Raw genomic sequence first — 144,179 nt, 5'->3', positions numbered from 1 at the left:
CAGCACTTTCCGCCCCTCACATTGACGATCACTGAAAACAAAACAAAAACAACCCAGAACTATCCCACCTTCCCACTACAGGGATGACAGAGGAACAAAGCCAGACTCACCAGGCACTTAAACCTGCCTCAGGTGTGAGGAGGGAAAGGGACATAACCATTACACCTAATCAGCTCAGGCAGCCCTCATCACTAAGGCATTTCCTGTCTCAACATCCTGCCTCCACCCCCCATCTTCTTCTGCATAATTAATGGATCATTAAGTTTCTTCCGTGGACTGGCTGACTTAAACAATTTCCTATAGAAATGCAGGCACAGTATGAAGAGATTTCTGGAATGGCATACTATGATAAACATGATTGTTTATATGGCGGTCATTTCCATAATAATGAAGCAAATGAGAATGTGGGGATTGTCTAGTGAGTAGCTGCGTTTTCATCCTAGTTTCAGGTGCTTAAACTCTCTGTTGTTCATGGAAGAGGTATGTGTATGTGTTAGCAACCTCATCAAAGCGTGTGCAGCTGTCCATGGTGTTGCTGTCTTCAATGCAGGAGCCTCTGGAGCCATGGGGGAAGAGGCCTGGTGCTAATTGCCATCATGATCGACCCAGACACACTGTTGCTAAGGATCAGGTGTGCTGGCACAGGGAAGATAAGAAAGGCATACCGATTAGAACCAGTGTGCTTTCAGTATGTCCATCTGGGCTTTGCCAGTGAGGAAGCCTGTTAAGGTCAATGTTGTGTCACACAGTTTCCTCCTGACATTTGCAGCTGTCCCGTGGTCACAAGGGATTTGTACCATTGAATTTCCTAATCCTAAAAGAGAGAAAATGAGACCCTCAGTGCTGAATCCCAAGGTGGAGGACTGAACCATCACTCCACAGCACTGCAGGGCTGGTGCGGGCATGCCAGTGTTTGTTGACTGATCTTGTGGTCATCTGAGACTCAATTGCAGTGGTTGCTATGGAGATTGGACTGGGGACCAGGTAGCAGCTTGCTACCACCCTGAGAACCCCTGCCTGTGTTTCATTTGCACACACAGGACATTCTGTAATTTCTCTGGGCAACTGTGAGAAACTGCATCCTGCTCACCATCCAACCCAACATCTAAAACTTCTGGTTGTTGCTTGCCTTCCCAGTGCACATGTCTGGCACTCTTGGACAAGATGTCTGTCCTCCCAAGTCCAATGTGCATTAATAGACTGGCAAGCAGGCTGCCTTTGAGCCTCGTAATGGGACCCTGGATGGTCCTCTGATTCTCCACCCTGGGGTTATCTCCTTGTCTAAGTCCTATGGAATGAGTCTCTACTCCCTCACACTGTGCCTGCACCCATTTCTCTTCATAGGGACCTAATGCTGGGACTGCGGAGGAAGCCTCACTCACAGGGCATGGTGCAGCCAGCCTGCCTCCTGCCATACCCATGGTCAGAAGGCTCACACTGCTGGCATTTGAGGACTGGCAATATATCTCCAGTTGAGGTGTTTTGTCTCCTATGCAATTTCCTAGGTAAGCAGCTTCTCAGCACTATTTTTTTCTAGAATCATCTCTCAAATCTTTATTTACTAAGCTTTCTTTATTATCTCTCCCTCCCACAATTTAAAAAATAAGAGTGAAAACAGAATATGGAGCAAGAAATTCAACTATGTCCTTACAGCCATGAATTTATATATTTTTACTCTTTGTTATCTATCTAACTAGCTATCTACCTAGCTAGGTAGATATTTATCTATCTATCATCTGTAATATTTCTATAATCTCTCTACCATCCACTATCTTAGTTAGGGTTACTATTGCTGTGATGAAACACCATGACCAAAAAGCAAGTTGAGAAAGAAAGGGTTTATTCGGCTCATACTTCCATAGCTGTTCACCATCAAAGAAAGTCAGAACAGGAACTCAAACAGGGCAGGAACCTGGAGGCAGGAGCTGATGCACAAGCCATGGAGGAGTGCTGCTTACTGGCTTGCTCCTCACAGCTTGCTCAGCCTGCTTTCTTATAGCACCCAGGACCACCAGCCCAGGGATGGCCCCACCCACAATGGCTGGCCCCTCCCTCATCAATCACTAATTAAGAAAATACCTTACAGATGGATCTTATGGAGGCATTTTTTCGATTGAGGTTCCCTCCTTTCAGATGACTCTAGCTTGTGTCAAGTTGTCATAAAACTACCCAAGACATCCACATCATTTATGCATCTATCATCTATCTCTCTATATTTCATCTGTCATGTATCTGTTCATATATCTCATGTAAAGCATGTTTCATCCCTCCCTAGCTGAAGTGGAATACTGTATCTACATTACTTATCTTAAAAAAAAATCAAACAAACCAATAAACATAGACATTACTCAGCTAATCATTCCAACATAGCTAAGGCTCTGTCTCCTCACATCCCTGAACAGGGAATATGCTGGCTATTCCCAGCATCACTGTTGATACTGCCCCTGCACCCTGCCCCTCTGAAAGTCTCATGCTCAGGTCTCTGTTACATCCCCATATTATTGTACTCCTTAGCTGTTCTCACCAGATGCACAGCCCCTGCTCAGCACCCTCTGTCTAGAGCCATGGTGTTGTCTACACTCAATCTATGTCACATACCATCACCCCCCCCCCCCATATTATTGTACTCCATAGCTGTTCTCACCAGATGCACAGCCCCTGCTCAGCACCCTCTGTCTAGAGCCATGGTGTTGTCTACACTCAATCTATGTCACATACCATTAACCTTGTTGTATCTGAAGGGTACACAGCCCATGCAACAATCTAGAAAACATTCCCTCTTCCATATTAGATCTTTTTTGAATGTATAACACTTCAGACCCCTGTTCATTGTCTGCTAATTCCTAACTCATTGTTCAAGTATCAGTGTAGAGGCTGAGCACCAATGTTTGAATTGTTTTTACTTTCATTGCCATTAATTTACAATATTCACTACTGACATTTGAAGTAAGAAAACTCAACTATTCCAATCTTACACACAAACATATCAAAATATATAAACATGCTAAATAGTTATGCTTTTTTCCTACATACAAAAATATACCACTAGAGTATGTTCATGGAAATAAACCCCCTGATGCTGGTGTATGACACTTTTATGGTGTTATCAATACATCATTCTAAAATTGTCATTAATTTTGTTGTTGTGGAATATTACTTTAACTATGTAAAGGTGTGTTACATTTGTTTATGCTGCATTTGTTTAACAATGTAAAGATGTGTTGCTTGCCTACCTAAGACACCTGACTGGTCTAATAAAAAGGTAAATAGGCAATAGCTAGGCAAAGGAGGGATAAGCAGGGCTGGCAGGCAGAGAGAATATGTAGGAGGAGGAATCTAGGCTAGAGAGGAAAGGAGAGAAGGGAGGAGAGAACGAGAGAGAAAGAGAAGGAGATGCCCAGGACCAGACAGACAAACATACACAGAGGAAGCAGTGAAAGATACCGAATGAAATAAAGGTAAAAAGCCCTGAGGCAAAAATGTAGTTGAAGAGAAACAGGTTAATTTAAGTTACAAGAGCTAGTGCGTCAAGCATAAAATAAGGCCAAGCATTCATAACAAAGTCTCTGTGTGTTTCTCTATTTGGGAGCTGGCTGGTGGCTCAAAAGTAAGCCTGCTACATTATGTAACTTATTGTTTGCATAACAGTAGAACAGGCCCAGTGCTGTATCCTCCAGACCCAAGTTCAAATAGCCTGTCCCATGCTATGATGGGGATAGCTGGGGATCTTTAAGAGGTGATAAGCTCATGAGGTTGGAGCCTCTACTGGATTTCTAGCACTTATTAAAGAGCCTCCAAGCCAGATGTGGACACAGAGGCAGGAGGGATGCTATAGTCTAGGAGTTTGAGACACATCTGTGAAATGGTATGACTTGAACTAAAACAAATTAAAAGTAAAAAGAAAGAAGGAGACCACAGAGCAAGCTCAACCCATGCACCATGTGAAGACACAGAGAATGTGCACTAAGAATTGGGAAGCAGTTCCTAGAGGCCTTTTCTGCCTTGGTCATGATCTTGAAGGCTCCAGTACTATGAGAGAATAAGTGCCTGTTCATGAGCCCCAGTTCCTGGTGAGATACTGGAAGACAAATCTGCTCCAAATCAGGCACTGGGATGCAGACCCTCACTCTGCCCCTGAGTGAGTTGGAAGGCTCCTGGAGTCTCTAACAGAGAGCTGAAGTTTGTGATAGTCTTAACAATGCCAAGGTACTCTGTGTCGGGCTTGGAGAATATCGTCAAAATTCTTAAGAATTAAGACCTATATCACCCCTGTGACCTAAGTTGTAAACAAAAATAATGCAAGAATCCCAGGAAAAGCTCTATGAACACAATAAACAAGGCTGTAATTTAAGTGACACAGAAATTGGTTTTGATAACAAGGTTTATTAGACACTCTAGGATAAAAGATTACTTACTTTGTTTTTAGGAGAAGAAGGATAAAGAATTATAAGATGGCTTCTAATGGAGCAAAATATTTAAATGGTAAATAACTCCTGTGTTTTGTAGAATCAAACAAAATGGTGACAAGCTTAGAGGGGAAAAAAAACTCAAGAAAACATTCATCAAGGAGCTGGGAAAATTGGAGGAATGGCTTGTTGGGAGGACTCAGTTTGAGTGGATTGTCAATATTGGCCAGTGTTTAGACAAAATGTATTTCTTCCTATGTCTGTCTGTCTGTCTCTCTCTCTCTCTCTCTCTCTCTCTCTCTCTCTCTCTCTCTCTCTCTCTATTTTTCTTCCTTCCTTCCTTCCTTTCTTTCCTTCTTCCTTCCTTCCTCCTTCCTCCCTCCCTCCTTCCCTTCCTCTTTCTTTCTTCCTTCCTTCCTTCTTCCTTTCTTCTTTCTTCCTTCTTTCTGCTTTTCTCCTTCTTTCCTTCCTTCTTTTTCTTTCTTTCTTTCTTTTCTTTCTTTCTTCTTAATGTATTTCAAACTGACTCACTGCAAGTAAAACTTAAGAAGAAATCATGGTGTAAGCCAGGTGTGTGGGCCCACGCCTTTAATCCCAGAACTTGGAAGGCAGATGCTGGAGAGTCTCTGTGAGTTCAAGGACAGACTGGTCTACATAGAGAGTTCCAGGACAGCCAGGGATTAATAGAGAGACACTGTCTCAAAAAGAAAAGAAAGGGAGGCAGGAAGGGAGGCAGGAAGGAAATCATAATGTAAACATGTACTGAATTTGGACCAAAAGTTGCCTTCCTTTCCTCTTCATTTCAATGAAAAACAAAGCAAAAGAGCAAGCAAACATGCAAGAAAGAAGAAGAAACTCTTCCCACCACAGTAGCAGCCAACCCTGGAGTCCACTTGTCAACCCTGGGCAGAGGCTCTGAGGCCTCCCTGAGGACAGCGCAGTGGTGGCAGAGGATTCACATATGGCCCCATCTGACCAGAAATCATTACTTACTTTCTTTGTTCATGTGCTCTCTCTCATTAAAATGCAACTCATCAAACTGGAGAATCCCTAACACCACAGTTTCTCTATTATTGCCAAGCTTTTTGGCATTGTTGTTTAATCAAACCCCCTTCTGTTTTTTTTTTTTATCAATAAACTCATATTTCCTTTGTAAAATTACCACAATGAAAACTTGTAGGTGCCAGCAGGAAGCAGAAATTTGTATTGATGCTTTTACTTTGTACTGTTAACTAATATTTTACAGACACCATTAGAACATTCCCTTTTCCTTCCTGGATAGTCAGACTTAGTAAGTGGCTTTCTGATAATCTTCTCTCTTCAGAACTTTCTGAAGACTTTGATTATGACAAGTTTGTATTTCCTCCTTGGGTCAGTGTTCTCCTTACTTAAGGAAACAGCAGAATGAAGCTATCAGTTAAGCAATACCCTGGTATCAGTAACGACTTCAGTGATCAAAACACAGTAGAAACAGCTTCAAACATAACTACTTCCCTAATCATCCCTATTCCAAACCTACTGATTTCCTAGGACTGACTGACATGTCTGGACTAAATGAGAACATTTGCTTCTCAACACGTAAACTAGTTGATCGTTCTGCTATTTCAAGGGACGGAACCTAGAGTTAGCAGGCTACTGACACAAATACAAAAGTTTGGAAACATGCCTCTTCTGCACTGAGATACAGGGACAGCATCGAGGACACTGCTATCTGCTGGTCACTCCAGTGGGTGTTTTCCATCCATGTTTCAGAGGCTTTGACTTGAACCCAGGGCTCTGTCACCAGTCAAGGTTGGAGACAGCATGAAGCTTTGTTGACACTACAGTATAGTTTTACCCCTCAAAAATAGCCCATAGCAATATTCCACAGCTTCTGGAGGAAAGGAAAGAGGGAGCTGATGTGCCAGGAATCCAACATCCTCATCATCAGGAAGACATTCCTTGGGTTGGAAAGACAGGGTCAGCATGTGATAGCTCCTAACCCCATAAACAACTAGAACATGAGATTTCAACTGAAATGACCCCAGAAAGTCTACAGAGATTATCCCAGGACCCTCTCGGTGCCCAGATGCTAATGATTCAAATCTGGTACCCAGAGAGACTTAATCCTGCTGTTCTCTCTCACACGGGATAAATGATTCATCAGCAGCATACTGAGTTTGCCTATGGATGATGTTCTCCAAGGCAAAGGGCTGAAAGCCAGCAGCTGTTTGGGACATGACCCTGGGAAAACCCTTAGTGCTAGGAGAGTCAGGGAGGGTGGAGAGGAACTCAGTGATCAGCCAGCACCAAACATCTGTGACAGCTATTGCCACTGTTTTCCCTGTTCTTTAAGAGAATTATTTTCTTACATGAAACTGTGTCTTGTATAAGGTCTAACTGTGGTCACCAAGCCCTCGGGCACTTCATGCTGTGTTCTTGGTAACGATTCTCTGCAGGAATGTAATCTTGTTGTTGATTAAATAGTTCACATCTTCAACACTTTCCTGGGTGCCCTTCATGTTGTTCTAGAATATTCCTGCCTCTTTCCATTCTGGTCCCTAACCAATTAGCAGAGCATCAATTCAGGTTCATCTCAGCATGTTTAGTAAGCACATAGTGGATGAAGGAATCTATATAATATACTGTTCCTGTGTAAGTATCGTGGGTTTTTTCTAAAAGTGTGGCAGTTCCCACAACAGTAAACAAGACTGCTGATTTTTCAGCTGTGTTTCCCTATCAGCTGGGCTTTGAAGCCTATTTTGTCTTTGTCAAACCTCAGGGTCACTGATTGGTCCATCACACCACTGCAGACCAGCTAGGTACCTGTGATTCCTCTGTTTTCCCCTTTCTGCAGGGCTTTAGTTAGGTGCTATTTTTCAAACAAAGGAATCGATCCTGAGAGACCAAACCTATATGAAAAGCATTTTGTCAAAGAAAAGCCATAAGAGTACTAACACTGAACCCATGCACAAAACTGGAAATCCCCCCATAATTGGAACAAAGTGTCCCCGTGTTTAAAAAGCCTCTCACCCTCTGTAGTCTATGTTTAGAATTTCTGTTAGAACGATGAAGCCAATGACCATTTAGTGCAGCTGGCCTGGTATGAGGCAGTGAGGCAAAGCTATGATCAGAAGCAAGTTAGGACACAGACTCGCTCTGGTTCCCTGACCTACCTGCCTCACAGTGAAGATAGAGCTTTTGTTCTGTGAAGAAGAAAAATAAATATCTTATTACATAATAGCAGATATCAAAATATATTTCTTTGAATTCTGCTCATATAATTTTAATAACCAGGGCTTAAATAGAACCATTGTGTTCCTGTGACAACTGAAACATCAAATGATTCCAGAATAATCTCTTCCTTTATTCTTCTTAAAGAATAAATTTCTTATATAAAAAAAGCCTATTCTGAGGCTAACTAGATAAATTATTTATATAGTTTGTTCTAATTTATTATCTCAGATCAGAAATGGCTCACGGTGATGGCTCACCACTGTGCTTCTGAGTGGGAACACAGAAGTTTCCACTCAGGGGTAATTCCAAGTGCACTTGGCCCCAAATTTCCATGACATTGTTTTCTTTTTGAGAAATCAAGTCTGTAGCCCAGAACATGCTGTTTTTCCACATAGAACTGATTCCACATATGTGTTATGTGGAAGCTGAATTTATTGTGAGGCAAGAGGCTTAGGGAAAAGAAACCCATTGTATATCCCACCATTATTTACATACTAAGACAGCATCATAGTGTTGGACTACTGGAGGATCTCTGGTTAGAACAAGAACAGGACAGGAGAGATGTCTCAATGTGTCAAGGCACCTGTTGGGATAATCTTTTTGTACACTGTGAAGATGTGTCTGTTTAACCTCACCTGCCTAAGGCACCTTCTGATTTGTATAATAAAGAGCTGAATGGCCAGTAGCTAGGCAGGAGAGGATAGGAACACTGGGAAAGAATCTGAGGAGGAAGATTCACCAGCCAGGTATAGAAGAATTCAGATGTATGGTACTGAGAAGAGGTAACGAGCCACATGGCAGAAGGCAGATTAGTATAAACAGGTTAACTCAAGTTTTAAGAGCTAGTTGGGAACAAGCCTAAGTTAAGGCAAAGCTTTTATACTTAATAAGAAGTCTCTGTGTTGTTATTTGGGAGCTGGCAGTCCAAAGAAAGAACAGTTACAGGCACCTGCTGCTAAGCCTGAGGATCTGAATTTGACTCCCAGGATCTCAAGAGAAAGAGAAAAATGAACATCTATGGTCATCCAATGAACTCTTCCATGTGTGGTGGCATGTGCATGTGCCCACATATATGCATGTACACACACACACACACACACACACACACACACACACACACACTTAAATGTATTTTTTAAAAAGCACAAAGTATAGCAAGTATGCACCATGACAAGAACCAGCCACTCTAAAGTGTGGCAGTGACAAATGAGGGCTCAAGTCATTTTTGTGGATAACCAAATGTGATTTTTCTATTATCAATGTGCTTTATAATGCAATGTATCCTTTTGTGGAGAACTGATCTGTCAAATGTAGAGATGACATCTTCAACTGAAGAGGAGTGAATTGATGTATATTCAATACTCAAGCAATACTCATGCTTCCCTTACAATGGCTTCCCACAGGGATTCTGACCCTGCTATTCATTGCCTGGCCCCCTAGGCACTCCTTTGAAATCTGGTTTAAAACTTCTTTCCCCCACAATTTTTATGTTCTTCATCTCTGCACTGCCCACATCCTGTGAACAACACTGGAGCCCGACACCAGCTCAGGTAGTAGCCAAAGAACTTAGACATGGTACCAGTGGCCCCTAAATGCATGGATTGCTGAATATTCTGTTACAACCAAGGTACCCCAGATCTCTTTTCTATAAGCAATTCCTTTCAATTGAATTAGTCTTCATACCCTTTACCTCATGATCAGTGGAGTTCGTCAACTTTCATAGGGGTCCTCCCACATCTTTTCTGTTATCCTGATGACAGCACCACCTCAGTGTTCCTCAGTGGGCAGTCCTGAGCACAGATTCAGAGCTCTAGGTGAATCTCCTAGGTGCTCTGTGTGGCCATCTCCTCCAATAGGAGGTGCAACAGAGCTTAGAGATGCCCAGGAGCTCCTGGGTGGTGGGAGCTCTATGGTTCATCTATTCTCTCTTGTTCTCAGGACCCTTAACTTCCTAAGATACAACGTTGGTTCTTATAACCTAAAACAATCCTTCCATTCTTCAATGTTTTATAGCTTTGCTAAGGGAGAACTCAAGATGAATTAGAGTGCTTTTTGCCATTTTAACAGAACTTTGTAGTGTCAAAATCAAGTCACCTAGAAGCTCCCAGATGCACTCAAATTTATTTAACAAATTATAATTTAGTCAGTGCCTCAGAATAAGCAGTTATAAACGACACACTCCCCAGCTCATTTTTCATCTCGGCATACTGAATTAATGCATCCCCTATTGCTCTAGGCTAGTGCATTTTTTTGGTAGCCTTCTTGTGTGGTTTCATCACAGAAGTGGTTTAATCTGCTGTAAGGCAAGTCCTTTTTTTTATAGGTGCTAAAGTTAGGGAGGGATAAAGGTAGATTGCTTAATGATGGTCACCCTGAGCAGGTGTGGGAAAGGTGGTCAGAGGTAGAGAGTCTCAATGGGACAGGAGGGACAGGGCATCTCCTTTCTCCTTGAGATACATCCCACTGAAGAGCAAATATAGAATAAAGCAAATAAAGAAGAGAGTACGCTACTTTCAACAATTCTTTGGTCAGTGACTTGGCTGAATTGAACTAACAGTGCTGTCATTAACATTGTCTGTTAATTTTAGTTGCATTTATTATAATGAACATGTCCTGAGTAAGACATCAGCATTGACACTGCAAGAGATAAAATGTGTAATTATGTCAGCTCCTCTTGCACTGATGCCTCTGTCTGCCACACTCAATCCTCATGACTTTGGCCTCATTTTATTCTATCATTACCCAGATCCATTTTAAGAGAAATACTAAAATTAGTCAGGGATCTGTTTCCTCCTCCCTTCTCCTCAGCAGCTAACTTGAAGAATATTTCCTTACTTCTATTTGTGTGGATGAAAAAGATTACAGTGAGCTGCAGGTGGCATATGTTACTGTCACGCTGCTGTCCTGTTGTAGTGTACCAAATAAACCACTTAACACATACACACACACACACACACACAGAGAGAGAGAGAGAGAGAGAGAGAGAGAGAGAGAGAGAGAGAGAGAGAGAGAGAGAGAATATCCACTTCTCACTTCAATCCTTGTGGGCTTCCCAAGTCCCACTCTGTATAAAAGAGTGCCTACCTGTCCCCAAGGTCCTGAGAGGGCTGAGGGGACTGAAGAGAGAGCACAGAATTTACTCAGATAGCATCAGCTGAGCCAGAGGGAGAATAGAACTTCCACTCATCCATGAAGCCATCAGACTCAAGCATCCAAGTGTTTCAAGAACAAGTTATCTATTTTTTTAATGCTACGTAAGACCTATACAAGGTCAAGCCAAAAAAAAAATCCAACATAAACATGGAGTTGGGATGGGGTGGGCTCATGAAACTCCACCCCTTGCTGAGTTTCCTTCTAGAGGCAGGAGAGTCAGTTTTCTTCATGGAAATGGCCCTCTTTGGATGCCCATGCTCCAGAGGATGGCCCTGTGGCTATGCCCATGTGGAAAACATTGAACTCAATGGGTTAAGAAAAGAGAATCCTAAGTCCGGAGTGGGACACAGCAAGGGGAGTCTGGGGAGAGTTGGAGGGGTTAGAGATGGGTATGATCAAAATATATTGTATACATTCTCCAAGAACTAATTCAAAAACTGCTAATAAGAAGGAAGCAATCACAGGGTAACAGCAGCAGCAGCAACAACAACAGTTTAAGTCGATTTTAAGTTCATTTTGGTTGTATTTTCTTATTGTCTTTTTGTAGATGATGTTTATACGAATTAAAATTGCTCCTGGACAGTTTTATGCGTGGATATGTGCATTCTAGCTGCTCCCAGCTCTACTCTCTTTTTTCTCTCTTACTGCCTGCAGAGCCCACTTCCATGTTCATGTCTTTTTGTTTTGTTTTATAAACCATTGGATTTAACGAGGGTGTTTGTGTGACCATGAGTTTTCAAACATCTATGGAACCTAGTGTGTTCACCAATGGGCACACACCTGAAGACAATGCCTCTTCCTCTTTCGAAATCTATCAGCAGCCAATGATTTTGGGGGAGGGGAACAGTCCCGTGAGCCCTCCACCATCCACAACTGACTGTTAACAAGACCAGTCTTGTTCGTGATTGCAATAGCTGTGACGTGACTAGAGACTGGTATTTCCCAGCCCTCCTCCCCATCTTCCAGCTCTTACAGTCTTTCTGCTCCCTCTTCTCCAGGGTTCCTTGAGCTTTACAGAGAGCAGCATAACTATCATTGTAAGGGCTGACCTCTCAACCATCATGTATTCTCAGTACCTCTCTGCTGTGGGATGTTCTATATGGCAAATGTGTTGCTCTGATTGGTTAGTAAATAAAACACTGATTGTGGGCTGTTTGAAACCTGGGGCCTATGCAGGATCATTTGGCTCGGCCTGGGAGGAGGGGACTGGACCTACCTGGACTGAATCTACCAGGTTGATCTCAGTCCGTGGGGGAGGCTTTGCCCTGGAGGAGGTGGGAATGGGGGGGGTGGGCTGGGGAGAAGATGAGGGGGGCCGGAGGGGGGAGAACAAGGGAATCCATGGCTGATATGTAGAACTGAATTGCATTGCAAAATAAAAATAAAAATTTAAAAATAATTAAAAAAACACTGATTGGCCAGTGGCCAGGCAGGAAGTATAGGCGGGACAGGGAGGAGAATAAAGCTGGGAAGTGGAAGGCTGAGTCAGAGAGACACTGCCAGCCGCTGGCAGGACAAGCAGCATGTGAAGATGCCGGTAAGCCACAAGCTACGTGGCAAAGTATAGATTTATAGAAATGGATTAATTTAAGCTGTAAGAACAGTTAGCAAGAAGCCTGCCATGGCCACACAGTTTGTAAGTAATATAAGTCTCTGTGTTTACTTGGTCGGGTCTGAGCGGCTGTGGGACTGGCGGGTGACAGAGATTTGTCCTGACTGTGGGCCAGGCAGGAAAACTCTAGCTACACCTCTCCTTCCCAAGTTGATTTTGTTCATGGTGTTTAGCACAGCAATAGAAAGAAAACGAATACAAAGACTGTGGGAGGGGTTGCTTGCATCCCTTTCTTGTGTGGTTCTGAGGACTGAGCCTAGGATATCTATCCATAGGCCAGACAAGTGCTTTACCACTGGGCTATGTCATCAGATTCTGTACTTTTTCTTTTGAGATACTGTCTCACTAATTTATTCAGGCTGATGCTAAACTCATTCCACAGCCAAGTGAGGCCTTGAACTTGTGATTTTCCATCCTCAGCCTCCCAAGTATCTGAGATTAAATGTGTGTGTGTGTGTGTGTGTGTGTGTGTGTGTGTGTGTGTGTGACCACACTTGGCTCTAGCTCTATCAATGAATATTTTGATTCAGTTCCTTAAATACCATGAATCTTATGAGCTGTAGATGATTACCAGATGCCTTTATTTCCAAGGCAAAGAAAAAAAAACGTGCAGATATGCAGTTAGAAGCACAGAGATGGACCATGGTCTTCTGTTGATGGCTTGTTTAAGTGAGTAGATTTATAATATATTGTTGTACGGCAGTGGTTCTCAAACTGTGGATCTCAACCCCTTTGGGGGTCAAATGACTCTTTCACAGGGGTCACATATCAGAGATCCTGAATATCAGACATTTACATTACCATTTAGAACAGGAGAAAATAACAGTTGTGAAGTAGCCATGAAAATAATTTTGTGGTTGGAGGTCATCACAATATGAGGAACTGTATTAAAAGGTCACAGCATTAGGAGGGTTGAGAACCAATGTTGTAAGGGAATTAATTAATTGGTGAAGTCGATAATTAGCAAAAATAGTGTCATGTCAGTTATCTCATGTTATTTCCTTTAAATGTGTGTGATTTCTTCACTTAAGATTAAGAATGGATTTTAAAAACTGTTTCAACTACTCTTTCCCCATTATGAAAATTCAAATAATTTTCTGTTTGGAAATATCACTTTGGATTTCCTATAAAACTATACTTTTGTGGCAGAGAAGCATGAATAAGAAACTATTAAATGATTGGGTTATGAGGATAAATATGCAACATATTTTACTGACACATTTCTACACAGTGTGGATGCGTGTGCGCGCGCACACACACGCACACACACACACACACACACACACACACACTCACAAAAGGCATGTGTGTAGCAAAGCTGGCAATTCATAATCACTCCTCCCAGATAAACACTTAACTGCCTCTTGTCCTCTTTTCATCAAAGTCTATTTCTGACTTTGTGGTGTAAAATCCTTCACCACATAAGCTCCCAGGACAGGGGTGCTTCAGCATTTTGCATTCACAATGGGCAGAAAATACCTGAGAACAATAGAAGCAAAATTGAAATGAGAACAATCAACACAAAACCAAGAAATCAATATCACATCTGAACCCAAAATTGCAGTTCCATTTCATCTCGCAAATGTTCCACTCTCCTCACCTTCAAAGATGATGCACAGGGTGCAGGGTGATCTTGAGAACACTGGTCTTAGTTGGATGGCTACTTTAAATACATATTTATATTTTTATCACAAAAGGATATTTGGAGAATTTCTTTGCTTCAAAAAATTATTTTTATATGGTAGAATTTATCTTTTTAATTTGTATTTGTGAATCTATTCCCTATTTAAAATGCCAAAGAGGAAAATTAGACAAGGTTTATGCAGTTAACAAAAAGCTGGCTAAATTTACATCCATCATAAATACATTTCATAGGAGTGTGAGCTGTTTGGTGTTCTGAGTAGCATGCTGATTTGAGTTCTAAATCATTCTTTATGAAGACAGAAGACATCACCTAGGAAGCCAAGAAATGTCTTTTGTAAGTCAAGCAAATAAGAACATCTGGCTATGACCCTTTGTGCCCACAAGTTCCCATGTTGCTTATGGACAGCAACACATGGCCCTGCTGAGATCTTTGTGGTGGGCTTGAAATAAAGAGGACCACAAACAAGGATTCTAAACTCACAGTAAAACCTGGGCACCAAGAACACCTGTTTGACAATTAGGTGGGTCCATTTCCACCTAATTTGTTTTGTTTTGTTTTGTTTGTTTTTAGCACACCCTAAAAAATAGGAATATCTTCTTCAAAAACAGCACTTAGAGCCTGAGCTAGCAATCTTCTACACTTTCAATGTTTAGGAAGCTTAACCTACACAGGGAGGGGGAATCAACAAGTCCTCTGAATTTTAACTGAATACCAACTGAAGGAGTTGGATGCCTTGCCTTTACGGCCTCGTTCCATCATTGACTTATGACATCACAAACAGTGTGAATGGGTCATCTTCCTTTGCCCTCCTTCACTGAAACAGCTCATGCAGGTTCTGCAGCCTGCCCCCTAGACCTTCTGAAACACCAAAGCATGACTGCTTATCAGTTGATTCATAAAGTGTGAAGTGTCTTATACCTGCTTTACATTTTGACTTCTGCTTGCAAATCTTCTTGAAATTTTTCTAATAACTTATCCTAAAACAAAACCTCCACCGCCCTACATGTTGGCACAGTGGAAACTATGGAGAGTTTTTCTATTAAAAATGGCACAATGGTATGTAAAGCTCCTTTTAGGTGAGGACCAGAGCCTTCAAGTTAAATTCAGATTACAACAGTGGACACATGCCTCCTATGTCATAAATTCTCTTTCGTTGATGATTTTTCAAGTGAGCTATGAGAATACATTTCTAACGTTGTCTAAAACAGTGCTTGCGATGTAAAAGAAGCCCTATCCATCACAGAACACAAGGGCTCCCCTCATTGGTTCTTCTATGCACAGTTCCAACCCTGGGAGGGGCTATGGTTGGAAACAAGCATCTATGTTAGAACAAATGGACTTAGTTTTCAGGGGTAAGCATGACTCCACAACATAGCCCATAATCTCCGTGCTCACAGCATTTCACATAGGAGGTGATGAACATGTAGACTGTCAGTCACACCACGGTGTGTACAGATCTAAATGTGCAGATAACGGATTACAAAGCTCAAGTGCAGATTAATGCCCAGCAAAGCAGATCAGCACAGACCTCACAGACCAAGGCACACACACAGAACCAGAGCTGTGAAAACCTCCTAAATGCCCCCAGAGTAGCTTTTCATGTCAACAGCTTTAATGTTATCCCATTTCCTGATGCTCGCTCTTCTAACACTTTTACCAAAGTAAGTATGCATAATGTTGCGAGATCACAGAGGCAGGGGACCTATTCTACGGACTGCAAAGCCCTAAACAGAAAAGGAACTGAAGCAGGACAGGTGATACTGGTCACATAGCATATTAACCAGGCCCTTTGTTCTTCTAGGTGTCCCCGATCAACGAATGTCCCTGGGACTTTCCAAACACCAGCCTCAGCTAAAAATACAAGAAAACAGTATCTTCTAGACTAATCAGTAACCTTGGACCTGTTTCTTAAACTCGCAATGCCTGGCCCTTCCCTAACCCCTACTTTCCTACTCACAGGGGACCTTAAAAGAGCAGGCTGTGCTCTCCTTAGGCAGGTTAGAAACTTCTTTAGACCCCCATCATCTACTTTGTGGCATTTACAGTAATATGGCTCTTGCCTAGAGGATGATTAAACTCAGAGTTCTCTCAAGAACCCTGTTTCTCCTCTCAACCCCTAACGGTTGCTGTAGTTTTCATTTTTAATAGATTTCATTTTGAAGAGCCAATACAAATTCAGGAATTAGGTTCACAGCAAAACTAAGCAGAATATCTGGACAACGCCACCCCCAGCACTACCCTGGCACAGGAGTCCTAAATATGAGCACATCCCTGACAGTGCATCCATTTAAGCTGACAGCTTCAATGCACACAGGGTCATCCCTTGGCTCTCACTTTATATCAGGGCTGCTATCTTAGGGTTACTATTGCTGTGATGAAACACCATGACCAAAAAACAAATTGGGGAGGAAAGGGTTTATTTGGCTTACACTTCCATATCACTGTTCATCATTGAAGGACGTCAGGACAGAAACTCAAACAGGGCAGAACCTGGAGGCAGGAGCTGATGCAGAAGCCATTGAGGAGTGCTGCTTACTGGCTTCCCCCACTCCATGGCTTACTCAGGCTGCTTTCTTATAGAACCCAGGGCTGCCTGCCCAGGAATGCCACCACTCAAAATAGGCTGGGCCCTCCCACATAAATCACTAGTTAAGAAAATGTCCTACAACTGGATCTTATAGAGGCATTTTCTTAGTTGAGTTTCCCTCCTCTCAGATGACTTTAGCTTGTGTCAAGTTGACATAGAACTATCTATCCACCATGCTCCCTTTGATGTTGTTTATACCTTGTGTCGGAACAGACATGTATCTACCATGACAATGCTATTCAGAGTGTTTTCTGTCCTGTCAAGTCCTTCTGCCTGGTCTGGCAGTTAGTCAGTTTTCAGCCCTACACATCCTCATCAGAGCCTGGTCCTGTGCTGGAGGCTACCCTTTCTAACATGTGTACATTGGGATCTGCTTTAATCTCATTTTAACCTGTTGTAGTTCTCATACAATGCCTCGTTTTAAATTAGCATTGCCCTAAATAAGACAAAAATATTAGCAAAATTGAAAGTTCTGTCTCAAAAGTCCATCTTGCCTATGTAGAAATAGAATTTGATTTCCTGTTTTAAAAACATATATTATATATAACAGTGAAAATAGTTAATACCCTCTCTACTTCTTCCAATTTCCAGTATGATTCACATAAAAGCAAAACATTATGTTCCATCTACAGGAAATAATAAACACCCTAAGAAATTTTAATGAAAAGTATTATTTCCTATCATCATGTGATAATTGCCAAATTAACTGATAAAAATCATCTTCTTCGTTTTCTTTTAATATAATTTTTGCAGCTGATACTTGTTGAGACTTGACGATTTATAAGTCAGACTAAACATCACAGGAATCACTTGACAGAAATTCAATTTGAGTTTAAAATAGTTCAAACCGGGCTTATATAATATATTACCAGAACAGTAAAGATTATAAGTTAGGTCCCCAACTTCTTTGACCTTCAAAATGATGTATGCCATCACAGGAATTATAAATAACAGTGTCTGTGGGGAAAGCCTGCATAAATCAAAAGGTGGAGCCAGCTCTCAGAAAGTCCCCTTCTCATGTTCAGTATCGTGAGAGAAGAGGATAATATTTTTCAGAGACCAACACATACCTGACGAAATGATTTTAAACATTGTGTACGGCTAATGTCTCTAGGATAGTTGAAGTAGAGCAAGAAAAGGATGGAAACCAAGGAAGTAGAAAGAGAGAGGGAGAGAGACAGAGAGGAGACTGCAAAGAAGGAACAAGAGGAGAGAGAGGAAATGAGAGGGAGCGAGAGGGAGTGCGGAAGAAGCTGACTCCACCCCCATTCAGGAAGCAGTGCCCACAGTCCACTGACTGCCTATGGGCAGCACGTGTGCATCCCTCTGCCTCCAGGCTAGGCATCTCCACAGCATCATCTCTGTGTTGCTTTGTCATTCAGACTCCAGCTTTCACTTCCTTGGCTTCCCTGATGTTTCTAATAAATCAGTAAGAACTTGAATTAAGTGTCCATTTTCTGGTACCTATAATGCCCCTTTTCTCCTGGGTGCCTTATTTTGGATGCTACAATTTGCTGCATGAGTAGGCTTGGATATAGAGCTCTCAGGCAGGATCCTAGCTTGAGGTTGCCACTGTGTGACATCAAGGGGGCACACATGTGACTCTTGGTCTACACTCGTCTTCAGGTCACCTGCTGCTAGATGGCCCACGAACAGTGTGAGAAAGACACAAGCGTTTCAGTAATGCAGTTTTGACTCTTGGGGTTACACTGGATTGTGCTGAGGCAACAGAATGTCACTGTCAGCCCAGAGCACCATCAGCAGTGCTAATGGGATTTCTTCTTTCTGAGATGATATGAATAAAATTAAGACCAAAATCTGTTAACTGTGACAGAATTATGAACTGATCGGCTTATGTTCTTCTCTCAAGTATCCTCCCCTCCTGTGTGTGTGAGGAGGTGGGTGGGTGTGTAGTGGTAGTGGTAGTGGTGCTGTGTGTACATGTTCCTATTGGGTGGGTAGGTGTGCATGTATGTGGTGGATGTGTATGGGGGGGGCCAAAGGTTAACATCAGGCGTCATCATCAGTTGCTCTCTACTGCCAGTAAGTTCAAGGCATCCCTTTGTGTCCACTCCCATCACTGAAATCACAAATCTGCTGTCTAGCTTTTTACACAGCACTAGAGATCTGAGCACAGGTCCTCACATTTAAGAGTACAAGCCCTTTGCTGGCTGAATCATCTATCCAGCCCTAAAGTATTTCTTATAAATATCAAGACAATGGTAAATCACAGGCCAAGTTCCAAGAGGAAGCCACCAGGGTAAACATAGACAATGAGTAGAGTTGTGTGTCCTGAATGTATGTCTATAGGCCTTACTGGCTGGTGAAAGCTGTTTCTTCTATTTTGGAGACAAGAACACCCCTGTTTTAGACCCTGTGAAAGTATACTTGGGTCCAGATGAATGGTTAGAGAATTGGAAAGAACAAAGCAGGGCTTCAGCTCTAAGCCTTAGTGCTACTCAAAGAAGACTGGTCTAATCTGAGATTCATGCCATGAGAGGGAGCCCACCCCTGACATGGACTAGAGTGCTGAGACCCATAGGCTAGATGGCCCAGAGACCAAGGATAGAACAAAAAATGACTGGAGGAAAAAAGTCAACTTAATGATACCTAAAGATATTCTGCTATACTCCTAAATTGATGAACAATTGTCATTAGAGAGCCTTCATCCAGTAACTGATGGAAACAGATGCAGAGATCCACAGCCAAACATTAGGCTGAGCTCAGGTAATCCTGCTGAAGAAAGGGAGGAAGGATTATTAAAAGCCAGCAGGGTCAAAGACATGATCAAAAAACCCACATAAACTAACCTGACTCACAGGAACTCACAGAGTCTGAACTGACAACCAGGGACTCTGCATGGGACAGACCTAGGCACTCTACATACATGTGACAGTGGTGTAGCATTGTCTACTTGTGGGACTTCTAACAGTAGGAGCAGGGGCTGTTCCTAATACTTGGGCTGACTTTTGGGAATCTATTCCTCATACTGGCTTTCCTTGTCCAGCCTTAATACACGGGGAGCTGCTTAGTCCTACTTCAACTTGATATGCCATATTTTGTTGATATTCACAGGAGGCTTGCCCCTTTCTGAGTAGAAACAGAGGAGGAGTGGAGGAGGGGATACAGAGGGGAAGAAGGGGAAGGGAGGAAAGGAGGTGGAAAAACTGTGGTCGGAATATTTTAAAAAATTATATACATATACATATATACATATACATACACATATATGAGAGAGAGACACACACAGAGAGACAGAGACAGAGAGAGAGACAGAGAGAGAGAAAGAAAGAGAGGCCTCCTGGGGTGAGATAGTGTGTCTATCTCACATGAGCAGTCGGTGAAGGTCAGGAAGATTAAGGATACCCACACAGCAGTTACACAAAGGATTTCCCACAGAGACCAGTCTCTTTGAGTTTCCTTCAGTTTCTTTTCTTTTTCTTTTTTTTTTTTTTTTTGAGGGGGGTGTTCTTTAGCTTGTGTCCCTAGGAAGTTTTTGTGGTACAGATCTACCCCGGAACTGTCCCACCTTCCAAGCATCCACAGCAGCAGGGGCAATGAGCTGTTGTAAGTTTCAATTAGGGATAAATCCATCTTTCTTCAAATGACATTATCTTCAATCATCGTTCCTAAATTTTCGGTAGTTCTCTCAGTCAATTTGATAATGTGTAGAAAATGAACTGCTCTGTCCAGGCTTTCGAAGCCAATGACACAACAGAGTTGTAGTGACTCCAGCCTAGGTTATTTAATCTCAGGCACACTGCCATGAAATGCATGACATTGTATTGTAATGTATTTCTCACCCCTAATTATATTTTCTTGTTTTGAATGATCTGTTTAATGTTCTTTTTAAAGGTCAGGTTTATATGTTCTTATTAGTTATATTTTTGTATGACACTTTATAATTTAAAATCATCTCCATTTTCTACTCTATTTCCCTTCGGATCCCTCTGGCAAAGTTGCTCTGATATGCTTTAACAGCAGGGAGACTTCAGCATATTTTCTACACCAAAGCCTCTTCTACTATGCTTTGCTTTAGAATATAGTGTGCTGTCCGTCACTGAATTCTATCCTTTAAAACTTCTGCTTGTTTTCTGCTTAATGTTGTATAAAAGGACATTTAGAAGATTTCCTAATTTCACAATGGTGAAAATATTCATTGAATTTTTACCATAAATTAACTTAGACATCCCATTCCCTCATTCCCATCTGGCAACCCTACTGCCTGTACCTATATGGCTCCAGTTTTCCCCTCTCTTCCAACTTGCTTGTCTCTCAGAAGAGCAGCACCTGTAGACCGGAAGCTGCACCTATAATCCAACAGTGGAGAAGCTGATGAAATGCCATCTCCACACTTCAGTCTCCTTCCACTGAAAGAGGAGGTTTGCAGATGCCCACAGAGGAGCCTGCCCTTCCCGGTTTCCCAATGTCGATACTACAAGCAGGGTGCTCTCTGTGGAACGGAATGGGAACCTGGCACCATGATGGATTTCACATCTCACTGGACAGCTCAGACTTTCTCTGTGCTAGATAATCCTGCAAACCCATGATTCACAGGATACTATACCCATACACTCCTATGCCTTTTGTCCTCCCTCAAGATGTGGGTGCTCATGGTCCTGGTACCACCAGACATGTTGAGGTTCTGGGTTGGGTACTGATGATGCAGTAGTTATGTAAGATGGATTTTGACTCCATCCTCATTGACATAATATTCTAAAGGGACTCAATAGACAAGTAGATAACACAACAGGATCCATGTGACTGTACTTTGTGTGTGTGTGTGTGTGTGTGTGTGTGTGTGTGTGCTCGCGCGCGCGTGTGTGTGAGAGAGAGAGACAGAGACAGAGACAGAGCAAGTTTAAGTACATATCACCTGAAAAATACCATAATTTTCTGTTCCTGACTTCAGTAATTATCAAAGGAGTGATTTTCTGTCCTTATACATGAAATGTACAGTTCTGGTGTTTAAAAAACAGGGGAGAAAGCCAACAAGGCCAATCAAATGCAGGGCTAACCACGCAGAGCATAATAAAAAGGAGAAACGGAAAAACCCAAAGGACTTTAATAAAGACTTTATTCAGCAAGACCTGCTCTGAGACTGAAAGCAGACATGGAAAGCAAAATTCCAACTCCAGTGTCCTCAGGAAACTGTGCCAATGGGAGTGCCATCCTACTGTGGGATAGGTGATGCCCTCAGGAAGCTGTGTTGATGGGAGTGCCATCCTACTGTGTGCCAGGTGCAGCTAGCAATGTGGAATCATGCATTTCCCACGCCAGCCTCTCTTCAGTCATATGTGCTCTGGAGAGAAGAGCCCATGTGTGCTACCCAGAATGCCATGCAGATCTTCAGTCTCTCTGATAACTCTGATAATGAGATTCTCATTATTTTTTTTATTTTTCCCAGATTCGTTTCTTAAACAAGCAGTGCTTGTTGCTGTTATTATATCTCATCTACCTGAATTATAGCAGTGGCCCCTTCTTTCAATCAAGCATGAGGAGCCAGCAAAGACAGTCTTCTCTGTCACCAGAAAGAGCAGTGGTGGCAGGTGCTGCTCCCAAGTTCAATTTCTCTCAAAATGGCTTGAGTTTTCTGAAACTTTAAGTTGTGCAATTTAAAAATCACTTTAAAAATCACTTCCAACAGCTGCTTTAGGACATTTTGCCTCATTAAACGCTCCCACTGCTCTGCTCCTGGGCTCACAGCTCTCTCCTTCCATCTCATGTGCTGCTTCTCACTGAGATCTCAGGACCCTCATCTCTCGGGGCAATCAGCTCAAGTTGCCTCGTCAGAACCTTCTCTTTCCCCTGGCACTGCTGGAGAGCAATCTCCAAGCAACTGGAGGTGACTTTCGCCTGGCACTTACACACTGAACTTGGAGAAAGAGAAGTCAAAGCTTCTTCACACGCATTGGCGTTGCTGAGAACAGCGGACACACGTACAGAGTTGGCATCTTCCGGTCAGCCTCAGCGTCATGTCTCTGTCTGTGCTTCGGTGTGGCCAAGTGTGGTGCTTCCCCACAATGTAGACTGAGCCTATCAGCCTCTCAGGTGTAGAACTGCATGATCCAAATGTGAGATGTTGCTGTAATCTGGGTGATGCTGGCATGTGTTGATAATATTCCATACACATGTTCAGATAAAACCAATCTAGATCTAGTGTCTGATTAAAAAAAAACAAAAAACAAAAAACAAAAAAAAAAATGGAACCATAGCTTCAATTGGTTTAAAATACAGACATTGATGGCCAATTGTTCTGAGCGCTAAACTGACCAAGAACAGCTTCCACATTGATAGCTATTGCTACTACAAATTGCTATGTATTTTATGTCAGCATTTGGCATTCACATAAAAGACAAATCACGATAGTCTATGTACATATACTGTGGTACCAGGTACAATTCAAAAGATCAAAAAATTAATGTTTTAGTTTGATAGTATGTCATATTTCATCCAGGACCTTATGACATAAGACAATAAGATTCCTGTTCTAAGACAGAGACAGTAGCTGCATTGTTGCCATGGAGATAAGCAGATGCTGCGGCGGGAAAGATCTAAGTGATCTGTAAGTGCTAACATAGGTGCCTGCTCTTTCCCCTCTTTCCTCTGGATCCTTATCTCCTATGTACAGGGACAGGGAAACAAGGAGAAGGATAAGGGCTCCAATTCTGTCACCATCTCTGCATGGTCCCCCTTCCAATCTTCCACTTACTCTCACATGCTCTGGGGCACGTGAAGAACCTTCTGGGGTTTGCCCAATGACAAGTTTCCCTTCATTTTTCTACATTTTTATGTTTTTCTCCTCTCACACCCCTGGTAAAGGGACAAGAGCATGGTATAAGCAAAGCTATTTTTTTCCAAAACAAACTTAGCTCCACCAGAGAGTTACATCTGTGCTCTCAAGTCTCCCTGTGCTCCTTCCCGACATGCACAGTTACATCCTTCTCATCATCATCATGGTGCTGCAGGTGATAGTCATGGCGGTCAGCCCTGTGCCCAGTTCAAGTAAGGGGGTTGTCAATATAGTCTGGTTAAGTGACCAAAACCTGGCCTGGAGCATCAGCCAATGTCCACGATTGTAGCTTAAGTTTTCCTGCCTGGCCCACAGTCAGGGCAAATCTCTCTCACCTGCCAGTCCCACAGCCTCAGACCCGACCAAGTAAACACAGAGACTTATATTGGTTACAAACTGTATGACCATGGCAGGCTTCTTGCTAACTGTTCTTACAGTTTAAATTAATCCATTTCCATTAATCTATACCTTGCCACATGGCTTGTGGCTTACCGGCATCTTCACATGCTGTTTTTCATCGTGGCGGCTGGCAGTGTCTCTCTGACTCAGCCTTCCACTTCCCAGCTTTATTCTCCTCCATGTCCCGCCTACACTTCCTGCCTAGCCAATGACCAATCAGTCTTTTATTTATTGACTAATTAGCAACCCATTTGCCATACAGAACATCCCACAGCACACCATGATATCAATAACTCAGGAAACCTGATGGGTAGGGGGAGAGGTGGGAAATACCTTCTTGTTAGAGAATACATATAAAAGGAAAAAAGCAATTAGCTGCCTCTTAAATTTCCAGTTCTCACTGCACTTGACTGTTTAAAGATTCCATCCTCAACTGATACCAAAACCATGAATGAAAGTCTGCTTGAGAATGGAGTACTCATGACACACTGGCATCTAACATGGCTGATGAGTTCCTCACTGCAGCCAGAAGGTGCAGAATTTGGGAAGTGACCTTAGCTCGGCCATCATATGAAAACTCAGACTCTGCAAGTCTTCTACACAGGCCTGAGCAGAAGAGAAGTGTGATGATTTATTGTGTCCCCCAGTATATTATGTACCCCTAATAAAACTTATCTGGGGCCGGGCGGTGGTGGCACATGCCTTTAATCCCAGCACTTGGGAGGCAGAGCCAGGAGGTTCTCTGTGAGTTCGAGGCCAGCCTGGGCTACCAAGTGAGTTCCAGGAAAGGCGCAAAGCTACACAGAGAAACCCTGTCTTGAAAAACCAAAAAAAAAAAACAAAAAAACAAAAAAACAAAAAAAAAACTTATCTGGGGTCAGAGAACAGAACAGCCACCAGATTAGACATAGAGGCCAGACAGTGGTAGCACACACCCTTAATCCTAGCATTCCAGAGGCAGAGATCCATCTGGATCTCTGTGAGTTCAAGACCACACTGAAACAGAGCCAGACATGGTGGCACACACCTTTAATCCCAGCACTTGAAATCTCATGTCTTGCTTGGAAAGACACATGCCTTTAATCCCAGGAAATGATGGTAGGAAGCAGAAAGGTATACAAGGCATGAGGACCAGGAACTAGAGGCTTTTAAGCTTTTAGACTTTTTAAGCAGTTCAGCTGAGATCCCATTTGAGTAAAGACTCAGAAGCTTTCAGTCTGAGGAAACAGGATCAGTTGAGGAGTTGTTGAGGTGAGTTTGGCTGTGGCTTTCTGAGCTCTCAGTTATCACCCCAATATCTGGCTCTGGGTATTTTATTAATAAGACCATTTAGCAATTCGTGTTATAGAGAGTGATGCACAGCATCATTTCTAAAGCTTTCTACCTGAATTTGGTCACACGTCAGATATGACACCTGTGAAAATATTTTCTGTGCCTTTGGCATCATATTCTTCTCCTTCTTCTATGGAAAAACCAATGAAAATCCCTTCAATTCCCTATACCTTAGAGAACATCTGGAAAACTGGATGCCATGTTATCACAAAAGTGTGTCTTCCCACTGCTAGATACCAGCTGCCCCAGCTATCTGTGGTTCAATTTTTTTTTTTAGAAATGTATATGCTGTGCTAAAATGATTTTTAAAAATTGAATATTGCCCATAAGAATGGTCATAATAAAATGAGGAAAAACATTATGAAGAAAGATGTTGCAATATATACATAAAGAGAACTTGTCAATTGTTAGAGTTCATATTTGGATACATTTTACAAAGCAATAATATATGTATTGTATATGGGAAGTATATATAATATATGTAGTATATATGGAAAAAGAGAATTGTGAAAAAACTTAGACAAATTGTCTTCATGATAAGGACTGTCATAAAACCCAAGTGCCAGTGAAGCAAGGTTAGAGAAGCAAGAAGTGAAAGTCATTTGACTGTGAAGCTCAGTTTGGATGGAGAACATGATGATAAATCTTGACTGTCAACTTGACAAGACCTGGAATCAACTGAGAAGCATGCCTCAGGGTTGTCTGTGAGGACTTTTCCAGGAAGGATTACCTGAGGGGCTGAGTCCCTACTCAGAGTGAGCCAAAAGGTGGATGGAACCTTCCAACAGGTGACCCCAATAGAAAGAGGCATGAGGATACATGGCTTTGCCAGCCTGCCTCATGTCCTGATGCTGAGTATTGCTATTCCTGTTGTAGCTACTGCTGACACCAGAACCCAGGTGATGCAGCCTTTGATTGTGGACTGAAGGTCAGCCGCTCTCTCTGGGATTCTCTACACTGTCAGGGTTAGATCTGGACTGCTGGGGCATCCAGCCTCATAGGCTGAGCAGCTAATATATTCTCAGCCTCTCTTAGCATAGAGACAGACATTGTTGGTCTACTCAGACCCTATCCCCCTTTGTGATATCTAACCATCATGGCAATACTTTTCCTCTTAAGAACCCTTTCTAACATAAATACTTTTTTTAATGTGTAGAGATCATTACTCATTCACCTGGGCTGCTGGATCATGCACATTTTATATGCTCCAATGTTGTGTTGATATTAAATTGATTGCATTTGATATAATGTTGGGCTTAGGTAGAAGATAGAAAACATGTGCTGCAGTATGTGGGGATGGAATGCCATGGCCTCTGTTCTAGTTTGCTTTCTGTTGCCATAATAAACACCATGATTTGGGAGAGGAAAGGGCCAAGTCAGGAACCTGAGGCAGGAACTTGAAGCAGAAACTACAAAGAAACACTGATCAGTGGCTTGCTCTCAGGCTCAAGTTCAGCTAGGTTCTTTATACCGCCCAGGTCCACCTTCCCAAGAATGGTACCGTTCAATTGGGTTGGGCCCTCCATCCATTAGCAATCAAGACAAAACCCCAGTGACTTGTTCACAGGCCAGTCTGCTTCAGGAAATCCCCCAACTGAGACTCTCGGGTAACTCTGGGCTGTGTCAAGTTGATAGCTGAAGCTAGCTGGGATGAAATTTGAACATGTTTTCATTTGGTGAAGCAAGAGCCATGAGTGATTAACATGGACATTAGGTAAGGACACAAGATTCATTATATCATTTTTTTTTTCAGTAAGGGAGCAAGTTAAAATCCAAGAAATAAAATCATAGAAAAAGTAATAAGAGCCGGGCGGTGGTGGCGCACGCCTTTAATCCTAGCACTCAGGAGGCAGAGCCAGGCGGATCTCTGTGAGTTCGAGGCTGGCCTAGGCTACCAAGTGAGTTCCAGGAAAGGCGCAAAGCTACACAGAGAAACTCTGTCTCGAAAAACCAAAAAAAAAAAAAAAAAAAGAAAAGAAAAAGTAATAAGCAGTAATTGTTGTCCTTTGTGTGGTGTGTGTGTGTGTGTGTGTGTGTGTGTGTGTGTGTGTGTTCATATGTGTGTGAAGGTGTGTACATGTATATGTGGAGGCTGGAAGTCAATACATTCTTCAATGACCGTCCACTGTATTTTTTGAGACAAGGCCTTTCAATGACCCTGGAGTTCACTATTTAGCTAGACTGTCTTGCCAGCAAGCCGCAGGGGTTTGCTTGTCCCCACTTCTCTAGGTCTAGGATTAAGGTGTGCCCAACTTCCATTTATGTGAGTCATAACTATCATTCAGGATTGAAAGTTACACCAGAAATTTTGAGATTGGTATATTATCTTCTGCATGCCATTGTACTATATTATTAATTCACCTACTAACAGAACATCTAAAGATACTTTTGTTAAGAAAGACCCTGTTTTTCAAAACACAGGAGATATTGCTAACTGCTTGGGTGTTTTTGTTTTCTAAGTCCTAGCTTGATGGATAACACCCTCCCTCAATGTCTGTTATTGAGTGAAGCCTTGGGAATCTCCACTGAAGATATGCACAAACCAGAAAGAAAAGAAAAGCATGCCTTAGTTTTATTATGAAGACCATTCTGACTTTACCCCCTCCCCTCCAAATGGCTGCAAAGAGCCATAAGTGATTTAAAGCTTCAAGGGCCTGGGCTGTTATTTAATTTAAAATAAAATAAATTAAATCTTTAGGTGTATTTCCATGGATAGCTGGTCCTTGTGCCAACTAACCATTGAAAACATCACGGGACAATTCAGCTTTATTGTGTTTTCTTTGTTCTTACAGGAATTTAAGCAATGAAGTTAAGAAAGATGTCGTAAAACGTGTTACTTGCAGTTTAGATGCTATTGATTGCTGCAGCAGCTACTGGCTTGCTTACCTCGGAGGGCAATGCTCAGGAAACTTCAAGGTGAGTATTTTGAGGATTAGCATCGGAAAACTGTCTACCAGTAGGAGGAATTGATTTTATTAGGAGATACAATAATGGTACAAAGCAATAGAAGTTGTATTGTAAGGGCAGGATAGTCATTATTAATAGTAAATACAGACTAGACCTAAAAATGTTATTTCCTTTCTCAGTTCTTTTTATAAAAATGAAACTGAGTGTTTCTTGGTATCATTATGTATTTCTAGAAAGAAATAATATATCTATGAATGCATAGGCATGGGCTTGGTGATGATAGGAGTGTTTAAAAGTGATTAACATGACTTAGAACATATAAAATAATTATAAATCATACTTCAACTTCTGTTTTCCTTCTTTTAAGTTCCATAGCTTATTAAAATGAAGGAAGAGTGATTTTACAATGAGGGCAGAGTATGACACCCCGGCAGTCCATGCCTGTTCCTACTCAGTGGCAGGCCTGTGGAGGATGCTTCTTCAGTGCTAAAGAGAAAGCAGGGTTCCTAGTCAGTCTGGAGCTCAGGGGATGAGCTATCAGTAGCAGCTGGCACAAATCAACCTCCAAGTAGTGTTATATCATCTTTGGTTGGCATCCTCTCTTTGAAGTGGAGGTTCCACTGTCAGAGGTTTCCGTCAGAACACAATTTTCTTACAATGTCCCTGGTGTTAGCTATGTCCTATGAATTGAAACATTTCCTCCTGAGGGAAGAAAGGATTTTCCTAAGACTCACGAAACTGAGACCACTCAGAAAGAACTTAATATCACAGTACAAAACACATTACAAATAAAATCCACTGTTTTAGACTCTCAAATATCTCTTGATTTTTGTCTTTGAATGATTAGTCAAGCAAATATTTTTAGAGGGATCTTCAGATCCAGCCACTGTAGGAAGGAAGGGCTCAGAGTAAAAGGTAATGCCATAGAGACCAAAGAATTCAGGGGAGTGGATTCAAGGGGCTCCAGCCTATGGTCAAGTTTGGAGTGGCTGGGATTTGTGCCTGCAGGTACTAATGGCTCACCTACTGTATATCTATCACCCAGGTGGAGCCACCAGGTTGAACCTATGAGCTCTCTGTCCCTGCAAATAGTCCTTCCTTCTTTCTCAAATGACATGGTTATCTTGTAAGAGCATACTCTGGGGCTGGACAAATACCTCTGCTGTATCTACAGTCTTACTGGAATTCCAAGTCTGAATTGTCTGAGCTGTACACTGGAGAGTAAAGACTCCCTGATGAGGGGTCTCAGCATAGAGTTCTGTGGTGATATTGTGTCCCCCAATAAATTGTTAACACTAATAAACTTATCTGGGGTCAGAGAACAGAACAGTCACAATATTAAACATAGAGGTTAGGCAATGGTAGCACATACACCTTTAATTCTAGCATTCCAGGGGCAGAGATCCATCTGGATCTCTGTGAGTTCAAAGCTACACCAGAAACAACCTTGCATCATGACATACACCTTTAATCCAAGGAAGTGATGGCAGGAAGCAGAAAGGTGTATAAGGCGTGAAAGCCAGGAACTAGAGCCTGGTTAAGCTTTTAGGCTTTTGAGCAGTGTTCAGCTGAGATAAATTCAGATGAGGACTCAGAGGCTTCCAGTTTGAGGAAACAAGATCAGCTGAGAAGTTGGCAAGGTGAGGTTGGATGTGGCTTGTTCTGTTTCTCTGATCTTTCAGCATTCACCCCAATACCAGGCTTCAGGTTTGTTTTTATTAATAAGACCTTTTAGCAATTCGAGCTACAGAGTTAGATAAGAGATCACTGAACAAACCAGTGTTGAGCACTGTGGTTCTTCTAGCTTAACTCTGGTACTGTGCTCAGCTCAGGGACACAGGTAGGGACTGTTCAGATGATGGATGTTGGCCATTATGGTCCAGCAGACCTGGAGAGATGGGAGGATGCAGATGTTGAGGAGGGGAACACAAAGTGGCCTAAAGGGTAGTCTACCATGAATAGACACAAGTCTGAGGGGAAAACCCTTTGGTGGGCACATGACTTCGTCATACAGGTATATCTATGTTTCTGAGTAGCTTCTTCATTTTACCCAATGAGTAACATCTGGCTCAAAGTCTTGTAGAGTCCAAATGGCAGAGATATGCATATAGTACCTGACGCTCCCCTGGGTCACCCAGGAGAAGCCATGCTGCCTCATCAAGTCACTAGAATTTAATCCCAAGGAAGACTGCATTTGCTTTTTACAAGCCAGATCTTTGTCATGAAGTCTAGAGCACACACTTTGGTTGTGGCAGAATTAATTCTCTCCCTCCTCCTCAGCCTCTTTACAGAATGGTACATTAGAGTGTAGCTAGAGGTGAGCTCCCAGGACCCTGTCACGCTCATTTTCTCATACCCCAAGAAAGGAGACTTGGGATGTTGTCATATTATTTAATGTCTTTTAGAATGGAAGCTCACTGTCGTAAACTTACATTTGTCATATGATTTTAAACCAGCGAGCCAAATAGTGGTGACAATTGTTACGATCATTAATAAAAGTGAAGGAAACAGGGTCACAAGACGATGCAGGGTAATCATTCTTCACAATCCCAAAAATCAGACAAAGAGATACATCACTGCTCTAAACATATTTGGAAATTTCTTCAGAAGGGAGGTAATTTTTAACCATCTTAGCTGAGAAATAGCTATGTAGCTGTGGCATGAACATAGGACAAGATAATAATAAATTTCTGAAAGAAGAGGCTACACAGGCTTAGACCCAGCTGTGGGGGTGTGAGCCTTCGTTGCCGTTTAACATTTAAACACTTGCAACTCTGAATTATTCGCTCGCTTTAAACCCCATCATAGTTGTGGTCAGGAAACAGACTGCCGCTCTGTAGCATTTGACATTAACCATGCATCTCAGTGATGCTTAACCGATCTAGACTACTGACGATTAATACTTAATATTCCATCCCCTGTTTGGAGCTATGAGGAGTGTTTGCAGAGTTAGATAATAAGAAATCCAAACCAAGAGTTCTGCTCAGTGTAGCCAACCAGCAGCTCTGTGGAGACTGAGAGGGCAGCAGAGAGGCACAGACGCTCGCTCAGAAGTCTGAAGTGTGCTACAATAACCTGCTGAACTCCAGGAGGAAGAAGGGGAACTTTTGCAGTAAAATCACTTAATTGACTCCAGTGGGAATGGATTGAGAAAGGTGTTGTGGAAGGGCAAGCCTAGAGGGGCTGAAAGAAAGGCCTTTGAAGAGAGCTGGTTCGGTGTGGTGCTCTCTACAACATCCACGAATCTGGCAACTGCCTGGCTTAAAGTCTTCCCAGGGCTAAAACGGGTTAGTTTTCTCACTGCGGACCACACATGAAGCACGCAGACTGAGTTCAAAGTCGGAGAAAGTCTCTGAAAACACACTGAAAGATGTTCTGAGCTAGAGGAACTTGCTAAGCCTGAGCCGGTGATGTAGCCGCCACTCTGGGGCTGACCCGGTTCCCACTGCAACCAGGAATATACAGCCTGGCTGTGCTCACACATACGATGCTTGCTGTGTCTTTCCCGATGACTGGCTGTCCCTACCACACTGTTAAATCAACAGTGGACAGCTGAGAACAGACCAGTGGTGGGATGGCCTGGCAGGTCATGGAGCTGTGGCTGAAAGGTGTTTTGGTTTGAATGTGAAATGTCCTCCCACAGGATCTTGGATTAGAACACTTGGTCCCCAACTGGTGGTGCTGTTTGGGAAAGTTACGGAACCTTTAAGGCGCCGGAGAAAGTATGTGATTGGGGGAAGGCGTTAAGGTTTTATAGACTGGCCCCTGCTTCCTGTGGGGCCAATGGAAAGTCAGGACTTGCTCAAATTTAGTTGAGAAAGCAAAATAGTGGCAGAGCAAACCAAAGAGGCAAGCAAGCCAGCACTGGATACTGAGGGGTTGTGAGATGGACTGTGGGAACTGGGAACCACCCTGTGTATGGCTGGTGCCTGTGTCTTAGCTCCACATGCTGGCTATTCTTGTCAACTTGACACACCAGAACTAGAGTCATCTGAAAGGAGGGCTCCTCAGTTGAGAAAATACCTCCATAAGATCCATCTATAAGGCATTCTCTTAATTAGTGATTAACGGTGGGTGGCCAACCCATTGTGCGGGGTGCCATTCCTGGGCTGCTGGTCCTGGGTTCTATAAGAAAGCAGGCTGAGCAATCCATGAGGGGCAAGACAGTAAGCAGCACCCTTCCATGGCTTCTACATCAGTTCCTGCCCTGTTTCATTTCCTTTGATGATGAACAGCAGTATGAAAGTATAAGCCAAATAAACCCTTTCCTTTCCAACTTGCATTTTGGTCACGGTGTTTTGTGGCAGCAACAGAAACCTTGACCAAGACACGTCAGTTGTGGCAGGGGCATCGGCAAGGTGAGCAGAGAGAACCACTGAGAAGGGAATGGAAAAGGAAATACTGAGCAGCTGAAATGCTGCATGGATCAGAGGATCAGGAGGAGATCTGGGAGAGGGAGCAGATTCCACTGGTAAGAACTCTGACATCAGGGTAAGAGAGGTAGATGGCATGCAGCTTGGTGCCCAGCAGGTCCTGGAGACGGGTCCTGAAGGACAGCTTAGTGGCTAAATAACCACAGCTAAGACCCATCCTAAACATAAATTATATGAGATAGACACTTCTGGGTATGGGTAAATCCAGGGGGGAGTGAAAAGGGGACTTGTGTGGTGGCAAAAGCCAGCTGGAAAAGGTAGTGTGATCTCCCTGAAAAAGGCCACTCATTCACAGACAGAGGTGGTGAGCACATACCTACCTGCCCTTCCCAAGCTAGGATGGTTTACATGCAGGAAATCTCCGAGGAAAGAATGCATTTTAGGTCACAAAGGTCACTATGTTTTATAATAAAAAGTACAATGTAAACCACGCAATTAGTTTCGTCTAGTAGTGCTATTAACACCAAAAGAAACACGTGAAATTAATAGCACGAAATATTACAATAAATGACTTAATAATACATTTTCATTTCATTTTATGTAGCCAAAATATTGTTTTTGTATGTGACTCACAGGAAAATTAATAAGATGATATTTGCCTTTTTCATCCTGGTTTTGAACATGAGTGTGTGTAAAGCATTAAGGGCATCTCCACCTGTGCCAGCTGTAGACAGGTGCTCAGTGACCATGTGTGACTGCCACTGACATCCTGAGCAAGCTTTAGATGGAGCATTGTCACATTGCTGTGCTTAGGTGATTTTCTAATGATCAAGTCTAACTCTGCTGTGGAGCAGGGATACCATCAAGTAAAATCAGATTTCACCAGCCTTTCTCAAAATGTCCAAAAGGAGAGTGAGGTGACGTGTCAAAACCAATTTCACAGACCAGGGTGTGGCCAACACTTTGTTAGGCATGACTCCTGAATACTCATTGCTCCTGCTGTGTCCTGCCACTTGGTCAAGAGGCTGTGTGGGAAGGCTTGTTTGGTTCTCTGTCACTTGCACAAATAGCCTAACCCCCACTAACACAAGGGTTAATGACTTCACCATGTTAAATGCAAACATTCATCTAACAAGTTTCCTAGACGTTTTTCATTTCCATATCTTTGAAGCTTTTGCTTTTAGTTGGGAAAGCTCTACTCTACACCCCCTCCCCGCCCTCCTCTCCACACACATCTCAGCTTTCCCAAGGGTCTTACTGGATCTTCATATGATGAAGAAAGACTCGGGGAACGTCCTTCCTCCCAAGAGCCACAAGCCCTCAAGAAGTTCCGGGAAGCCCACCTGACCCCAGCCTAGTTCCCAGATAGATACCAGAGAGGTTTTAATAGGACAAGAAAATACTGGAAAGTAGAAGAGAGCACTTAACAGCTGTGAGGCAGAAATGGATGTTCCTAGGCACATGAAATAGAAGTCTCAGAAGAAATATTTGAGAAAGTGATAGTCATGAACTTCCTCAATCTGATACAAAGTATAAGTTCAAATACCAAAGGACACAAATCACACACACATGCACACATGCGCACACACATGCCTAGCTACATGGCAGAGAACAAGACTCAAAACTATCTTCAATTTAGAAAAATAAAAGCTACAAAACACAAGATCTCTACTCAGCAAACACTAAGAGGAAGGTTTAAACCAACTGTTAACAGGAAACGCATTAAATTTAAAAGGATTTAATACTGTAATTAAAAGGCAGAGACTATTAAACTGGACAAAAAGATGAAACTAACCAAAAAAAAAAAAAGACCAAGAATAGTAATCAGTGAATACACAGATTAAACTAGTCATGCCTATATTTTATAAAAGAACAATATATATTGGAAACATAGAGAACAGGAATGTCAAGTGTCTGTACTAATATCAGATAAGATGGTTTTCAGGACAAGGAACACAGCCAGGGCTGAGAGAGACAATCCATAATGATAAAAAAAAAAAAGACCAAATTACCCCAGGGCCATAGCTGAGTCTTAAATGCATATGTGCTGTATGCAGCTTAAAACACGTGAATCAAACATGGAGAAACCTGAGGAGGCTAATTCATCACCACATTTTGAGATTTTAATACACACAACAACTACTAGCAGTGGGAAAAAAAGAGAAACCATTTGAACAATCTATCCATCAGCTAATCCAGCTGCATGAATATATAAATTCCTTCACTCGGTAAACAGGAATGTGTGCGCGTTCCTTCCAGGATCACATGGCTATCGACAAAGATGGACCACATGCTGGGCCCAAAGACTCTGACAGCCAGGAGCACAGGAATTGGTTAGGATCAGATAGAAACAGACATCAAGAAGACCCTCAGATGTGTGGTGGAAGAGTTGTATTAAAAAACAGCCTTGGGGTTAAGAATGAATCCACAGAGGAAATTGGAAAATATCTTGAACTAAATGAAAATAATAAGATGACATTACCAAAACATGTGGGATTACCAAACAGAGCAACCCAGTCTGAAACCACTGTGTCCTCCAGCTCTGAGAACACCATGACCCTGAGTTCCTAGGTCATTGTGTCCCTGAGATCTGAGGTCACATGGGCAAGATGCTGTCCTGAAATAAACAAGGAATCAGAGAAGAAAGCTGAAAGTCAGAGTAGCAATATGTCTCTTTACCTTGGGATCTGCCCGTTTTTCAACGTAAAAATCATTCTCTCCTGCTCACAATGAGGGTGGGGGGTGGGGGCGCTCAGATGACATGGGAGATCTGCTCACTAGGAAGCTGTATGTAGGTTTAAAATATTTAAATTATTTAAATCACACCAGCTCTGCATATGCTGGGGTTGAATGGCCAGGTCTGAAGGACAGCCCCTACCACATGTAATTATTGAGCAACTGTACTGGGAGCCAAATTCATAATTGTATTTAATTGTAAAGAAATGTTACTACGTGTATCCGATTACAGCATGCTATAACTTTCGAGGGGGGCCAAACAACCAGTTTGTGAATTTGCTTTACAGCTACAAATTTCCCCAAATCTAAATCAGATAAAATATTTATGGAGGAAAAATTAGCATCAGGGAGAGCCCCCATGAGTGTGAATGTACCTGACATTTCCTATACTTGGACCTGAGTAAAGAATGCAAAATGGGCATTAATAATTTATGCTGATTTCCTGTGGAAATCATAATGTCTCAGACACATTGGGTAAAGTATAATATACTGTTAAGGTTTACTCCACCTGTTTCTCTTGAATTTTTCAGTATGGCTAGAAGGGAGTTGAACACCATGTACATGTATTAAGATTGCCCTCGTTGGTGATGGGAGTAGAATGTTAAAACTGGACTGTCCTCAGGCCACACTTTTTAAAATCACTTGGCGAGTTCACAGTCCAGATTTGAAGCTATGACCCTTTCTTTGGGGCACTAAAACACACAAAACTATAATGGCAAGACAGAGCCTCTGCCTGGTGAGTGGTCAAAAGCACTGATTACCAGGCCTCTTCATTTTTAGTAGGAAAACTCTGCTATTGTGACTTGAGCCTGAACTCAGCTGACAGCAGCAGACAGGGGTGCCTGCTCTATGCTCAGCTTACAGGATGAGACTTTTGGCATGCAGCACATCTCCTGGCTTTGTAACTCAGCACAACTTGAGCTGGGACAGTTAGCTCACATCTTTAACTGTCACACTTGAGGGAAGGCAGAGCTCCGGCTCTGCTCTCTTCTTTTTATCTCCAGATCGTCACCCAAAGTCTGTCCAAAGTGGCTGTTCAAAACGATTTGTTAAATAAAAACAGCTTTGAGCTCCCTGTCTGTGCAGTGCATTTAGAAAGCCGTTTCTCATCCTAAAAACAAATGCACAGTAACTCCAAGCCGAGGGGATTGGTGACGGGTGATCAATGCAGCTCAGAACGCAATTCATTAGAAGGCTACAAAAGAAGCCCACTTTCTTGTCTCACTTTTTTATGAGGTTTAATCGCATTTTGTACCTGACACATAATGTTCTCTCTTCTCTTTATTTACTCTATACTTTGTTGGCACTACTAAATACCAAATGCGATGTACTATTTCCGGAGCAGGTGTTTATGATACGTTTGCAAGGGTGCATGGGCGGTTACTCTAAGACAGGGCTTCTTTCCCACAGCTTCTTCCCAAGCTCAAGTTGCCATACCTGCACAGAAGGGGTTCAGAGGATGGTTCCACCAGCCAGCATTGCATTGATAAGCCATCAGGACAGAAATTAGGATGTCACATTTTAAAAGTATAGTTCTTTTTTAACTATGTAGTCAAAATACTAAAATTTGGGGGGAAATGGTAGAATAAAAAGTAGTAGAAAAGGAAAATGTTCACACTGAATAGATACGGCCTCACTAAATAGACCCAGCACTTACACACAGAGAACAAGGATTGCCAACTGACCACGCACTGCCCACAGCAGACTGCAAGCTAGCTGCACACTCATGCCAGCCCCCAACACTCTCGTCAAGATGGAGAGTGTCCTGGGGGTGGCTTGCTTCTGACTCACAGCTGCTGCCTGCCCACACTCCTGCCACTTGAGGCTATTTCCAGACAGTGTGCCCTTCCCTCTTCCTCCAGAAATGCTTGCCAACTCAAGATGATCCTTTGTGTGGTCCTATTAGATATTTGTCAGAACTGACAAGCTCTAAGTATTTTATTTCAAATGTGTATTTATTTGATTTATTATTATATTTTTGCTTGGGAATTCCATAGATGACTATAACCTGTTTGGGGCAAGTACAGCCCCCACCCTCCCCCTTTCAGCTCCTTCAGTATCCTCTCATTTTTCCTTCCAACTCCATGTCCCCTCTTTTAAACCCACTGAATTTAGTGCTGTAGGTATGTGTATGAGCATAGAGCTAGCTGCTGGAAACTGGGCATCCCATTAGAGACTGCATCCCTGAGAGAAACTGATGTCCCTTTCCCCGACAACCATCCATTTCCAGTAGCTCGGCAGCTAGGTGTAGGACTTTGTAAGTCCCTCCCCAATCCATACTGGCTTGATCTTGTGTGGGTCTTGTGTATACGGTCCCAGTCACTCAGTTGGGTAGGTGATAGGCCCTAGGGGGAAACCTACTACTGTTGTTCTGCTAAATGAAGACAATAATAAACTGTCCCCAAAGTTCTTATCATTAAACCATAGATGAGCAGATCTCTCAAGCCTCATCAGGGAAAGTTCTTTTTGCAGTAGATAGAGATTAATACAGGGAGTAAGAACGGGTCACTGTACAAAAATGAAAGACTGTGGAGTGCTCAACCTCAAATGGCACGTCTATATTATTATCATCTCTCCTTTAAAAACTCAGGGATCATTGTGAAAGAGGGACAGAAAATTATATTAACTATAGGTAATGGGAGAATGAGGTAAAACAGCGTTTTCTGGACATCAAAACACCATTGTACTCAAGTACTGGTGTTTACCCTCATGGAAAAGGATTTATAATTTTATAATGAGGGAATGTGAGTCTAATATAAGAATATTTATATCTTTAGAACTTGCTTTGAGGATCCAGGAGTACAAATATTAAATGAATCAGAAGAAATACACACACACACACACACAAACACACACACACACACACACACACACACCTTGAGGGGAAGTGTTTCATCCCATGCTTCTTATTGAAGACCTTCTAGAGTGTCTTCATCCTTCACGATTGTGCAAATCCACACACAGGTCAGTCTTCACCAGAACAGGCTTTTCCTGGGCCCCCCTGAATTGTGAGAACTCTTCTTTTCCTCTTGCTGTTAGTGGCAGGATTATTTTTGTAGTGACATGCTCTTCTAAGCAAGATGCCTTACTATCTCATTAGATGCACATAGGGCTGCTAATGCAAATAAAAGTGTGTCGATGGGGCCAGAAGTCGGCTGGTTCAGTCTGAGGTTAAAAGTTCCAGGTCATGAAGGCAGCAGGGCAGCACACCTTCTGTAGCACACGGGCAAAAGGTGTTCCCTTCTTCCAGCTTCCCAGCTCCATACACTGGGGATTCCACAGCAGGGGCTCTCGTGTTGTACTCGCCTTTGCTCTGGCTCATCCTGCTGTGCACACTGGCACACCTGTGTCTACTGTTCTGTCTTAAGGAAGATGTTACTCATGTAAGGGCAGGCCCCTCCTACTCATGTGGTGTGGTTGCCTCTACACATTTCCTTGGCACGCGTCAATTTCTGAAGCCTTAGGCAGAAGGGCTTCAATGCCTTTGTCAGGGTTGCAGTCTGACCAGGATGAGAAAGAATCCTAATTCCGAAGCATGTTAACTGAGGTACTATTTCATTAAGCACTTTCAGAAGCTAAACATCAACTTCTCACATTTGCTTTATAATTGCATTAACATGCTTTTTAATTTCTAAATTTGTCAGATGGATAGAAGGAAAAAGTACCAGATTCTTCTTAATTTAGGTTTAAAAAAAAAACCCTTACATTGCCAATTGTTTTAAATCTGCCCAAATTGCTGTCCTTATTTTATTTTAGTACAAAATATTTAATTTAATTTAAGAAATCTTTTCTTCACTGAGACGCTAAATTTGCTTTTAATTCATGACACACAATTATCATATTAAGTTACCAAAGTTAAATTAGACAGCTTGGGCAAAGATTCATAATTCAATAAGAGAAAGCTCACCCAAGTATTTTGTATTTTTCACATCACAGTAATTAAAAGCATATCCTGTTCTGTTTCATCTTGCTTGTCTGCATCAGAGCCACCTAGACTCCTGCTCAGACTTCTCCACAAGGGCTGAATTTCAAAAGTGATTATCTTAAACTGGTAGTTGAAAGGCCTTGCTACACCAGCATCTTGCTGTCTTCTTGTCTAGATTTAATCCTCTCTCCCGTTCTGATTATCCAATTCCATAAAGCCTGTACTTTACAAAGCTATAATTATACCTTCAAGGCTATTAAAGCTTATCTTATATGCTTTGATTAAACTGAAATTCTAAATAGTAATAACAAATTCCTAAAGGCAAATGTTCTACAAAGAAGGCTTCTCTTCCAGTCACCTGCCTGGCACCCAGGTGTGGAGTGAGAGCTCTTGGAGGAACCCTATGAGCATCAGTGATGGGAGGGGCCCAGCCCAGGTTGCCAGGCAACGCTGGTTCAGGACCGCAGAAGGGAACTTTCATTTTAAAACCAGCTCAGGGATCACTCTAGGGAAAAGAGGAAAGGCCTATTTTAGACAACTGGTTTAAAAGCAAAACATTTTCCCCCTTTTAATTTAGTTCTCTGATGATTTTTTATATGCATATACCACGTTGTGATTTCTCTCCCCTCCTTATCTCCTTCCCATCCCTGTCATGCTCCTCCTCTCTCAGTCCCTTTTTCATATTCATGACTTTTGGTTTGGTTTGGTGATATTTAGACAGCCCCACCAGCCTATTAGTGCAATCACTGGGTTGAAGGCAATGATTCCTCCTCTCCCGAATGTGCCAATCGTCAGTCGTTCAGCAGTGAAGGCTAGGGCCGCATAATTCCTCCCTCAACCTTGCCTGGTTATGTCAAATAGAAATTTCCATGTCTTCTGAACTGTAGTAAGTAAATACAAGAAAATCCCTGGATGTGATTAATCAGGGACATATTTTTAAATATTTATACTCTAGAGGCTTGGTATAATGAGAAGGGTTTTCTAATGATGTTTTATTGGCATATAATACATATTTTGACCATATTCATTTTCTAATACACTCTCGCACCCACCCCAAACCAAAACTAAGTCCACTTCCTTTCTGCTTTCTTGGCTCCACATGAGAGAAAGCTTGTCTTTCTGGGTCTCATGTAGTTCACTTGGCCTGATGATCCCTGTTGCATCCACTTTCCTTCAAGTGGCGTCCTTAAATGATCTTGATGGCTGATTGTAGCTCCTCTATGTATGTATGGAACATTCCATCAAATCATGGATCTGTTGCTGGATACCTTGGCTAATTCCATGGCTTGGCTCTTGCAGCTGCATAGATTTGAGATGATTTGACTCTATCTGATTTTACACTTTGGGTCCTGCTCTTCCAGATGTTTCTCAGGACTCATTATGCGAGTCAGAGAGATGGAAAGCCACTCTGGAAGAGAAGCCATGGGAGCCCAATGCCCACCCAGGCTGAATGGCATGCTGGTGTCTTTCAACCTAGAAGCCCACTTGTTCCCTGTCCTTATGCCTGAGGATAGCTTAACGATCACATTATTTCCCCCTGACAGGCTGAAAAATGCATGTTCCAAAAATCTAGAAAAATAATTTTACAATTCTTCGTGATTTAAACTTGGCATTTTCATGAAATTGTACAACCCATTCTATATTTGAAGGGAAATCAAATTGAAAACAAGGATCATTTCTTTCTGTAAAGGAAGAAATTCCATCTCCTCGCTTTTCTGAGATCATTTACTTGCGAGAGACCTCATCGCAGTGAGGACTCTGGTCTTCTTGCAATGATGGTGCACGTTTAAATACATGGTGGGTCTGTGGTTGGCATCTGGACCCGGTACAGCTTTGTTTATTTATTTGTTTATTTTAAGTAGCATAAAAAGTTGCAGGTTTCCTTATGTATTTTGTACATGGTTTTGGTTGATCCTTCGCTTCACTTCCTCTCCTGCATCTAGTATTTCTCTGCCCCTCTCCACCCCAGCTTAAACCCTTCCATTCCCACTGCCCCACCACTGCTTCTGTTCTGCCATCATGTGTTGTCTATTACTTTCTACACCTTCCTCCCTCCAATCCTCTTTTCTGTCCTCTCATGGGCCCCTTTCCAGTTTTCTGGCTTCTATGCATGCTCATTCTAACTGAAATATGAATGTATAAAAATAGAATCTAGCATCCCCACATAAAAAAAGAACATGCAGTATTTTTCTTTCTGATCCTGGACATCTAGGCATATTCCTTTTCTTTGCTATCATAACGATGAAAAAGTAAAACACGTATCTTGTTTATTCTTCTTCCAGTCTGTCACCTCTCAGGAACTCACTTGATAAAATATTTTTCATTTGCATCTGTTTCTCTGCAAATTTGATAATTGCATATTTCTTTGCAGTGGAACAAAATTTCATTATGTGTATTACCATTTTCTTTATCCATTCATCTGTTGATGGACATCTAGGCTTATCCCTTTTCCTTGCTATCATGAATAGGTCAGTGATGACCATATATGTGCAGGTATTTCTTCCTACTGAAATGCCACCTGTCAAGGTCAGAGAAGTTTGTCTTTTTTAGATAAAGCCAGTCAGCTCAATCTAAGAGTTATTCAGGTAAATTTGGGGTGATCCAAGTGTAATCAACAGTGTTATTAGAATCTCCTCCTCGAGACCAGTTACTACTCACTTTAAGAGCATTGATGGAATGGGTTTCTCTGCTCTGTAATACACACGGAGACTTATTTCTGCCTATGTAGTATTGGTGTGTAATTCTGGCAGGATACCCATCCAACAGTAAAGCTGTTCTACTTCTCTGCTACCTTGGTGACCAGGTTTCTGAACTGAAAGGCTATTTTGTTGTTAATCATACTTCTCTAACAATTCTCAAATGCTTTGTGGAATGGGTAAAACTTCATAAACACAGTAAGTATGTATAAGTATTGACTCTATGAGTGCCCTGATGTCCTTTGAAAGACTCAAAATCATTCTTCTTATTGGGAATTTCATTTTTATTACCTACTTCAATAAAAGTTACTAATTTTTTTTATGTTTTATAGTACTATTGAAATTTCTTCTGACTCTTCCATCCTATCCCTAAGATGCACCTGGAATTCTGAAAAATTTATCAGAATACGAAAAATTAAAAGCACATATCTTGCTTATTCTTCTTCCAACATGTCATATCTCAGGAACTCACTCATCTGAGCTAAAGAGCATAGAGAAGTCTGTGCTGGTTAATTGTAACTGTGAGTCACACCCTCATCTGTACTTAATAGAGATTTGCACTCTGTGTGTATGTGAGTGTGTATGTCTGTGTGTATGAATGAGAGTATGTGAGGGTGTGTGTGTCAGAGAGAATTGTGAGTGTGTGTGAGTGTGTGTCTGTGTGTGTGTTCACTCTTAAATACCTCCTTCCGGGCTCATTTGCATTAAATACTATGGAGAATGAAAAACACTCCCAAAGGCATGTTCATTATAAAGACACTTGCTGAGGCTGGTTGGTTTCTGGACTAAACAAGGACCAGGTTCCTATCCATATACTATCCCATTAGAGGCAATGGACAACTAACTACAAAAGGAAGAATCCGATCATTGTGCTAAGTGAGGAGAGGAAAAGAGTCAGCCTGCTAAGAGAGTGTGTTAGCCATTCCAGGCTGGAAGACTGAATCTGAAAAGGAAGGAGATTCATATGAATCATATCTAGCAAGATTTCCTGCATTGAAAGGAACTCGAAGCACATTATGACTTACATATCCTTGCAGACAGTGTCCATCTTGCCCCTCTCCCTCTGCCTTGCATGGGAAAGCTGGGATTTCTGCAGACATCCATGGAAACTGTTCCATCACTTCTTATTCTTGCTTCAGTCTGATAATGAAGAAGGATTTTACTTAAATATTATTCTGAAATTCTAATTAGAAGTGTGGTCATGTCTGATCAAATCATTTCAGTATTAATGAGAGTGAAAGCACGTGCTTACGAGTCAGTTGTACGGACTCTCTTTAGCCAAACCCAATGCCCCCATCCTCCAAAGCTTTCTTCCTCTTAGACAAGGGTGCCTTAAAACTACCATGGGACTCTACAGTGTGCTGCGGACACCACCACTGTAAGAGCCATCTTTGAAGTCAGGCCTCTGAGATCTTCTCCATCCTCGTTTTCTGAAATGAATGAGGACATAAAACAGATTTAAGGTGACACTGTGCATCTCTTTGAGAAATCCGCTGCAGTGGGGCACAGCCAGCATCCCAGCATCACCTCTGTCAAGCCCCGCACCTTATCCATCACTTTTATTTTCCTGAACTGTATTCCTACAGTGCATGTTACCTAGAAGAGCAGAAACATGCTCTCAATTCCGGATAGCGCCATGGTCCTGTCAGTGGTCTATAGGTCTCAAAGTACTCATCTATTCATCCATTCTCATCTGCCTCTTTCTACAGCCTCCTTTATTCTTTATTTTTCTCCCACCTTTCTTCTTCAGTGTCTGTCTCTGTATCACACAAGAACTCCCCATTTCTCATACTCACACATACGCATTCTGCTCACTCACCACCCCACCCACACACACCACCCACACCCCACGTATGTGAGGGCAAGGTGCAGCTGAGGTTGCAGTCTTGAATTTTGAGATCCATCTGTTCCCACAGACATCAATCTTGTGCTGGGAATGGATTGCTTTCCTTGAAGAGCCTGTTTCCCTTCTGGGAAGACAAGCAACCTGCTGTTTACCGGTAATGAGAATCCCAGCGACTCAGGGCTAATGGGTGTGTGTGTGTGTGTGTGTGTGTGTGTGTGTGTGTGTGTGTGTGTTGTGAATTCTAATTATCAACTGTTTCAGTTAAATGAGGGCAGGTTGATTGTAGCTCATTTTATATTACAAAAAATGTTCAAAAATTGGAGTCACAAATGCTATACTCATATAGGAGCTCTTAAGGGAATGTCTGCATCCTTCTAGAGCTTTCTCGACTGGCACACAGCATACTTGCTTTAACCCCTGGGGGAGAAAAATACTAAGTTTTATGCTTTTACAGATGTTGGTTCATAATAAAAAGAAAATCCCGGCTTTATTTAAAATCTTGATGGTGGGTTCACTGTGTATTTGTGCACCACTTTTCAGGCTCTCAAATATATGTTAAGCACTGAGGTTCCTGTATCCTCTGAGTTTCCCACCTGAAAGTTCATGTTCCACATAATTCCTAGTTCTCATCCTGGTCCCAATCCCCAGACACCTTGTGTCTGTAGTTTAAGTTTCTGTTCTAACCAGACTGAAGTTCGCACTCCTGTTACATGGAGACTGCCTTCAATAAAAGCAAGAGGAAATGTCTCTCACACAAAGACACCAGCAGCAGCTTGAACTAATGCCTACCTTTCTTGCATCATGCCCAGACTTGGGTGACTTGGATTCATCTCAAACCCACTATATATTTCAGTATAGTTTTAAAGGTAAATGATATGAAAATCAACCACAGAGACAGGAACAGGAGGCTAATAGAGTGACTGGACACCAAAACGGCTCATAGGTAAGCTTTGCTTGACTGTGCAACTCAGCCCCAGTCCTAGAAGCCACTCCAACTCTGGGTCCCGTTTAAGAAACTGTGACAACGCAAATAAAACAAAACAAAACAAAACAAAAAACCCGTAAAGACATATAATACAAAATATAGGTGAGGAGGCAGAAAGGATGGGTGAGGGTATAATTATGGAGGGACACATGAATGTGTGGGTCTCTGAGGACCAGTCCTCCGTCTTAGCAGCCATTCAGTTTTACAGGTCCAGTGTCTGTGGCAGCTATTGCAGGGCCTGTTCTGTATTCACCCTGAAGTAGAGCTCGGCACTGCGCCACTCTCCTGCGTCCAGCACTGCCTTCTCTGATTTCCCAGAAGAGGCGACCCAGGTGTCTTTGGTTTATTTCTGTAACTGGGGGGCTCTCCAGGGCCTATCATGGAACAAAGCTGCCGGCAGCCTTCCTGCCTCCGTGTCAGGAAGGCACAGAAACAAGTCAGGAGTGCTCTGCAGACAAAAATCCCACAATACAACTGCCAACGGGTCATTTTTTTTTTAAAGAGTGTTGGGGTTTCTCAAACAACAGACTAAATGTGAGCAAATGTAATGGGCTAGGTTGTGTTCCCTGGGTGTAGGAATAGCACTGACTTAAGTTGCCATCCATACATTACATTTACTAATCACATATTAATATGGCCTCTCAGTACTGATACATTCACATTCCTTGGCCCTTTTCCATCACAATAACCTTGTCAGGTTGAAATGTCAATATCTGCCCTCTCTTGCTTTCTGTTCCTGTGATAGAACACAGCTCTAGAAGCTGTATGCAGATATTGAGTGCTTCCCCCAGAAAACTGGCCTTTATAGGAATGGACTAGCTAGCTAAGGATGCTTTCACAGTGCACCACAGAACCAGAGGGCTTGACTCAGCAGGTCTTACTCCACACACCCCAAGGCTGCAGGGCCAAAGCCCGGGTGTGTGATCATTCAGCTCTGAGGAGGCTGCTCTGTAGCTTGCAGATTACATCTTTCCTCTGAGCTAACCTTCCCTCAGCAATGGAGGAGGATGTGGTGATATTTCGTTTGTGCTCTAACAAATAAGGCTTGCCTGGAGATCAGAACGCAGAGCTAGCCACTAGTTAACCATGGAGGCCAGGCAGTGGTGGCTCACACCTTTATTCCCAGCACTTGGTAGGAGGAAACAGGAAATATGGCTGGGGAGAGAGGAATATAAGGCGTGGTGGAGACAGGAGCTCAGCCCCTTGCAGTCTGAGGATTCCTAGAGGGAAGTCTCTCTAGTGGCTGGCTGCTCTACTTCTCTGATCTTTCAGAATTTACTCCGATATCTGGTTCTGGGTTTTTATTATTACAACCAACTAAAATTTGTGCTACAGAAGGACTTGATGGCTCTTGGAAAATGAGCCACACCATTGGATTAGTACTCTGGCCTGTGACTGCTCTTAGCCATAAGTGTCTCTGATTGGTCAAAGTCTCAATGTATAAGTTTTAAAAGGATTTTTCATAGTGTTTAACCAACTCACAGATACTCAAAGGCTTTTACAACTCATGTATGCTACATTTCTAAAGAGTTGCAGCTTTCCAGTTTCTTCCTTTATGTTTCATTCATTTCTGTTTCTCCTACGACAAACTGCTATAAATGTGTTGGCTTAGAACAACCTGTCCTTGATGTCAGAGATCCAACCTCAAAGTGTAGGTGGGACTTCCTCACCTTACAAGTGTTGCAACTATCTGGTTCCCTATCTTTCTGGCTTCCAGAGCCTTGTGCGTTCTTTGGTTCCAGACTGTCTGCGCTGACACCAGACTGTCTTATGTTGTGTGCTTCTAATGTTCCATGTTAGATCTCTTCATCTTTTTCCCATGGGGGACCTCATAATGACCCTGGATAATCTAGGACAAGCCATTATGTCAACATCTTTCCCTTTAACATGCAGCCTTTTTGACCCTGCGAGGGGAAAGCCCCTTGGAGATCATGTACTAAGAAGGGAGTATTCTCAGATCCCAAGGGTTTGGGCACTAATGTCCTTTGAAGGGTGATTTTATCAAACCACGTGGTGAATGTTACAATAAACAGAACTGCATTCTAAAACTGTTACAGGACTATAAACCATCCTTTTATATTCTGCCTTTACTCTTGCATGCATTTGAAATTCCTGACATGGCAATGGTATTTTATCTCAGAGGGTATGCTGTAAAAACATATTATACTTCTTCCAATAATTAACATATTTTCATTGGAATTCTATGGCAGAGGTTTCCAATGATTGAAATGCAGTGTGGTAAGAATCATATTCAATTTCTCTGTGATTTCAAATCATATGGTAAAGAGAGACATGAGCTTAAAGACCCATAGACAGATTAGAAGATCTGTGTGATTTCCTTGCTTTTAGTTAGTTGTATTGTTTTTGGTACTGGTTAAATTTTTATTTTGTTTGGTATTTGTTCTTCTTTAGACAGGGTCTCACATAGCCCAAGCTTGCCCCTCACACTGGCTATCTAACTCACCAAGTCACCCTCTTTATACTCTGTCCTATTTTTTTGCCTGTTCAAATTTAATATGCCTCCAGATTACCAGAGAAGGCCACCCACTTCTATCACCCTCCGACCTTCCCTGTGAATTCAAGGAAGTAAGGGTGTGTACTTCTAGGCGTAGCTCCGTGGGCATTTGCAAGTGCAAAGTAATAAGTGAATGGAAGGCATTGTATGAAGTAGAATGGCTGTGCACTTCAAAAAGAGAGTCATAAGAGTCATCCAGAGGAGGGCTCTAATACTGTAAACAAACAGACAGACATATGAAAGCACACCTCTTCGACACCTGAAATTAGAGTTGAAGGATGGCCCTGTAAGTACACAGCTAAAGTCATATGCCTTGGTCTTTTGAAATTTGAATCACAGTAGAATCTCCATTTGCTCATACAGTTTGCACGTTTGGCAACATATCTAAGATCTTTGCTAGCTATGTTTTCTAAGTATGTTGCATCCGGGAGACCAATTCTTTATCTCCTTGTTGTCTCTCTGGGATGTGGCTTCCAGCAGTCTTCATCCTAGTGACAGCCATTCCCTGCATGAGGCTAGAAGATTCCAGATGGGCTCTAATGACAGAACTTAACACCAGCATTCCAGATGCCCACACTCTGTCAGAGGTCCACAGATTCAGGACAGCCCTTAAGTGATGATTTGCCTCCCATATAAAGTAACTCTAGAGGGATTTCTCTCCTTGCTCCTGACTCTTTAGACAGCTTCTCTTGGTGACCAGCTGGGCCTTGTGCTCCACTGATCTGTCACAAAGTCACTGTCATAAAACTGATTTCTGCTGAAGCCCAGTGGCTAGTTCAAGTCAAACTATTATATGTAACCAGAGCATCATGGGTTAATGGTTGAAAAAACCTCATTAATATAATTTATGATAATAAATTGCCCAGTGTTATTTTCAAAAGATAAATAAATAAACTTAAAATAATAATTGGGACAGTGTGAGCAGAGAAGCAAGCTAGAAAACTGCAGAACAGGCCCTGAACCACTCTTGTGGAACTGCTGAGAGCCACTGAGAATTGCTTCAATGAAGAGTGAAGCCATCTCCCTCCACACTCTCTAAGCCTGCCAAGTGGGACACAAGCTCCCTTTCTAAGGACAAGATTTTGGTGTCATGTGATCTACACAGACATTGTACCTTCTTGGCCTTTGTCACTGCAGTGTGCTGCAATTACAGTTGATATGTATTATTCCTGCCAGTGTGCCAGACGAATATGCCCTGAGCATTGAATAATGCTTGCTGAACCACCGTTGAGAGGAACAGGTAGGATATGGCCATCTATGCTCACATTTTCCAACAGGTCAGCACACATCAGCTTTAAGGTGTGTTTGCATTTAAAGAGGTACCATCTTGTCTGGGGCTCTAGCTCAGTTACGAGTGTTTGTCATTGTGTATTCTGTATGTTCGTCCTTGTCATGTGCCTTGTGTTCACAAGACCCTGGGTTTGATCTTCACACTGAAGGGACCAGTACACAGCAGGTTGCTCCTCCTCAACACAGATTAGACACAAACCACACCCACACACCTATTTTCACAGAGGGATCCTTTACTGAGTGGGGAAGAGAAGTAAAATGGCAGATTTCTGAGTTAGGCAGAAAACAGCAGCAAATGACTTTGAAGGTATGATTTTTTTGAATTTCTTTTTTCTTGAATTTTTTAATAGATCAGGCCCCATAAATTGGCCATTAAAAAAGTTTTATTTATTTATTAAGTATACAGTCTTCTGGCATAGACATGCCAGAAAAGGGTACCAAATCTCGTTATAGGTGGTTGCTAGGAATTGAACTCAGGACCTCTGGAAGAGCAGCCAGTGCTCTTAACCTCTCAGCCATCTCTCCAGACTGTAGTATGATTTTTTTTAAGAGGAAAAAAGGGAAGTCCATATGAGAATGGGCTAGGATGCAGTGGTTTGTTTTGATTGGACATGTCAATTATGGTAGCCAAAAGTGGGCTTTTGATTGCTAGACTTTAATGCTTTGATAGCTACACCTTGGTGATCAGCCTTAGGAATGAGTCCAGTATAAGAAAGTGTCCAAATGAGATAATAGACCTTGGTGGATAGCTTTAGGGATAAAAATCTATGGTTTGCAAGGGAGAGGGATGGGGGAAGGGCAAGGTTTGCCGTGCTCAGGTCTGCTAGAACCCTTCAAGTACCACATAAAGCAGGCTTGCTGGTGCACATGAGTAATCCCTATTCTCTGGAAGTGAACAGAGGTGACTGTTAGCTAAATAGCAAGTTCAAGACTAGTATGGGATACAGGAGACACTGTCTAAACATAGGCTTATTAACTAATTAATTAAGGATGCCTAACCTAACATCATATGTTGGCCACTCATTGACCTTGGATGACTAGCAGTCCTATGACTTATTTATTAAAGAAGTTTTCTCTATAATGCCTATCACATCCTCTATACTAGATTGAACCTTAGCCCTGCACTTTGAGGGATTTTAAATCCCCAACCAAAGCATTAAAAACATAAATGGAGTAGCATTAAACAGATTGCAAGGACATACTGATCCATAGTAGGAGCACAGGGATTCTCAGCCCCATCTGGAAACTCACCATCAGACACTACATACAGATTTACCCTCCCTGAGCACATGTCCCTAGAGGTCCTGAGTGCATTGCTTTTACCATTGAAAATGCCTTTCAGAGCAGGCAGGTTTAAAGGGCACACAAGAATGGATGAACACTTATAACCAGGCCTCTCAATTCTCTTCTAAATATTTTTATGTCAGAATTTACCAATAGCAAATGGAGAAGCAGGTGTGGATGAGAAAGAAGTAGTGTGGGGAGCCACTGTGGCAGATCTACATGCCAGGAGCCTGGTCATCACCCTAGAGCAGCACTCAAAATGTGTGCATTGGACTCTGCAGAATGATGAGCAATGAAAATCAAACCTACACTTTCTACAAAATATAACTGCCAGTCATTTCTCAGGTGAGGGTGTGGTGTAAGACAAAAGGGGTTGGAAAGATTGTCGGCAATCGGAGACAAAAGGAAACAGCATCAGAGGATAGATGATAGCCACCTTCATAGCTCATGATGCTATAGATTAGGGGCTGAGCTGAACTCAACAGGTACCCACTCACACTGGGCATGAGACAGGTCCTCACTGGGTATGGACATCAGACCAGCTGATGAGGGTCTGTATGTCCTCACTCACACACCTGGAGAACTGATTAAAGAAAGGGACACCAAGAATTGCCCATCAGAGAGGACTGCAGGAGGCCTGGACATGCACAAGGCTTCTTGTCTGTGATTTTTGTCTTAAGGGACCCTGGTGCCCTTCAACTGGCTCTTTAGCTCAGGGCAAGATTGGTATGTTCTGGGAGAAAGGTCCCAACCTTTCTAACAGGGCCAGGGAAGGGCAGCCATCTTTCCCTGTTCTGATAAAACATCCTCCTCCCTACAGAAACCTGTCAACCTCAGATACTCTATTGGCTTCTGTACCCCAAGTCAGTTATTGGACAGAACATTAACTTGATGCACTTAACGTAATCACCAATATGAAAATAGAAAATAAATTAAAGGCAGTTTTCTTTGTGTTATACAAATGCAAGTACATGACTCAGAATAGTCCAGAGAGAAACCTTGATATAACGTTCTGGTACCAACAGAGAATGATGTAGGAAGCTTTGATTTCACTTTCAATTTTAATATATTTTTGGTGTCTGTAATACTCTTGGTTCAAAGTTATGATCTTTCAGGACTTCGATTCTGTCTTTCCAGGCAACATGTGATTGATATCTCAAAGGGAATAAGAGATGGTTTATGCTTAGCAAATATGACTGATCACAGTGGGAGAACATGGATTTGAGGTGTCCCAAATAGCACTCTCAAGATGGAAGCAGTGCCATAACCTTTGTGTAGTTACAGGTCAGGATAGACTCATAAATCAAATGATGAGGGTAGAGTTCAGTGGTGGAGCAATTGCCTAGCATGTATGAGTCTCCAGGCTTCAGGCTCCATCTCAGTAAGTCACCTCCCCTAAAAACAATCACAGATGTGCTGGGTACAGAAAGATGGCAAAGCAGGTAAAAAGCCACCACGCCTAATGACTCAAGTTCTGAGAAAGATCCTTAAGACCCACATGCAGGAAGGGAAGAGTTGCCCTGGGACCTCAGATGTGCATCATGGAATAAGTGTGCATGTGTATACACACACACATACACACACACACACACACACACACACACACACACACACACACACACTAAATACAGATAATTAAAAAAACATGAATACACAGACAGACAAATTGGTTTCAGTGGGTTAAATAAGGAGGACATGGAGTTGTGAGGGAGATATAGTGGTGAGGGATTCTTGAAGGATTTGATGGGAAGAGTGGGGGTAGATAGGATCAAAATACATCATATCCTTGGAATTTGATGTGGACAGCAGGGAGGCAGGCTACGGTGAAGCAGGGGAAAACCTGTTACATATTTTATGTTATCCAACGCATCCTCAGCTCTGAGGTTGGTGGGAGCTAAAGGTTTGCTAAGAAACTACAGTCCAAAGAGTTACCTGATACTTGAGTTGATTGGGAATCAGACATAAAAGTAGCATGCTGGCTAGGCTTAGGTCAATTCGCCATACAAACTAGAGTTATCTGAACCGAGGGACCCTCAGTTGAGAAAATGCCTCCCTAAGATCCAGCTGTAGGAAAGCCTGAAGGGCATTTTCTAGGTTCCTGCCCTATTTGACTTCCTTTGGTGATGAATAAAGCAAATAAACCCTTTCCTTCCCAACTTGTTTTTTGGGTCATGGTGTTTTGTTGCAGCAATAAAAACCCTAAGTCAGGCAGGCAATGAGTCATCTTAAGGGAACTGTTTATGGCCTCAGAGAATTTTGCTCTGGACATGCAACATTCCAACCCTTCACAATAAATTTACTCAGTAAATCAGCTTCATATCACCTGCTGTTTTGTTTTTTTTTTAATACTTGCAGAGAAGGTGGTTTTCAGTACGTAGGTACCAAGAAAAACAGTATTGGTCTATCAAAATTATCTACAAGGAAAAATTAGAATTTCACCCAAATAACAGCAAGCTTGCAGACAATCAATCCTAAATGAGGATAATTCCCACATGGAGCAGAAGTGATAATGTCTGAAGAACTGGCCTATGCCCTAAGTGGTACCAGTAACGAACCACTTTTGAACCACTCCCAGATCCAGAACAGTCTGGATTCCCTTCCATGTCAGTCAGTCAGACAGACAGACAGATACACACACACACACACATACACACACACACACACACACACACACACACACATACACATACACACACACACACATGATCACACCAGCCCATCCTTTGTTCCCCCATTATATAAAATTATTAGTTTCTCAAATACAGACTCAGAGTGGCTGAATCTCTGTGTCTGTTCTTTGCAGTGTGACCACCTTTCTCTTTGGTTGGTGTCTTGGACTGGGTGGCTCAGCCTAGCCTGTTGGGAGTCTTTGCTCTGGTAGTATAATTTATAGTTTTCCAATAAGGCTTAGTGAGTCCACCAATATCTATCTTTTGGTTGTCTTTGTCTAGTCTTGGTTTCTTGTATTTCCATATAAACGTTAGGTTAGCTTGTCCATTTCACCACAAATGCAGATGGCATTTCTGTAAGAATTTCCTGGAATATGCAAACCACTGGCTCCAACTTTATTTTTTCTTTGCTAACATTCTTTTAGATTATTTTGTTAACTTGAAATTCTGCATGGATCTTTATTTCTTTGAAAGAAAAGCTACCTGGCATAATTAATTAAATTATCTGAATACATAGAGCAATTGGAGACTAGTGCCTGCCTTAACAACATGAAGTCCTATGTCCTGTGGATTCAAAATGTGTTTCCATTCATTTCAATTTTTCTCTAAATTATACCAATAGTTTTGTTCTTTTGGGGATATGTGGCTTGCAGTTCTAACATTATTTTATTTTTGTAAGTATTTCTTGTACTTTCTCTTGTAGGAGGAAATGATTATATTTTAATTTCGTCATTCAGTTGCTCTTGCTAGTGTATGGAACAATAAATAAGTATTTACATGGTGGTCTCATATCTTGTAACTTACTGACTTTGGGCATCAGGTCTAATAGGTGTTTGCTGAATTTCTTAGTGTTTTCTACCTACATGGTTGTGTCTTCTGTGAGAAGGCACACTCTCACTCCTTCCCTTTAATTGGATTTGTTTATCTACTTTTCCTCCTAATTGCCCTGGGCACCTCTTCCCCTGCAATAATTAACAGTAGCAGCTCACTCACACACCCCATCTTCTTTCTTACCAACCGTACTGACATCAGAGAAAAATGGACAAATCTTTCCTATAAAAGATGTAGGAAGATGGAAGCTCTCCTCAGTCAGTGTGAGCTCAGAACCTCTTACAGCCTCTTTTTGGAAACTGTTCACATTTATCTGTGGCACCGTGAAGGATTTCTACAGCTCACTCCCATGCATAAGCAGGAATTTGGACCAGTATATCTTCCACATAAATCTTCCCAACTGAAAATAATTCAAACATTAAATGAAATAAAATAAATGGATCAACCAGGGTAGAATCATATAAGAAAATTATATGCAACAATAAAAGCAGAATAAACACAGCTATAAACAACACAATGAAAGGGTTTACACACACTTTTGTGGAAGAATTATTGCAATGTAATTCATAGAGCACAGGCACATTTTCATGCAGAATTGAAATTAGCAAAATTAGGGATGATCACAGAGGTGGTAAAAATGTCTTTATAAACAATAAGTGCTTTGCAAAGCTCAAGGTGGTAGACATTTCTGGGGGTGTGGGATGAGATGGGAAGGTTTGTAACATCTATGGTATTTCCCTTTATTGGCTGCATTGCATATTTTGTAAGGTTATGGCATGGTTCCTAATTAAATTAGAATACATATGTCTTTTTTTTATTTGCTTTTCCACCTCCTGGTTAGGGGATCTTAAATTATCTCCACATTTTGCATATCAAGACACCATAATGTCATCAGACCCACGGAAGCCTCCATCACTGTGGACCAGGAAGAAATGGTCCTATCTCACAGAAAAGAGACTAACAGGAGATGGAATTCAGAATTAGGATTTGATCTCAGATGGACTCTTAAACAATTAAAAGACAATAGTAATCAAATCAGAAAGACTAATAGAAGCTTTCGCTGTTTACTTTATTCCTAAACTTTTTTTTTTCCGTTAGGCACTGATGATATTATTTGTCTCCTGTTAAGAGAGATTTACTTTTGAACTCCAATTTTCAAATCACTTTAGATAAACAAAAATGCTCATTATCTCAGTGATGCGCAGGCTGACTTTCCAAAAGGCAATTAAGGATGTCAGTGGATGCCAGCTATTTGCGGCAGTAATTCATCAGCCTTCTGGCCTTTCCCTGAAAAGATCAAGTAGAGAGGTTTTATACACCAAATAACTCTGCACACTATTCTGTTACACCAACACTGATCATAAACTACGCTGGTACATTTGAATAAAACATGCAGGCACTGAAGACTTGTATTCATGTTGTATGTAATACTCTGCTGCTAATCCTGGATGCAATGTGCTTTTAAAAGGGAGGAAAGAAAGAGAACAAGGAAGAGAGGGAAGAAGGGAAGGGAGAGAGGAGACAGGAGGAGGGAGACAAGAAAGGAAAGGAGAGAAGAGGGAAAGGGAAGGAAATAAGAGTACTCCCCAAAGCTAATGAAAGGACTCACAGGTTTTCCTGAGTTGCCTGTGAGAATTTGCTTCAGCAAAGCAAAATACTACAAATCCAAATATTACCAGAAATTGCTCCAGACATGGAAGAGGTGAACTTGGTCACTGTGGTTTAAAGTGCTGGTGACCTGCTGGTGCATTTGGAGACATGGAAACTTAATTGGGCATGTGGTTCATACTCTGGTAATGTAAGCAATATGGAGCTGGGTGTGGGGCACACTGTGTCAGGCTGGCACTCAGGGGGCACAGACAGGAAGATGGCAACTTTGGAGTGAACCTGGGTGGCATAGTTCACTCCAGGTCAGCCTCTTACACACTGACACTATGTGTCAAAACAAAACAGACAAACACATGGATCCTCTTGGTTACACAGTTACAATGATTTTCTCCAGTCTCAGTTAACCAAGTGTACCCTGCTGTCAAGTTATGGTGGTGCTTGGAGAGGGAGGACCCCTGCTGAGTATCCCTGAGGATGCAGAGCCCTGTACCTTCTGCTCCTTGCTCACTCTCTTACTATTAGGAGGGCAGGTTCTTAGGCCCCACTCTATTTTAGAAACAGAACTTGAAATATAGTAAATATGAAATCAAATTTCCATTAAAATATTTGGGGCTTTTCACCTGAAAATTGAAAAGGCTGATCCTTGCATAAAAAAAAGAAAAATATTCCTCATGCATGTAAAGGAAACAAATATGTATTCCCTTTCCCCCTTTCCCTGGTAGATAAATTATTTCTGATACACAGCGAGTTCCTTGAGTTATTCATTAATGTTTAAAGGAGACTCATTTGAAGAGAGGTTTTCAATTACGATGTGAGGTGGGAGTCTGTTGTGTGTGAAAGAATAAAGCGGGTCCAGAAGACGCTGTGATAAAGGGATGACTGAGTGTCTGGGTTACACAGAGAACATCATCCATGAGAACACAAGTGAGGAAAATAACGAATTCACTGTAGAAAACATTGGCAGAGAAGTGTTGATCAGAATGGGAGGGATTCATATCCGTGACTTCACCTCTCATTATTCATGAACCTTGGCCTCCAACCAGAACTGTGTGCACATCCTGTGTACACTTCTCCAAGTGACCTCGCTCCCCACTGGTATGCACAGGAGCTCAGCTGTGCTTTCCTGAGAGGCCGAGGTGACCCAGTGCTCATAGGTGTCAGCCCACATGGAGGCAACAGCAGAAGCACCCACACCTCCTTAGAGCAGACAACAGCAAGAGCAAACCTCACTTAATTCTACAACATTAGGAGGTAACATGGATTTCCCACACAGGGGTCATGCGGCCTGTGATTTAATTATCTGTCTTTCAGCCCTCCTGGTATTTTATCTCCTCTGTTGATGTATAGCCCTGGCTAGAAACCCCAGAGCAACACTGAGCACAGCTATGTTCATCACGTGTTCTTGCCTTTTCTCCATTGCGTAGGGCAAGCCTGTGAGTCTTTGGGGATCACTGATGTCCACCTCTCATTGGTCCCTCTTTTTCCTTTCTTTCTGTGTCTTGGTTAGGGTTTCTAATACTGTGAAGGGATACCAAGACCACAACAACTCCTATAACTAAAAACATGTAATTGGGTGGCTTACAATCCAGAGGTTCAGTCCATTATCATCATGGTGGGACATGGCAGAAAACACACAGGCATGGTACTGGAGAAGTAGCTAAGAGTCCTATATCTTGTACAGACAACAGGAAGTGCTCTGAGACACTAGGCGGTATCTTGATCATATATGAGACCTCAAAGCCCACCTCCACAGTGACACACCTCCTCCAACAAGGCCACACCTACTCCAACAAAGCCACACCTCCTAATAGTGCCACTCCCTATAAGCTTATGGGAACCAATTGCATTAAAACTACCACTGTATTTGTGAAAGCCACTGAGTCACTTTGGGATCCCAACTTAACACCCTGGGGGCTTTTCCTTAGGCACACAGCCTTGTTCAGTATTCTCAGTTAGATAGATGGTAGCTACATGCTTATTTTATGCTTTTTCTACAAAGGTCTACACACTTAAAAACACCCAGTACTATACATTGTGGTTAATATTTCTTGACACCAAAAAAGAGAAAGGCTTGGGTCATCTTATATGGACATTTCAATCCAACAGAACAAAACCACTCTTGTAAATTACACTTATTTACTCTCCCACAGCAAGGTGCATTTTTTCTAATTTTCCTTTTTGAGTCTCAGACTCATCCTTTAGTGCCTGTCTGACGGAATCTTTTGTTGTCATACTTTGCTTACTTCAAATGTGGTTTTTGCTGCTTTTATTTTACCATCTAGGATTCTTCTCTCATGTGTCATTTGCTTTGTTGAGGCAAAATACAGATTTCAACTGTGAGAATATCAAAGAGAATAAGGGGTAGTTTTTTTTCTTGAGTCAATATGAGTGACCATCATCAGGTTGCCCAAATAACATGTTCTAACATGGACACAGTTTTTCAAACTTTCCGTAGTTATAGAACAAAAGAAAGTTATAAATCCAGGTATTTGCCAAATGCATTGGCAGGGGACATCGGGCAGGTAACTTACAGTGAAGTAGAACATCTCTGCTATAGGCTTCAGATGAAATATGATATTCTTCTTTGAGGTTGGTGGAAGCTAGAGGTCTACTAATACCTTTCAAATGTTTCAAGTGATAGCCACAAGGATATTAGGTCACACAGACAAGTGGCTAGTGAGTGGCCACTAAGGGAACTAAAGTAGCGTAGCCCAAGCCCATTTGACTTGCAAAATCCCAACTCCCTACAATCATGGAAGTTCTCATCAACTCTGCAGAAACTTGAGCATACAGTGGCTTTTTAATTTCAGTTTGAAGTTGTTTTGACTCTTATCCATGAATGTATCTGAAACTTCTATTAATTAAGCACTGTTTCTCTGAATGTCAGTTCTGACCTATTTGAAAAATAATTATAAATATTTTCCTTTTCCCAGATGATCCTAGTTTGTGGTAATTTGATAAAATAAGAAAAAACAAAACAAAAAACCTAACTAGCCAAAGCATTTAGTAATAATATGTCAACATTTGTATTCCTAACATTTCATGCACTGTGTCTCAAAATGTTTACATTATATCACATTATAAAAATCTGAATCATTAACTCAAGATAAACAGGTCCACCACAGTACAGGTGCTCCTTGAGTAGTATATTTGCTTCTTTTAATAACTGCCGCAAAATTCCTGAGAAAAGTAATACAGGGATGGAAGGTTGCTCTGGGCTCATGGTTTCTAAAGTTGTAGTGCATGGTCATTTAGCTCTGTTGTTTCTGGGTCACAATGAGGGACAACATCACAGCATGGAGCCTGTGTGACAGAAAACCTTCTCACTCTATGCTGTGTAACAGTTTTCTCTGAGACTGAAACATCCATGCTGCAGGAAAACTCCTTAAGCAGAAAGGTCAACAGTTCAAAGTAGCTCTAGAAAGTCCCTGAAACTGAGCAGATTCACCAGGCCTCTCTCTTCCAGAGTAAGTCATCAAAGCTGAGAGTCCCTTCATGGGAGCAGAGCCAAGCTGCAAAGAAGACTCTGAGACCATACCAGTTGCCTAGGAGGAACAGAAAACAGCCAAGCTGCCTAGAAGAGGTTTAGACTAGACCCACTTAGAAAGGCAGCCAATTGAGCTGCCTGCAGGCTATGCAATGTGCTCCAGATTTCCCAGATTTCATGAGCTGACACCCATGCTGGGGTGGGTCTTGGTAATGCAGCTGTCTTTGAGTCATTTGTACTTCTGTAAGTGACTCCTCACCCTTACCCCTGTAAGAAACCCCAACAAAACTCATTTGTTCACCAAGTTGTTGGCATCCATACTTTGGTCTGTCCTGGGATCTCTTTGAGGGGGTAAGTGGATACCCATATCGTTACACACCTCACTAAAGGAGAGAAGAAAAGGAGAGGCCAGAAACAAAATACATCTTTCACCGCATACTCAGAGTAATTTCTCTTCTAAGGCTACACTGATATTTTGTATCCTATGCTAGTATAGCCACAGCCTTCCTCACCCTGATGTGGGGAAAGATACCAGATCTTAAAATTGTGAAGAGAGGGTTAAATTATTAGCAGCTCTATCATTTGTTTCACTTGTTTCTCTCATGGGATGTTTTCCCTTTCTTCCTTCTTTCTTCCTTTTCTTTCTTTCTTCCTTTCTTTCTTTATTTTTTGCTTAGGAAAATCAGTATAAGACAAGTAAAAATTAACAACTTGTTTCTAGCTACAGAATAGAAGTGTATGACTCTAGGAGGCATGTGCTACTTATATGTATGTTTTCTTAGCTTAGAAGCAAGCTTCAGAATAAACCAAAATGGTCTGGTTTCATCTCCTAACATAGAATATATTTATAGCATAGCTTATACCTCAGGGTGAAACATTGATGAGAATAATTGAAGTAATGCCCCTGAATGCAAATATGTTTGTTTGTATATAATCATAAATGAAGCATATAAAAGAGAGAGGGGGAAGTTTCAAGAGGCCGAGGGTGCCCAGAGGTGCTATGCAGCCACTCAGCCATGCTTGCCACATTGTAATCAAGAAAGACAAATGATGGGATGTCACATACCTTCAGAGTACTGACTCTAGTTTGGGTTGATGCTGTTAAATAAAATACTCTATATAATTTGTGTGAACATGATGACAAACACACATGAAATATTAGACAGTGAAATACCACTCAATTATTAAAGTCTCACTGAAATAGAATGTATGACCACTTTTGCTACACTTTGTCTTGTTTGTGAGTCACCTGAGACTACGTGTATCCCTGTCAGTAGTAGTAGCATTGACACAGAACTCATTAGCTCTAGCCTATTCTTCTCAGCACCGGAGAAGGGGCAGAGGCTGGCAACCCTAGGTTACATAGTAGACTGCATGACATTTGAAGATAATTAGAAGCTTAAGCCTCAGCCTCACTCCAATCAGAACAGCTCTGATTTTCTCCATCCTTTCCCCACATCTTGGAGTGTTTCTTTTTGTTTAATGAAGTCATAGAAGCAAATGTTTTGCTGATAGCCTAGGGCTTAACATGGTTTCCCTCAGGCAATAAGAACTGTCTGTGAATAAGTGGAAGTAGTTCTCAAAGAGGGGGGAGAACTTGTCCTTGTATAACTGTCAATGGGATAACTCCAGCAACACCCCTGTGGGCCCCTGGGCTGTCTGTGGGAGCACCTGCCATACAGTGTGCTCCTTTCATCTGGACCCAGAAATTCACCTACTACTGGTGCTCTTTTCTGTCCCTAACTTAATCTATTCTACAGCTGCCCTACCAAGTATGATGATTTTAAATATCAGTGTAGTTGATTCCCTTGGGACTCAGCTTCTTGGAATAGACTCAGGATCCAGGGTCCCCATAGTTCTTCCACACCACCCCTTTCAGCCTTTCCTTCTACATTCTTTTGTGACTCCTCTTGTACCCACACAACTTCTAACAGGGACCCCAAAGCCACCACAGTTAGCAGAGAATCAGGGACCACTCAGCAACTAAACCTGGCTAGAACCAAGAGTGGGCAAGAATAACCAAAGAGCAGAACACCCATCCAACAAAGGTAAGACCAGATATCTACACTAAGAAACTCATAAAACATCATTGCTCCAGAGGTCTAGGTCTCAGCGTGCACACACACACACACACACACACACACACACACACGAGCCACAAATATGAACCAGACATAGCAATATGTCTCCTCCAGAATCTGACAAATGTATTATAATAGGCCCTAAAAAAAGCAACTTAGCTGGAGTGAAGACAAGGACTTCAAAACAGCAATCAAGAGTGTGTTGAAGGACCTTAAAGAAGGTATAAATAAATGCATTAATTAAAACATAAAATAAACAGCTGAATGAAACAATAAAAACAATTCAAGACATAAGAGTAGAATTTAATCCAGAAATAGACTCACACTAAGAAAACCAAACTGGTGAAATACACTGGTCATGAAAACCCCAGGACATCGAGTAAAAACATGAGTGATAAGCCTCACCAACAGATTAAGAGACATAGAGGAGAGAATTTCGGGTCTTAAAGACAATGTGGAAAAAATGTTATCTATCTCAGTCAGTCAAATAATACATTAAATAAAAAACAGTCCAGGCATAAAACATCCAGGAAATCTGGGACAAAATGATGAGATCAAATTTATGAATAATATGTACATAAGAAAAAGAAACTCATATCAAAGGCACAGAAAATATTTTTAACAAAATCATAGAAGGAGATGCTTATCAAGGTGCAAGAGGCATACAAAACATCAAAGAGATAGGAACAAAATAAGCAATTCTCCAAAACACATAGTAATCAAAACACTAAACATTCTGAATGAAGAATATTTTAAAAAATGATACTAAATAATTAATAAAGGTTATTAAAAACTGCAAGATCAAATCACATGCAAAGGCAGGCCTATTAGAAAGACACCTGATTTCTCAGTGGAGACTCTGGAAGGAAAAAGGCCTGAGAAGAAGTTCTACAAGCTCTGACAGACCACAAATGCCCAGTCAGATTACTATAACCCAGCAAAACTATCAATCATAATCAACAGATGAAGAATAACACTCCATAATAAAAACAAATTTGAGCAATTTATGTCTACCAATCCAAATCTACACAAGGCACTAGACAGAAAATTCAATCTGAAGAGTAGGTCCACTACACCTAAGAGGACACAAGAATAAATAAACACAGATCAATTAAGATCACACAAAAAAGGAATAATAAATAGTGCTTATGAATAACTCTTGATATTAACAGTCTCAATTCCCCAATAAAAAGGTAAACTAACAAACTCGATTAGTAAACAGGGCCCATCATTCTGCTGCATGATGAACACCTTACCATGAAGGATAGATATCACCTTAGGAAAAAAGTATTCCAAGCAAATGGATCCAAGAAGCAAGCTAGCATAGCTATTTTAATATCTAAAAGAAATGGACTTTGAATCAAAATTACTCAGAAGAGATGGGGAAGAACATTACATACTCATTGAAGGAAAAATCCACTAAGAGAATATTATAATTCTAAACATTTATGCACTGAACACATGACACCTAATTTTCATACAAGACATACAACTGCAGCTAAAATAAAATATTGATCCCAATACAGTGATAATGGGTGACTTCAATACCTCACTCTTGACAATAGACAGGTGATCTAGACAAAAACTAAACAGAAAAATGCTGGAGTTAACTAACATCTTAAATCAAATCAAATCAAACCCAGCAAATATCTATCCACACAGAACATTTTATCCAAACAATAAAGAATATACTTTCTTCTCAGCCTGTAGACCTTTCTTCAAAATTTACCACCTATTTGGACACAAAGCAAGTCTCAACAGATATAAGAAAACTGAAATAACTCCCTGCATCCTATCTGACCAGCTCACTACTGAATAAAAATTTTGTTAATACAGGAATTAATAAGGAAATTAAAAACATTTTAGAATGAATTAAAATGAAAACAGAACATACCCAAACTTGTTGGACACAATGAAGACAGTCTTAAGAGGCACGTTCATAGCACTAAATGCCTACATCAAAAACCCAGAGAGATCTCATATTAGTAAATAAATTAATGACACATTTGAAAGCTCTAGAAAACAATAAGAAGAAGTAATACACTAAAAGAGTAGAAAGGAAGAAATAAACTTGGGGCTGAAATCAATGAAATAGAACCAACAACAGCAGCAAACAAAGAATCATTGAAACAAAGAATTGGTTCTTGAAGAAAATCAACTGAGGATAAAGGACGGAATATGAGAAGGGACAATTAACATTAAAGGCCTTTTGAAAAGCCATGTGGAAACCCACTACTGTAGAAGCTTCCAAAACACACACACATATGAAAGGAATTGAAACAGAGTCACCATGTAGTAGAGGATATAATGACTCAACTAGACATGCTATCAAGTAAAACCTCCAGTGCAAAGACTAGGTTACATCTTGCTGAGTCATTGGCCAAAGAGGTCTTAGAGCCTTTACAAGTTACAAGCTATTGCCAAGGCTATTGGTTACCTAATGGTAAGGCCCTGTGGTTGAAGGTACCACTGATTTATGGCAGGAATGTGGAAAATCAACTCACAAAATCAACTCACAACAAACAAGAAGCTTTACCCCTACTGACTAGTATTCACTGTACTGGAAAGTGCTTTGCATACCACAAGAGGAGAAAAGTAATAATAAATATAATAATAAATGTCACCCAGCTACAAAACCTGTGACCTACCACAGAGACCTGCTTTTAAGATATACTAGTGACATAGTGGCAAAAATGTTATGGCAGTAACCAACCAGCATTTTTGTTGTTGTTTTTATTTTTGGTGTGTGTGTGTGTGTGTGTGTGTGTGTGTGTGTGTGTGTGTGTGTGTATGTGTGTGTGTGTTTGGTGTTTTTATTGGATTTAAGAACCACTCCATGAAATGGAACCCATACCTGACACCGCTAAAGTAGCCAAAAATCTGAAACTAGATGGATCATGGACCTTAAGGGAAAACTTACTACTATTACTCTGCTAAAGCAATAAAATGACCCCTAATGACATTTTGCTATACCCATAGATCAAAACATCACTCAACCCTCATCAGAGAATCTTCTTGCCATAGATGTTAACACAGTGACCCACAACTAGACAATGTGTAAAAAGTGAGGGACTTTGGAGCTAAATGTATTATTTTCATGAACCCCCTCCCATCTAGACTCAGGAATCTATGTGGAAGAGGAGGCAGGAAGATTATAAGAGCCAGAAATGGTAGATGATTCAAGGAAAAGGCCTAACAGGACTGATACACACATGATCTCACAGGGACTATAACATGTACAACACTGTACAAGTTCAAACCAAACAAAATCCCAGCATGAAGAAGGGCACATCCCACCTCTGACAAAGAAACTATTTGTAATTGACAGCTACAAGTAAAAGGAAAATCAGTTTCCTCTAGTGAGTGTCATTGGGTATCTCAACCATACTCCAGGACTGACCCCACTCCCAGGAACAGTAGGAAACCAACCAACACAAGACCAAAAACCAACTCCATAGTGCGCGCGTGTGTGTGTGTGTGTGTGTGTGTGTGTGTGTGTGTGTGTGTGTGTACTTATACACTTGCTTGCGTGCATGCTTTTTGTTTTTTTTTTGTTTTATTGTTTTTCTGGCTGTGTTTTAGTTTTGAGTTTTGTATTTTGCTCTTTTTTGAGAGAGAGAGATTTTAAAAACCCACAAAGTTATGTGGATAGGGCAGTGGAGAGGATCTTGGAGGAGCTGGGGAAGGGGAATAAATATGATCAAATATATTTTATGAAAAATATTTTAAATCAGCATATTTAATCATTTGTCTTACTTTGAATTCTTTATATCTTTCATAACCTATCAATACACTTTGAATTCTTGGTTCCTTTCATAGCCTATCAATACAAGTATGATGGTGATACCTGTAATCCCAGCACTTAGGTAATTGATGCAAAAGGATAGAGGTTTAGAAGCTAGTCCAAGCTACATACTGAATTTGGGGCCAATCTGGACTAAGGAGTAAGTCTTTGTCTGAAAATACAAAACAAAACAAACACAAAAGCAAAATAAAACAAAAAACCAGTGAGGTCAATTAGGTAGTTCATCAAAACATGCTGTGTCTTTAACTTTTCCAAGAGTCACCTCTGATCACATAAAATTGTTTCTCCCACGAAGACAGAACAGTTTGCTTCCATTTTCCTAACACACATACTTCTGGAATTCTCTCTCAGGAAGCATGCCCTCACGCTTGGTAATCAGGGGCTCTGCTGTGTTAACTCAGTGTCCAAACCTGCCCCTGAACTCCCAATGCGGTTTGAACATGAGTCTAAAGACCTGCGAGAACACCATGCCACTGGATCACGAGCAATTCGGGGTTCTTCACGGCTCTGCTTCCCAGCATTGTCCTCAGCAAAGGGTGGGTGGGCAATCAAGTGCAGGAAGGGGGTCCATAGCCTTCACTGGTGACCAGCCAACCGTCCTCTAAGAATCACAAATACAAACATCAATCCCCACTCATCACTCGGGTTTCTACAAACAGTGCATGCTGAACAATGAGAGCTTTTAGTCAGCAGTGCCTGCTCAAGAACATATATGTAGTTACAAAGAAGAGAGATTGCTTTGCAGGTCACAGTGCTGACTTGTCTCCTGGCCATGGTGTGATAAGGATCAGGTCTTTGAAAACAGTGTCACACAGGTTTTATGTACACTGTCTTATGTTCAAACCTTCCTCAGCTGTGGGGAGGCCAACCCACAGTAGTAACCTCACTGCCAAGCACCACACTGGTCACACATACAAAGAAGTTGATGATGGAGTGATGTCCACAACTGTGTGTAACACAGCCAGGGGGCCACATGTCTTCTACCAGCCATCTATGAAACTGATAACCTAATTCAGAAACTTAGAGCAGTCTGGAATCTCAACCCCCTTCAGGATATTCAGAATAACCACACCAGAGAGCTACAGACCGAAGACCTCAATCACCTGGCACCCTGTGAATCTTCAGGACTATTCAGCTGATTCGGCTGTCTAGGTGGATACTCCGTTTCATCATTACCATTGCATGTGTTTACCTCCAGAAGCTGCACACTGAGTTGAAGAGGATTTTTTTTTCCTCCGAGAGAAGAGAACTGTTCCTCACTGAGGAACAAAAAAATTACATCTTTTCCTTCCTTTTAATATGGTTGCTTTTTAAAAGTGGCAAACAAACACAAAGTGGGCATTAACTAGTCTGGCTTTGTGTTTGTAGGTTCCAACTGTCCAGAATCTTACGAATCCACCTGATACGGAGCGGTCCACTCTCTTTCAGTTCCTGGTGTACAGACAGGAGCAGAGGTACGGAATTTTGGATTTTGTTATCTGCCTTGCATGGTGCAAAAGGAGAGTCATGCTACAAAACAAAATAGAAAACATATGGGGAGGCCATCCAGTCCTGGGAGCAGCTTGGTCCCCCAGGAGGAACTCAGCTCACAGCAAGCCATCAAAACTATCTCGGAGAAGGAGCTGACTGATTCTTCTGGGTCAGCACTACCATCTGTGTGGTCTCACAGTGACAGGATATTGACTGGTTGGGATACAAGCAGCCTCCAGAGGCATGGGCTCAGCTTTTCTTATCATTGTAAATGCTGGATAGCCTGGCCTGGAGTGACAGCTGGCTCCTGGTGCCATCTCAATCTATTTTGGTCTTTTTTTAGGGTATATCCTTGCCTGTGGGATATGTGAATAAGTGGACTCTGAGAGCTCTTGTCTCATGAACCCCTCCCTCACTGAGCATGCTGCTTTCTGTTGGTCACTGCTGTATGGGATGGACTGTGAGGTCAGGTAGCAGGTAACAGCAGACAGATGCAAACTTTTATAACTCAGCAAATGGGTGGTAAACAACACAAGGACACGTAAAACTGAACCAGTAATCGCCCTGTTCACTTTCGTGTCTCAGTAATTGTTTCCTAAATAACCTCTAGTTCAGGCTGAAATACAGAGAGCCACACTGGTCAGCTTTCAGGGGACAATGGGCTGTGGGATGCACTGCTCCTAATGAGACATCTATTTCACACCCCTCCCTACAAGACTCAGGGAACATTTTGAATGAAGAGGTAAAAAGACTGTAAGAGACAGAGGTGGCAGACATTTGCAGTAAGTCAGTCTTTGCCAGGCAGGACAGTGGCATTGCACATGTGATCTCACAGCGGCTATGACAATGTGCACAAGGCCTGTCCAAGATCAAGCCACAGATGAGGAGCTACAGGCAATTTGGGAGATTGAAAGCCTGGGATGTCACACATGACAATAAGTGTAAAACACTCCTGCTACACAAAGGCACACGCTACAGAAATGATGAAGGAAACAAAGATACCGCCAAATAGACATGCTATATTCTTTTTAGACTTAAAACCACCAAGAGTCGGCTACAACGTAGTATCATGTCATAATACAATAATTAACACTGAGTTCATTTCAGAAAGCAGAGCTAAGGTTGAGGGTAGCAAAGAAACACAAGGTCGAATGAGTCAGACCTCTGGCTACACCTTGTCACTTAGAACCCATGCACAGATTGCAAAGAAGCCACCAGACAAATGCAGCTGTGGCCACTCACCTCCGAGACTCATGCTCCTGCAAGCAGGCTACCAGTCAACAACAGGGAACATGGTCTTTACCTAGTAGCGTCTCAAGTCATTTGTGTGGGTCAAAGTTGCTTCATCTGAATTTTAGGAGCAAAATTTTCGCCATTGAGGAGTTCAAGATCATAATGAAAGGAAGAAGTCCCTGACTTTTTAAGAAAATAAACCGATGACCTATTGATAGAGAGGGTGTGTCAGCCATGGTTCACTCTTCAACAAAGCCAATGGGGTTCTATGTGGATAGAGGTGCGGTAGATGATTTTCTGCCAAGATGCTTTCCATTTTGAATTATGAATCTGCTTGTCTGATAAACTTCTCCTGTGTCCTGAGGCAGTAATGGAAACATCTGAAATAGTCTTTTTTAAAATGTTTCATTTCTTAACTGCTATTCTGTATGTGTGGTTTTTTTCCAAGTTATTTCATAAGATGCTTATAGCATTTTGGATTGATTACAGTAGTTAAGTGCTATCAACAAAAATTATCTTTTATATACCACATCAAATATAAATTTATGTTTTATACTGTGTCTTTTGATATTTCATATTTTAGACTTATTTATCTATGAGATACTTTTGATCTAATTTTTTGGTTCATTAATTCTTTTGCTATAACTGATACTCTTTTTAATTAATTGTAATGTATTTTTTTCCTTTGGCCTTTTTCTTTGAAATTCAGTGATAAGAATTCTTTTCATTTGTGTTTGCAAATACTATTTAACTACATGTAGATTGGGGATGTATACATGAGTTTAGTGCCCTTAGAGGCTAGAAAGTATCAGATCCCCTGAGGCTGGAGGTACAAGTGAGTGTAAGCAACCTGTGAGGGGTACTGGGAACGGAGCTTAGGTCCTCTTTAAGAGCAGCAAGTGTTCTTATCTGCTAAGCCATCTCTCCAGCCCTCTCTGATGACTTCTTACAGAACTGTGGTTGTGGACAGAAGAGGTCTTACAAAGCCACTGATGATGTGACGATGTAAATAATGGAAGCTTTAGACAGGTAGTTCAGGGGTCAAGGTGGAGCCTCCATCAGTAGACCCCCAAGGACACTCTTGCATCATTCACCATTAAGGGCACAAGGGCAAGTGTAGCTCTCCAGCTCCCGCCAAGCCCCAGTGCTGTGGGATGTTCTGTATGTTAAATATATTTCTCTGATTGGTTAATGAATAAAACACTGATTGGCCAGTAGCCAGGCTGGAAGTATAGGCGGGACAAGGAGAAAAAAAAAATTCTGAAAACAGAAAGGCTGAGTGAGGAGATGCTAGCCCGCTGCCCAGGGAGCAGCATGTAAAGGCAACAGGTAAAGCCACAGAACATGTGGCGACATATAGATTAATAGAAATGGGCTGAGTTTAAGTGTAAGAGCTAGTCAGTGGTAGGCCTGAGCTAATGGCAGAGCAGTTTAATTAATATAAGCTTCTCAGTAATTATTTTATAAGCGGTTGTGGGGTCTGTGGGACTGGAGAAAACTTCAGCTACAGGCAGAGACTACCTCGGAACCTCATCAGAACACAACCATGCTGGTACCCCAGTCTCAAATTCCAGCCTCTACAAATAGAAAAAATAAATTTCAGATACCTAAACCATTTGGCCTCTGATACTTTGTTATAGAAAACTGCAATGAGAAACACTCATGAATAAACAGCACTCTGGTTTTAAGTGAAATTCCAAATTGTCTTTTTGTGTGTGTTTGAAAACTCCTGTGGTTCTTATTTACTAACTTTTATTTTGTACAAAATTATGGAAAAGGGCAATGCTCAGATTCACAGACTGTGACGGGGACACAGTGAACGCTGTGGTTTCAAGAAGAGAAATAGAATTTGGTTTTAACATCCTTCTAGGAAGACAAACTTCTATTAGTTGATGGCCCGGACCCCTCGTTAAACAGTGACCAATTGTTGAATGATTGCCGCTGAACTTTACAGTGAACCTTTGATCACTCTCTCTCCTGAGGGTGATATTGAAGGTACTACACGTTTGCTATCACATTCAGTAGTTCTTAAGGTTCAACGCCTAAGCAAAGTCGATCTTTGGTTCAGTTCTTCAGGCCACCTACTTCCAACCATCATTGTCCAGGTTTCTTAAGTAGGTACAGAGCCAGGAACTTCATTATGTGCTGGAGATTGGTGTTGGCTCTTTTACATAAAGAAGCAAATAGCACTAAACTTACTTGTTTCTTTAACCCACTGAGTCCATTAGTGCTTTCCTATAGGCACATGGCTATAGGATCATCCACTGGAGCATGAGAAACCTATCAGGGGGTCACACTCTTAAAGGAAACTGAATCCCCGCCCCCTCAGCAACCATCAACTACCAATAGCTCCTTAGCTATGTGTGGGGCCTCTGGAGCCCTTCCCAACTCAATGCTGGAATTTTTAAGGGCATATCTGTGTGATGGGAGGGGATGCGCAGAAAGGAATTATAGAATTGGAGAGGGAAGAGGGTAGCTATAAATGATCAAGATACACTGTATATATGTATGAAAATTTCCAACAATAAATAAAAATATTGTTCTGAATTCCTTATTATTCTGAAAGAAAGGCCTTAGAATACGTGTATAATACTATTAATTGCACATTATTTTCTTTCAAATCCTCATCTCGGAGAACTAACTGTAGTATTAAACTTTAGTAATTGAAGAAAATCAGTATTTTTGCATCAGTTATTATAATGCAGTAGAACATGATAGCTCTTCTTAGAGACACTGATGTGTGCTGACTCCATTCAGCACTGCTTCATGAAAAATAAATGTTTAGTACTGATAAGTAGGGTGGTTTTGAAATGTCAACATCAAAACTAAGTTTTGCAAACAGCTCTGACTTATTAAGGTTGGAAATAAATTAATTCCCGGTTCTTAGGCAGAACATAGTGTTTTCATTGCTGGAAGTTTAACTCGAAGTCACGATTTTCATACTGTTGTTTGCTTTTAAACTCGGATAAAAAGACGTGCTTGATCTTTGTTACTTTTTGTACATTCAGTTTCTTAGCAAAATAAAAAGCTCTGAAAATTTAGGACTTTTATGATACAGAACTTCTACTTCAAAGCCGTTTCCTTTGTAATAATTCCACTTCAAACCCACAGAGTCCAAGTGCTTTTTAGGCCATGGATTTCACTAAACAAAACAAAAAAAAAAAACAACTTTGTTTGTCATACTTTCTTGTCCTCTGACTTCCCCAGTTCATTTCGCCTTTCATTCAGTAGGTTCTTTCTGATTTCCTGGTACGTAGATGGTACTTGTAGGCATGACTACATTTCAAAGCTATCTCTACTGATGGCAAGGACCCCAAGCCAGACAGAGAGAGTACCCTGTAGGAGAAGAGGGACTGTTGTTGATGAGATCAGGAGGAAGCTGGGGGCAACATAGTCTCCAACTCCTAAAAATGGGCTGTGAATGTGATACAGAAAACATGGAAGAAATAAAATAAGGGAAAATGCTAAAATGTAATGTAATGTGTGTGTGAGAGAGAGGGGGGAGGGGGAAGGGAAAAAGAGAGACAGAGAGAAAATATATAGACATTAGCTCATTTTTTTTCTATTGGGGAACATTTTCTAAAATTTTAACTCTATCCATTCTTACTGATTCAAGCGGCATGGATATAAGATTGGGTAACACTGTTCCATGTGTCTGTAGTTCTCTAGTATTTTATGAAAGAGCCCAATGCTCTCTGATTCATTTCTGCACATTGTCAGGTGTAGAGTCACATGTCCGGAGATTTTTTACAGTTCTCCCTGTCTCCATTTCTTTAAAATGGCACCTTAAAAATCTCAACATTGTATATTTCATTTGTGACAATTCCAGTTTTACCTTTTACCTATTTTATGTTTCTACTTTTCCCTTTAACATATGTGGTACAGTTACAGTCATATACTAATCTGGGTCAATTCTGGAACTGTTATGATAGAATGATTTTCCTTATTATCATGGACTTTCAAATCAGGCATCCTTGAGCTTTCTGGAAGGTATCCTACATGGTAGAAACCACTTAGCTGCATTATGTTTGAGAGATCATGGGTACAGAGATCCAACACAAGAAGACTATGCAGGACCTCAAAACAGATGCACAAGAACCAGCAAAATTAGAATGAGTCACAGCTTGGGATTCAATGTACAAGCTAAGGGATGGGAATAGAAATTTGTCTGATACCATCTGCATTGTCTGAGCTGGCCTGATTCCACTCTCCCATGTCCTTGGGAGATAACCAAACTCCAGCAACTTGCTTCTGGTCAACCCTCTCCTCTTTCTGTCCTGGCAACCTCCTTCCTTCAACATCCACCTCCATCGCAGGCATGACAATAATGAATCTCTCCACTGAAGGTTTTACAACTGTTTAAACATCCTGCCCAGCATCTCCTCCAATATTAATTGTGGTGGAAGAAATTGGCAGTCATGGAGGTGGCTCTTCATGGTCATCCATAACTCATTATCCAGCTTCACCTTTTGTCCATGTGTACAGATCCAACCCCATGAACTCAGAAGTTCAAAACAGTTCAAATGATTTATTTCCACAGATCTTTGAATTAGCTGCTGGTCAGCTTGTCATGGGGATGTTTCTGCCTACTCAGCTGGAGTAACTCAAGAGTGTGTGGTGAGCTAGGCGCTGAATCATCTTGGTTGGGATTTGCTATGGATGTTTTTGCTCCATTTACTCCACAATGGAAAGGCACTAATGTTTTAAATGGCCAGTCATCTATATGCAAGAAAGTGTCACGAGTAGACCAGCAATGCAACATGCTACACCCACTGACTACCACCCTAATCTTCTCAAGGTAACTCCAACTAAGTTCCTTGTTCCCAGGTGGCTTATACGCAGTAAGTATTACATTTTTCACTTCTGGAGAAAAAAAGCCCATAGTCAAGACACTTGTAAATATTCCCACCTTGCAACACCATAACCTTGGGGTTTAGGGTTTCAACATACAAATTTTACAAAAATGAAATTTTCCAACCATAGCCACAGATTATTTTGGAATTTTTTTAGAGAGATCTGGGACTCAGTGTACATATTTTACTGAATTACTGTTGTTTCTCTTATTAGAAGAACATCCACCCTTATATAATTTTCTTTAATGAAATTTGCTTTCTATCATCCTCATGGGTAAACTCTAGTCGTTTTTAAAGATCCAGTAAGGGGGACTGGAATGATGGCATAAGCTGTTAAAAGTACTTGCTGCCCCTGCAGAGGACTCAGGTTTGTTTCCCAGCACACACATGGTGGCTCACAATCATCTCTACCTCCAGTTAGTTCCACGGGATGCAAAGCCCTCCTATGGCCTCTTTGGGTACCAGAGGTGTATGTGGTACACAGACATAAATACAGATAAACAGTCACACACATAAAATCCAGATAATTAAAAAAATAATTACTGGTAATTAATCTGGAGTGAAGAAGATATCAGAAATCTCAAAACTGTAGAATTCAATATTATTAATACCTAGCATTTATACTTAATCTACTATAATGTTTTTTTCCTCACTGCGCTGTGGATCCTAAAACACCAGTGTGTCTTTGAAAATCCAGCAAATGCACAAATGGAGCACATCCAACCTGAGATGAAGAGTCTGAGCCTTTCCACAGAAGTTGTGTGAGGTGCTAAAGTTTTGTGGCCACTATTTGTACTCTGTACATGATTCCATCTCCAAATTTAACATTCTCTTGGTGATAGGAAGAGAGTTTTCTTGTTATACCAACAGTCTATACTTCTACGTCATTATGAAAAACGGAGAGATTAGAAACAAAGATAACATGGCTGGCCATGTGCTGTCTTAGGGTTTCTATTTCTGTGAAGAGACACCATGACCACAGCAACTCTTACAAAGGAAAACATTTAACTGGGGCTGGCTTACAGAAGTTTCAGAAGTTTAGTCCATTATCTTCACGGCAGTGTGCAGACAGACATGGTGCTGGAGAAGGAACTGAGAGTTCTACATCCTGACACACTTCCTCCAACAAAAATCACACCTCCTAATAGTGCCTCTCCCTATGGGGGCCATATTCTTTCAAACCACCACACATGCTATACATGCAAACTTGGTCCAAAGCCCAAGTTCTACCCTGGATGTGTCTGTTCAACCAGAAGACAATGTATACTTAGATATCTTCCTAGGAACCACCCTCACCTCATAGGAAACCCTGTCTCTTCTTGGTCTGTGTCAGTGGAAGTCCTCCATGATGACACAGGAGTGGGTGCTGACAAATGGCATACCCTGTGCTAGACACCCCTTCTTTTCTGTTCATTTCAAACTTAGGAAGTAAAATATTGTGAAATCATTTTTATGCTCACTTTAAGCTGATCCCACCCTTTCGTCACAATCAGACTGAGTAAACGGGGTGAATTCTAAAAACATCACCAAAATCCATCTTCATTCCTTGAACTTGGAATATCTGATGGCTGTTTTTTTTTTGTTTGTTTGTGTGTTTGTTTATTTGTTTGTTTGGTTGGTTGGTTGGTTGATAGGTTGTATGTTTGGTTGGTTGGTTGGCTGGCTGGCTGGTTGGTTGGTTGGTTGGCTGTTTGATTGGCTGCTTGGTTGGTTGGTTGGTTGGTTGGTTGGTTGGTTGCTTGCTTGCTTGCTTGTTTTCCGATGGCTGTTAAAGAAGATAGAGTGAAGTATAACCCTCATCTTTCCTCCCTACAAAAATGAGAAAACCACTCATTTATGAACAAAATAAACATTAAGGAGAAGTTCACAGAGCTCAGGAAGATTCACATCTTAAAACCCAGTGGCAGAAACCAGTATCAGCCAAGTACTTCCATAAACTCTCTGCTAGTGGCTAGTTGGACTCAGCAAGGGGGTCTTTGCCTGGATTCTTTTCTTGCCTGGATTTTTCATGTGGCTATAGTGATCTGGTAATAGTTCTGGCACTCTCCTTTCACATCATTCTACTGGGTGCCAACTGGAATGTGGCTGGGGCTGGTATCCATGACATCCACATGGCCTATCCTTATGACCCAGGTGTCCGCACACTATGGTGACTAGACTATCATAGCATGCCTTGATATATGCCTTGAGAATGTGGAAGGTGTGCTAGGGTGCTGCAGGGACACATTTTGCTAAATCACATTCCTCAAGGCAAGTTCAAGGGGAAGACATGTCAGGTACCCTGTGGATGTGTGTTGAAAGCTCATATGACTAATAATGTCTTTCCTTAACTGTGTCTAAGATTCAGGTATAGAGACATAAAAGAAAATTAATTCACAAACATTCCTCTCTAGCCCAAGGCATATGATTCCCAGTGAAAATTCCTTGCATCAGTTCTGCATTTGTTCATAGTTTAGGTACTAGAATGGAGCTGTCCCATCCACCAGCATCTATGCTTCTCTCCCTCCCGTGATTCCATCTTCCACTGGTATGCTGAATAATTATCAGAATCTGCTTCTGGAGAATGATGGGATAGGTGGTGAGGGATGCAAGACTATGGGCAGCAGAGATGTTTGGAGCTCCATATTAAACTCAACATTAGTCACCCCCTGTTATCACACGATTGCTCCTGCAGTGAAATTATTAGGCAATTATTTCCCCAAAACAGCATTGTAGTGATAAAGATAAAAATTATACAATTCGCTCCAGTCATTATTTTTTCCTCAAGGTTAATGTGTTTGTCACATCGCATTAAACACCCACATTAACCATTAGAGCACTTCACGGTCCAAGCATAGCTGCCTCTGTGAAACTAATAAAAGGACAAATTAGAACAATCATCACCATGGTGACCATGTTTATGAATAATGATCATTCTCTCTGATAGAGTACTCTATTTGTAGGGCAAAAAGAAACCTGATTTCTGTGATTTTATTTACACAAACTTTTAGATATTGGATACTGTCTATGAGCACCCAAGTGGTTGCAGAGACCATGACACCATGATCAAATGCTGATTTTATGTCATTATATTTATGTCAGATCTTTAGAGTTAAGTGTAACTATTTTCCAGGAGGAAATAAGAATTCATTTTTCAATCATTGCTCAGTTTCCGGAGCCAGATGTTGAGTGCACTTAGGAAACAATGTTATTTAATACATCTACGACACTACCTTACCCCTCATGGGTAAGCCAGCCACAGACCTTTAGTTGGTCCAGCCCCAAATCCTCCATTCATTGTAGGTCAGGGCTGATTCCTACTTTTGAAATCACTTGATATTTGCTTAAAAGGAAAATGATGCAAAACTTCAGGGTCAATAGTATGCCCTTGTTATCTGAATAGGCAGGTTATATGGCTGGCTACCTCACCCAGATGTGAAGCTAGTGTCTCTTCTTCAGCACCAATATAGTTTTAAATTTGCTTGAGAATTGCAACCAGGACCATGTAGTCAAATTTAGAATCACAAAAATCAAGCAGCATTAAAATGCAAAGCACTCACACTGCCTAATAAGATCACCCCAATCTTTTGCATTTTGCTGAGCTGAGATTGCACATGAAATTGGCAGACCCATGTCACGTATTTTTGAAAGGTTAGATTGGGTTTTAAGGTTTAATCTCATGCTAATTCTAGAAACATCTTCTAACTACACCAAACCATATGATTACACCAGGTAAAACATGCATGTGGCAGCCACTCTCCCTGGACAGAGCTGATAAACGTGCTGTGGCCCAATAGCTCTTACAAAAAGATCATCCCTTTCCCTCTTTTGAAGGTATGAACAAACACAGTACCCTCTGACCCTCTAGACCGAGGACAATCTCAAACTCCTACTTGACTTCCTTCAAGTATCTTCCTACCTTGTGACTTCTGCCACCTAAAGCAAGACAGGTTAGATCAGGTGGTGTGGAGTTTGAGCTGCCTCACTCCCACACACATGTCAGGGAGCCAACAAGAGTCACAATTCCCATTTCCCCTCTGTGGTTGAGGACTCTTCCCCTCCAGGACCCCAGTCATGCTATACACAGCAGCTCTCTCTAATGAAGCTCCTCTAGGGGACTGAAGGTCCTCTCCTGCCAAGATCTCCCTTGTTCTGACACCTCTGGGGTGGTGTTCCATCCCTCCTAATGCTCTCCCTCTTCAAGCCAGGCCATGGCTGCCTGCAGTCATGCTATCTCTCCTAATGAAGCTCATCTGAAGGGTAATTTTGTTAGCCTCTTCCAAACAACTTCCACCAAGTTATAACAGACCAAGCTCAGACCAAGCTTCTCTTCTGGGGCCCCCCCTCAGCACCTTTCTTTGCTTCAGTCTGGGTGAGAATCCTGCCCACTCTCAAAAGTGTGACAATGCCTAATCCTAATCCTCAGTTCTACTGACTAAGACCAGTTGTGCAAGGCCCAAGAAAGCTGGGGTAAGATGCCTAAACTCAGATTCATATTGACTTCTAGATGCCATGCCTGTCCTTGAAGTGTGAATTTCAGGATACTGATAAAGCTACCCAGCAAGGCCAGAATGTTATGCAGCTGTCTGCTCCAAATTGAAACTTTCTGTCTTGGATGGAAGGATCTTCATCGGGTTATTGAAGTTAATGAAATTTTAAAGGCTCAGGAAACTCAGAAAGTTACCAGGTTTAAAAGGTTCCTGAGGTGGGCTTTTCAGTGACATAGGTGCCTCTAAGTCACCCATGTGGCTACAAGCAGCTCTCTTCTCATGTAAGAAATCCAATAAACTCTCTGCTTCATTGACCCACACTTGGGTAGATCTGTTTCTTTGGACTACTACCTATGCTGATCCCTAGCTATGGGGAACAGACATTTATTTATTCACATCTCCAATTGAAAAGTCATAGAGCATAGGGTATTAGTGTCCCTTGGACTGTATTTTGACTTTTCAAGGTTAAGAAAGCCAAAGAACCAGACAGAACAATCCCTGTCCACTCTTCAGCTCTGAGCAGTTGATGAGGCACTGTGCTTTGTGCTCAGACACAGGGACTTCCCAGAGCACAGAAGGCAGTTGGCTCATTCCCTTCACACCTATCTTTCCTCAGTGGCTCCTCTCAGGATAATCTACCCTCTGCCCATGCATTGAATGGCTTCCTTAAGGCTTCATTTTCTAAGACCCTCACCTCCAGCCAAAGGCTATGAAAATCTTGCACTTTGATTAGGTTATCATACTCATCAGCTGAGGCATAGATACTGACGTTTTCATCCACCGTTCTAAGATCTACTTAGGAAAAAGCTCTCTAACAGTACATCACACTTGTTCCATGGTATTGGAGACAATACCTGGATAGTGACCCCGTGGCCTCAAGGCACAAGTGGCAGGTGAGGCTCTGCAGTCCCCATTCTCTACTCCCTTTTTCCACACAGTGAGATTTCAGTGGTCAGGATGTCACCGCAGTCCCACATGTCCCCAGCTCACTTCCTGATGCTGCTGCAGCTGCTGCTGCTGCTGCTGCTGCTCCCTGTGAGGCTCACAGTTCCAAAGGTGTTGCTTAAATCTTGGTCCATTCTCTCGCTGATTTGATGAGTAGTTTAAATGTGATTTTCTTTCCCTGTGCATATCTTATTTGTAACTGACATGCATGCTTTTAAAGCAAAGTGTATTATTATTTTGAATATATTTTAGATGTCTAGTTAACTTCAGGAGGATTCAGTGAAGCTTTACAGTTATGTAGAGAGCTGTATGCTGGCTAATCATACTTGCATTGAGATGATCTAAGAAAATACCTCAAAATGGCAAAGTGGCAGCAAGAATGAATTCCAATCTCATATCCTCCACCTTGCCACAGTTAAGAGAAATGAATGTTCTGTCTTCAGGTGTGAGAGGAATTTGGAAATGAGCTATGGAAAAATGAAAACAACCTTGTCACATGTTGCCTGAGTTGGGGAGGCATTTTGATTAATACTGCACTATTTGAAAGGAAGAAAAAAAGTCACTTGGCAAATGCAGAGAAGCCAGTGAGAAGCACTTACATTTGCATTCGCTGTATCAAAAACTCAAGTTAGATAAAACCAGCTCCTCTTAGGAGCACAAAGGGTGTCTCTACAGACTCCTGGGTAGGAATTATTTATTCTGTGAGGGCTCGACCTGAGCATGTTGCCTTGAATAAATTTGGCACTGAGTAAAATATCTCTTTTTTACAGTAGATAAATACTTGAAGTGAGAGCAAAGCTGTTCTTTTTCTCATCATGATATTCAGTTTCTCAAGGTCATGGGGTACCACATGCTTCCAACGTGTTCTGGCTTTGACCCAAATAATCTAGAGTAGGTCAGAGGTAACAAACTTGCTCCTTGAAGAAATGAACATGAGGTTCAGCTTCCCCTATGCAGTAGCCTCAGCATGCCTTCTACATGCCTCAGCATGCTTCTGCATGCCTCAGCATGCTTCTGCACACAGGAGGGTTTCACCCTGTGGGTTCTGAGCTGTGGAGGAAATAGATAAATAGAGAAAGTGGGACAAGGAAATCAGAACACAAAGCAAGAGACCACAGCCAGCTACCTTCACGTTGCACAGCCTGCATGATGCCGAACTGGAATGGAGTCACGGCACTGTCCTAAACAGCCTCCAGAAAGAGCAGTACAGCTCATCTTTTGAGTGAGGTTTCCAGGACAAAACTACAGAATAGAATGGAAACTAAGACCCAAACAATGTTAACAGTGCAAAGAAAATGCAAATCCGTAAGATATACCAGGAAAGAGCAGAGAGGACCACATATCAGGATATGCCAACAGTTCCAGTGGCTTCCCCCACATCCTTGTCTCTGCTAGTATGTATGCCTGCATGTATCTATGTGTTTATATGGGTATCACTGTCTGTGTGCGTCTGTCTATGCACATATATGGCCCTGCAGTTCTGTGTAAATTCTTCCCATCCTCTCACTTTGGCATCTGTTTCTTAAAGTCTCCTCCAATTCGTTCGACTGAACATTCCTAAGGTGCTCAAGGGAGATGCTCCCTACTGGAGAGGTGGTGTAGGAGAGGAGGTGCTCCCTAGGCCCAAGCAGCAGATCATTGACAAATTTTATGTAGGATCCAATCTGGGCTGCAGTCTGATACATCAGTTTCTGTAGAGTACTCTGTGGGTCTCTGAGATGTTCTCAGTACTTCTGTAAGACATGGATGAGCTGAGCTGTCTACTAAAAGCGCCTCCTGCAGGTGGGGAAAGCCAGGATCTATCACAATACCCTCTGCAAAGCCAGCAACTAGTGAATGAATGAAGCCACAAGTCAGCTCTTTCCCCGCCTGGTCTCTAAGTCATATTGCCTGATATGTCTCTCTCCTTCGAGCTGTGCCAGCAGAAAGACCACACTGTGCAAGACAGTAAAAGAAGGGTCTCCTCCACAGCTCCCTTCAAACTGTCACAGGTTTTCAGCATCACCATCCATCCCATTAATGACCACTGCAGCTAACGAGGTTCACCTGGTGGAAGCAGGGGCAAGGAACGGTGGGGGTGAGGTCAGCACTGTCTCTGCTTGCACTGCCCAAGGCCTTTACCAAGACTCAGCAGCCCTCTTTATGCCAGCCCTGTGGTTGGTCCTCAGAGCTCCTGCTGCATTGATCACAGCTTCCTTCACAAATTCCTTCTCAGGAGCCTTGGATTTCAGACCAGGCATCTTTGCATACCCGCTTCCCCTTGCTCTGTGTGGAACACTTCTAGAGTCTTCTTTTCTAACCAGTGAGCAACTCTGCATCACCCCAGAAGTTGTTCTAAGCCATTATGCCAGGACATCCCCCTGGAGGAGTCCAAGCATGAGTCAGCACTTTCCAGGTGATGCTGGGGAGAGTTGGCTTTGCCTCCTGCCTCCTCGTTCTCCTCCTCCTCCTCCTCCTCCTCCTCATACTTCAAAATTAAAAACACAAAGCATTTCTCTAGATAGAAAAGCCACTGAAATTATGTTTGTATGCTGGCATATTTCCCACTGGTGTGCACAAATTCCAATACTGTTATTCCAAAATGTTTCATGTGCTTTTACAATTAATTTTTGCACTCTCTTGTGTATGATAGTGGTCATATAGCATAATTGTTTTCATTATTGTATTTTCACACACATATGTAGTTAGATACTTCGTTTGTGTATGCCCCTGCTGCCCTGGCTGCCCCTTGATAGTCTTTTTGATAGTCTCCTTCCACCCCTCAAGGTGTTTCCTCTTCTCCTTCCACATCACATCTATGAAACCCTCCAGCTCTGCCCCCCCCTTGTGCTTTCCTTCCCTCTCAACACTCCTTAAAGTTGTGCTGTGAAAGCACAAGGCCCTTAGTAGTTAAAATAATGTGGGGACAAGTAGATAATCATGATTTCTAGACATGAGGTCATTTTCTAGAGACTAATCCATCCCATCACATAGAGCTGAAGAGATGTGTGGATAGTTTCCATTTATGTATGATGTTATATATACTAAAATTATGTATCTTTATGTTCTACATATCAATGTGTTTAACTCCATAAAAACTGTTCATTAATGCAAACTTTAAAATTTTTGTTTTATAAACAAAATAGGTTTACTCACAAGGTCCATCACAATTAAAGAAATAAGTCTGACGTTTGACTTCAGAAATGATTGGTACTTAAGAATAAGTCTCTACTATGAAGGAGATTTGAGAATACATTAATGAGTTTAAATAGGTAAAACCCTTTAGTGGATCCTAACTCAAGCAGAAACAGGTTATGTTGACAGAAGTTTTAAATACAAAAGATCAAAGCACCCCAACTCATCACACAAAGACAGGCTGGACATGGAGGAAAAACCCGAACGAAAGGATATAAGCCAGCACATGTGTTTATAAAAATGTCTACAGGGGCTGGAGAGATGGCTCAGAGGTTAAGAGCACTGACTGCTCTTCCAGAGGTCCCAAGTTCAATTCCCAGCAACCACATGGTGGCTCACAACCATCTGTAATGAGATCTGGTGCCCTCTTCTGGCCTGCAGGGATACATGCAGGCAGAACACTGTATACATAATAAATAAATAAATCTTTAAAAAAAGATAACTCTTTAAAAAATGTCTACAGCATAACAGGGAGAAGCCACTCTGAAAAAATCTGGTATTTGGAGCTGAGAAGATGGCTCAGTCTATAAAGTATTTGATACAAGCATAAAGACCCTAGTTGCATAAAAACTTGGATGCAATGGCATATGTCTGTAACCCAGCACTGGGAGACAGAGACTGGTGGGTCTCTGGAACCTATTGTCCAATCAATGTATCTAAATTTATGAGTTCCAGTTGTAATGAGAGAATTTGTCTCAAAAGTTAATTCATTCTTTTGTTAAAATAAGGTTGGGCATGATTCAGAAAAATACTGAATGTAGACCACTGACCTTCTCACAGGCATGCATGTGCATCTGTATAGATGTGCATGTATACATAAATGTACACACAAAAATAATTGGTATTCTTTTGGACATTAAGCTACTTAAGAGTGTAAAGCTATCCTCAGGCATTTCAGCAGCTATTGTATGCTCTTCAGTTTTGCAACCCGGATTTCAAATTAAATCCCCAAACATCTCAGAAGCAGAGCTAGAGTTCATGTTAATACAGCTTACCCATTCTTCTCTGCTCTTTGTGGGGTGGAAGCAGCTGATTTCACCTTCCCACATTGATGACGGTCAGCCATGATGGTTTCTCTAAAAAACTGACCTTCCTAGAGACCATGAGAGAAGATGTCACATTCTGTGGAGGAAAGCCCAACTTAGCCACTGCCCTGCCATCTACAGAGAGCTCTGCTAACCTTGAATGGCCATTGGGAATCGTCCTACGGTATCACTCCAAGAAGCCCTCCTGGTTGTAGCTTGGGTGAGGTGACAACTCTTCATAGAAACATACTAGCTGGTGGGCAAGCCAGGAAGATCACCAGGGCTACAAGCCTGGAAGATGGGGGCCAAGTAATGGGCTGATCCACTTTACTGTTTCTGTGGCTAGCAATTATTGTTTCATGAACTGCATTTCTTTTGCCACTGTGGTATAAGACACGAGTCTGCTGACATCATTAGAATCATGGCTTCCTTCCTCCACAGTGTCATAGCCTGAGCTGTGGGAAGTCCCCACTGTTAACCACAAACAGGCATCACCTGGGAGTGGGCAAACCAATGGCAGGTTAGCCTTTGAATAGCAAACAAAGCTGCTTTCCATCATTCAGACCACAGGATCTTTGGATAATGGGAGGACAGGGTAGAGGAGAAGACATGGGGAGAAATAAAGGCCTTTTGCAGAGCCATGTGGAAACCTAATACTGTAGAAGCTTCATAAAATATATACAATTACATCACTTACATATACATCATATATATTTAAAAAAATCACCTAATGTGGGGGGCAATAGCCCAACCAGACATCATATGTTACTAAATGGAAACCTCCAATATCAGAAATGGGTAACATCTTTTTGAGTTACTGCCTAGAGGGTCCCATAAACCCTCCAAACATTATGTACTATTGCCAATGCTCTCCGTTACCCTCTAAAACTCAAAGGTAAGGCCCTATTGCTGAAGGTGCCACATACCGGTGATGTAGAACATGGAGAAATTTAGCTGGTACTCAACTAGAATCTTCACCCACTCTAGCTAACATCCACAGTGCTGGAAGGTGCTATACATCTATGCATCTACTGGGTGAGGAAAGTAATCATCAATCTCACCCACCTGTGAACCATGGGAGCTATAGTAATGACCCATCTACAAGATATGCCCGTGGTTCAATAGTGGCACAAGCGTTATGGAAGTAAGCAAATTCTTTTTTTTTTTTTTTTATTGGATTTAAGCCTGATCCACCAGATGAAACCCATACCTGACCTTGTGAAGGAAGCTAAGAACCTGAGACTAGCTAGGTCAAGGGCCCTTGGGAAAGCCTACTACTTTTATTCTAGTAAATGAACACAGAAATAAAATGATTCCTAATGGCATATTGCTATGCTCTTAGATAAGTACATTGCTCAACACGTGTCCCAAAAGCTTCTTCTTGTAGAAGATATTAATTAACACTGAGACTCACAACTGCACAATGTGCAGAAAATAGTAAACTTTAACATTCTCAGACCTAAATAGGATGTCTACATCACAGCCCTCCCCTCAAGGCTCAGGGATCTATGGAGAAGGGGAGGCAGAAAGGGTAGAAGAGCCAGGCATAGTAGATGACTTCAAGGAAACAGTCTTTCCAGATCCGTCAGGACAGATGAACTCAGATACTGTGACCGATCTGCATAAGCTCAGGCTAGACAAACATCCCATCATAGAGGGGAGGGGGGGAGCACGTAGTCCCACCCTGATAAAGGTGTCTGCAATTTGTAAATGTTAGGAGAAGCAAATCCAGCTCTCCTCAATGCAGTGACGCTGAGGATAGTAGCCACACTCCAGAGCAGGCCCCAAGATCAAGAACAGTCAGCCAGTGCAAATTGGACTCCATGGTTTTTTGTTTTGTTTTGTTTTTAAAAGAGAGAAAGAACACCTACCGAGAATTCAAACAAAACGTTCAGTCGTGTGTAGTTAATCTATCACGTGTTTTATAGACATGAAAACTTGGCTTCCCTGGACATCCTGCCGCCCCAACACCATCCATTTTGCAATTCACCCCAGTGTGGCTCTATTTTTAAAAGTTTAAAACCTTGACAATTTTTTCCCTTTGGCTTAAGGTAAATCTTTTCCTGCCTGTGTGTCTTCGACGTTGCACTCTGCCTCCATTTTGGTGTGACATTTAAAGCCATCATTCAAGGTTCTCACATACGGTTATTAGTGACATTTAAAGACGAGTTTGTGTCCTAGAATTAGAGTCTGGCTGTGAACCCCTAGAGGAAGTCCACAGGTGGGACTGAAGACCTGTGTGACACTGGATCTCGCAAGTTCTGTCTTCAGGACTAGCTTGTGTCCCAGCACCGTGTGTTAGCTGGTGTCTGGTCTCTCCAACAGCCCGGTTGTAAATCTCGAGTCTCCTAATGTAAAGAGGAATAACTGAGGAGTTTTTGCTTTCAACAGTCCATGCAATAGGCTGAAAATGGCCTCTTGGCAGAGGACTCACCAAAGTCAAGCAGTTTGTGGGCCCCCTGAGCTCTTTTGTTCCCCTTTCACATCAGTGCACTTATGGTAATCTAAGGGAATGTGACTGGGTAGCACGGTAAGAGCCCCTAGCATAACAGAGAAGCTCCACGGTTTGATGCAGACCAAGGCTGGAATTTTTGTTTATGTTGTTGTTATGTGACTTTGAGGATTTCTTATTTTTAAAAAGGGCAAAAAGAAGAGGCATGATAGTGGATAGAATTCGGGCTTAGAGCAGGAAACAGTATGTATGTGTGGGTTTCAGGCACATGTACATATTTAAACTCTGATTAACAAATGTAAGATTTTTTCTAATTATCATAAACTTGATTGGAATATGACTTGGTAGATTATAGGGGACTGAGTGCTGACTAGTATTAACCTACCTCCCACTACCCACTTATGAAAGCCTCAACAAACCACTGTGTTATTGTATCCACTCTATCTTCTCTCACTGGATTTACTCAGTGTCTCCTACCAGATAAATCAGACCTCAAAGCTTGTCATCTGATAGTATTTGTTCTGCCCAAGTCAGGTAGACTTGCCTCAGAATATGCAGTTATACACAAGGACTCACTTCTGCCATCTGTCAGGGGAAGGGAGCTGGTATAGACTGGCACCTAAAAACAGTTTTCTAAGAGTGTTCCCCCTACCCTGGCCATGGGAAGGTCATTCCACATCTTTTAAGCTGCGTGTGTGTTAATCTGTAAAGCAACAGACATCTAACTGAAGAACCAACCCAGGCAAATTTTAATTTAGTGTTTTGGGGATCTGTGAGACCTGGAGCCAGCAAAGATGATTCAACGGACAAAAGCATTTAGCATGCAAGCTTGGTGACATGAGGTCCATCCAGAGGCCCCATGAGAGGATGGAAAGAGGACTGGGTCCACAAAGCTCTCCCCTGACCTACACACACACATGCTGTGGATATTGCTCTGTATAATTAAAATGCTGATTGGCCAGTAGCCAGGCAGGAAGTATAGGCGGGACAAGCAGAGAAGTGAATGCTGGGAAGTGGAAGGCTGAGGCAGAGAGACATTGCCGGCCACCGTGATGAGAAGCAGCATGTTAAGACACCAGTAAGCCATGAGCCACATGACAACTTATAGATTAATAGAAATAGGTTGAAATAAGAACAGTTAGCAAGAAGCCTGCCACGGCCATACAGTTCATAAGAAATCTAAGTCTCTGGGTGTTTACTTGGTTGGGTCTGAGCAGCTGCAGGATTGGCAGGTGAGAGAGATTTGTCTTGACCGTGGGCCAGACAGAACTGGAGAAAACTCTAGCTACACACACACACACACACACACACACACACACACACACACACCCCTTGATAGGGGTACCCTCCACATCATGAGTACATACCATGTACTCAAATATACACACTAAAAATTCATAAAATTTTAAATAGAATCCCCATGGTCTCTATCTTGGATACATAGTAGAAGCAAGTGATGCTTTAAAATATTATTACTTATCTTCATGTACAATTGCAACTTCATAGAATTTTGTGTGGTAGGGTTTTGATAGGCAGCATCTTCCCCATTAGTCTGGGATTTTCCACATTAGCTTGTAGCATGCTCATCAAGTGACAGTAGCATTAAAAATTGGACATCATCTTTATCATTTGTGCCGCTCTTTTTAACAGGAAAACTAGATTGAAAAACATAACTGTGGTTATTAAAATGAAACTGTATACATCAAGTCATAGGAGATATTTTTAAATAAAATCATATTTTTAAGTGAAATCAACTATGGGTTTAATATTGTGTGTCTTTGTCTTCTGAGAGAAACATCTTTTTAATAAATATTCCTTTTCATTGATTCTCATCTCTACACTGAGCTATGACAGCATGGTATGCAAAGTAAGTGCAGTGGTCAACATGGGGAACCCCCTTCACTTTATCGTGACTGTTTACATCAGCATAACCTCATGTCAATCGTATCACAATTATAGCATTATAGTTCACTGGTGTTCTACTCTCCCCGCCATAAAAAGCTGATATCCAAAAATTTGAGAGCAACTCTGAGTCCTGACTGCAAAATGTAGGTGGTGATTGGGTATGCCACTTGGAAATGCCAGCGTTTCAGATGGACAGTACACACCATGCTTCTAGGGACAGGGGAATTTCCAATCACTGTGCAATGAGACCAACAACCAGCAGAGAAAATCCAAGGTCTGAGATGAAGAGAGCTTCCTCAGAGGGACAATAGAAATCAAAAGTGTGACCTAGAGACCGAGACATCTAGAGACTAAGGCAACTGTTAACCTGGTGGACATAAATGGCGATAGAGAGTCTCCATGCTGGTCAGACACAGAGAGTAGAGGGTATGAGACTTTGGGGTGTTGATCACGTAACACTGCAATAGTGACCCTTGAAGAAGAAGAGGAAGGACAGATTGCAGAGGGACAGGTCCATGCTAAAAATGACATGGAGAAGGGACTCTGCCTTAGGGAGGGAGGACAACTCCATTCTTGACATTAGCAGAATAGATACAAAAAGATGAGACCCCCAGAAAAAAGGGTGGGAAGCATCCTCCTCAGGGGTGGTTTGTGTCTATGATTCCAAAACAAGTCTTGCTGAGCAGTTATTGGATGATGAATGACTCTTAGGCTATGAAAACAGACATTGGAATCATAAAGACCACGTTATTATTTTTCATGAATGTCTACTTACATGGAAGCAGATTGGGGTAAAATAGAGAGTGACAGAGTTTCCATGTGACTGCTCTTTAGAACGAAACCTACAGGCATGTTCTTAAGGATTACAGTCATGAGGCATCACACAAATTCCTGATTATGAGCTTGGCTCATAAACTGGGGTAACTCTTTAGATTGGAGGAGGACAGTACAGCAAAGCTTTCACTCCTTGTCTAGAGACCGGAAAAGCAGAGCTCAAGGAACAGGTGCCTCTTGTTAAATGATTTCTTCACTTCCAGAGAAATGACTTTTACAAGATTTATGAAGATTTTCACAACTTATATTAGTCCTAATTTAGAACATTTTAGTTAAAAAATTGATTTTTCTCACTTACATGTGAGGGTGCATTCATGACTCTTCTCTAGCAACAGTCTTCTCTTGCAGTCAACAGTCAATATTCTAAATTCTGCAAGTAACACCTACCATTTGCCTCACTTTGAGGAAACTTCCTCACTTCCCAGATCCTGGGTTTTAATGTGATTCTGAGAGCTATTATAGGAAAAATTATAATTCTGTGTCTAAAAAGTATTCATAACTCTGCTTGGTGTTCAGCCGATCTAAACAAAATGTTTCTATGGTCCATCTATTGCCACATAATAAACCATATTCCTATTTCTTCTCAATTCTAGAGTCAGCATTAGGGAATAGAGTCTGCTGGTGAAGTGTGGGGTCACTTATATCACTGAGGTCACCTGTGACTCAGATGCTTTTGCTTTGGGGGCTTCTTGAGGCAGCCTTCCTCTGTCATCCTCCCACATTTCCTGTGGGTTAGTCTGGACTCACCCCAGTGCAGTGGAGATGCTGTTGAGAGCAGGAAAGCTGGAAATCCATTGTAAACATCCCCAGGCTTTTCTATTGCATGCACCTTGAGCCCTGTGGCTAACTAGAGAACCATTATGGGCAAGAACCAATCAGGATCATGAGTACAATGAGTAAACACTGCAGACTCTCCTGCCAACAATTCACACCCTGTTCTTTCTCTCGGATTCTTGGGTAAACTAATCATTGAACAATGTGTACCTGTGATGACTCTGAACCAAAGAAACAAGTGTTTGTTGACAATGCTTTCTCTCACCTTCATTATTCACAACATAATTATTCAGAAGACTAAATTAAATAACATGAAATGTGTTTAGCGCTGTCTGGAATAGAATATTCACTTATTCGTTACAAGTCAGTACAAGTCTCAGTCTTCTCTCTTCTGGACCTCATATCATAACATTTATAAAATAAATGTATATTGTCCATAAATTTATATCAGAACATTTTCTTAAGCTAGGCATGGTGGCATAGGTTTGTATTTCAAGTACTCAGAAGGCTGAGGCAAGAGGATATCCATGAGTTCCAAGGCCATACTGAGTTCCAGGTTAGCCTTGGCTAAAGAGTAAGACTCTGTCTCAAAAATAAATAAAATAAAATAAAATAAATTGTAGTCATGATGTAAATGCACTTATAAACAAAATTATGCAGGTTAGATTTTATAATATGAAACTATTATGTCAGATAAGCACATGATTTACTGCCTTGCTCAAGAAGTAGGCATCTTATGTACTACACCTCTATCTTCATGTCTATGCTGTAATAGGATGATTACACTCCCCTACCCATTTGACCTATTTATCTAATTACACACTTCTCATCATCTATCTACCCATCCATTCAGTCTTCTACCCACCTACCCATCCAACCATTCACCTATCTATTCAAACATTCATTTTCTCATCCATCCATTCATCCACCCACCCACTCATTTATTTAATCTTCCATCTACCTACTTATCTGTTCAACTACCCTTTTTCCCAACCATTAATCCATCCATACATCCATTTATTTGATCAATTATATAACAACTAATTTTAGATAGTTAAATTTTGTAATAAATGTTGACCTATTGCTTGAAAGCTTAGTGTCAGAAAAGGAAATATAAGATTGTTAAGTAGATATAGCAAAAGTAATGATTTCAAGAAGAAAGTTCCTAAAGAGACTCATAAGACACTCTCCTGAAGCCATAAGTATGACTGCAGTGATCTGATACTGCCAGCATTCTTATTATTCCCACCTAAAACTTATGAAATAAAGACACAGAATGACAGATTAACTTTTGTATGTTCTTACATGTGTACATATATAGGTGTGTATGCATATGAGCATGAGTGTAATTACAGGTAAAACTAGCACACACATAAAAATCCTGAAGGGCCATGGATATTATCAAGTATTTAATTCTTTTAACGTATAAATTGCTACTGGAAGAAATAAATAAGTGTATTTCTATGACAATAAGTAAATCAGTAAACCTTTCATCATTGTTTGGTGCATATATTTTAATCTGCATGAAAAAAATGAACATTTAAATTAAGGAAATGATTAATTGTTCTTTACACATGGAGCATGGAAAAACCTGAAATAATAATAAGTCTTTTCGTCACTAAAAGTGATCCACAAAATTCTCACCCAAAGCAGAGTTCTCTTTGCATGTACTTAAGAACCTAAAATGTAAAAATTAATACATTTTTTATAAAACTATTCAGTCACTATCCAGTTATAAGTGAAAATTTGATGTTCCAATTTTGCCAAACTGATAGAGGATACATTTTTATTTTAGTCTCCTCAAAGTAGGAATAAATAATTTATCATCATGCTTCCAACGTACACTTCCTCTAGTAGACAGAAGGAAATTCAATTTACATGCAGTGATTCAATTTATATTAACATCTGTGCCTTGTAGGACTTTAAAAAGTAATTTTTGGAAAAACAAGATGAGCACACATGCAAGAAAATAATACATAGTATATACAGGCTTATAGTGCTTTGATAAGACTTGACTTCCTGAGAGAAAATAGTCATAAAAGCTTTGCTGGGAGACTTACAACTGTTTGGTGGTTTGAGCAATGTACAACATCAAAATCTGTGGTCATTGTGCCTGAGGAAATCGTATGAAAGGGGAAAGGGAAGCAGGAGTTAATACAGGGACTTCCAGGGTAAGATGGTAGAGTCAAAGCTGCTTCTTCGTGATGCAAAGTAAGAAATTTCAAAATAAAGAAGGGCAGACTAAATCCCAAAGAGAGGTAGATTGTGAAAGTATCCCAAATAGCAAAGGGGATGATGAGACAACTGAAAACAGAGAAAGAAGGTGTGGTGACCCAACAAGAGGGAGCAAGGAATGGAGGGTTCCAGCTGTGGCCTTTGTGGGAGCCCATTTTCAGGTTCCTCGTGGCTTTACCCAGCAGGTCTGCATAGAGGGGGTGATTGGACCATGGGCCTGAGTGCAGGTGTCTGAGATGGTCTGCACTTGGTTGTGCTGGGGAGAGATCTTTTGCTCCACCTCTAAATCCTTCTATCTAATATTTCCTGCTGTTCTCACTCAAGAAAACTCTGGGTTGGTGGGTAGCCACCTTGAAGGCCTTCCAGAGGGAAAGGGAAGGGGAAACCTCATTCTAAAGGTCCCTCAGGAAGGTACACTGAGAATAGTCCAGCAGTCCTTCCTACCAGAAAACCCACAGTTCCAGCAAAACTTCAAGTCTACTCTGGGTATTTGGTGAGACAATGGCTCCTCTGAGTGACTGGCTAGCACTCAAGAGGAAGTCAGTTTGTCACTCTACAAACCTTGGAGAACTACAAGTGGGCATCTTCTTGAAATGGAAACTGTTCTATTAAAGACTCAACGATTTATCCCATTTTTTAGTTCTATACTCATTGGTGGTATAATGTGTATTTCTAAATCTTCCTTGCTTGGGTGGTGTTTCTGCCACAGTGATTTGTGTTATCCTCTGTGAATGATATTAGAGATTAAGCTCTTAAACAAGAGCTTCTCACTAAAAAGATCATGACATAAAACCATAAGATGTGCCGGGCGGTGGTGGCGCACGCCTTTAATCCCAGCACTCTGGAGGCAGAGCCAGGCGGATCTCTGTGAGTTCGAGGCCAGCCTGGGCTACCAAGTGAGTTCCAGGAAAGGCGCAAAGCTACACAGAGAAACCCTGTCTCGAAAAACCAACCCACCCCCCCACCCCCACCCCCCCACCCCCACCCCCGTAAGATGTGTCCATAGCAACAGAAACACCAATCACAACCCAGAAACAAGAAGCACAACAAGGTGGACAACACAAACTCCCCAAAGATCCCAAGTCTTCACTGCTCAACGCCATGATACTGGAATGGTTAAAATGCCAAAGGCTCTAAAAATCTATTTATAAAAATTATGGATGAATTCAAAGACAATATCCATAAGCAAACCAAAGAAGCAAGGAAATCAGTTGATAGATAAGAATGTGAGAAAGTCAGCAGAGGAAAAAACTTTGTTCAATTGAGGTAAAAGTAAACCTATGTGACTTCTCATCACTTTCACCAGTTTAGTTTCCAACACAATCATGGTCAAAGTTAACTTGATTTGGTTAGCAGATAATGAAAGGCAAGAAGAATAAAGATAATAATAAAGAAAGAAAATAAGTAAAACCTCCCACTACCACCCCACCCTCCCCCTACTCCCCACCAAGTGCTGCTCAATGTCCTGGCCACATCCTTGAAAGGTAAGTTGGTATGAAGTCAGTCTTAGATTCAAGCTGTGCCCAGTCCTGGAACAAAAGCTCATCTTGGTGTTTGATGACACCTTGGGATAATTCAAGTTAGAAAATTTAAAGCTGAGACAAGTACCATCATGGGACAGTACATCTTGTGGAAGAAGGTCCAAGAACAATGACCATCCAGGAAGAAAGAGTACCGGATGATTCTCTCTCAGCTTGCTTCCATTGGAGTAAAGCCACTCTCTAGTAGTTCGTTACCAACCCCCACCCCTGCTTGCCAGCATGGTGAGTACAGTGCACACTGCATGGGGTCTGAGAAGCCAAACTACCCAAACTACCAGGACTTTTGCAAAGGCAAAGACAGATTTCTTGTGTGTTCTTGACTCTCTCAAGCCAACTGGTGCAAGATGGACAAGGAAAGTTATAAAACGTGTACTTGAAAAGGCTCTGGGTATAACATAGCAGAAAGCCAAAAGGCCCTCAGATGTTGGAAAAACTGTAATTATTTAAATTCTATAGGAAAGGAAGGCTATTATAAGCAGGGAGTTAGGCATAAGAGAATAGGCACCATTTAAATAATTGAATATGAATTTCAATTGAGTTATTAGAGTTATAATCTCAATGGAAAGACTGCTGATAAAGACAGAAAGAATACTTTCTTTATGACAATTCTTCTTTCAACTAAAAACAGGAGAAAATGTCCATATGGTAATGAAGAAAATTCAGAGCTAAAACAATCAACCTCATGTGATTATCTATTCAGAAAAATAACATATAGCTGAAACCAAGACTGTTGAATCATTTAATAAAACAAAACTATAATAAGCTTTAGGTCTGTTTAAATACCAAAGGAAAATAGCCAAAAATTGCAACTTAGGATCAATCATCTTTAAATTGGACTTTAATTACATCTGCTTTTTCTGATAGAGGCTGCGGCTGACTTATGACTATTGTATTTTTCTTCATTCGTTTTAATGCTGAAAATGAGCCTGTCTGTTTGAATATTCTCTATTTTTCATAGGAAGAAATACTACAACTTCCATCACCCACAACAGCATTGAAGAGCCCTGAGGAACATCACTCAATAGTATAATGAATTAATTGACTTCAAGTTCATGATCCATCCCAGGCTCACTAGGGAGAAAAGCCACAATGCCATCAGCTAGGCCAAACTTAAAGAAAAGTCTGTGTCTACATAGAGTAAGGGGATTTAACTATGTAGTTAGTCAGGGGTGACATAGAACAGTGACGGGGGGGTGGCTGATCAGTATGAAAAACCAGGGAATATGTAATGCCTGTCCCCCAGCTAAACATCACCAGGAACAAACTTACAGATCAACGAACCCAAAATGAATAACAATTCTTATATGTAAAATCCCAACAACAACAAATTCACAGGAAAACCAAAACCTAAGCCTAGGAGACATGTGAGTGCCCATGAAAGGAAAATATGAAAAATAGATTATCTCAAAATGTAAAAAAATATATTCTGAGTGAGCCAGTCAGAGAAAGAATATACAAACTTCAAACTAGGCAGAAATATATGCCAATCACATTATCAATAACAATGCTACACAAGATACCCCCAAACTCCTTAAGTTAAGCACTCAAGTTCAAAACTGAGAAAATGTACTAACATAATTCATCTATAAGATTTTAAATGAAAATCCACTAAAAAGAAAATCTAATGGTAGTGGAATCTTCCAGAACTGGGAAACAGCAGAGATTTAGTGAGGGATGCTCCAATCTCCATCAACATGGGGCAGTCCAGGAATGTGGGCTCAGTGCTGAAAAAACCCAGCTACACTCTGAGGATTCTGGCTGTACATAGCCATATGGATGGATAATTCTAAAATAAAGTATTTTGCATTGCATGTTTGAGACAATCTCCAAAATCTTCAGTAGAGAGCATCATGGCAATCACATGGGTTGTTTATTATTTGTTTCATTTTTTGAAAATATATTTCTGTTGGGAAATTGGAATACTATGGGCAAAAATGAAGATGAGGATTTAACCTGCAGGGGTGGAGTGAATTTAGAATCAGAACTACCAGTATTTACAGGATTAACACTGAAAGATAGCTAGATAGTTGATGATAGAGGACAAATAGCTAGATAATAGAAGACAAATAGATGATAAATGATAGGTAGAAAGCAAAATGGATGATAATGGATACATAGATAGATAGATAGATAGATAGATAGATAGATAGATAGATAGATAGATAGATAGTTGGCTAATAATAAGTAGATAATGGAAGAGAGATAATATACAAATATATGATAAATACAAAATAGATGACAGACATGATAAATGATGACAGATAGATGACTGATTGATGATAGATAGGTAGGTAGATAGATAGATGGATGATAGATAGATAATTGATGACAGACAGATTGGAAACAGATCGTAGATGATAGACATCCACTGATGACAGACCCAGGCCGATGGGAAAGCAGCATCAACAACCTGCATGCATCCCACTGCTGCTACTTAACACAGCCTAGAACCAATGACTGCTTAGTAGCCACACATGCAGCCAGATCTTCAGGTTTACATGCAAATATACTTTCTTACTAAAATTAATCAGAGTCCTTCAGCAAATGTAACTCAGAGGTGGGGTAAAAGCAGAAGCTGATCTTTCAACAAGTTGTGCACGAGAATCAGGGAAGCGCCAGGGGTTTTGATGTTCCTGGAGACTTAGAATCAAAGCCTCAACTCTGGCAGCCTCAACAAGCTGGGCACAAACACCCATACACACTCAATACAGTAATTTAAGAGACAGATAGAGGAAGAGAAAGACTCATCCAATATGGCCACATAGGGAAGGGGGACAGACAAGAGTCTAGTGGCCCCACCCCACCCCCGGCCAGGTCTGTCTTCAGGAGTCCTTACATAAGGTTTAGCTTTCACAGAGGACAAGAGATATGTGTAACTGAGCAAGCAGTCCTGTCCATCACTGGCAATTATTATTTTGACTTGAGTGTGTCCTGAAAGTGACCTGGCAAGTAATCAGAACTAAGGGAAGTCTCATCCTGGGAGGTTTCCTCCTGGGTCTGCAGGAAGGGTCTCCCCTTCCCCTAGTATAGAATTCCTGTGGACACTTTAAATCAGTGGTTCTCAGCCTTCCTAATGCTGTGACCCTTTAATACAGTTCCTCATGTTGTGGTGACCCCAACCATAAAATTATTTTCCTTGCTACTTCATAACTGTAATTTGCTGCTGTTAGGAGTGTAATGTAAACCTTTGTGTTTTCTACTGGTCTTAGGCAACCCCTGGGGTGTGACCCCACAGGTTGAGAAACTGCTGCTTTAAATCATTGAGGTCCTGAGATGAGGTTTAGGTTTAAATAGAGAGCAAGGGATGTGCATAGCTAAACTGCTCTGGTGGAGGTGTGGCCCCGCCCACCATTGTCCCATCATTGACTCAGCTGTGGTATTCCCTGAGCCTGGCCCCAGCATGAATCTGCTGGGAAAATTCCAACTCCTTTTTGTGCCTTATCTACATAGTAAGATACTTGAAGGAATCGGAGTGTCTTCACAGCTATCGGGATGTCTCATTCTATTTGTGGTTGTAGAAAATCATATCCTTATTCCTAGAAAATATCAAAGAATTCTAATGAGAAAGGACACAGTGTCTTTAACATCTCAATTGCTTCAGAAAAATGTGTAAGCATTCGTGTGCATAATTGTGTAGGCCTGACTATTCATGTGCCCTGCATGTGTGTGCACATGGAAAGGAGGATGGAGAGAGAGAGGTAGCAAACACATGAAGTCAGTTCTGGGACAAGGACATATGATTCCTCTGAATTATTATCATAAGTGTTAGATGTTGGGGAAATTAGAGTACAAAGTTACAAATCCATTTTGAAATGAAGAGGGAATAATGAAAGAAAGGCTTGAGCCCTGAGTCTACATCTCAAGATTTTCAAACATTTCCTACAGCATTTCCAAGCTTTCCATCATGTCACATCTCTCCTGAACCAAGTAGCCTATAAAGTTCACCTTCCTGGAAAGTAAAGGTCAATGCAAGAAGGAGAACCCCCATTGGTTGTCTTGATAGATCTGTGATTGGCTCAAAAGTCAGACAAAAGGTCATGGGGCATCAGGTATTCTATAGACACATTAAAAGAACTGTCAGTGCCTAACGGGAACAAAGCATTCTCTGGGAGCATCTTCCCAGCCTATTTCTAGCTTCCATTTGACACGAATTTAAATGAATGCAATAATTTATCCACATTGTTGTTTAAAATAAAGCTGTCATATTTCCAACTTTCTTCCCCGATCCCCCCAAGCTATCCAAGAGTTTCCCCACTTTGCCTTGTTGTTTCGTTTGTCATTTCTCTGTAGCACTGAGCAGGACCTCATGGGGTCCTGACACTGTATTTTTCAGGGAACCCACATCTCCTGCTGTCTTCCTTTGCTTTCTGAATCTCTTTCTATTTATGATACAAAGTAAAATAAAGCCCATTAAACCGTTTATTTACATGAAATCAGGGCGCTTGTTCAGACACGGCATGTGGTCTGAAGAGGCAGACATTCAAGCACGCATACATTTCTCCTGATTGCTCTGGGACATTTCTTTTCTGAGTATTGGAAAGCTGCAGTGAGCCAAGATGCTCAGAATTCAAAATGAGATCTTCCTCTGAACCCCGTGTTTGGTGTAGACACTGAGGTGTAGGCATGGCCGGGCTTCCAGAGATCCTGAACTTCTGTGCAAAGTTATCTCAGAGTCCCGCCATCCCAGCAGCATGTACTGACTCTTGTTTGGTAAATGGAGGCTGAGACTGGATGTTCCTTTCATTTGGACACTATCCCAGTATCCATCACCCAGAGCCTGGGGTGTGATCTGTGAGTTGGAAACACAAAGTTCATGGTAAGATCCCCAGAGAAATAAAAGCAATGGCTTCTTCATCTCTTTGAAAAACCATCCCAAAGGAACAGAAGGGGCAAAAGGTTGATGCTAATACACTGTGACACCACAGAGAACTTCACAGGAGGAGGGAGGAGGACCCTGGGAAAGCTAATAGCTCGAGAGGTCACAGCTGGCCATGGCTTTGCACAGGACATTCAGGGCTGGCCCAGAGTCATGATAGAGTGTGGCCCAGGTGACATCGGGCACAGACCTCCTTGCTCTAATGTTGTGAGAAAAGCCATTCTCAACAAATACTTACATCCGAAGTTGGAAATAAATAAATTAATTAAAGGGAAAAAAATTTAAAAGCCAATTTTTATCCTGTTTGGTTGTTGTCTCTTGGAGGCCTGCTCTTTTCTGAAGGGAAACTGAGAGGAAGGGCGAGTGGACCTCTGGGAGAGGGGAGGTGCTACAGGAAGCTGGAAGGAGTAGAGGGAGAGGAAACTGCCATAGGGACATATTGTATGAGAGAAAACTCTATTTCCAATTTAAAAAAACAAATACAAAAAGCCAAATTCTCCACACTATCTCAAATTGATAAAATAAATAACACATGAAAAAAAGAGCTCTCATGATTAAAATATCCATTAATCTGTACATGTTTGTAAACAAACTTTGAGATGGGTTTTCCTTAAATCCTCCATGTCTGTCTTAACTAGCTTCTGTCAGTCCTGTCATCTGAAGTCTAAATCACACTGAGGATTAGGGAAACAAGAAAGCACGCATCTCGCCATATATTTAAAACAAATAACTTCATGATGATAGGTGAAAATTAGCTGAATCTAATTATGAAAGCAACTTCAACATTTAGTTGTCTTATTTTAAACTTAAGCTTATCAGCTGATTGAGTCTATGAGCTTTCTGATTCCATTTGTCTGACTTCTACCCATGTGTCCCACAGTATAAAGTGTACTGGGGGGAACAAAGACACCATATGGGGAACACTACTACTCCCCGAAAGACTTGTAAGAAAAGGGAAAATTCAAAGGACCAATTATGTCATGAATGACAGCTGGAAATGAGTTCCATGGAGTATCCAGTGAGATAATTGGTGTTGGAATTCCTGGCCACTCCCCCAGCTACATGACTGCGCATGTGCAGTTCAATAGCCAAGCAAGGAGCCTTGTGTTCTACCTAATCCGTGAGTTTACGAGCAGCATGATCATGCAATCTATGTGCATGCGTGATGCAGCTCTGTAAACCCTTATGCGCATGTGCAGGGGAATCCATAAGAAGCGGGACACAGACTCCTCCCCCTCTTCTCCTTCTCCTCCCTGCACGTGTCTTCCACAGGCCTGGTCACACTCTCTTCTGTCCCTCCCTTCTCCTAATAAAGCTCTGATAGTGGGTTTTGTCATGCCTCCTGGCCTTTCTCACACGGTGACAGCGCTGCTTAATAAATATCACAGCGCTGCTGCATTAAAACCAACAATTGGATCCAAAGACATTGATTCCCTGCATCAAAAGGAATCCATCCATGAATATCCTGAACCAACAGTCCCACTGGCATGTTAGCATACACTGTGTAGGATAAAGACCTTGTCTAGTTGTATAGCTACTATTTACCCACCATTCCTTTTGACCTCACAGTAGTATTTCCTTGCACTTCTTCATGATTTCTCCATGTATAATGGGTCCACATCTTGAACCCACCCTGTCTGTCTCCACTTTCTGTGTTCTAAATGTTGCTGCTCTCCAGGGCCAGGTTTCTTCAGAACTTCTCTTCCTGCTCCCTGCATCCATGCCTTCAAGGACTTGCCCTGTTCAAGGATTTCTATGAGACAGATGAGAGATCGCACAGGACCCAGACCTCTACCAGAAGCTTCCCTGCTGGGCAAACACAGCCAGCCCCTCCACCCACCCCCCCATACACACACGCAGTAATCAACCAAGACACTTGGAGGTAAGCACTGTCCTTCAATTGCTATGCTTTGCCTTTCTTGAGTGACACCAGAAGCATACAATACCTACTTCCTTCTTTCACAGAGTGAAAATACCTGGCAAGCCCAGTCCTCAGGGCAGTTTTAGTCAGTTTATCAACTTAGGTCCCCGAGAAACAAGTGGCTTTAGTGGCTCCATTTTGGCTTATGGTTGAGTAATATTGACATACTGTTACGTTTCAACATCTTCATGAACCACAGGGAAGCCTTGCCTCAGGCTCTGAAGAGACCGGTCCCACAGCCTTGTTCTAATGGTACAGTGCACCACAAGACAGAGGGCAGGAGCTGGCTCTGTGCTCTCTCCCTCCCTCTCTTTCCTCTTTCCATCTCCCTTCTAACCTCTCTCTTCGTCTCCCTTCCAACCTCCCTCTCCCTCCTCTTTCTCCTCTTCTGCTGTCTGAATATTCTTAGTCAGTTTTTCAATTTCCTGAGAGCTTTAAAAATGTTTATAAAAATATCATCCATATAAATATATTATATAAAAATTCTTTAGTTGCTTTGCACAGTTACAAAGATCTTTTTGGCTTTATTCATCATAAGGAAAGAATCATTACTTGGGAGAAATAAACTTACAAAAGAAATTAAAGATTAGAAAAGTAAAAAAACTCATCACCATTGGTCTTTCTCTGCAAGAAAACTCATTCCTTTGGAAATTAAGTTTCTCAGGCATGTTTCCTATTTCACCATTCCTAATTATAACCATAACCCTCAACCGAAAAAAAAAAAAAAGAAAAAAACAAAAAACCAGAAACAGTACTGAGAAACAGTACTGAAATCAATGTTCCCTCAAGCACATTCCCATTGCACATTAATCCTTCCAGGATGCTCATTCTCTTGCTGCCTACCAACACCAATCCAAGCAAGGTTAAATGCTTTCAAATTGAGATGCTAACTCAAGTTGCTAGAAATAGAGCTTTTTATCAAGAACTAGGAAATTAACTCTGTGTAGTATATTGCCTTTTCAAATAAAAAGACAAAGAAGTTCCTTTCCTGGTGAACAAGAGGAATCAAAAGTACTTTCAAACTTTAGCTTCTACAACATGATGAGGTCACCTTACACTCTTTTTCTTTCAGTTGATTCCTGGCCATTCTCTAAAATCAGTATCAACATTCCTTTAGTCATAACTGTGTTAAGAACTGTCTACACAGACATGGAGCCATGATATCCCTAGCTATCTGGGTCACCTGCATGAGGAGGCTTCCACTCTTTGCCAGCATTAATCAATTTCTGCAGGAGAGGTGCTGGTGGCTGTTATGCCAGCACTACAGAAGGCCCAGATCTGTCTAGTCAGAGCTCCAGTTCTGTGACAGCCCCTCTCTCCTAATTGCTTCCCTGCTCAATTCTGGTCACTCTAGAAGAATGCCTCAGACTTAAACATCAGAACTTCCTTCTTGTATTCTGTAAGCTCCAGCAGGGAAGGCAGACAGGCATGGCACTTGAGCAGTGGTTGAGAGCTTACATACTAATCTACATGTAAGAGGCAAAGAGAGCTAACTGGGAATAGCATGGATTTTTGTACCCTCAAAGTCCACCTGCAGGATGCCCATCTTCCAATAAGGCCACACCTTCTAATCCTTTCCAAACAGTTCCACCAATTGGGGACCAAGTATTCAAATATATGAAGCCTATGTGAGCTATTATCATTCAAACTACCATAGATCCCTTCCTATACCTGGAAGTTTGGGGTCAAAGGGCTCTTGGTGGTTTCCTTCTATTTTTCCTTTGTTTTGTAACAGGGTCTTACTCCATATCCCAGACCCTTCTGGAACTCACTATGCAAACCAGGCTAGCCACAAACTCATGGCAATATTCCTGCCTCAGTCTCCTGAGTGCTGGATTATAAACAGAAAGTACCCTGCCCGGCTGTGGATCCATAGCCTGAAGGAGTGAACAGCCTTCCTAACACGATCACCTTGTGAGTTAAGATTTCCATAGACAAGATGTTGGAGACAAGCACCGAGTACACCGTCCTCCCTAAAAGACCTGCCAGGATGACTCAGAGTTATGCTTTGAGATTCCTCTCACTGCACTTTTCAGTAACGAGGGAGTGTCATAAATAGTAACCACAGCAACCTGGGAATGCTGCAGAGTCACCATCCTACCTGTCCAGCAGTCAGGGGGGAAGCACAGTGACCAAGAGTGATAAGGTGCCAACCGATGGTGTCCCACTGGTGAACAGCTGAAGGAAAATACAACACCAGCACATACCTGCAAGTGGAAGAATTAAGCTTTCACTAAGCACAACTTTGTAGCTATGGGGTCCCTAGGAACCCCACTTCTGAATGTACCATGGAGTCATCTGAATATCCCTAAATGTGTGTGTGTGTGTGTGTGTGTGTGTGTGTGTGTGTGTGTGTGTATCATGCGACACAGATACCAGATCTTTCATCTGCCACATTAAAATTCCTTCTAGAACCTGTGGGTCATGACTCCTTTGGGGATCAAATGACCTTTCACAGGAGTCACCTAAGACCAACAGGAAACAAAGATATTTACATGACAATTCATAGCAGTAGCAAAATTACAGTTATAAAGTAGCAATGGAAATACTTTTATGGTGGTGGGGGTATCACCACAAAATGAGGAACAGTATTAAAGGGTCAAAGCATTAGTAAGGTTGAGAACCACTGGTCTAGAATTTCCTGTCATTCCAAAGCAAAAGTGACTCATAAACTCAACTGAACTGGTCCATTTTACTTCTGTCCCTTTGTTGCCAGACAGAAGAGTAGATATATTTGTTTATTTTTTTGTTGCTTCTTCCCTTTTGTTTATGAAGAGCTCTTAATCTTTTCTCTGAAGAGGAAAGGCCAGTGGGATTTAGAGCTGCTCAATGTTTAGTTGGGAGATTGAGAGAAGATACTTTGATTGTCAGGGTTTAGGCAATCAGCATTCTGACTTTGGACAAATTAAATTTAAGATGTCTGATAGACATTGAAACAGAGTCAACCCAGTAAGCATTCCTAACGCAGATACACAGGCTAAAAAAGAACAGAATCCTCCCAGGTCTAGATATTTCCTTGAGACAAACACAGGGAAAATGTGGGAGGAGGTTCCATGAGGAAGAGAGTACCAAATGAGAGCTAGGAGCTCCTGTATAGCAAACGTGAGGGAAGACTGGAACTCTTCCTGGGAAGACACAGAACCATTGCTGGGGATGAAAGAACCAGCCCACAGGGGAATGGAAGGTACAGGGCCTGAAACCCACAGTGATAACCTCTAAGAGGCAGCATAGGGATTGGGGGTGTGCAGCTCTAACTGGATGTCAGCAGCCTGAAGAAATGATGCTCCAGAGAGCAACAGTCAGCCACATATAGAACCAAACTGCCTTCAGTCCTCTGAAGAACCAGTCAGAGCAGCCTGGACTTGGCCAACAAGGTCAACTTTCCATTTCATTGCTTTGGATCACAATTCAGGAATGCTCAAAGAAACCCTCTGGCTAGCCCTCCAGCACCCTGCCTGATAGGCTGTGGTCAGAGCATATTCTAGTGTCCTTATTTCTCTGGGAAATAGTCTATCTTTTCCATCTGCCCATGAGTCTCTGTCAAAGGAGACTAAAGGAAGCCTAGCCATTCCAAAACCACAGCCTGTTGGTTCTGATTGGATAGACATGTTAGCTTTTAAACTTCCTGGGGGTCCCATGACCTCCTATGACTCTTCTGTGGATTATTCTCCACAACTTGGATCAGAGCTAACTCTCAGCTCCTCTCTTGTTACTCTACCCCTCAGTTATGGAACATCAGTTGCTGCTTTGGGTCTTGTTCTCTGTGATCTGTTGTCCTTGTTTATGAGTGCTACCAGGAAGGAGCTCACATAGGAAGAAAAGATAAGAGGCCAGAAGACACTGCATACCTGGGTCAAGGAGACAGATGAGCTGGCAGACACCTAGGGAGAAGATTCTTTGAGACTGAGCATGTGGGGACTGTCACTGTCCTGGGTACTCGTGACTGTACTGTAGTAAATAATCCCTGGGATTTCTCTGCCTAACAGCTCCAGCACACAGGCACAGCAGGGGGCAGTGTTGCATGTAACCACTTCCCACTGAGAACAGTGGCAGGACACACACATTCTTAGCATCAACAGATTAGCTGCAAGTACATGCCTTTAAGGTATTTCTCTGCAAAGCCTCTGAGACAGCCTTGCTTTGAAGCTGCTGGGAGGAAGAGGTAAGGGTCCTGCAGGAAAATTCACCAGAAGTAGAAAGAGAACCAGGCAGGATCTCTCACCCTGCAGTCCTGCTCTGGTTGTCAACTTGGGGGCTGGCTGCAGGCTTGGCATACAGGAGCTGTTTAGTGTGCATTAGAAGGAAGAAATATCTCCACGGACCATTCTAGAAGACTCCATAGAAGCTAGATCATGAGTAGGTTTAAAGAAAATCACTTCATTTCTGATGACAAGGTTAGCTTTGTCTACCTGGAAAAGAACAGAAAGCACATCACAGGAGGGGCTCCATGTTGTCGGCTTCCTAGCAAATTGTCCTCAACATTTCCCAGTTGGCCTTTTGTTTCATTGTTCCTGAATGTTGCAGGGCAGAGGCCACTTTGCCGTGACCTTCCCCATGCAACATTTTTATTCCACTTTGTTTTTGCCTTTCTCTTACTCTGGTATTATATACTGTATTCAGTTACAGCTGAATACTGAATACCTGAGAGTGGGCCATTGACTACAGACAGACATGTCTCTTACAATGCCTAGGAAGTCCAAGGGACACCTTGTGAGGAGAGATCTGCAATGCACCATCACCTGGTAGGGCATGGGGGGAGATGCAGAGAGAGACAGAGAGGGAGAGGAGAAAAGGAAGAGAGGGGAGGAAGAGAGAAGGAAGAGTGAGAGAGAAGAAACAAGAGAGGAGACAGAATGGGAGGGAGAGAGGGGCGAGTGTAGCAACATTTCTTAAGAAGCTCCCTTACAAGAGGCACAGTCCTCTTGGAGCAACATTCTGTTGTTATTATTTTGTTTGCTTGCTTTTTGAGACAGGGTTTCTCTGTGTAGCCCTGGCTGTCCTGGAACTCACTCTATAGACCAGGTTGGCCCTGAACTCACAGAGATCCACCTGCTTCTGCCTCCTAAGTGTTGGGATTAAAAGTATGCGCCAGCAGGGACTGGCTTAGAGCACTACTCGTAGCCCCAAATCACTTCTCAAAGCTCCTAACAATGTGGCAGTGGAAATTAAGAGGCTTTAAAGTCTGGGAACACCCCAGCAGCCTCAGAGGCAGCTTTGTATACTGGTTGTGACCACCACCGCTGTACAGTCCAGGTACAAGGACACATGTCAAACCCATGCCTGACGCCCACAACCTGAGAGCAGGAGGCCAGGTGGGAGTTATGAGCACTTTGGTAGAATACCTTCACAGTAGGGAAACCCACTAGAAAAAAAATGCCTTTGCACCTCAATATAGCACAAAAATAGATATACCCAAAGAAATTCCTAGTTACTATAGCAACAAGAGATTTTTCCCACTATTTATAGATCATGCATATTAGAGATAAGTACACATGCTATATTTCTATTTTTATGTATTTAAATTAAAACATTTGCCAAACAAAACTTGCTTCTTCCCTACTTCCGTCATGCATGAGGAATGAAATGACTTTTAAAAGTCAGGATTAAATGAGGCTCTAAATTATCAACAAAGAAATCTAAGGATGGAGATATATTTCAGACATTTGATTTTCACTGCACATCTTAACCTTAACCGGTGCTGTCCATGGGCTTGCCTGCATTTCATTCCAAATGGGTGAATATTGGATGGAAAGTCAATGCTCTAAGTTGGACACTCATCCTACCCCCAGTTCTCTCTTCTCAAGTTGCAGTCACCAGCCACCAAGGGTCATGAGCTCACATCTCCACGTGCCTGATAAAAATAAGTTTCTAATAATGGACCACAATTTAGCAGCAAACAGAAGTATCAGAACATTTGGTGATGGGATCCAAAGTGGAAGGTGAAATTAAGGCCAGGAGATCTGGGTTTCAATCCAGGCTTTGATTCTGAGGGTGTAGCTCATGTGGGTCCATTTCCTCAGCTGTAAAATTGGATTAAATAACTGTATAGAACTCAAAATACTGGAAAGTAAATAGAGATTATGTGCAAATGTCTGTATCCATTATAGCATGCTACAATCACTCAGAAATAGTTATTGATGATTGTATTATTTTAACATTAAAAGACTATAGGGCCTCTCTAAAAAATGAATACCTTAATACTAATCATAAATTCTAGGTGAAAGCAAAACATATCTCTACATTGCTAATTTTACCACAAGCTGGAGAAACAACACGGGTGAAAAATTTAAGATGAGGAAATACTGAGCAAAGTTAAGCTTCCGTGGAGCTGAGAACATGCATATCCAAGATGCTGTACCAGGGGCTGTACCAGGATTTAACAGATCAAGGGGAACAAACCCCACAGCAGTATTAATAGGAACCAAATAGTGCTGGACAAGACAAGAGAAGGGCCATGTCATCCTAAAGCCAGGTACCTGTGTCACCCGCCATGAGCCGCACATTCACAGCTGCCTTTTATTCTTTCAAACACAAAAGTGAACATTATCTTTGTGCCCCTGAGGAGGCAGAAAGACCCAAACAGGACAATAATGTATATGCATCCCAAGGTAGAAAATGAGAGCTGTATCAAGAGGGAAGGCCCATGGAGAGACATTACATTCACCACTGAGCAGCACAGCAAGGAAGTGGCATTCGAGCTGAACAATAACAGTGGGAGGAACTTCTAAGGGTAGAAATGGCGTCAGGAAGGAAGTAAAGGGAAGATGCCCTGATCAAGCCCACTGTCCTTTTCTAGGGATGTAGCAGTCACAGTTGTTGGGGGGCGAGGGTCAGGATTGAATAGTACAGCAAAATAAACCTTTAAAATGTTGCATAACGTATATATCACTGAGTCACACACTCATCCATGAGCTTTTTTTTTTTGTTGGTGGTGTTGTTTGGTTTTCTTTTTTGAGATTATAAAAAAAAAATCTCAACTTTGGCTTAGTATGTATTTGATATGTCTCTATACCCCAGGGTGGTCTCAGACTTACAATTGCTCCTGCCTCGGATTCCTGAGTCCTGGTCTTACAAGCTTGTGCTATGACTCCTGGCTTTAAATTTATTCTGTACATGTCATTTTAAATTTGTTAAAATACAAACAAGAGTCCAAAAAGGGAGATAGCAAAACTATTTTGATAAACATATGCCTTGCTGACTGTTCTTGCATTTCTCTATCAGTAATATGCTGGGATTTGAGCAGGATTTCACACTGTTGCAATACAGAAGCCAGACAAGGAATCTCAAAGTCACATGATCTTGAGAGTAACAAGTGCATGCCTGTTTTAAGTTCTGGCACTCTGCCAAGTGACAACACCACATCCAAGATCAGATCTTCCCTATTTTGGTTTATAATTGAGGCACAGTTTGGACCCAAGGTAAGCCACTTAGGAAATAAAATGTTAACTCTGTCTGTGTCCTAGTTAGATTCAGCTGTCTGCCTGACACATCGAGGATGAGGGGACCTCAATTAAAGACCTGGCTCCTCAGACTAGGCTGAAAGGCATTTCCTTAACTGCTAATTGATGGAGACCAGTCCAGCCCACTGTGGGCAATGGCACTCATGAACAGGTAGTTCTGGATTGTATTTAAAAAGCAGACAGAGTAAGCAATGGGGAGAAACCCAGTGAGCAGTGATGGGTGATGGTGCTCTGCATGCTGTGAATGTGTTGCTCCCATTGGTTGATAAATAAAATGTCGATTGGCCAGTAGCCAGGCAGGAAGTGTAGTATAGGTGGGATAAGCAGAGAGGAGAATGCTAGGAACAGGAAGGCTGAGTCAGGGGTCACCAAGCAGACACAGAGGAAGCAAGATGTGAAGGCAGAACTGAGAAAAAGTACCAAGCCACGTGGCTAAACATAAATAAGAATTATGGGTTAATTTAAGTGTAAGAGCTAGTCAGTGGTAGGCCTGAGCTAATGGCCAAGCAGTTTTAATTAATTTAAGCTTCTGAGTGATTATTTTATAAGCAGCTGCAGGGTCTGTGGGGTTGGGCAGGACCAGAGAAAACTTCAGCTACAGAGCAGCATTCCTCCTTGGTTTCTGCCTCATTTCCTGCCTCTACATTCCTGTCTTGAGTTCCTGCCTGGGCTTCCCTCCATTATAAAATCATAAAGTACTGTAAGATGGAATAAGCCCTTTCGTGCCCAAGTTGGTTTTGGTCAGTGTTTTATCACAGCAATAGGGAAGAAAACTAGTACAGTGAGTTCCTCTGTCCTCATCAGGCTCCTGCCAATGACAATATATGTGTTTTTACAAGGTGTAGAAGGAGTTCATTGGTGCCTTCCCTGCACTGCACAGTTCACACTCTTCACCCACAGATCATTCTTGGAAGAGCTGAGTGATCTTCCGTGAGTCCTCAGGCCCACTGTGTCATAATCTAAACATGGAGAAAGGGAGTTTAGAATGAGCTCTTTATGCCTTAAGAATGTCTGTTTTTTGACGTCTTTTAAAGAATACTCCTCTACTTGCTGTTTGCCATTGCTTTTAGATGCCTAAGAGCAACCTTGAACAATCAGTCACCTGCAATCAGAGAAACCTTGTCAGTTCTCAACATTATCTAAATGAATATTCCCTGGAAATCAATCTCAAAAGAATGCGAATTTTACCAGATAGGACAAGTATTATTGAAAAGTCTCTACTTAGGGAAGAAAAAAAAAAGGATTTAGATAAAGTATAAATGTCATCCTGAATGTTTTCATGGTATTAGAAACATCACATTCAAGATTAAAGAAAAAGAGTGTGTGGGGGGATCCAGCCTGGCAGGATGTCTCAAAAAGTCATAAGCATTTAGGAACAAGACATGCCACAAATTATAGACAGCTATAACCACTGCAAAGCTGCCCGTGGGTTGCTATTCATTGATATTGAAGTTAAGCCTGACAGTGTCTAACCTCTATGAATTGTTTCCACAAATATGAATAGAAGAACTATACACAGTGAATATTATTTGTGTCAGATAATGATTATAAATTATATATTATGAAATGTGATAAATTGGTGAAAACCATATACATGTGTGATTCCATAATATATTCACTTAAAATCCTTTATTTGCTTTTATTTGGAAAAAGGACAGATTAAAAACCAAGTGTGGCAGTCCACACTTATCAACCTGGAACTTGGAAGTCTGAGGCAAAGGGGTCTAGAGTTCAAGGCCAGACTGGAGAACATACTAAGACCCTGACTCAAAACTACAGAACAAAACAAAAAGTAAAGAATAAAAAGCTTCATGGACGTGGGAGTAACATGGTCTGGGAGACTGCTGAATTTAGTGCTTTTCTCTTGGTCATTCACTGAAAAGGGGACCAAGAGAGGGTTTATATGATGAGAAAGGCCGTGGCCCACACCCCAGTGCAGGCACCACAGATGTGAGTGAAGCAGCCATGTGAATACTGCTGACTCACCAGTGCACAGATGGAAAGATCCACCTAACAGCACAAAGAGCTCCAGCCCTCTTGTGCCCACAGAGCTGGGTCCAGCACTCTGCTGGGTGATGCCCGCATTCCCCAGAGGCAAAACTAACCATGATGATAGGAAATAGCTATGGCTTCCTGACACCTTGTTTTGAGGGGTTCTAAAATAGACGAGTAGACTACTATTACACAAAAGGGAGTATTTACACATCTCACCATCCCCTACAAGTGTCTGTCTTTCAGCAGTGATTTTTTTTTTTACAAAATATTATTCCATCTTTTCTCCTCTTTAAAATAATTTGTGAAGATGTGAAGATAGAATACAAAGTAATGGACATCATTATGGTTTTGTGTGTGTGTGCGCGCACACGTGTGTGTGTGTGTGTGTGTGTGTGTGTGTGTGTGTGTGTGCATGCGTGGTAATACACTTGCGTACACTTTCTTTTTATTCAGCCCTTCCCCCGCTGCTGTTCCATTCTCTTCTCCCTAATGGTCCCTGTAGTGCGTTGAGTGACAAAGTATCCATGGACATTTGAGTCCTTGGCTTGCACCTGATAGTACTGTGTAGGGACGTTCAGGACCCCAGCCTTGCTGTAGGGAGTATGTCACTGGGGATGGACTCTGAGAGTTTAAAGATTTCTAGTGCACTCTCACCACTTAGTGTTTATGGTAAAGGATACGAAATCTAACCTTCCTGCTCTAGTCATCATGCCTGCTGCTTGCTGCCATGCCTCCCAGTTGTGACGGGCTTTTACCCACCTGGAACTGTAAGCCCCAAATAAACCCTTCCTTCTTTAAGTTGAGTTGCTCATGGTATTTTATTAAAGCAATATAGAAGTAACTAATACAGTCCCCCTCTTTGCTCAAAATAGATCCACCTACTGTTCCCGTATCATTTGCATCCCTTTACCCTCTTACTGATCTTCCTTCCTTCAAGATCTCTTCCTCTCCTCTCATGGACCCTCTGGTCTCCCCTATATATAAATTTACATCTAAATTCCAAATGTGAGAGGAAAAATTCTATTTGCCTTTCTGAGCCTGGATTATTGGGAATATTACAACAAATTACAAAGGATCATTAAAGCACAAAATCCAAGGATCATTTGGGAATACTTTGAAAAGTCATATTGGAAACATCAGAAAATATAAAAGAAATAAATAAATTCCTGGATATATATGACTTACCTAAATTAAATCAATGAGACATAAATCTATACCAAGCAATGAGATCAATGCAGGATTACAAAAAAATCTCCCAAAAGGAAATAAAATCTAAGATTGGATAGACATCCTGCCAGACTCTACCTTTAAGGAAGTGCTAAGAGAAATAATTCTCAAGCTGTTCGACGTAGTAGAAAGGGAAGGAACATTCAATCTAGGGATCCAACATTTCCCTAATACAGAAAGAACACAAGAACATATGGGGGGTAGAGAAAGAGGGAGAAAGAGAGAGAGAGAGAGAGAGAGAGAGAGAGAGAGAGAGAGAGAGAGAGAGAGAGCGCTTTAGATCAGTTTCCTGAGAGCGCTTTAGATCAGTTTTCTGATGGACACAGACACAAATTTTCTTCACAATATATTCTCAAATCTAATTTAAGAATACCCCATGACTGAGTTGACATGATCCCATGGGGAAAGGGTAAGAGTGGTATACCAAACACAAATCAGTAAATGCAACACAATCCATAAACAAGCTTAAGGTTAAAAATTCTCATAATTCTCTTAATAGAAACAGAATGGGACTTTGCAAAGCTCAACCCCCTTCTTGATAAAAGCTCTGAAGAAACTAGGAATAGAAGAAACGTATTGCAATATATAAAAACATATAAGCAACATTATACTAAACATCAAAAAACAGATTTCCACCCAAATCCTGAATGAGGTGAAGGTACCCTTTCTCTCTGCTCTTACTCAATAGAGTGTTCAGTGTGTTCAGTCTTAGCTAGAGACAAGAGAAAGACATACAAAGGATTTTTTAAAAAGCCAGAAAGGAATCAAATTATTCCTACTTGCAGATGACATGACTCGCTGCTGAAAAGACTTTGAAAACTCTTAAACCTGATAAACGCTCTCAGAAAACCAGCAGGACAGGAAGCCAACAAGAAGAAACCAGTCGCCTTTCTATATATCCATAACAAGCTTCCAAAAGTAAATCAGTAAAGAATCATATTTACAACAGCTTCAAATAAATAAAAATAAATGGCTTAGAATAAATCTCACCAAGGAGGCAAAAAACATCTATGGTGAAACTTTAAGACACTAAAGACAGAAACAGAAGACAGTGAAGTGCTGTGGGATGTATGGCAAATGTGTTGCTAATTAATCAATAAAACACTGATTGGCCGTTGGCTAGGCAGGAAGTATAGGCGGGGCAAGGAGGAGAAAAAAGCTGGGAAGTGGAAGGCTGAGTCAGAGAGACACTGCCAGCCGCCACCATGACAAACAGCTTGTGAAAATGCCGGTAAGCCACGAGCCATGTGGCAAGGTATAGATTAAAGGAAATGGATTAATTTAAGCTATAGGAACAGTTAGCAAGAAGCCTGCCACGGCCATACAGTTTGAAAGCAACATAAGTCTCTGTGTTTACTTGGTCGGGTCTGAGAGGCTGTGGGACTGGCAGGTGAAAGAGATTTGCCCTGACTGTGGGCCAGGCAGGAAAACTCTAGCTACAGTGAAGACACTTCCTATGCTCATGGATTGGCAGTTAATACTGTGAAAACAGCCATGCCACCAAAAGCAATTATAAATTAAATGCAGTACCCACCAAAATTCCAACTGCGTCCTAACAGAACTAGGGAAACAACGCTAAAATTTATATAGACGTAAAAAAGTCTCTGAGTAACCAAAACGAGCCTGAGCAAAGAGTAATGCTGCAGTAATGTGAATGCATCATCATTTACAATCCCAACAATACTGCAGAGCCATAGTGGCAAATACTGCGTGGTGTAGACCAATGGAATAGAACAGAGGACCCCGATAGACACCCACAGCAGCAAGCATTCGGTTTTCATAAAGCTGCCAAAAACATACATCAGAAAGATGTCCTTTTCAATAAACGTGCGAAGGAAACTGGGTGGCCCCACACAGAGGGATAAAACTAGATCCTTGTCACTCATCTTGCATGAGGTCAATTCCAAGTAGATCAAACCCCTTAATAACGGCACCTGGAACTGTGAAACTACTAGAAGAAAACACAGAGGAACACTTCGAAATATTGGCATAGGAAAGGGCTTTCTGAGGACTCCCACAGCCCAGGAATCTAACTCAAGAACTGGCAAGTGACATTGCATGAAATTAACAAGCTTGTGCATTGTGGTGGAAATAATCACCAGCATGAAGAAACCTTTGCTGTCTGTATTATTTATCTGTGCTTCTCTCTGTTGTATGGCAATCAAACCTTGATATAAAGTTGAATGTTAAAGACCCACAAATGTCTTGATAGGAGATTAACAGAATTTAGTAGCAGGGAAAAGTGACCAAACTGTCCAGAACCCTAATCAAATAGAGAAGCCACCCCACAAAAGGTACTTCTACTCATAATCACCTGGGCTGTGCATCTGCAGGCCGCTTCATGATTTTTTTTGATTGTATAAGTCCTTATTAAGAATTTAACTCTTTTATTTTTTTCTCTGAACTTGCTCTTTCCACTTTCCAGTGGGTGATGTCCATAGGCCACGTTTCTTTCCATGTTCACTGACATTTTTTTTAAGACATGAAGTAGACGGTGCTCTGAGCAGGATAGGCAGCCACAGCAAACAGCTCTTGTTTGTTCTGGGGTTTTCCTTCGGGGGAGAGGGCTGTTTTTCTGTTTTGGTTTGTTTTTTTTTCTTCATGGTTTTTGTGGACTATCTGCCACTTAGGAGCAGCCGTTTATTTTAATAAGGCCCCAAACTTAGGAATCCTTCATCAGTGTACATTTCCTTGTTCTGGCAATTCTAGTTTCCTATAATCAAATATCTTTAAGATTGGATATTTGACAAAAGCATAGATAATAGGTTAGTTAGCAGGTCTGTTTACAGTAAACTGAATGATTATAATTTAAAGAAGTTTTAAATAATCTTTTATCAAAACTGAGGCTTTTAACAAGAAAACAGCGTCACCCTTTCTGTGTAGCAAGCTCGCCATCTACTGACAGGATCGCTTCTTTTTTTTTTAATGCAAAAGGAAGTTTTAAACGTAATACAGCTGCATGTAAATACTGATATTAATATTTAAAGACATAACCATTTAATAGGTAGCTTCTAGTAAAAAAAAAAAAGCCTTAGGCTAAGCCCTGGGGGAGACAGAGAGGAGACTGATATCGTAGTGAGATTCAAAATAATTGCTGTTTGGTAGGACACAGAGAAAGCTCACACGACTTACTTAGCAAAATTAGGAAGCATCCTGTACTGGAGAAGCACAAGGAGCCTGGCAAGAAGCCCTCCCCACCATCAAAACCTTGAAGAGGGGCTGCCTCCTCCACACTCCACACCCTGCTTCTTCTGCTACCCCCCCAAGCAGCCACTGCACACCAGAGAAATGTGTGATGTTGTAGATAACTGCTTAGCTCACCATTTTGGAAGAGGTGCTAAACGGCATGAGATGGACTAATTCTCGTGTCAAAACTGTAAATCAGAGCTTATAGTTATAGCTTACGGTGGTTGCAGATGGCTACGCCCCAAGAGCACGGCTCCTGGCTTTGTCTGCTTCGAGGGCCATAGCAGCTACTGCTGCAGATGAAGGGAAATATTCTGGTCTGATCCCTACCTCCGAGTACATGTTACAGGTGGTCAAATGCTCAGGTAAATGAAAACAAGACAGTTACTTATCAATGTCTAACATATTGCTTACTTAAAACTCGTACATGTATCATAAAAATGATTATCCTAATTAACCAGACCACAAGAAGAATACTGTTGTCCACACCCTATCCACCTGCAAAGCTTAACTCTATGAATATTAAAGCCATGTCCAAGGCTAGGGAAGGCAGGACCCTGTGTGGGTTTCCTCAGCCGCTGTTCCCACAGGCTCACAGACTGTTCGCTTCAGTGGCCTGTATTGTGGGTGACTGGAGTGCGTGGTTTTATTCTCACCTAGTAACATGGTTTGTGTCGGTGAACTGAACCAACAACGTTACAAACTAAAGCTTAAAATGCCTGTGGAATTCATCACAGGGTGTGTGAACCCTGGGACAGGTGAAAGGAGACCTTGTTTTCCCAAAATAAAAACTAAAGATCCCCCGAGTATGCAGGCACATTAAGATTCTAGTCTCTTGGGGAGATAGAAGGCATTTCATTTTAGAATAAAGTTCTAAATTTGCTGGTGCCAATTTAAAGGGGGAAAAGTGATTTTTTTCCTTTGAGAGTTACTACATTTAAGTCGCAAATCTTGTTTATGATGTTATGATCATCTTATTTGTAACCAAGATTGTTTGGAAGGGAGAATATTACTACAAAAGGCAGACGGAGTGTAAGTCAGACAAGGGTTTAGCTTTCATTTAAGGAAGCTGTTATTCCATTCCTTTGGTTTTTTTCCAGTGAACTATTTGTATACGTTCCTCTCAACCATTAACCTACTGGGACATAGATAGAAAGGCCCTCTCTTCCCCCAGTTTATAGACAGTGAGCCCACACTTGGGAACAGAGGCATTCATGCCTGATGTGGGAGTTGTTATTTTTTCCTTGGCTGTAAATACGAACTCGAGATATTTTGGGTAAGCAGTCTTATTTTATACAGAATATATATATATATATATATATATATATATATATATATATATATATATATAAAGTCCTGGAGGTGTTTGGAAATCTAGCTGTACCAAAAACTTCATGAGTGACCCCCAATAATGCGCCAAGCCTCTCAGTGTCTAGAGAACAACTTCCTTCAGAAGGTAAATACCAAATTCATCTGCCCAATGATATAAAGGCAAGTGCTGAGTGTTCAGAATACAGTAAAAGTGCTTATTATTGCTGCCAATATCAGCACCACATCACAGCAATTGCTACCTTCACCACCACCACCACCATTATTAGGACCACCATCACCACAATCGTTACCATCATTACCATCATCACCACTGTTATCATCCTCGTCACCACAATCATCACTACCATCATCAACATCACCACCAGTGTTATCATCCTCGTCACCACAATCATCACCATCATCAACACCACCAGTGTTATCATCCTCATCACCATAATCATCACCATCATCAACATCACCACCAGTGTTATCATCCTCATCACCATAATCATCTCTACCATCAACATCACCACAAGTTTTATCATCCTCATCACCACAATCATCACCACCATCATCATCATCACCACCATCTTTAGCATCACTCTCACCATCAATCAATCTCACCATCATCATCATAAACAGCTTTCTGGTTTGTTTCAATGAAAGTCTGTTTTACGAAGGCAAAAATCTCCTTCAAGAAGTCTACCTTTTTGAACTAACCACCTCCCACAGGCCCCCACAGGCCACACCCTCTAAAAACCCATTTAGGGATTAGGTTTCCACATCTGCATTTGAGAAGATGCAATCACAGCAGAGCTGGTTCAAGAATTCCCAAGAGGTGTTGTCCAGAAAATGCATGAAGTTGTTTTTCTTTAATCTCCTTTTAAGCATTAATCTATAAGAAATCATCGTATCTTTGAATAGAAAGTAAAAAGTGTAATAACATTAATGAATCTATACGTGTCAGAACCTTGGACTGAGAAAATCAGATGCAAACTTGGCCCAGCTCTCCCACAAATGATCTGGTGCAGTGGTTTGCAGTAAACTAACCTTTTTTTTTTTTTTTTTTTTTTTGTGCCTTAATTCTCACATGTCTGGATTTATTCTCAAATAAAAGGCATTGTTATTAGAACATTTAGTTTTAAAGATTTATGCATTACTCTAAAACAATTCATATTCCATTTTCTAATGACAAAAAGTGAAATTCCATTCTTAAAATGTTGATGCTCTGAACATTTTTTCCATTCTGTTGTTTTTTATCTATTTACATGGCCACACCCACTAGCAGTGCCCACTTCCTCATGCCTGATATTTACATAGTCACATCCACTAGCAGTACCCACCTCTTCACCCCTAAGTATTTACATGGCCACACCCACTAGTTGCCAGTGCCTAGAGAGGCAGCAGCACATTGCCAGTCTGCTTGTGTTGACCTTATAGTGTCAATCTCACATTTAATTTACTGAGTGAGTCAGTGTCAGGAGCCCTCAGAACTTTCTGCAGCCTTCAGTGTTTGCCCTGTTTGCTTTTACTTTTCTTCAGAAATAGCAGTTTCTTTCCAGAGTTTCTAGAGAGTAAACCACATCAGAAAGTGAATGGATCCCCAATGTAGAGGTTAGAATTAATGAGGCCCCCTCACTATGAGCAGTAATGGTCCGGTAGCACAGGAGCATGGGTTCCACGGGGCACTAGTGCCTGCAGATTCCCATGACGTATAAGGACATCACTTCTTAGAACAGTGGTTCTCAACCTTCCTAAGGCTGCGACCCTTTAATACAGTTCCTCATGTTGTAGTGACTCCCAACCACAAAACGATTTCATTGCTACCTCATAGTTGTAATTTTGCTACTGTTATGAATGGTAATATAAACATTCAGGACATCTGATGTGCGATCCCTGTGGGGTTGAAACCCCAGAGGTTGAGAACCACTATCACAGAGTCTGTTTTCTTCATGGTCATTTTATCTTATGCTGAAATCATATTGTTAGATTTCATTTAAAATGCTTATAAATAATACATTATTGAAGCTTATCCCCTCCTCATCTCCTCTTCTTTTTTCCTCCCTCCCTCCCTTTCCCTCCTCCCCTCTCTAACTTTCCTTTTCTTTCCCTAATACTGTTTTGTAAATCTATACCATAAAGCTGTCTACCTCACAGATAAAATGATTCTCTTCTTAGAAATGGCAGAGTTCTGTAGACACTGATGACCTGCCTGCCTCACCTGTTCTCAGTCCAGCAGCCAGAATCCAATGTCACTTCTTCCATGTACCCTACAAACCTTGGACAACCAGCCAGAGACTCATATCTGACCTAGGTATGAAAGGAACAACCTAATGAAATAGCAAATAGCATTGCCTGAAAGTCAACTTCTTCCACCCCCACACCCCTCCCAGAGCACCCATTCAGAGACAGCCCAGAAAACCTTCCCAGCAAACATTCTCACATCACCTGCTCCTCTGGAGGAGACATTGCTCCTTAGAGGCACAGGGCTCCTCCCAAGCAGCCAGCTAAGAGAATCCCTCCTGGAAGCCCCCACCTTCCCACCAGCTCTCTGTGGGTCTGGTGATGGTGAAGATTATAGTGATGACATCCTCAACAGTGGGGATATCTAAGTGCTTGTGGGATGTTTCTTACATTGTGGATTCAGTCTTTCTTGGGATACATTTGGGCGTGTGTCTTCCACATTTGAATGACTCCTTTCACTCTTCTGATGGTGTTTTTGATAAAGGAAATCACAAATTTCATGCTATCCAGTCAGTCTCTCACTCTGGGATTGGCACTGACCACTGGTGACTAAAGTGAGGCATGGCATGCAGAACAAGTTTCAGAATCATAGACCAGCCACAGCCTGACTCCATCCCAAGTGACTGGGAAGTGGACAATACAGTTGGAGGGTCAGTTGGTGCCTGGCGAAGGTGGAGCTAACTGGGGCCTGTCTGAAGCCCGAGAAATGAGCTCACTGTTCCCTCACCCACGCTGGGTTCACCTTGAACCTACCCTGTCAGTTTCCTTTCTCCCTGCTCTAAATGTTGCTACCATCCAAGGTCAGGTTTCTTCATGACTCATCTTCCTGCATTCATGTCTTCAAAGACCTGACCCTGTTCTAGACATTTCCATGGCACATATAGGTAATGACCCTGGACCCAGACCTCTGTCAGGGACTTCCCTACTGTGCAAAAAGGGCCAGCCCCCTGCATAGTAATCCACTTAGGAACTGTAAGATGAGCATTGTTCCTCTGTCCTGCCTTGCTGGTTTAGGTGACACTCAGAAGCACACTGCATTAGCTGCTGTACTTACAGCATAGTGCTATCATTGTGAGCACACTGGACTGAGGATCTACTTATTTATTCAAAAGTCACACTTTAAGCACATGCTAAATAGTCCATTGAACACAGATTTGATAGATGGAATTTCCAGAAACTAAATGCACAATGAAAACACAACAGAGATGGAATATCATGGAAACTGAAGTGAAATTGTCCTGTCATTGAAATATGTCCTCTGGCTAAAAATCATTACCTTGGTCTCCCAAATTATGACAATGGTATGGGTGTGGTACAAAAGTTATACTGAAATTTGTTGTGAAAGTGCATCCTCTAACACTGTGAAGAGGCAGGAAGCCAAGCCCACTTTATTCTGGCAATATTGACAGGTGCATAGATGAAGAGGTGCCTCAGTCTGTAGAGTAAGGGACTGGCTCTGCTGATCTGAACATCAGTGCTGTTCTGAACATAAAAAAAGGACAAGAAAATCCATTCTACAGTTAAACACACTTTTTTATTTATACAACAGCTGGGATACTTAAAACAACCAAACATCTATTGGAGGCTGCATAGACAAAGAAAATGGTGTGTGTGTGTGTGTGTGTGTGTGTGTGTGTGTGTGTGTGTGTGTGTGACAGAGACAGAGAGACAGAGGCAGAGACAGACCGACAGACAGAGACAGACAGAGAGAGAGACAGAGGGGGGTGTTGGGTGTTTATATAGGTGTTTATATAAGTCTCTGGAATCCAAAATCAACCCAAATATGAAACTTTCTGATGTCATGAATAGAAAATCCCATACCATGAAACTGTTTCATGCATAAATATTTTAAGATCATACAAATGGCCTTTACACCATGTGTAAGGTATCTGTAAGATTCAAATGGATGATGTGTTGGAGCTGTGAGATATCCCCCAAAAACCTCATTCTGAATATGCAAATAGTCCATCACCCAAGTACCCCTCACAGGTTCGGGGTCGGCTAGAACCCTACTTCACAGGTGACAAAGGAAGGCTCACAGGACAGGATGTGAGGCTAGTGTTGTCAGTGTGACAGGATCTGGAATTCTGCAGATCATTTAGCCTTTGTCCATGCCTATCAGGGATTACATTGATTAGGTTGAGGTGGGAAAACTCACACTAAAACCAGGCAGGCAGCTTCATTCCCTTGTTTTGGGTCCTGGGTTGCACTAAAAAAAAAGGAGAAAGTCACCCAAGCAGCTGTTCATTGATCTCTTCCTCCTGACGGTGTACATAATGTGGCCCGTTGTAGACTCCAATCTCTAGAACTTCTCCATGATGGACTATATACTCAACCAAAATGGAGACCAAACTCTTTCTCCTTTAAGTGGCTTTTGTCAGAGCACTTTATCATGGCAACAGGAAAAGTGACTAACCACACAGGGCACATTGCATACCCTGCTAACCAAGACAATAAATGCCCTTAGTCAATTCTGAATTGGAATCTGTATCCACCCAAACTCCATGCTCTGAGCCCCTATGTTGAGTACGCATCTTTTTAGGTACCCAAATGTGGTTGGGTACCCACCTGTATTGTAGTATCTATCTATGTTGGAGCATCCATCTCAGTTGTCTTCTTGAACAAAGGAGTGAAATGTAAAGATTCCATTTTCATTCTGCTTGGATGGTGACAGAGCACAGGGGCAGGTACCAATGTCTGACATCAGGATGGTCCATGATTCTACTCTCCCCTTCTGAGATTGTTAATCACTTTCATAGTGGGTCCTCACCTGGGAGCATGGGAAATATCTTGAGTGTTTGCTTTGGACCCATGCACAAGATCTCACAAGTATGAAATAATTCAGTTAAATAAAATGAACATCCTTGTTGGAAGGATCCTGGGCTTTGAATACAAATCTTCTTCTACTGAGGACCCGGTGACAAATAATTCCTGCTGAATGACACTTGGCTTTGAATTACACCATCTAGTTCTAGCAAATAAGGAAAAGGTTGATGTATCTGACCGTAAATCTAAGCAATAGCATATGTTTTACTTATATAGTGAGAAAATATGTTCGAGGAAACAGCAGGACCTTCTCCAAGCCAATCAGCGACTCTGATAGGATCATAATCACGCAACCTCTTAGGGGATTTTCTTACTAAGTGCAGAATCCCTCGGGGGATTCTGTGAGGGGTAACACTTTGAAATTGAAGCTGATTATTGAAAGTATAGGAAAAACTATGAATGAGATGGTATGTGTTTGTGTGTTTGAATGATACTACTTTATTAGAATTTATTCCAAGTGGTTTTTATGTAATCTCTCTTATTAACACTTCAAGGGTGGAGTTATTTAGTATGTTGAATTTCATGTTTATGTTATCTTGTACCATAATGGTCAGATCATGACTAAGTCTATTTATCTAAAATCCAGCCTGTAGCAGGGGTACCTAAAACCTTAGCATTGAGAGGCTGAGGCAGGAGGACTGCAAGGTTGACAGCCTCAGCTACATTGGGAGAGTTTCTCAAAAAAACAATAAGAAAAAAAATCTAACACAATTTCTATTTTTTACTCTTCCAAGATTATTCTTTTAAAATTTTCAAATACTATATTTTCAACCAACTAAAACTCAATATATATTCCTAAAACACAAGGATTCTTAAAAAAGAAAATGTCCTAATATCCTCCCTAAGTATGGTATCTTCTTAGGATTCTGTAAGATGCAGCAAATCCCCAAATGTCCCTAATGGCAGTGTTATCTGGGTACTGGTTATCTTTGTCTCATCTAAAGGAACCGAGTGCTCTATGTGGCTGTGGCTGGGCACTCCTTCTTCTAAGCTAGACTCATCCCAGGAAACCTTGGGCTATAAAACCTTCCCTAGTCCAGACTTTGTAGCTGGAGTACACTAAGACTATTTTCTTACCTCTGCAATTAAACAGCAATCAGTTTATAATGCTCTCTCAATTTCAAATTTGAAAAAATTCTGAATTTCCTTCTTTCTGGTTAAAAACTGCTTCCTAGGTATTGGGAGCCTATGGGAACACCATTAAACCTGCTTGTCCTTCTTTTTAATTCAATTTTATACTTATTGTCCTTACTTTCAGCCATTATTTCAAATGGTGCTTTGCAATTATGATATTACGGTTTATGTTTTTAACATCTTGACTGAATATTTCTGCAGAGTCCTCCCCGTCTGTTCCAGATGGAATGATTCCCCGCAGTTATCCTCCTGTCTTCACTCCTGGAAACTGACAGCTACCTTATTGGAAAAATGTCTGTGCAGAGGCCCTTAACTAAGGTCCTCTAGGTGAGGTCAGCTAAATGTTCTGGGCCTGCCTCAAGCCCGTGACAAGTTGGCATGGGAAGGGCACAGAGCCAGCCAGACAGAAGAAGAGACAGTCACACAAAGATGGAGGCATATGGATGCCTGCTCATTCTTTGCTGATAATAACAGGAAATCTCTGAATGGCAGCTAGAAGGACCCGTGCAAGCCTCTAAGTTATGTTACCCTGCTCAAGAAATACAGACTTTGGATTTTTGACCTTCAGAACTGTGGGAAATGACATTTCTGCTGTTTAACTTACTTAACTGTAGCATTTGGCTATAAGAGCCACAGAAATTCAAGGGTACCATTTGCCTGGAATGAACTTCTGTTTAAGAAAATCATGGTGAATCGTGATGACATTTTGGTTAATATTTTAAAATAATAAGTTAGATTCTTGGTGTCATCCCAATACAGTGAATTGAGACTTGGATTTTGTGATTTTTGAACATGGTTTATGTCCACCAGCAGCTTGATGTTTTCCTCTCATTGTTTCTTCTGCTTGTGCCTGTGACCACAGCTTTTGCAAGCCCCGGTCTGCAGCAATAATCTGCTTCCAGAAAATAGAAAATGCTCCAGAATCCTCCTCAGGTTTTCACGCCCTAGATCTGGACTCAGTCAATTTTCCTTGATACATATACATACCGTGGTATATACAGAATAATTAAATCATGGGGCACACTCTGGATTGCAATATTTACTTCTCTACTATCTAATTGATAAAAATAAAACCATCAATTTTATACTTCTATCCAACTTCATTTTTTTTCTAGCTACCAAGTAACAGGGTACAAGTAAAATTGTACATATTCAAGTATGCAGTGTTTTGACTGAGCACATACATATGTCATGACACGGTTGGAATATTTAAATTAACAGCCCAGCTATAATCTCACAGGGTATTTTCTTTGTTTTCATTCTTATTTAGTTTCTTTTTCTTTTTCTTTTCTTCTTAATGATGAGAACATGCCACATCAACTCTCCTATCCAATTTCAAGTAAGCAATACAGTGTCCTTAATGACCCAGGGCTATTTAAAGCAAAGAGGAGCCTCTGACCACTTTATTTTAAGCTCATTCTCACATTCACTCTGTTGCTACAATGAAATGAACCGAGAGGTGAGGAAGATGATCCTAGAGCCAAACTTACGATCAAAATGGAATTGAAATATAACCGTTTGCAGCAAATACAGCATGAAGAAGACAATACAGACAACATAATCTTAGAACAAAACTTTGTGTGCACAGCATGAAGAAGACAATACAGACAACATAATCTTAGAACAAAACTTTGTGTACAAATGTGTGAATGTGGTGCAAGTGTGTGTGTGTGTGTGTGTGTGTGTGTGTGTGTGTGTAGGGATATGCATATATGTAGGTTTGTGTGTGGTTATGCTTTTGTACGCATGGTATGTGTATGTGCTCATGTATTATGGTGTGTGTGTGTGTGTGTGTGTGTGTGTGTGTGTGTGTGCTCATGTATTATGGTGTGTGTGTGTGTGCTCATGTATTATGGTGTGTGTGTGTGTGTGCTCATGTATTATGGTGTGTGTGTGTGTGTGCTCATGTATTATGATGTGTGTGTGTGTGTGTGTGTGTGTGTGTGTGTAGGGGTGTATGTTGTGTGGAGGTGTGTGTGTGTGTGTGCATGTGTGTAGGGGTGTGTACATGCAGGCAGGGCCAGAGGACAGCATTCCTCTCTCTATCCCTTTTTATCCCTCACTATCCTCCTCTATCACTCCCTACTTTATTCCTTTGGGGCAGAGTCTCTCTCTGAACCTGGGACTCACTGTGTTTTCTCAGCTAGGCTAGAAGCCAGCAAGCCTCCCTAAATCCTGCTGTCTTCATCTACTTCAGTAAAGGCGTTACAGGTGGGACCAGGACACCCTGCTTGTCACATGGTGCTGGGCTCCTCATGCTTCCCACTGAGCTATCTCCAGAGCCCCACAAGGGAAGGGTTTGCCATTTTCAAGGTCCCATACCAGTCAACCCATCTAGAGAATCCTGAATGTGAGGAACTTCAAACTGTTAGGAAATAGTTGTAGTTTAAACTTCAGATGACAGGTTGGTCTTTTTCCACCCACAATTTATAGTTCTTGCATATTGAATGAAAATGTGATTAATTAAAGCAGAATATCAACCACACTTGATTTATAAGAGCAGGACCATTAGTTACTGTAAATATCACTTCAAATTGTGCTAATTGTGAAATAGGAGCATGAAAGTAAATGTTCCATGAAAAAAATATTAATACATCGACTTCTGCTGGTAACTCTTCGATTTAGTCATTCAAAGAAGTTTAGTTCTCTGCTTAATCAGAACCCAGAAGCTAAACTGGGCACAGAAGGAAGAGAAAGACAAACCCCTTCCTAACTACGGATGCCATTTCCATCATCTGAAAACAGGAGTTGACACCAGAAAATGGATGCTGCAGCTTGATGGGGCACGTCTGCACCTGAATTGTGTATACCTTCTCTCTAGAATGTTCCATGATTTCCTGTGGGTGTGCATGTGTGGAGCCCATGCGCATATGTGGAGAACAGAGGTTCACTGGTATCCTCCCCAATCTCTTTCCACCTTGTATTTCGAATCGCTCACAAACCTGGAACTTGCTGTTGGAACTATATTGATTAACCAGTGAGCTCCAAGGATTTGCCTACCCCTGCCTTCTGTCCACGCAGCACTGGATTTACAGATGCGTGCTGCCACACCCAGATTTTACTTGGTGCTGGGAATCCAAATAGAGTTCCTCTTGCTTGGGCAGCAGGTCCTTCATCCCACCAGCCATCTCCCCAGGACCCAGGCTTCCTGTTCTGCAGTATACTGACAGCATGCTGCCTTACCTTCAGCACGGACACTCAGGGCCATGCTTTTCTACCCCAGAACTGCCAGTACACTTTCCCACCGCATTCCTTGATCCTCTCATGTGTGACCGACCACAAATGCTCAAGATTGATATTCAAGATGTATAATCCACAAATTCACTAACTTATAACCAGAGATCTTTTGAAACCCATCCCATCCCCCACCACAGTAATTCCAAATATCATGAGTTCATACAAACTCATGAAACTCCAGGGTTGTATTTCACTCTTCAATTTCCTTCTTACCTGGTATGTTCTTAAAGTTTAAAAGTTCCATCTCTGGGCTGAGCTACTCCCTCTTCCTCTCTGTTTTCTCTGAGGCTGTTCCGTCTGCCTCACGCTTTCTCATTTTAAATTCTGATGCTTCACTTTGCATGGCTTTCTCTCTATGCCGAGTTTCTCACTCATTTGTGGAGAGTACATTCAGTTTCTCTTCACTGAGCATAAGTGCAATGACTTCTTTACATCCACGTCTGCAGTTCAACATCTGGACTGTTTCAGGTGGCTTCTGGCTCATTTCTTTTCTATTGAAAATATAGTCTACTTTCTTAGTTCTTTGTATGTCAGGTCATTTGGGATTACACCTTAGAAATTGAGCTGGGTGAGCTATGAGGATCCTTTTTCTCTTTTCGTGTATGTTGGCTGATTCTTTTGCTTGGCTTAACCTGGCTAGCCTGTTCAGACCTGTCTGTTGCTGGACTGATCTGAGCTTTTCCTAGGTATGATTTTTATCTCCATCCCTCATGTGGGGAAATTTTGGAATCCACAATATCACCCTACCCCCACATCTTATATTTATATTTTATTCTGCTCTCACATTCTTTCCATTTTCTCTTCTGTGGTATTTCCTAAGCTTTGGGAGGGATGGTATAGACATCCCAGAAGGCAGACCCTTCTGGGAAGTCAAGGCTTAGCCTCACATTTGGTGAAGGAGCCAGTCACCCCAACTCCAGCATCTTCGTTTCCAAGATAAAGAAACTGAATCCTCAGTACCTGAAGATAAGTCCCATATTTCCAAGGACCACCCGCAGAACCAAAACTGGACTCAAGGCTTCTATCCTAGCTGATATTCTGTGTCCCCAGTGTTAGCTCTGTAGAATAAAGTACCAGGTATAGTCAAAAGAGACCAGAAAATGTACCCATTCAGATTTACCGAAGAGACTGGGTCTGTGCTAACAAACTTCTCCTAAACAAAACTCAGGTGCTGGAATTTTGGTGGTAAATTCTGCCAGATAATTAAAGGAAAATTAATACTGAGCAAACAGAAGCCCTTCCAAAAAATAAAAAAGAAGAGCATTTCATTTTGTGAGGCTAGTGTTACCCAGAAACATAAGGATGTGAAATACAATGAAGAGGATCTGATTCCAGCAAACATGACTCTCCTAGCACTTCTCCATGTCAATCATTAAAAAAACAAACAAACTGCTGTATAGTCCTGTCATTAAGTCCCCAGTAAACACTGACAGACTTCAACAGCTGTACATTATTAAAGCCATCCTAATGGCATCTGTGAAGACCATCTAGTGGCACCAAATCTGGAGAAGAAGACCCTGCTTTCCTTCTAGGACATCCAGGGAGCTCTCATCCTGCCATTGAGCAGGCAGACACAAGCCTACGGAATAGAGTAGAATAAGAATGTAGGGTAATAGCTACAAGTAGTAAAAAGCAAAAAGAAAGAAAGAAAAGGAGACAGATGCTTCGAAACATTGATGGATTCAGACTATAGCATCGTATAACCATGGGAAAGAGTGCAAGAACTGAGAAAGGTAGAATTGTTAAATGGGGCGGGGCACATTTCCAAAGCTTCCTGAACAGACTGCCTCATATAGACAGATCCAGGGATTCTGAAACACAGAGCTGGGAAGAGTGAGTGCCTCTGAACACCTGGAATGTATGAAACAGTTGATGACAGACCCCTGCTGAGCTGATCCTGTCTGGTCTTACTATACTCCTCACTACCACACTCAGGGAGTGAGGCACTGATCTCCCAGGCACCTGTCAACTCACACTTCCCAATTCACCCAGTGAAACCCTTCATGCCTGGGAAATCCAGGAATTACCTTGTGACCTTGGCTGTACAGATGCAGCTAAGAATCAACAGTATTTGAAGAGAGGTAAACGTGGAATTTCTCACCACAGTCAGCCACCACACAGTAGAACTTTCATGTCAGAATTTGATGGGACCAGTCAATGACAAGGAGTAAAAAGAATTTTGTTACAAGGGACAAACATCGGACAGCTATAAGAACTGCAGTAAGCAAGGTCCACACTAGGAGGGGGTCACGCACACACCTACCTTAGATGCAGACACAGACCTTAGGCAAGACCTGGAGCGGATGGAGATCTTTCTGACCTCTTCAGAGATCAGGGAAGCTGCAAAGGGGAGCCACACTGAGCTCCACAGCCACACAGGGTTAGCTCTAGTTGCTCTGAGTTACTGCTCGTCACCAAAACACCTTTTCAAAACTCTGGTGGACTCAAAAGATACGGTCTGTTTACGTGGGACTGCTGAGCGATGCCAGTGTAATAAAAAATAAAATGAAATATACTGCTGCACAAACAATGGAACATGCTGACATTTTTGAAAATTGTTCTTATTGCCATGAGCTGAAAGTTCTCATGGTGAGGATGTGATTTCATTTTGCATTTTGTTCCAAAGGATTCCCACATCTTTTCTCAAGGAACACAATATTCTCCCTCCATCTTAACTAGGGTTTATTTTCAAACAATAGGGATAATGGGGGTGACTATAAACACATAGGATAAATTAGGATACACATAAATATGGGCTAGACTAGAAAATCTTAGCATTATATCAATATTCCCAGTATATTTTTGAGGAAAAACAATTATAGTGGACAAGAAGTCAAACAATGGAGTTACATTGAAGTAGAACAGTGGAAAAAAGATGATACATCTTAAATTTCAGTTTGATTGGACTGAGATGTGTTTTAGAGCTCAGTAAAGCATACTTTTAGGTGTGTCTGAGGGCATGCTTCCAGAGAATATTGGCTTAGGGGCGACAGCCCTTTCTCAACATAGATGCCACCACCATAGACACTAGGGGTAGAATTAAATGGGGAAGGAGAAAGCCCACAGTCACAAACCTCACCCCTACCCCATTCCATCATGACCTTCTTGGCATGTATGGTGTTTTGAATAAGAAATGTTCCCCATAGTCTTTGATGTTTGAATACTTGGTCACGGTTGATGATAGTGTTTGGGAGGTTTAGGTGCTGTGGCCTTCTCAAAGAAGCGTGTGTTAGAATTCTGCCCTTACTCCAGCTGCATGACTGCACATGCGCAGTTCAGGAGTAAAGCAAGGGGTCTTGTGTCTTACATCATTAGTGTGCATTGGTGACTACATGCGCGGTGTGGTCACACAATCAGCGAATTTGTGGTGTAGCTCCATAAGCCCGCCTGTGTGCATGTTCACCTGGAACCCTTAAAAAGCTGGACGCAGACCCCACCCTCTCTACTCTGCTCTGCTCTCTACCCCTGCCATCTTTCTCTCTGCTCTCTGCACATGCTCCTTCCCAGGCCTGGTTCTCTTGTTACCCCCCCCCACACACACACACACACAGCCCTCTTCCTCCTGATACAACTCTGAATCTGATACTGGGTTCTGTCGTGACCATGACCTTTCTGCGTGGTAACAAATGCCATATATCATTTCAGCGTGTCACTGGAATTGGTCTTGGAGAATTAAGAGCCTCACCCTACTTCTGGTTGGCTCTGTCTGCTTCCTACTTGCTGCTCAAGATGTGATACCTGTCCACCATGCCTGCCATGTGCTGCTCTGGTGTTCCTGCCATTAGGGACTCTCACTTTCTGGAACCGTAAGCCATTATAAACTCTTTTACTTAAGTTACCTTGGTCATGGTGTTTATTACCACAATAGAAAAGTAACTAATATATTGTGACAGTCTGGAACCTCCCAAACTGTGATCTGAAATAAGTCTTTTCTCCCATGAGTTGTTTCTGTCAACTATTCTGGTTGATTATAGTGGGGAGAGTAAATGATCAGACAAAAAGGTAAGTGGAATCCTAGAGTCTTTTGCACAATAACCACATTGTCAATCACAATGCGGTCCATATGACATCTGAGAAGAGCTGTGGGTGGTCCAGAGACAATAGTTGATTAACAGTAAAACCAAACAAGACAGATTTTCATGTACATACACACACACACACACACACACACACACACACACACACACACACACACGCTAGATTGAAAAGATCATGGAATCACAACATCACTAATGACTAGTTTCAATGATATGATTTTGGTAAGAAGAGTCAAGTCAAAAGAGGCACAGACAAAGTTGGATATAGTAGTGCATGCCTTTAATCCCAGTACTTGGGAGGCAGAGGCAGGAGGATCTCTGGAGTCTGAGGCCAGCCTGGTCCTAGATAGTAAGTTCCAGGCCAGCCAGGGCTACATAGAGAGACTCTGCTCCCCTCAAAAGACACAGATGAGAGTCTCTCTAAATCTATCACCAATGGTCCCCCTGTGGAATGTGGACAGCTCTTTGGAACATATCACTTTAATTGAAAATAGAGTTTTTGCAAGATTTACAATTTAAGTAAGGTTGTCACTTCACCCATGGGAACAATGTACAGTCAAATGACAAAGTATCTGAAACAGGCCTTAACCAGGGATACACAAGCTTCTGGGGGTCTCTATGGTCACACAAAGGGCAAAATCAATTATCCGGTTGATGATAAGAAGTACATAAGCAGTGTTGCCAACTGGGATGCTCTCAGAAGCCCATGTTCAGGTTTCTTTTATCCCTTTTTATCAGGTCCAAAGCTCCAGAGCCCCAGGGTGCAGTGGCAGGAAATCAGAAGAAGTCACACTGTCAGCATAGCGTGGTCGAGCAAACCAGCACAAAGCAATAAAGAGCCAAGACTTCTAGAAACACTATCAGAGGCTCCCCCTAGCCCAGTGACAGGGAGCTAACAGAGGACATTGCTCCAAGTAGCTTTTCATAGTAATGTGCATGCTCTGTGCCAAACAAGAATGCAAGCTAAACCCTTCCTTATAGAAACACAGTGTGTTTGTGTGCAAACATGAGATGCAGGCAAAACCAACCAGTCACTCTCTTTGCAATAAATAGCAAACCCAAAGCATGATGGCATTAGGTTTCAAAACAATGGGGCTTAACTACAAAAACACAATGATGGAACCCAGGAGGCTAATCAAAAGACAAGGAGTGTGGGGATCCAGGAAACCTGGGAGAAGAAAAACTGTCCATTTGCACACACAACATCTCAGGATGGAATAAATACAACAAAGAGCAAAACACAACAGAATTGCCTGGAGATGTAACTCAGGGGTAAAGTTCCTGCCTTGCATACACACAAGGGCTTGGGTTCAATCCTAAGTACAGAAACAAAACAATGGGTATTTGTAAACCTTGGTTGAAAAGAAGAGAGGAAGAGAAAGATCATAAATAACGAACACAAAGGAAATAAAGCACCCAACCATGGGAAAGGTGTGACCCAAGAGAAGAGCCAAACACCATGTTCCAAATTAATATAAGACCTATAGTTGTAGTTAAATGGATCATTGATGAGTGATAATAAAAAAATAGGACTCATGAATAAAGGACAATTCATTATAAGCATTTTTAGCAGTGGTCATTCACCTGAAATCCCCTTCATTTTTTCAATAAGCTGTTTTTTTGGAATATATCTTTTAGAAATTTGCATTTCACCATAACAACTCATTCATCTTATGTAGCTGGAGTTTTCTCCAATTCTGCCTGGCCCAGGTCAGGACAAATCTCTCTCACCTGCCAGTCCTGCAGCCGCTCAGACCCAACCAAGTAAACACACAGAGACTTATATTGTTTACAAACTGTATGGCCGTGGCAGGCTTCTTGCTATCTACTTCTTCTATCTTAAATTAACCCATTTCTACTAATCTATAAGTTGCCATGTGGCTCGTGGCTTACTGGTATCTTAACATCTTCTCATGGTAGCGGCTGGCAATGTTTCTGTGCCTCAGCCTTCCACTTCCCAGAATTCTCCTTTCTCCTTGTCCTGCCTATCCTTCCTGCCTGGCTACTGGCCAATAAGTGTTTTATTTATTAACCAATCAGAGCAACACATTTAACATACAGAACATCCCACAGCAATCTTAGTTTCAGCATTTCCTTCATGTGTTTATCTCCCTACTATATCATGTCCTAAAATCAGCCAACTTGAATTTGATCCTAGAAACACCACACTGGGGACCAGTCCTTTAGCACATGGGACACATGGGCCTGGTCTTCATGAAGTACTGTCCCTGTGAGTTGTCGTCTACTCATTCCAGCTAATTGCGTTTGTCAGTTTGCTCTGAGAGTCTGGAATATTCTTCTGAGTAATGAAGTTTTAGGTAAGGCCTGTCAGCCATCTTTAATTTCCCTGTATTGAATACATATTTTGATAATGCCATTATTGGTTTTATGTGAAAATACAGCAGTGGACATTTGCAAACTTCCAGATTACATAGAATGTATGATGGCTGAGTGCCGGAGGAAAGCACATTCAAAATGCACCACTGTTGGAGGCTTCTGAAAGTCTGGAATTTTCCCTCGGGCATCTCCCAGGCTACAGAATGGAACTACAGGTCATATTGCTTTGTTGGATGTCCCCACTTACACATGCGATCACAAACCACAAAGTGCTGTGTCAGCATGACTTGTGTATCAGACCCGATCCGTTATGATTTCATAATGATTAACATGTCCAAAAATAATTTACTTTGCTGTAGGCACAAACCCAATTTCTTAGGTGAGTGGCAGTGCCCAGTAGATGATTGAGGATGCAATGGTCAGTGTCTTGTCTGCTTATCCCCTGGAGTGAAGCACACAGCAAATGCCTAACAATTGAGAGGCAATTTTATTTTCTAATCACATTAGTGTTGGGAGTACACAGAAAAATAATATTCTGAGAGAAATGGCTTCATCATTTCAAGCACTGACCACAAGTCTAGGTGGAGGACACTCCATCCAGGAGGCACGAAATGAGAATCCTCAAGCCTGCGGCTATCCAGGCTTGAAGCCTGCTTTCCCAGGGGCATATTCCATTAGACCACTTTCCATTTATTTGTATTTGTTCATTTTAAAAAAGGGGGAAGTTCTTTATTTTATGTGTATGTGTGTTTTGTCTACAGGTATGACATATGTGCCTGGTGCTTATGGAGGCCAGAAGAGGGTCTTTGATGCCCAGAAACTGGAGTTACAGATGGTTGTGAGCTGCCATGTGGATACTAGGAACTGAATATACATTCTCCAGAAGAGTCGTGAGGGTTCCTAACCACTGAGCCATCTCTCCAGCCCTATTTGCTCATGTTTAAATCACTCCTTTTAGTCTCTTATCTGAAAACATGAAATTTTGTATTTTGTCCATGGTTTTTACTTACTAATTCACCAAAGTACTGCTCTTGCAGAGGATCCATGGTCAGTTTCCAGTACCCGCATCAGGGTCCTCACAACTGCCTTGCAACTCCAGCTCCAGATAATCTAATACCCTCCCTAGACTCACTGGGCACCTGCACTAATGTTCACATACTCACACACAAATACAAACGCACATACATAATTTGAAAAGTACTCAAAATAATTTTTTTTAAATATTATTAGTTTAAATCTCCCAAGAATTGAGTGGTGTGTTTTAAGGTCCTATCCTGCGGTTCTACTTTAACAGTTTTATAGTCTAAAACCTTGGTACCAAACACCGAACAGCTTGGTAAAAAAATAAATTTAACTTAACTGAACATTGTGCCCCCAGCGTTATAAGTCCTTTCGAGCACCAGCATCTCTCTGTTTTGTATGCTAATGGAAGAAGAGAAGGCAGCCTGGTGTGGCAGTGAGAACTACTATTCCAGCACTTAGGGGGAGGCTGGGGCAGGGAAAGTTTGAGGTCACCCCACTGAGGTCCTGTTTCTAAGAAAAGGAAAACAAGAAGAAAAGAAAAATAGACAGGACAAGGTAGAGTCACAGGATTCATACAAAGTAGAGTCATGGGATTCCTATCTGGTTTCTCCGTGGCTACTTCCTCACTAGCTTCTGGGTCCAATCCCAGCGTAATGAGAGGCCACGGAAGAGGAGGTAGGCCACGGAAGAGGAGGCGGGACACAATCAGGTATCCAGTTCTCATTTGCCTTTGTAAACAAACACAAGGATCTGCGAACTCAGAGCTCTACAGAGGTGATGGCTGAGGAGTTACTTTATGGGATAATGAGAACAGAATCCTCGGCTTAAAATCTGTCTGCCCAGGAGCCAAGTTATTGCCTCATAAAACAGGGTAAAGATTCTATAACCACTTAATTAGCAAGAAAGACATTTATTGCTCCTTTTACTGGAATTTCATTAGACAATTCCTCGGTGAACATCTCTAAAAATGAATCCGACTAGGCTGGGTTAGTATGCGTATAAGCTAACCAAGATTCCAGTGATTATGGGTGAGCATGGAATTGGGCTGTTATATAAAAGGTGACTGAGCAAATGACTTCAAATAAATAACTCTGGTGACATCAGCTCTCAGAGAATACATGAGAAACAGGCAAAGCTCACCATGCCAGGCTCAGAACACTTTGGAGTTTCCTTAAATCTGAAGATGAGCCCAACATACCAATGATGGCTAATCTTGGTTGTCACACTTAAGAAGAGGGTACTTCGACTGAAGAATTGCCTCCAGCAGCATGGTCTGTTGGCACGTCTATTGGGTATTTTCTTGATTTCTGATTGAACTGATGTAGCCTACCTCACGATGGGAGGAACCGTTCTCATGAAGGTAGTCCTGGGCTGTTTAAGAAAACTAGTGATTAGAGGATGTCAAGCACAGTGAGCAGCATTCCTCTGTGGTTTTTGCTTCAAGGCCTGTCTTGATTTTCTGCCTTTGCTTCCCTTCATGATAGGCTATAACCTGTAAGATGAAATAAACACTTTCCTCCCCAAAGTGCTTTTATCATGATGTTTATCACAGCAACATAAAAGCAAAAAAAAGGGGGGGGGGCATCATTCCCTTCTAATGGAGCGACAGCTCTGTGGACCAAGTGGAAAGAACTCAGGAATTCTCAGCAGCCTCAAGCAGGTAGCAGAGGTGGGATCCCTTGCACTTGTCACATGGGGGACTTCTAAGGAGCAGGTGGATTCAGCACTTATGAGGGTTAGGGGGCTTTTTGGAGAAAGAAGTTACCTGGAGAACTCCGGTGCCCACTATGGAATCATGAAGATGCATTTGTCCCAACCTCTAGCCACAATTTGAAGAAATACCAGGGGTCTATCCCAAGACACCTGCTCAACCAGCTGCAGAGATTAGTCCTGAAGGATGGAAAGGGTTGTGTGGGAGATCATCTGATTCCACCCAGTCTTATGAGGTCAGATGATGTATATACATCTCTTCCAGGTTGAATATGACTTTCTTGTCTTGAATTAGGTGGTTATCCTCACCAGCATCAGTCCCTCATAACACCAATCTTGTAGCATCCCTTCATGGGGGTAAGAGCACAGGGTTTCACACAGCTCACAGAAACCAGGAGCCTTCTTGAGATCCTTTAAGGCCCTTCCCTCATCTCAGGAGATTGTGTAAGAGGTTGAAGCTTCCTCCAGGATTAGGACATTTCAGTGGTGTAGCTGTCTACCCCTGAATTATCCAGGAGAAATCTTGATAGTTTAGCTGCCTTTAGTATACCCTGTATACTAAACCCTATGCTTTGACAAATATTACACTTACATATATACTATTAATTAATAAATTAAATATAAAAGACATGATCATGTCTCCCTCATGTACTCTTGTTTTTGTCCTAACTTGACACCTAGTTATCACCTCCATGGATAGCTTTTAAATATTTACTTGTATTATTTTTAAATTACATGCACATGTATGTTTGTGTGTACATGTACTTAAGTACAAGCGCCCACAGAGGCCAGAAGCGGGCATCAGATCTCCTAGAGCTGGTGTCCAGGCAGCTGTGAGTGAGCCCCAAGATGTGGGTCCTTGGCAACAGCAGCATGCACTCTAACTGCCCACCTCTCTAACTCCTCCTTTGGATGTTTAAAGTTGAATGACTGGCCCATGTCACCATCAGGGGGTTTCTCTGAGAGTGCAAACCCTGTACCATGTCACCTTTGAAAGTGTGCCTTCTGGAAAGGCCCCATTTATCCCCATAAACACAGGCTCAGATCAGCCTAATCCCACTGTTTCTCATTCAGTCTGTGAGTCAATTTCAGAACCATCATCACCTCATGGAGTGAAGCCTTCCTGTCCAGCATGTAGCACATCTTCAGCAGGTCTGCCCCATTGTCTCTGGATGTTTTATATAAGTGTTCTGAATCTCCCTGTTAAAACTTCTCATAGTTATCAGATTTCCTTTTCACTATAAATCCATTTCCGCTGTTTTCTATCTATGATTACAAATTCAAACCATCGTTAGTATATAGAAGTTCCCATTTATTTCCCATATTAGCTATTGTCTTCAGTAAATGAGTTAAATAGCCTCTTTATCTCTGACTTCGAGCTTTGGTTCTGATTATACATTCTAGGTAATCATTTATTTGTGAAAAGACGTTTTGTTCTTTCTCTGTCCTTCCCCTGTGGGAGGCACGCAGGACTAGGGACATCTTGGTTCGTTCCCCTTGGTGTCACTTCAGACACATGGCAAAGAGAACTCATTCTCTGCCTCTAGGCAAAACCTCAGGAAGTGTCTATATCTTAAGCATAAAAGAACCTAGAGAATTTCTAATCGAGAGACTTTTGTGCATAACGACAGTGTCCTTTCTCGGGAACTGTGGCACTATTTTGTCTGTTTCCAGCCTTGCTCCCTGCCACCATCTGCCCCTACTCCTCCATCATTCTACCGACTGATTTGGTGCGAGGTTGATGCTCTCAACCTCTCTCATTTGAAGGTGTATTTCTGCCAGGTGCTTCTGCAGAATCTGTCCCCCGTGACACCCCACTCACCCTGCTTTGTAAATTCTCCTTGAGTCCTCTGCCTCCTCCGCAGCCTTCCTCATCACCTAACATTGTCTTCCTTTGGGTTCCTTTCCATCCTTTTAGGCTTTAGCCACACTTAAACCAATTTTATACGTATACAACACAGGTGCCTATCCACATACAGTTTTTATCTTTCTGAATTTCAAAAGAACTGCAAAAAATTAACAACAAAAAACTAAACTGCCAATCAGAAAATGAAATGGGTTAATACAATGAACAGATAGTACTCCAAACACAAATGGCTTAGAGGTATTTTATTGATAGTAATGGGAGGAAGATAAAAGAGAATAGGAGGACAGAGTGATCGGAACACATTATGTTCATGTATGAGATCAAGAACAAAATTAATTTAAAAAAATGTCATCATAGTTTTTAAATAATGTTTAGCATACCTAGTCATTAGAAAAATGCGAATTTAAACTACCTTAAGGTATAGCCATTATCAAGAATGGCCATTATCAAGAAATCTGACTCCAGGTGGTGGTGACCCATGCCTTTAATCCAAGCACATGGGAGGCAGAAGCAGAAGGATCTCTATGAGTTCAAGGCCAGCCTGGTCTACAAAGTGAGTTCCTGGACAGCCAGTTCTACACAGAGAAATCATCTCAGAAAGCCAAAGAGAGAGAGAAAGAGATACAGAGACAGAGACAGAGAGACAGAGAGCTGACAACAAATGTTAGAGAGGATGCTGCTTGAGGAATACAAGCTGGTATAGCCATTGTGGAAATCAGAGTGGAGGTTGCTCAAAACACTAAAAATAGAACTACCATTTGACTCAGCTATACCACTTCTATGAGTATATCCAAAGTCCCCATCTCCTACCACAAAGACACTTGATATCCATGTTTTATTTCTACTCAACTCATGAAAGAAGGAAGTGGAACCAGCCTAGCTGTCCATCACCAGATGTTAAGTTTTAACTCTAAGGCATCTTTAACTCTAAGGTTTCTGCCACATTCATGCACTTCCCCTTCAGTGTTAGAGGAGGGGCAGCTGTGACTCTGAGGAGACCCAAGAGTGGGACCCCTTTCTTCAACTACTTACCTTGAAAACATTGTAGTTTTGTCATTCAAACCATGCTTTCTAGTTTCTTAAAAAAAAAAAAAAACAGACAGATGAAAGAGAGGAGGCAGAGGAGGAGGAAGGAAGGAAAGAAGGAAGGAAGGAAGGAAGAGCACAGGAGACAGACAAAAGATGTTGGTCAATAAAGAAAGTCGGTACTTTCAAGTGTACTGGGGGAGGGAGAAGCCTGTGACACCGAATGTCCCCTGAGAGGAGGAGATCAGGGTATTGTGAGCTGGTGCAGTATCCCTCGCCTGTGCCTCACTGACCTCCAACCACACTTAGAGGTCTAGAAAATCAAGAGACCCAGCACATGGCTTTCCTTCCTACATGTCCATCAACTACTGCAATCCTAGCAAACCAACTACTGAAAATTTGAATCCTCTAAGCACCAGGGAGCTCAGCATCCTTCCTGAACACTGAAGCTACAGGGAATCTCCCCCTAATGTTTTGACATTGTTGTATAGGTTATTATTCGTAGTCAGATAAACAAATTTGACTCTGTGTTTTATTTGATTGTTGTTTCTTGGTTCCAGAAACAAAACTGAGACAGACAAAACTTAAGCAGGGCATTGTGAAGTGTTCATTGTGTGTTTGTGAAAGAAGCAGCCATCCCAAGACAAGCTATCTAATCCTATTATTTAAAGCAAATGTACTTATAAATTGTTTTTCTCAAAATAAATAAATCATGGAACAAAGAGGGGAGAAACAGGGAGCAGCCTAAGGCAGCACAGACCCAGTGGCCACATTCCTTTACCTCATAGAAATGGATTCTACAGAAACTATGATTTCCCCTAAATGTCAAAGTTATATATTCCCACAGTGTGTTAAATACTTTGGTCAGCCGTAATAGACCATTTTCAATTGAACCATTAAAGCGAATTTTCCTCTGGCTTGAAGTATTGCTCGGATCTCCATATAAATATACAGGCATATGTGTCTTTACCTTTGCATATATCAAACCTTAGACAGGTATCAAGATAAAGTGGTACATTTAGCCAACCATTGTTTCAAAAGGAGCTCCATTTGGTTTGCGGCATGGCTTAAGAAGACTTTTACACACTTGGTTTGGAATGCTTGAGTTACTGCATTTACAAAAATTCTATTTGTCACACTCAGCACAAGCAGATGCAGCATCCATAACTTACTAACTAAAGGAGAGCATCTGCTGAGCTGCGTGATGCCAAGGAATGGAGACACCCTCAGAGATAAAGCTTTTCCTTTTTCTTAGTCCTCTCATTTGTGTGTAAGTGCACTGTAAACTGATCTTGCAAAAGTATCTTTGTACTTGGAGTATGAGTCAAATGATGAAGGGGGAGAAACAGATACGAAACTTGGGAAGATTTCATCAGAGCTCTAAACCATTTATCACTTACCTAATAGCACTTTTATTCCTAATTATTCCTAACTCCACTGTATCAGTGCACACGCAGCTGATACAATGGGCAAATGATATTTGCTTTGGTTCATCAGGAGTATCTGCAAATGCTTACAGATAGCTTCAGATCTTTCAGAAGCTGCACTCTATCTCAATCAAAGCATTTCCACACATGCATCTCAGCTGGCCTCATATTGCAGTACTAACTTCTCCAATAGAGATAGGTGAAGACAACCTACATATTGAAAATCTGGATCTGTATGGATTAAAGAGAGCCATTATATTTCAACAGAATTGTATCTGTGTTTTTCTGGTAGTTCACCACTCTCTTTCATTAGTTCAGATATCATGAAGAATTGAATTATTTTTTCATCTAGGTATTCACAAATGATGGATGACTTGAGAAAGTGCTGCTATAAAAAGAGGCAGGTCCCCATTTCTTTTCAAAATAATGTTTGGAGCACTTGCCAGAACAAAAAATCAAGAGAAGAAAATTAAAGAGTACAAGTGGGAAAAAAGAGGTCCAATTATTCCTATTTTTCCAGATACGATATTTTACATAAGAGATCCCAAACATTTCACCAAATAACTTCCAGAAATGATCAACAATTTCAGCAAAGTATCAGGAAATAAAATCAACTTAGAAAAACCAGTAGTTTTTCTATACAACAACAATATGCCAAGAAAGAGATAATGAACACACTCATATTTATAATAGCTTCAAAGAAAATAAATATCTTGGGATCAACCTAGCCAAGGATATTAAATACCTCTACAATGAAAGTTTTACATCTCTGAAGAAAGAAGTTGATGAGAACACTAAACGAATGGAAAGATTTTCCATAATCACGGACTGGTAGAATTAATATTGTGAATTAATATTGCCACTTGTAGATTCAATGCACTCCCAATCAAAATCCCTACAACATTCTTCACAAAAAAATATTTCTAAACTTCTCATGGAATCACAATAGACCAAGAATAGCCAAAGCAATCCTGAGCAAAAGAACAATGCTGGATAGATTGTCATTCCAGATATCAGTATGTATTACAGAGCCATAGTAACAAAATCAGTATGGTACTGGCAAAAAACTGACTCATAGATGAAACAAAATAGAAGATCAAAACATGTTCACATCCCAGAATCAATGCGGTAATCCTGCAAGACAGAAGACCCTGTTCAATGCCATGTGGTCTATTGGTACCTTCCTCACCAATATGAAGCCAAAGGGAATAGCATCCCCATTAAGAGAAGATCCAAAGTCCATCTGTCACTTAGCAGGCTCTAAGTCTTGAGCTATGTCTTCTTCAACAGAAATCTGCAAGTATCTATATCTAAGTCAGGCAATGTTTCCCTCAATACAGTGAGAGAGTGGAGTTTTATATATGAAATTCAACAATCTCCACCAACAATCAAAACAAAAGAAATGCCACTGCCTGCCTCAACCTGCAAGGCTTGGTCCTAGAAACTTGACTGGGAGTAACATAATTAGGAAGGTAATGTAGAAAGGACAGACCTACAGACATACATACAGAAAACCTGTGATCAGATGGGAAACCTTAATGTTTTTAATATATATGAAATAGTAGGGAAGATTTAGTTAGTCTTTGTAGGAGGCCTCTGCACGCAAGCAGACTTAGGGTATAAATATCTAGGTGAAGGAAGCTATGGTTACTAATTTTTACACACACTGTCAACATTCACACTTGGACCAGAAGAAGGTTTTGTCAATTCCTAGATGGACTTGTAAGGGAAAGGTTTTGCTAATTTCTTATAGAACTAAATCATTGGCCTCTGACGTGGCTATGCCCATGTCAATGATACACATTCACTCAAGCCTTCCCAAGCTTCCTACAACTTCTAACTAATTTCAAGGCTTGCTTAGATATAAGTTTTATTTCTAAACAAAATGAGTCCATCTTCTCAGATTACAAACTAAATGCAATCTATTCTGTATCTGCCTATTTGCATTAGTCAATTGTTTGATTTTTGATGTCAGCAAAATGTCTCAATTACAACTGAAGAAAAAAATATTATTCTCTGATAATATATTCAACTGGAGAAAATCAATTTCTCTATATGCAAAATTCAAGCCGATCATTCTCATATAGACGTAAGAATTATAATAATGCCTGTAGTATGGGCAATTTTTCCAAATAACATTATTAGGTGTGCTGCAATTGAAGCCATCAGCATTTTTCTCCATTGAAGCATGCCACAATTAACTACATAACTCTTGTGCGTGTCACTCAAATCACTGTTAAACATTCTTTCTACACTATCTCCGCAAAAAACATGTGACTGGAGTCGCTGTGAATGAACGTTATTGCTCAGATTAATGTCACCTGCAAATGAGTGTGGGAAACCGAATTCACATCAAGTGAAACTTCTGGAAGGGAGGTGTTCTAGGAGTGTCTACAATCCCTCAGGATCTCCAGCTAAAACAACCAGAGATGTTGACTAGCTCCCGGGCATTGCTGGTGTGTACATGACACAACAGAAATTGTGAAATTAAAGAATGTGACCTGGATTGTGCATTTGATAGGCACTGAAATCAGTGAAGAGGCATTGAGAGGGTCTATGAGAGCATTTCCAGGAAGGACTAACTGAGAGGAAAGACCTTCCTCCAGAGGGGCAGCATCTTCAAGCAGTGGCCCAGATACAGAGAAGTTCAAGGGAGAAACAGGGCTGCTTGTCTACCTGTTTAACTTCTTGCTTGTTAGTGAATCTATCCCCCTGTTGCTGATGCTACTGCCATCAGCATCCTTCACTAAAATCAGAACCCAACTTCGTCAGCCTTCCAATGTAGACAGAAGACCATCATTCCTCTCCAAGAATCTTCCAGACCTTCAGCACCAGACTGGAACTGCTGAAGCATCCAAAAAAACTATTTATTGAGTTCTTGGCACATTCAGTAGGAAGACAGCCATTGTTGTATTACCCAGCCCTCCCCTTATCATGTGAGCCAGCCTAACAATCTCCTTTATCATACATACAAATTCAATTGGTTCTGTTCTTCTAGACAACCCTGACTTATCTAATAAAGACATTTTGTATGAAATTAATGATTAGGAGAAAGTACAGTATGATATTGTGACCCACGTACACAGTGTGTTAACCACATTAGGGTGATTAATATATGCTTACTACAAACATTGATCACCGGGAACACTCAAATGTAAATTATTCTAGATACAGAGCATAACTTCTGAATATGAGTTATAGCATTTGCTGAATTTGTCAAGTCCACCACCCTCACTTTTACCAGTGTCTGTTGTTGCTTGCTAGCCTTGGCTATATCCTTTGTGTACAAGGAGCTCAAGTGGACAAAACAAAAGTCCTGTGTGCTGTTTCCTGCTGGTCTGACCAGCAGGGGACTGGAGTTCTCCCCAAAGCAGGTCATGGTAGGAAAACAGTCACAGAATGTTCAGCATTAGCTCCACCTAGAAAGATTTCTTCTGCTCTGGCTTGATGTTCAAGCAGGCTACTACTGTGTCATGTGTCCCAAAGAAAGCTGTCCCACCATGGTCCTTGCTACCCTGTGCACTAGGAGGGAAAAGTAGTGGGGGAGGGGGTCCCAAAACAGCTTGACCACACAGCTGCCATGACAGGCTTAGAGGCTCAGACACAGCTTCTGGCAAGCAACACCTGGACCCAGGAAAAGCCATAAACTGACCCCACCCAGTGGGGCCTGTACTGAGCCTGCATCTAAGAGGAAATATCTGACATTCCAAACATTTCCTATACTCCAGACAAATGTCAGCCAATCAAGGTCCTGAACCCTGGAAAGCTCCTCACCCCAACCTCTGCTATGATAAAAACCCCGCCCTGCCTGGGCTCTGGGTTCTCTGCTCTCACCACTGCATCCGACAGAGAGTGGAAGCTCTGAGCTTGAATATAAAGGCTCTTTGCTTTTACATAAGAAATTCGATCTCCGTGGTGGTCTTTTGGGGGTCCCCACAATCTGAGTATAACAGCACATTGGAGAAACCCACAGTAGGGTAAACCAGAAACCTCAATAGGAATTAATGAAGACAATGACCAGGAGCCTTGTGTACACATTCACTGTTAATTTTGACATGATCAGCTCCACATCTTAGCATCCTTCTCCCCATCTTTTAATGCTTGTTTTTTTGTCCCTTGGAACATATTTTTATTTGGAAATAACCGTAGGTTCTCAAGAAATTATACAGAAATATTCAAGGTGGTTCTGGATTGCTCACAGACAGCCTCCTTGCTCTTAATTAAGTGCTTTTAATTTTAATTTCATAAAAGTTGAGCAAGATCAAAGCCAGAAAGTCAATAAAGAACAAGTCCTGAGACTTGATTATACCAGACATACACACACTCATGTCTGTGTGTTGGACTATGTATGTGTAGCTTTAGGTAACAGGATAGCAATTCCTTGTTCTTAATTACAGAGGACAAATTATTCAGGCTTGACTTTTTTTTTGACAAATATCTGCTTCATCTGATATGATTACAGGATTTGTTTTAAGATCATTGTAGGGTTAATTGCATAGAATGGGTTTCAGCATTGAAGGAGTGAATGCCAGTCTGTGATCTAACATCACTCCTGCAGCCATGTTTACAGTGGTCCTCAATGTTGGCTGCAAGCCTCAAGACCCTGAGGATGGGTGCGAAATTCCTCACCCATACCACTTCTCTCTCCAAAAGAAAATGCACAAATTGCCTTTTCATTCTTGTTTTAATGTTTGGTAGCATCAGTCACAAAACCACCAGGCCCACACATTTCTTTATCAAATTTTAATTTTCAAGTATAATTTCTTTAATTAAAGAATGATTCCATTCATCTCTTCAATCTTGGTCATTTTCATTCATAGTTTTTGAAATCTTGAACAATCCCCTCTAGGTTGTCCAGCCTATAGCTCATCCATTGGGTTCATATGAATCCACTTTGACCAGCAGATCATTCAGAAACGTGATGTCTGATATTCTGTTTCAGTTTTCCCACTACTTTCCATATTGATGCTCTGACTCACTCCATTACGTGTGGAAAGTTCACATGTTTCATTCTTTAAGATCTGATAGGATTTCTTTGCAGCCAGAATAATCTACATTGCTCAGCATTTCTGGGTGCTCAGAAAAAACACACATACTCTCTGCAGGCTGGCGGCCCTGGTTCTATATATGTTCTGTTCTGGTTTCTGGCTTGTTTCCTGTTCAGTAATCCCATAAGCTGCCTCTGCCAACCACAAGGATATTTTCATTTCTCATTTCAATCCGACCATTCTGTTTGATGGTTTGCATCTCTGCCATTTAGTACAAATGCACTGCAGAACTTTCCTGATGGGATGAGGGCTCTCCTATTAAGGTGACTTTCCTCACTCTATGGAAATGGATCTGGCTCCCACTCCCTTATTCATATCCATAGGAGCAAAGTCTACTTTCCATTACAGTGTCCACAACATCTGATTGTCCCCATTCTCCTGTGTATGAACTGAGCTCCTTGTACCTAGAATTGCTACTGGGTTTTGCCTTTGCATTCACTCTGAAATCTCTACCTATGTATTTATGTCATATTCAGTTGAAGGATTTTATTATAGGACTTTTTCCCACCCTGTTTATTTCTTTCCTACTTTTTCTTGGTTCTCATTTTTCTCTTATTGATTTTTCTTTGTGTGGAAATCCTATAGTAATACAGTCTGCATTCATGTCTGTGATACATTTCTAGTGAAATCTTATGACAATATGAAGTACTCAGGTTAACGTTATGACATATAGATGCCCAGCACCATTTATTGAGAAGTCGTCTCATTCTCCATTAAGTTTCTCTCACTCCTTCGTGAACATTCAGGGGACTGTACTTATTGTATCTACTTTGCCATCTCTATTCTACTCCACAGTGTGCTGTCGGTGTTTTTACCAATGTCGCAGTATCATCACTGTTGGTACACAGCACCTTGAAGTCTGGCAGCACCAGTCTTTAAGCCTCTGCTGCTGCCTCCTCCTCCTCCTCCTCCTCCTCCTCCTCCTCCTCCTCCTCCTCCTCCTTTCTTCCTCCTCCTCTTTTCCTCCTCCCCCTCCTCTCCATCCTCTCAACCTTTTCTTACTCTCCACCTTTTTCTATATTGTGATGACTGTCACGAGCCTTGCCCTTTCCTGTGGCTACTTTCAGATCCATCTGTCAATAACTACAATATAGTCTGCTAAGAGGATGTGGATTAGTTTACACATTTTGGGGAGAAATGGGGTCTTGATGACATTGAGACTCCTATCCATGAACAAAGACTGCCCCCACCCCCAGTTACTTGGATCCAGAGCCCTTTTGCGGACTTCTATCTGACACACTCTTTTCTGAGACCTTGCACAGCCATTCTGGTCTGCTCTGGCTCCTGATGCCTAGCTGGACCATTCTTCTCTGGAAGTCTGTAATTGGTGGTGACAGCCTATGGGAAAGAGAATCCCCTGTGCTTGGGTCTCTTTAGGCTGTTAGCTGAAAGGTCAGAAACAAGAGACTTTGCTAATATTGCGCCATGTGAACTACACACCTGCCTCTGCCCTGAGCTGGGTAAGGGACAGGAGGCAAATTTTGCCACCACTCCCATGTAGCATGAATCCTAATTGGTCTTAATTAAAAACCTGGAGCCAGATATCAGGGTAAATACTGAAAGATCAGAGAATCAGAGCAGCCAGCCACTAGTTCTTACCTCTACGAAATCCTCAGCTGAAAGGAGAGCAAGAATCCTGTCTCCACAAATCCTCAGACTAAATGCAATGCTTTCCTGTCTCCTCCTGCCTTATATTCCTCTCTGCCCAGCCATATCACTTCCTATCTCCACCTCCCTAGTGCTGGGATTAAAGGCCTGTGCCACCACTGCCTAGCCTCTATGGCTAACTAGTGGCTTAGCTCCACACTTTGATCTTCAGGCAAACCTTATTTGTTAGATTACTAACAAAATGCCATCATAACCCCAGGCCAGGCTGCTCAATGCCAGTTGAAAAAGCTGGAGTCTAAAGCTGGGCTGCACAGTGCTGGCTAGGAAGTCTGGGCTTTACTTGATCTGTTGAATTCTACAACACCATACTTGGGTGTCAGGGTAGGAATGAGGATACCAAAGACTTTTCTGGTCTCTCTCATCCCCATCCTTTGGCTAAGAATAGCAGCCTTTCCTTGGTTGTTATGGTTGCTATGTCTAGGTTCTTGGTAATGATGGGTCTAGTTGGCAGACTTCTCTTGTGCCAGTACAGAGGTACAGAAAATATATAGCCAGGACAGAGGCAGAGTACCAAATATAAATATAGTAAAAGACTGAGATTTTTTCTTCCAAAAATATACCTATCATCATTTAAAAACAAGAAGCATATTTACATTGGATCATGTGATTGGTATTTACTTACAACACAAGAGGAATAGAGAGAAAAGGAAAAGCTCTCAGCTCATTAGTCCCTGTGCCAAAAACATCCCTTCATATATGGGAAGATAGCGAAACCCATAAAATCCTACATTTCCAGAATGGAAACTGGAGTTTGGCCATGTGTGGTGAGTAAGCTGTGGGATAGACCAGGGCTAATGCAAAGTGCCACTGGGACAGAAATTATCCTTATTAACAAAAATTCACTTTAAAAAAAAAACCATTTGCAATTTTTTTTTCCTTCTGTGGAAATCATTTTCTTCATTTTAGTAGCAAAAATCTTATTGTAGCAAGTGGTAATTACCCTTCATCTAGCAGGGCTTTATTCTTAAATTATCTGCCTTTGTGATTTAAGAGAGTTCATTTAGCCAGAAAGACTCATTCTAATTAGGTATGTATGTATAATTTCTCTGTTTTAAATGTATTATTCTATTTGCATAAGCAAATGCCCAGTGTCTTCTAAACCTCAATTCCATCCTTTTAATTCTTCCAAGAGGATATGACTGAATATTTATTACTCTGGATAACATAAAAAAAATGTGAGGGAAAGTGGAATTCACAGGAGGCCAAAATGCACGAAACATTCAGAAAGACTTTTAAAGATGTAGAGAAAAATAATTCTCACCCCACTTCCCATTCTTTGTGTGTATTCTACAGATACCTTTTTGTTTCAGTTATTTATATAGATTTTTCCCCCTAGGGAAATAGGGACTTTATTTTCATAGAATCTGGTTTACATGTCCTCCATACCTCTGACTGAACTCCCTCATGTGCTATCCACTAAGGATTTCCCATCATGCAGGGCTGCTGTCATGGTGAATCATTTGTCCCCACCAAGAGCTGAGGCTACTTAAGAATATGAATCTCAACCGAAGAGAAAAAGGCAACAGAA

At 41.6% G+C, this 144,179-nt stretch overlaps 1 long non-coding RNA gene across 2 annotated transcripts; it reads left to right on the top strand.

Moving 5' to 3' along the window:
• Positions 1-49,945: 49,945 nt before the first annotated feature.
• Positions 49,946-126,342, top strand: LOC131894575 (uncharacterized). Of its 2 annotated transcripts, none has more exons than XR_009374951.1 (3): positions 49,946-50,045; positions 71,425-71,682; positions 126,154-126,342. It is a non-coding gene; the product is annotated as an uncharacterized LOC131894575 (long non-coding RNA). The 2 variants fall into 2 exon arrangements; XR_009374952.1 differs by lacking the exon at positions 126,154-126,342 and adding an exon at positions 72,416-73,183.
• The last annotated feature ends 17,837 nt before the right edge of the window (positions 126,343-144,179 follow it).

Source organism: Peromyscus eremicus, chromosome 17, assembly GCF_949786415.1.
Source record: "Peromyscus eremicus chromosome 17, PerEre_H2_v1, whole genome shotgun sequence".
In the NCBI taxonomy this organism is placed as follows: Eukaryota; Metazoa; Chordata; class Mammalia; order Rodentia; family Cricetidae; genus Peromyscus; species Peromyscus eremicus.
The sequence above is the reverse complement of the archived record's forward strand: the minus strand, read 5'-3'. Positions and strand labels throughout refer to the sequence as shown.